This window comes from Tinamus guttatus, unplaced genomic scaffold, assembly GCF_059628265.1.
Source record: "Tinamus guttatus ecotype Peru unplaced genomic scaffold, ASM5962826v1 Tinamus_guttatus_pri_ptg000320l, whole genome shotgun sequence".
NCBI classification, from domain to species: domain Eukaryota; kingdom Metazoa; phylum Chordata; class Aves; order Tinamiformes; family Tinamidae; genus Tinamus; species Tinamus guttatus.
Window position 1 is genome coordinate 226,585 of NW_028288854.1, and position 144,179 is coordinate 370,763.

Genomic DNA, 144,179 nt, shown 5'->3' on the forward strand with positions numbered 1-144,179 from the left:
ACATAGCTATTTTGCTTTACAGCACCTATGGTGTTAAGGGATGAACTTCCCTGGGAAAAGCATGGAGCCTCCAGATGACATGCAGGGTCAGTATGTTTGGGCTGTTTAAATCAAGCATAAGTCCATGCTTATATTTGCTTCAGCCCATCCTACTTTAGCATGTCTCCACCATAACCAGAGGTGAATGCAGCAAGTAAACGCCACTTAGCTCAGGTACCAGCATCAATATAACCACAGCAGTGCTTTATTCCCCTCCATATAGCGTAAATTAACCTCCAGCAGGACTGTGCTGTGGTGCCTGCCTCCTTTTTTGGAGAGTGGGCTTGGAGGTCTATTTTGCCCTGTGCAATCTAAGGCACAAGGGGTGTACTGGGAGAAGATTGTGGCCCATGCATGGTCCCTCCCTGCTTCACCCGTGGTCTCTGCTGCTCGTGGTAGCTGGATTCCCCATTTCAGTACCCTAGCTGTGTCTCTAGGGAGTTAAGTGTGCACTGACTGGATCCATGTAAATGACTAGTAATTGCTGACCTCCCCTCAGGAGGTGGCTGCTCTCCAGCACTGGATATTTGATCCCCTGTGTATTGAGCATACATGAGACAAGACTCTGAAATCTTGTCTCACAGTCGCCCAACAACAGCCCCCAGTTTTGCCTCAATGGCTGGAGATGTTGCCAGTTGGAGCCCCAGGGATACAGCCACCTACCCAGACTGTGGCTGTGTCCTCATGGTTAAACTGAGACGTAACTCTCAGTACCAACTGCACTGCAGAAAAGCAGCTCCTGCCTCAAGCTGGGAGGAGGAAGGGTGCCTGGGGGAAGGAAATGTGTGATTTCTTTGAGTGCTGCCTTTGGTGTGCCACAGCTCACTGTGGAAAACTAAGCCTTCCCTGTGTGTTGTGGGTTTTTTTTTTTGGCTATTAGAAGGGACTTGGGTGATCTTCAATAGCCCCCCCTTATTTCTCCAACTAGTCCATGTTGGAGGATGAGTGGTTGCTCTAAGAGGTAAGCCCTAGAGGGAAGGATATATCCTCTGTGTTCCAGCAGCTCAGTGCAGGCAGCTGGATGAGTTTTGCAGCTTCTCCCTACTGGAGACCTAGTCCTCATTTTTCTACCTCTGTAATATTTGGAGCCACTTCTTACATCTTTAGCCCACTCAACCTTCTACAGATCTTCTGTGCTGAAGGCAGTGTTGCAGATAGTTAGGGAACGGCGGCCGGAAGATATCGTGCTGTACGGAAAGATAGGGCCCCTAATAGCCAATAGTGTTTAGTCTATGATGTAAGCAGACGGATGTGACGTTGTAAACCTAGCTATATAACACCTTGTTACCCATCAATAAACGCCATTTGCCGTCCACCACATTGGTGTCAACTAGCTGATGGCCCGAGTGGTTTGGGGGTGGTCGCCGTGCCGTCCCTGAACCAGGTCGCTGCAGCCATTTGAACTGCAACAAGTGGTGCCGAAACCCGGGAAGTCATCACCTGGACGGGTGAACGGCGGCCGGAGTGAGTGGACCGGCCCGGCAGAGAGGACGCTATCAGAGCAACAAGGAGGATGGAAGCCCTCGTGAAGGTCGTATCGCAATTACATAAGCATTGGGGGATTGATTGTAAGCCAAAGATTTGTAAGCCAAAAGATTTTACTCTCGCAGTTGCGAGGCTTTTAAAAATTAAGGTTATAGACCAGCCGGTGGATATTCTGAAGTCCCTGAACCGTGTCCCTGAAGTGTGGGACAAATGTACTAAGGCGTTGCCTGAGCAGATTATGTCTTCAGGGTGTGGGAAAAACCTTAAGGCTTGGGGAAAAGTTGTACAAGCCTTGCAGAAAGCTAGAAAAGAGCAGGAGACCTGGGTGGCAATAAGGGACTGTTTGTTAGCCACCCCGAAAATGGGAGTCGGGGCAGCCACACAGACTTTGCACCCCCCAGATGATGGCAATTCTGCTGAGCCTAAAGGTCAGCAAGAGGGTGATACATCCCCTCCATCCCCGAACCCCGCCCCGCTTACAGAGGAGCAGAAACAGCCGAAATCTGTTTGGAGCGAGCTAGCCGAGGAAGCTAGGAACATTGAAAATAAGTCTGAGCATGGTGACGTCTGGGCCAGGCCACCACCCTATGCCCCTCAAAATGGCGCCGAGCCGCAGGGGGTAGGGTGGGGCGAGGGTGCCCCCGGCGCGAGTGAGGCGCCGAGAACCAATGGGAGTGACCGGACAGCTGAGGGAGGCCCGAGGGAGGGGCCGGGAGCGAGCCTGAGGGAGGGGCTGAGAGGAGGTCCGAGTGAGGGGCCTGGAGCGAGCCCGAGGGAGGGGCGGAGAGGAGGCCCGAGGGAGGGGCCGGGAGCAAGCCCGAGGGAGGGGCTGAGAGGAGGTCCGAGTGAGGGGCCTGGAGCGAGCCCGAGGGAGGGGCGGAGAGGAGGTCCGAGGGAGGGGCCTGGAGCGAGCCCGAGTCAGGGGCGGAGAGGAGGTCCGAGTGAGGGACCTGGAGCGAGCCCGAGGGAGGGGCTGAGAGGAGGTCCGAGTGAGGGGCCTGGAGCAAGCCCGAGGGAGGGGCGGAGAGGAGGTCCGAGTGAGGGACCTGGAGCGAGCCCGAGGGAGGGGTGGAGAGGAGGTCCGAGCGAGGAGCCTGGAGCGAGCCCGAGGGAGGGGCGGAGAGGAGGTCCGAGCGAGGGGCCAAGAACCGATCAGAGCGGACATTTCAAAAAACGCCGAAGCCCAACGAAAAAGTACCGGAGCCCGGAAGTGACCAGTCAGTCGAGTTCCGACTCCGGATCAGACACTAGTGAGGACGAGTGGCTCACAACCGATTCAAACTTAAGGAAGGAGAAAAAGAAGGTAAACATCCGAATTAAAGAAAAACCGGCGGGAGCATTCATGATTAAGCATGTTGCAAAAGAAGAGCATCTGACCCCAATTCAGGTGGCTGTTACCTTCAAAATAAAACTAATGAAAATTGTGAGTTTCTGTTCACAGGACCGGATCATCGGACACCCCCGTAACCCGTACACCCCGGTGACAAGCGTCCCGCCCGAGCCTGCGAGTTCCACGCCGACCGAATCCAGAAAACAACAAAACAGCCTCCGCAAGAGGGGGCCGCGATGCCTTTGCGTTATCTTAATTTTGCAGCTTGTCACTATAGGACAAGTAGAGTCACACCAGCCCTTTAAATGGGGTACTTGAACAGATCGAACAATCTCGAGCAATTAGTACAAAAATAACTACAGGGCCACCAGTTTTCAGTGCCATGCCTTGCCAACTAGCACCCATTGAACCCTGTTCCAAACGCAGCTGGTACAAAAATTTGTTCACCGGTTCGCCGTGGTTAACCACCCTGATATCCACCTTGATAGGGCCGATCACAATGATCATGATGACGCTAATCTTTGGACCCTGTATATTGAATAAGCTCATGCCGTTTGTCAAGAATCGGCTAGAGAAGGTTAACATCATGTTAGTAGAACACCAACAACTGCTTTAAGAATATATCCACTCAGTATTACCCCCAAGTTATCCCAAGGTACACCCTATTCCTACACCCTGGTATTACCTGTCATCCCCTACCTTCTACGTGCCTTCTTCTTTGTGCCTTATGTTTTATGTCAAGTTTATGATATGTAATTTTAAGATTGGTATAACTATAAGAATAGAATAAGATAGTAATAAGAATAAGATAGTTGTATTTTAGCTAGTTTTGTTATGCATAGGGAGGGGGGAAGTTGTTGCAGATAGTTAGGGAACGGCGGCCGGAAGATATCATGTTGTACGGAAAGATAGGGCCCCTAATAGCCAATAGTGTTTAGTCTATGGTGTAAGCAGACGGATGTGACGTTGTAAACCTAGCTATATAACACCTTGTTACCCATCAATAAACGCCATTTGCCGTCCACCACATTGGTGTCAACTAGCTGATGGCCTGAGTGGTTTGGGGGTGGTCGCCGTGCCGTCCCTGAACCAGGTCGCTGCAGCCATTTGAACTGCAACAAGGCAGAGAGGAGGTTGATGTATGTGCTCTTTTGTGTTTGCTTTTACTTTCAGATAAAAAGAAAATACTGACCATATTCTCTTCTCGTATTCTTCACCTGATTTACATTTCATTTATTTCTATAGCCCTGAACAGACATTAGTAACTCGTAATAGTAATAATAGGAGTTTCTACTAATAGAACTCCTTCCATATGTAGAGTTCACATTGTGGACAAGCACCATCAGTCCCATTTAGAGATGGATTTAGCTGGTGCAGCTTGTCCAAATGCAGAGGCTCCAGTGAGAATCAGGAAGAAAATGCAGAGTCTCCTGATTTCAGCCCCACACTTAGCTCAGCTGATCTTGTACTGCCATTTTGGGGGAAAAAAAATCATTTAAAAGACTAGATGTGAGGAATGCTCAGGAAGAAATTGAACCTCATCTCTAGAGACTGCCGATTTTCACAAGGTTGTCCCAAAGCAGCAAAAGGAGCAATGTCCTGAGCTTTGGCCTCTATACTTATCAGCATGAAAAAAACATGAGGGTGAAATCAAACAACAGGCTTCAAATGGGAGCTACAATGACTCTAATTTGTATGTACTGTTATTTGAACTTCTAAACGACTAGGTTTAAGGTAAACCACAGTGGAATATCAAGCAGACATTAAATGAAACAGTGTCATTAATTCAATCCAATGAGATATGTTTTATATAACAAAAAGGGATTTGATCTGATACTCAAACAATGTATATTAATGAAAGAGCCGAAATAGATTCATTTTGTTCTCAAAGCAAACACATTAAGGAAAGCCATCAAGAAGTAAAAACATGGCATTTTTTTTTAAACTGTGCTTTATTTAGGGCTAAGCTGGAAAGCATCATTCAATAATTACAGAAGATTACAAGGAATTTTAGGGAATTGAGAGTGAAAGAGCAGCTGTATGGAACTGCAGCTGCATTACACATCTATATGTCCTCGCTGTGGGCTCAGTCTGGCTGTCCTTACTCGGGCAAAACACCCACTTCAATCCAGTAGGAGTCCTGCCAGAGTAAGGACTGTAAGATCAGGCCCAGTAGGGAATTAAACAAAACAAAATTAAAAAAAAAAGAGAAAGGAAGAAAGAAGTTCAAGATCAAGATAAAAATAACAAGAAAACAAAGCATTAAAACAGAGTAAAACTAAATAATCAGAAACAATTATCACACTGCTCAGTCAATGCAAAGTGTGAGAATGATGTAAATCAAATTTTAAGACTGTGAAAATAAATTATAATCAATATGATATACTTTAAAATATATGTGTTCTTAAATAATTCATTGTTTTTTTGAGTCAGATTTTTTAAGCAATATCTTATTTTTTAACTGCTCTAAAGTCATTTACCAAAGATAAATACCGTGCTTTCATTAAAGTTTTCCTTGTTTTTTTCTCTATCATTACAATTAAAAGTCCTACAAAATATGCAAATTTATTTACAGAAAAACAGAGCCAGCATCTTTTTTTTTCAAAAACATCCCCGTTTTTCAAAATTCCTTGTAAACAGTTTCAGAAATTCTTCAAAGAGATTTTTTTTATGGTTTTTTTTTGTTTTTTTTATGTTATTTTTTTTCTTTTTTAAGATTTAGATTCTAGGCTAACCCCTTGCCCTGAAGGTTTCTAGAGCAAATATGGAAACTACTGAAGCATAGGATGATGGGAATTTTGCGGACAGCAGATCGTGAAGACATGAAGCGTTTAGCTGTGTTTTGTTGTTCAAGTTAGAACTGACATCTGATAAAAAGACAGCTGTTTTGTTTCCCATTTGCATTGTTGAGTTTTGTTCTGTTTATTTTTTTTAATAGCTGGAATGCTTGCAGTTAAAAAAGCTGCCAAAATAGCCATTTCTCTCCTTTTTCTCCTCGATAAATAACAGCATCCAACAGCAATTGGCAGAGAGTAGGAATTTATGCTCAATCTAAACTCTACAAAAATTACAGTTCTACAACATCTTTGTTTTTAGCATTAACGCTAACTTCTATGTAGTATTTCTTTTGCTTTTTTGTTTTATGTTGTCTATTTTTTTTCTATTATATAGGTATTTTAAACTTTTTTTTTTAATTCTGTACAACTATTAGGATTTTAAATGGGGGAGAGTTAGAAGCATTTACAAACCCTTTTTTGTTTTCCAGTTTAATATCAACCATCTTTCCTTTCTCTTCTCTATGCCTTTTTCTATATTTATTATGTATTTATTTATTTACCTTTTTTGCTTTTCATAGATATCCATCTTACCTGCCTTTAACAGTGTGATCCTTATGTATTATACAGAAAACCATATGAAAGCTTCATAGACTCTAAGTAATGTATAACCAAAGAACCTCCCAAAGTATCAAAGAACAATTATCTCGCCATTTTAAAAGCATTTAAGCATTTTTTAAAAAAATTTTTACATATTTCATATAATCGCTCTCAAAAACTGTTTTAGGAACAGCTCAGAGAAAAGGAAAGAACTTCCATATTTTACATACAGCTACAAGTCTGCGGTAAAAAGTTTTGTCCTTTGGTCCCTATATAGCTAAGGAATGACAGATAAAGATGCTCAGTGACTGTTACCATGGGTCACGCATGGTAACCACCTCCTTGGGGGCAAACAGGCACTCCTTTGTCAGCATCCAGGTTTGCATCTCCTGTTTGAAGAAAAGCCACTGTGGTGATATCAGTGTCTCTTCAAAAATCCTGGTTGATTTGCTTGCTGTTCTGGATTTTACTTATGTGTTTGTTTCAAGCGCATGATCCTTCGAAGTCAGCAGATGTGATACTTTTCTTGAAGAAATGTTATACTCTAAGCAATCAAAGAGAGAATAAGTCTGAAGTCTTCAGCTTGATTGATATTTGCTGATATGTCAAAGGTGTAATCCAAGAGTTCCCATTTTTTTTAAATATATATATACTTTTTTTTTCCCTAAATGTGGCCCATTCAGCTGCTGCCCTAAAAAATGAAGATCATTGCAAATTAAATAAAAAAGAGGAGGGGGAAATAGGGAAGGAGAGGTAACTTGGCGGGGGGGAAGACCTAAAAATTGAAACAAAATTCAAAACAAGCCTGTTCTTTTGCGCCCAATCCTGCTCCTGTTGAAAGTAAATTGGTGCTGTCTTCTCCCCTTCAATTGGGACAGGATGGGGCTTCTGGTTGGGTGTTTTGTTTTTTTCAAGGTATTGGCTCTGATTCTGCTCCCACTCATGTCAACAGGAAGATTCCCCTTGACTTCAGTGAGAACTGGATCAAACCCAAAGTGAGCAAGGTAGTCATGATCATGATAGAGGAAAAATGCAGTTGTTCCTAGTAATCGGAACAATAAAAATCAAATTAGTAGTGATGTATGTCTATATAGATGTATATCAGTATGTATGGATGGATAGCTACATTTTAAATTATTTTTAAGTGCAACTTTACCATGCCAGATCACAGTCTTGCTTGGTGGGTTTTTGTTGTGAGAAAGGCATTGAGAAATAATTATTCTACATTTTAATGGGGCACCATCTATGACAGTGTATGAGCTTTCTATGGAGACATTGCTGCCAATAACATCTACTCCTTTGTGAATGTCAGGAAATAAGTCTTTGAACAGGCAATTTATAGGAGGTTAAATTAAAAAAAAAGGCTTTTGGAATAAACTTTTTGTTTGCAAAAAAAATGTAAAGCTAACATTTCTTAAATAAAAGAGTTATTTAAAAAAGTGTAATCATGATCCGACTAGGCCTGACATTTAAGTAGGATGCTTAATCATTAAGGATTAGCTCTTATCTCTTTCTAGCAAGCAGGTTCTTCTTATGCACTCGGTGATTTATAACATCAAGAAACTCAGAAACTGCAAAAGGTCCACTCTAGTGGAAAAGTGTCATGCGGAATATCAATCCATGCTGGCAGGTTTTCACACTGTTGATTCAACAAACAGCAAACCGTACACAGCAGTCTAAACAATTACAACACCAAAAATAATAATAGAATAAAAAAATTAAAAAACACTCGTCAAGGACCCTTTTTCAGTTGTAAACAAAGATGCATTTTGCTTTTTGATCTGGATAGGATTTTTTTTCCCACTCAAAACAATCCCTCCCTCCCCTTGAGCAATTAATTTTGGCTAGAGTAGCTATAATACAGAACCTTAGAATTAGGAATTCTTGAAAAGGCATACAGTGAGGCTTTTCTTGGGGTTGCTCTTTGGATTGCTATAATATAGTTTTCAAACTACTGTTACTATCATTACTATTTTTGTTTTTGTTTTTATTTTTTTTTAATTTTTGGAGAGTGATTTGAAATATCCTAAGGTAAAAAAAAAAAGGCGTCAATTGAATTCTCCAGAAAAAAAAAATCACAAGATTTTCAGTGCAAAGAAATTAACCACACATTTTTTTTCTCTCTTTTTTTTTTCCAAATTATCTGTACAGTTATAAAAATCCCTTTTTTTTTTCTAAAGAATTAGGAATCCATCTGTTTTTTTTCCTTCTATGTGACATCTAAAGAAACATAAAACGCTGACAAGAAATCAAACAACAAATAAAGAAACCACTGTAAGCACCAAAAACGAAACAAAAATGAGCACAGCAAAAAATTGTGGCAGCACAAAGTCAAAAAAGGCACATGTGATCATGACTGGCCAATCATAAACTGATACAACATCCAAGAAAAATGCTTCAATCACAGCACCTGCACGAAACTTGACGGCATGTCATGCAGCCAATTCCTAGCTTGTTACATGATGCCATCATGTCACACTTTCAACTTCGAGTTGATTTGAACTTACGGCCTGGGGGACTGTATTCTCCACTTTTGTGTCATTACATGAACTTTTTTCCTAGCTCAGTGCGAGACTGTGGTGGATTTGACTGGTTCTTGGTTGGTTTTGTTGGAATTTGATTGAATGACAAAAGAAGAAAATATATATATCTATATATATATTTATATATAGCGTGGAAAAAGGGAAAGGTGGGGAAAGAACATATATATATAAATAATAAAAAAGTTACAAACACAGCATCAGTCAAAAAGCTCTAATGAGTATACTTGCCATTAAACTATAGAAAATGAAACAAGAAGCAAAACAACCAAATCAAACAGAAAGAAAAGAAAGAAAGGAAGGAGGAAAAGAAAGAAAGCAAAAGCAAAAGAAAAAGGCAAAGAAAAAGAAAAAAAAAAGGATGGAGAAGGCCTAGCCAGAGACACACACGTAAAACACACACTTAAATGTAGACACATGGTCAACAGTGAACAGTAACGGAACATTATGCAGCAGCTGTTGAAGAGAGCATGCACTGAATGAATGAGAGCAGACACAGATCGGTTTGCAAAGTTTGTAAAATAAATACATTTGCTGCCAACTGGGATGCTTTCATTAGCACCAGCCTCTCCCTCATTCCCCGAGCCTCCTAGGCTTTACCGGCCAAGGTCCTCCAGGAGCCTTTCCATGGTCTTGGAGGGACTCTAGAGCAGCGACTGCTCTGATTTGATGACATCAGTCATGGGGAAGTAATGGGGAGTAATAGACCAAGAGCTGCTCTGCTTCGGCTATTGAAAATTAAAAAAAAAAAAAAAAAAAAAAAAGCAACTACTGCTGGTTGCTGTATGTCCATTCAGTGGCTCATGGCAGGCTCCAAAATGTATGGCATGGGAAGCAGACTTGTAGGAAGACTTGGATGATACTATGGTCCCTAAATCAGCACCAGTAAAAGAAAGTACCTTTGGCATTTGGCTCTGACCTGAATTATAAAAGTGGAAGAGAAGAGAGAAGAGAGGAGAGAGAAAAGAGAAGAAGAAAGAGGGAAGAGGGAAGATAAGGGAAGGGAAGGGAAGGGAAGAGAGAAAGAAAAGGAAATAAGACTGCCAGGGTCTGGTTGCTACAGTCTCCAAAACATGCTGTTCCTTTCCTATGAAGGAGAATGTCGCTTTACCAGCCCCAGGAGTTTTGCCTCAATAAACACCAAAAATCACTACACACAGTGATACATTTGTCTCAGTGAGTGGCTATGCACCCTGTTTATCAGGTATTGGCTTTCTATCCCCTTGGCAGGGCTCATATCTCTCCTGATTGCCTAGCTCTGAAAAGTCACTACACACGACTGAAATTTCACCTTGCATTTAGGTGTCACGAGAATGTAGCTGGCAGTTCTCATCCTCAAGTCATGCATGCTGGCTAGAGAAAATTCTTTCTTTGGATTTTTTTTTTGACTGTTTCTATTTTTTCCACACTGAAATAGGCATTCTGGCTAGGGATGTTATGCTCAACTGATGAGAGATGATGCTGAACCAAGGCCCTGAACTCAGCGCTGAAATCAGCTCCAGACTTTCCCCACAGTTGGCTGCTATCATCTTGGTTAGACCTGGCTCCTCTTCGATGGCCTCAGCCCAAAATCCTGCCCTTAGATTATTTTAAAATGTCACCCTGAACTTCCCAGGGTTTGGATGAAGGGAGTAGACTGGTATCCCCAGAGCAGATGCACGAATTGGCTCTACAGTTATTTCTCAAGCCAAAAGGATTAGAAAACTGACTTCATGAAGACAGCTTGAGGTAGAGCTGTTGTCGCTTGCATTCCTGGATGCCCGAGGACAAGCAGTGTGAGCCATACAGACCCAGACTGTGTGTGAGGAAGATGAAAAGGCCTCTAGGATCCCTCTTATCCCACAAAGCTTTCTGCGTGTGTTGGAGTCAAAAAAAAAGAAGAGCAGGTTGGCACGGACTGGCAGCAGTGTCACAGCAAGTCTTAGCTCTTTCCTTATCTCAAATGTGCTGGCCAGAGCAGCAGGATGGATTAGGCTTGGCTTGGCAAAGGGCTAAAACACTTTGCTTCCCTGAATGGCACAAGGAGAGGCTTTTGGGGAACAAATGAAATCCTGCTCCATCCCCAGAAAGTGGCAGCAACATACAGCTGCTGTTGGGCTGGAGTACAGGACGGCACCAGCCACGGTGGTAGGGGCTGGCTGTGGTGGTGTGTGTCTGTGGTGAGGTGGCACTGAGCGACTGCCGAGAGCTAAGGGCTGTGTCACTAGCTGCCTAACTGCACCTGGGTCCTTGCTCATGCCAGGTAGGCATCCGAAATGCTCAGCATGGTGCACACTTTGTATATGTGCTGCTGAGTATAGGCACTGGCATAACCTATATATCTTAACTCAGGGCAACTCCAAAGCTGAGGAGAGGCTCTTGAACATAAACTTGATCTCGAAGGGAAGGGCTCTGGAGCAGACGCTCGTGCCGGAGCTCCTTGTCTAGAGGCGAACAACAGAGCGAGAGGCAGCCCCAGCGCCGACCCCCGTGCGGGCAGTGCTGAGCTCCCGGCCAGAGGCGGCTCTGACTCAGCGGGGGCGGAGCCAGCAGGGCAGGCGGGATTTCAAAAGCTGCCCCAGGGAGCACGAACGACCAGGAGCATGGCGCGGCAGTTAGCGCAGGCTTGGAGGGGGAGGGGGAGGGGGAGGGGGAGGGGGAGGGGGAGGGGGAGGGTCGTCAGGGAGTCTCCTCCCAGGTGTGGAAAATAATTCTCTCCACAGACTCTTCCAGCAGTGGGAGATCAGGTGAAGTCATGGTCTCCACTTGGCAGAGAGCTTCCACCAGGAAGACCGTGGCGACACAGACTGAACCACCACAGAAACATGCAGCGGTTCAGATTTCTGGCTGTGGGGAATGCCTGAGCCTCTCCATGTTACCAGGCAGTGGCGAAAACATGGCCGGCCTTAGGTGTGAGGAGGTGGATGACCTGCTCAGCCTGGTGGTGGAGCTGAAGGAGGAGGTAAAAAGGCTGAGGGCCATCAGGGAATGTGAAAGAGAAATAGACTGGTGGAGCTGCGTTCTGCAGTCTTCCCAGGAAAGCCACTGAAGAGAACCCCCCAAATCAGTCTGTAAATCCAGAACCCTCTTGCCATAGGGCAGAGGGAGCAGAATTAACAGAATCGAGGGACGAACAACAATGGAAACAGGTCCCTACTCGAGGTGGCAGTAGAACCCTTCCACGGCCCACCTCGCCTCCACCTGTGACCACATCCAACAGGTATGAGGTGCTGGAACTTGGAGATCAGATAGAGGAGGCCTTGAACCAAGGCCCATCTAGGGGGCTGTCTACAGAGAGGCAGTCAGGTCCACGCTGCGAGGCTGCTCCCCCTAAGGAGAAAAGGAGCACCTGGAAGAAGCGGTGGGTGATCGTCGTGGGTGACTCCATGCTGCAGGCCACGGAGGCACCAATATGTAGACCGGACCCCTTATCCAGAGAGGTCTGCTGCTTGCCAGGGGCCCGAATAAAGGATGTTACAGAAAGGCTCCCAAGGCTTGTCTAGGAGTCTGACTATTACTGTTTCACGTGGGCACAAATGATGCCATGGGGAAAATGAGGGATATCAAGTGTGACTTCAGAGCCCTAGGGATGGCTGTCAAAGGTATGGGAGCCCAGGCAGCGTTCTCCTCTATCCTACCAACGAGGGGAATGGATTCAAGGAGGAGAAGGCGGATATGGCAGATGAACAACTGGCTGCGCCACTGGGCTTGGCAACAGGGTTTTGGCTTCTATGACCATGGGACTCTGATGACCACCAGCTAGTGGGGAATGATGGGAACCATCTCAGCAAGAGGGGCACATGTCTCTTTGCCAAAAGGCTGGCCAACCTGGTTAGGAGGGCTTTAAACTAGACAAGAAGGGGGAAGGGGAGTGTCACACAGACACAGCGAACAGTACCGCGCAGCCTAGGTCAGATGGCTTCCAGTGGGAGTATGGTAGTGGGGAAGTGAGGATAGGAAAAGATCACGGAGGGTCCTCTTTCACGCCTCCTGGGAAAGCTGCAGGCTCGGTTACTTCCCTGAAATGCCTGAACACCAATGCGCGAAGCATGGGGAATAAGCAGGATGAACTGGAGATCTGTGTGCGGTCCCAGCGCCATGATCTCATTGGAATCACAGAGACATGGTGGGATAGCTCACACGACTGGAGCGCTGCCATGGAAGGCTATGTGCTCTTTAGGAAGGACAGGCTGGGAAGGCGAGGTGGTGGAGTTGCTCTTTATGTGAGAGAGCAACTGGAATGCATGGAGCTCAACCTGGGGGTGGAGGATGAGGGAGTTGAGAGCTTGTGGGTAAGGGTTAAAGGGTAGGCTAATGTGGGAGACACTGTGGTGGGTGTCTGCTACAGGCCACCTGACCAGGATGAGGAGGTTGATGAGGCCTTCTATAGGCAGCTGGATATTGCCTCACAGTCACAGGCCCTGGTTCTCATGGGGGACTTCAACTACCCCGACATCAACTGGAAGGACAACACAGCCAGGCACAAACAGTCCTGGAGGTTCCTGCAGAGCATTGATGATAACTTTTTGATGCAGGTTGTGGAGGAGCTGACAAGGAGAGGTGGGCTACTGGACCTCGTGCTATCAAATAGGGAGGGACTTGTAGGAGATGTGAAGGTGGGGGGTAGCCTCGGCTGCAGTGACCATGAGTTGGTGGAGTTCAGGATCCAATGAGGAGGTGGCAGGGCTGTAAGTAGCCTTGCAACGATGGACTTCAGGAGGGCCAACTTTAGCCTCTTCAGAGACCACCTTGGAAGAATCCCATGGGCTAGTGCCCTAGAAGGAAGGGGGGCCCAAGAGGGCTGGTTAGTTTTCAAGCGGCACTTCCTCCACGCCTAGCAACGGTGCATCCCTGTGGGTAAGAAGTCAGGCAGAGGGGGCAGGAGACCTGCGTGGATGAGCAGGGAGCTTGTGGCAATGCTCAAGCAGAAGGCGGCGGTATATAGAATGTGGAAAAAAGGACAGGCCCCCTGGGAGAAATACAGGAACGTAGTCAGGGAATGCAGAGATGCGACAAGGAAAGCTAAGGCGCGGTTGGAACGCAATCTGGCAAGGGATGTTAAAAATAACAAGAAAAACTTCTTCAAAAATATTAACAGCAAAAGGAAGATCAGGGAAAACGTGGGTCCGCTGGTGAACGGGATGGGCACCCTGGTTACAAATAACACAGAAAAAGCAGAGTTGCTGAATGCCTTCTTTGCTTGAGTGTTTACCAAGGGCAGCCCTTTAGAGTCCAAGCCCCTAGGGACAAGAGAAGAAGCCTGGAGAGAGGAAGACTTGCCCTGGGTAGAGGAAGATTGGGTCAGAGAGCACCTAAGGTAACTTGATAGCCACAAATCCATGGGCCCTGATGGGATGCACCCCGGAGTGCTGCGGGAGCTGGTGGATGTCATAGCTAAGCCGCTCTCCATCATCTTTGAAAGATCCTGGAGAACGGGGGAGGTGCCGGAAGACTGGAAGAAGGCCAATGTCATGCCAGTCTTCAAAAAAGGCAAGAAGGAGGACCCAGGCAACTACAGGCCAGTGAGCCTCACCTCCATCCCCGGAAAAGTGATGGAACGGCTCATACTGGCTGTTGTCTCCGGGCACGTGGAGGACAAGAAGGTGCTCAAGAACAGTCAGCATGGATTCACCAAGGGGAAATCTTGCTTGACTAACCTGATAGCCTTCTATGACAGAATGACCAGCTGGATAGATGAGGGGAGAGCAGTGGATGTCTATCTCAACTTCACCAAGGCTTTTGACACCGTCCCTCACAACATTCTCCTGGGCAAGCTCCGGAAGTGTGGGATAGATGGGTGCACAGTGAGGTGGATTAGGAACTGGCTGGATGGCAGAGCTCAGAGGGTGGTGGTCAGTGGTGCCGAGTCTAGTTGGAGGCCTGTAGCTAGAGGGGTCCCCCAGGGGTCAGTCCTTGGTCCAGCCCTGTTCAATTTATTCATCAATGACCTGGATGAAGGCACAGAGTGCTCCCTCAGCAAGTTTGCTGATGATACCCAACTGGGAGGAGTAGCTGGTACCCCAGAGGGCTGCACTGCCATCCAGAGGGACCTGGACAGACTGGACAACTGGGCGGTGAAAAACCTCATGAAATTCAACAAGGCCAAGTGCAAGGTTCTGCACCTGGGGAGGAATAACCCCAGACACCAGTACAGGCTGGGGACCGACCTTCTGGAGAGCAGCTCTGCAAAGAAAGACCTGGGTGTCATGGTGGATGACAAGTTGACCATGAGGCAGCAGCGTGCTCTTGTGGCCAAGAAGGCCAATGGGATCCTGGGGTGCATTAAGAAGAGCGTCTCCAGCAGATTGAGGGAGGTAATCCTGCCCCTCTACTCGGCCCTGGTGAGGCCACATCTGGAGTATTGTGTCCAGTTCTGGGCCCCACAGTATAAGAGGGATGTGGAGCTGCTGGAGAGAGTCCAGCGCAGGGCTACAAGCATGATCAGGGGCCTGGAATATCTGCCCTATGAGGAGAGACTGAGGGAGCTGGGCCTGTTCAGCCTGGAGAAGAGAAGGCTGAGAGGGGATCTAATCAGTGTCCACAAGTACCTCAAGGGAGGGAGTGAAGAGGATGGTGCTGGCCTCTCTTCAGTGGTGGCCACTGAAAGAACTAGAGGTAATAGCCACAAACTGAAGCACCAAAAGTTCCACAGGAACTTAAGGAAAAATTTCTTGACAGTGAGGGTGACAGAGCACTGGAACAGGCTGCCCAGAGAGGTTGTGGAGTCTCCTTCTCTGGAGATCTTCAAAACCCGCTTGGATGCAGTCCTGTGCCACGTGCTCTAGGTGACCCTGTGTGTGCAGGGGGGTTGGACTAGACGACCTCTAGAGGTCCCTTCCAACCTTAAGCATTCTATGATTCTATGACTCCTCCCTTTCCATGAGATTACTGGAGGCAGATTAAAGAGAAGTGGAGGGGGAAAATCATTTCACAGCTAGGCTGCCCCAAACAGCAAAAGTTTCCTGACACCAACAAATTAATCAACGCTGAAATCTTATGAGGTCAAGGTTTTCCTTCTCCTCCATTATTCTTTTTTTTTTTTTTTTTTTTTTTTGACTGGCTTGGACTTGAGTGCTGCCCTGACAAGTCTATAAATATAAAAGCTTTTCTTGCCTTCCTCTGGAACACACCAACGACCTGTGATGAGAAGTTAAAACTAAGCTAAACCAACACAGCCCACAAAACCAGCTTGTCCAGCCAATCTTCATGGCTGAGCTCTGAACACATGGGATGAATCTGGAGCTACAGCATGGGATGGCTCTTCAGGGCCTCCTTCCCCATGCCTGATCCATAAAATGCCACTCAGACCCACTAGGTGACCATCTGGTTCACAGCCTCTAGGGGTTTCCCTGACTCAGGCCACCAAGATCTTGGACTTTGGAGGTCATTTTCAATAGCACCTACAGAGCATAAAACGTTCCTGAAGCCAAATGAGGTGTGTTTACAAACCCACTTGTCATGGAAGGGAAAGGACAGTTAGGAGACCCGGTCATGTCTTCGTGCTCAGACTAGTGCTGCATTGGAAATGAAGAGGGTCCCTGTCCCCCAAGGCACTTTTCATGCTCTCTGCGCTGCAGCACAAGGAATTGCTGCTCACTTCATTTTTCCAGTCCTTGGGCTCTCTGTTAGGCTCTGCATTCCTTCAGTCTGTATGGTTATTCTGTGAGAGGCTCTGTTTGGTAGAAAAAGGGAAAAGAAAAATGCCCCATTCTCCACTGAGGTCTGACAAACAGGAATCATAGATGCAGTATAAGCTTCTCCGATGGATTCTGCTTCAGCAAAATGAAATTAAGATTTCAGCAAACAAGCTTTGATTCCATGGTACCAGTAGAACAAATGACATCTGATAATTGCTAACTCCTTTTGCTTATTCTTTGCTCTGTTCACCCCATCAGTCTCTCCAGATTATATTTTCAGGTGAGTTTAATGAACACCATTTGTTAAACTAACACCAGGGTTCTGCTCTGCCCTCAGACAGATGTTCCTGATAATATGAATCATTTTGTTCAATTGGATTATTCTGATGGAGAGCAGATCCCTGTCACTCTGTGGAACACAAACAAATGGGGAACAACTCGCCTCCAGTTGTGACCAGCCATTTGTGTTCATTAGGAGGCAGCTCCAGGCTCCATAGGTAGCTTGGCAGGACGGCATCCTGGTCCCTTCTGCCAATGCTTCTGCTCCTTTCTACAATACTCCTTGTGTACTGAAAAAGCCCACAGCTTATGGTGGTCCTGAGCCTGGCTTGCTAGTGTGGCATGTGCATTATTGCCCCATCTCCGGTGTTTATCAGGTGCAAAGGCAACAGGATCCTCCCTCTCCTTTGTCATATATTCAGTCCCTGTCTGAATATATAACAAAAATGTCTAACCACCCTGGCCTTCCTAGTATGCTGTGTCTGACATCTTACACACTGAGAGTTTGCAGACTACTTATATGCTGTCGAGCCTTCTTTATTCTGATGTTCTCCAATTATTTAGACTAAGGGATGGGAATGATAGGCTTTTAAAGGCTTAAGGTACTGTATTAATCAAAGGAAAGAGATAAAAATCCATCTGAAATCTTCCAGACAGAGATCCTCTGTCTATCTTTTGGGATTTTAGTGTTGAAAATTTTGGGTCAACTTCTATAGTATGTTGTATTCAGGCATCAGACATCCGTTTATCTGTCTATCTAAATACAAATCCCATCTTCTGTGAACTATAAAATCCCTAGTAGAGTGACAATACAACTTTCTCAAATCGGTAGAACATATTGAACATTCATAACTTGGGGAGAAATTAAAGAGGCAGTGAAAGGCCAGAAGAAAGGAAACAGAGGATTTCTTCTCACCACACATAAGTGGCCAAATCCCAGGGCAGGTCTTTAGTTAGGTATAAATCAATACTGCTCCACTGAATCCTGTTTTCTTCCCCAGTGATGGGGTGGCCCAGCATTTCCGAAGCTAGCTTTGATCTAAAGGATAAATCTTATTCTGTAGTATTTCTGAAGGAAGAAATAGTTTTCAGTTCAATCCTAAGTAACACCTAGGAGTTACTTCCAGGAAACACTGATGAGTACCAGAGACCAAACTGTCATAAAGTGGGGCTGTGCTGAAACAGAAAAGACCCCAAAGCCAACTGTGGTGCAGTCCATTCGCCAGTATAAACAGCCCTGCAGCACGCTTAGCAAAAAGCAATCTGTCGAGAGGTTAATTCCTACATTTAGGTTTGCATTTAGGAATGCTTCTCAGAAGCAAGATATTCCATTACATCTAATAAGGGTCTGTGCACCTTTTTCTAAATCGCATTACAGTTGTCTTCACAGAGAACAGGACAATGATACAATGAATAAATGATACATGAATTCCGTGGAGATTTTGTCTAACAAGCTCTATACCTAATAATGCCCTTGTAAACTAACAGCAGAAAATGGAAGATCCTCAGACACCAACCCCTCTTCTGAATGCACCAAACCTGTTAAGAACTGGTCTGTAAGAGCCCAATTTCCCAGAGCAGTTGCTGGGAACCTGCCTGCCTGCTTGGCTCCCTTTCCCAGCACTTTCACCCTTCCCCAGAACACAGCTCGCTCAAATCAACCAGAAGATGCCCACTGGCTTCAAGGACCAGGCTTTACATAGCCAGGAATCACAGTCAGGCCTCTGGTTGCCATAAAGATTTTAAAGAGCTGGGCCAGACTTGAAAATGCTCCTTTTCCCAGGTTTGAAGGGAGAGTGGCTTTTTAGTTCAAAGAGGAAAGACTATTTCAGTTATGTTTCACTGCTGGAGCAAAGCACGAGGCAGCTAGTAAACATGCACAGTAATTCTGAATGATCAGTTACCCTGCTTTATATGGGATAGATGTCTCAGAAAGACCAGCTGCTAGATCCATCCTACATAGCAAAAAGGGGAGAGCTAAAGAGATGGGGACAGAGAATCTCTCTCCCAGTAAATGGAGAATCCATTTTCCAGAGAGAATATTCTGTCTAGCCATAGCTCTCAAGGGATGGCAAGATAGTTTCTCTCCTGTTTGCAATTCAGTGTCATGAAAAGGTTTTTTTTTTTTTTTTTCACTCAGCCACAGGAATATATAGGCATGTTAATTCCCATATTTCTCTCTGCCCTAAAAAGACCAGATCGACCAGAATAGTGGCACTGTATCTCTCTCTCTGCTTTTGTAAATGATTGAAATATCCTCTGTTAGGAAATTGTTTAGAGCTGAATAAATAATAGCAGCATCAAATCCTTGGCTGCCATGGATTAGTGTCACTCTACTGGCTTCAGAAGTGCTGGCGACTGACACCACCTGAAAACTTCCCCTGATCACAGCTGTGGCTAGGACCTTTTCAGGAAAAGCTCCCTGTTTTCATTCACAGTGCTTCTTGGTTGGGAGATGACTTAACTGCTGTCCTCCTTTCCCCTCCAGCTCAGCCTTCTACCCAATCTTCCCAAAGTGTTGGATGAAGCTCAGCTAAGTGGAAAAATGGCCCATTTGAAATAAAAGCTGTCTTTTCTCTAACTGCAGTCTCAGGGCAGGATGAAAGACACCTGGGAAACAGGGTTTGTAAACCTTTAATTCTCTGCTATAGCCAAATCAAACACTTCAGAGACCAGAGTTTAGATATTCACTTGTATCTGGCCAAAGTTACCGTTACCCATGAATTATTCAAATATGCAAGTATTGCATTTGATATATCACTGGATATAACTGTGGGAATGAGAAACAGTGTTCTAGTGCAGCTGATTGTATATGCCTTCCAAAGCATAAGGACATCCATTTAAGGTGCTCACATTGATGGAGCACTCTGCAACCCCTTATTAAGATTCTTGCCAGCTCCTGTAGCAGTATTCCCCTGCAGACTAAATTTCATGGAGTTTTTCAGCCTCCCTTTCCTTTATATCTACAGTGTAAGTGCCAAACATTACCCCATACAGCTCCAAATCATGGTTCTGCAGTAGCCCTGAAAGGTCACTGGCAATAAGATCAGACCATTTTCAGCCTACTGATCTACACTAGAGAAGTGACCTGAGTCCTGTGAACCATGTAGGGGAACCGACTTGATTTTTATTGGGACTTTCCAGCTTCTCCACATTAAGCTTCTCTACTAATTCACTTTTCCTGAAGGTCACAGGGCTGTGCCATGCCTTTGGCCTATGCTGCCCACATCATCTTTCTCTGGCCAAAAAAAGAACACATTTGTGATGCTGGTGTTTGTCTTTCAGTTAAACATATAACAGGCAGATCTGTTAGTCCGGAAGCATCTGAAGCGTAGGGCCCTCTAAGAAGAACAGTTCTCACCCGAAGTCCCAGACCGTTAGTCTTGCACACTGAGCCATGAACCGCTTGCCCTTTGCTCTCTTTGTCCTTCCCAGGTACTTGTATTTGCAAATTGGCACCGGGCTTATTTCTCATCCACTCATTAGTGTGAACTGCTCTCCCCAGTGCCTCGGTGTCAAAAGACTTTTCTGGCTTGTCACTTATTTGAAAATCCTGAATGAAAACGTCCCTTTGTTTTTCAAGTTCACCCTGGATTACCCCAAAGCTCCTTTCCATATGGGTCATACCCCTCTCTCATTCTCTTTATACCTTTTTTACTTGTATCCTGTCAAGGTTTTATGCTGCTGAAACAAACATTTTGGCTATGTGTTTTTCTGTCTCTTGGATGCTCATTTAAAGTCACAGCTCCTTAAAACAGCCCTCTCTTGGCCTGAATTTCCAGCTTTTCTTCAAGTTGAAGTCCCTCATGCACTGTCCTAGCAAATCTCTGTGCTGGCTGAACTAAATGAAAATGTTCTGGAGAAGGGCCTGCACTTGACTTACTGCAGCTGCCCATTAGCTGAAGCAATCGGCATGCACACTGTTCAGATCAAAGGGCTCTACATCTGACCTACTCAGCTGATTTGCATGACCCCATATGAGCCCCCACTCCATATGAGCCCCCCAGTAATCTTGTTGGTTAGGTGGCTGGATATAGCAGCCTCTCTGCCAGCTCTGGAGCTTTGGGGTTTTGTTGCTGGAAGCCTTTGAGTGACACACTGGTACCAAGCTCCTGGTCCTTTCCCTGTATAAATAATCCAGCAAGCTCCTTGATGGTGGAGTCATTGGGAAAAGTTCTCACAAGTCACAAAAAGTTTATGGTAGAGCATCAGGACCAATTGCATCATTGTGGGATGAGAACTGGGAGTTTGCTATCATACCTGTTATTTAATTTTTCAGTAATTGCATTATCTAACATTTTTTAAAAATGGCTTTTAATGAAGAATTCATGCTCTGAACTAAAGGAAAGTGTTATGGTATTGCATTGTGCTGCTCTATCACTCCCATGACAAATAGTGCAGATCTGTTAGTGACCTACATGGACTCATTTAGATGCAAACACAGCAATACTGAAAAGCTGCCCTGCTTTGAGGAAGAACAAGTTCCAAATATTGCTGATTGAAATTCAGTCTCAGAGCAGTAATTACTGATTGTAATTTTGGAGTAAATGCAGTAATTAATTATTGTTGTTTTCCATCAGTGCATTATGTTGTGTGCCAATCTTAGAATAACTGCAATAATTAGGAAATGGAATTTTGCATGCACTGGTATTGAAACTGTGGTTTATAGAACAGACATGAGAATTTTATCATAATAAAGTTATTAGTAATTTAAATGGGCAGACAGGTTAAAAATGGTTAGCAAGAAAACAAAAAGGTTTCCTTGTCAGTTTTGCAAACACTTTATATAGTTTGGTTTCAAGGCTCTTCCAGTCATATTCACTTCCATGCTCTCATGTGCCAGCACAATAGTGCAAGGTTTGGGACACAAGCACACTGTGAGGGATGTTCAATTTAATCACAGTTGTCAGTGGAAATTAAAAGGAAAGGTAATTCAGAAGAAAAATTAAAAAAAGGTTGATCTGATGTTTTTCCAGTACCTAAAGAGACTTTCCTAAATGAAGCTGTGCTGATTTCATTCTCACTTTATTCACTTATATTAAAGCTAGTGCTAGAGTGCTGTTTTAATGTAATTATATTCGTGCAAATTTCCATAATGTAAGCAAGTCCTAAATAATCTAAGTGATGACTAAAGGAGGGAAATGACAGTAATCTGTGCAGGAGGAAGAGGAATTGGTTAGCATGATTGTAGAAGGCATAACTACAAGAAATGGGATTAGCTTCTGATAAAGGATATTTTGTCTGAATCTCAAGATGTCTAATAGACAACAGTGAGATCAATGCAATTGCAGAAGAGTCTCTCACTGGAAGCAATACAAGACTATCTGAGGGGACTAAGCAGCCCCAAATTCAGTAAAAAATAGACTTTCATTTTGCTTTACATTGAAATGATATGAAATGACAGGAAGAGACAGCCAAAAATGTTCCCTGAACATTGCTGATCATGGGCATTTGGAATTTTGTTTGTTTGTTTGTTTGTTTTGTATTTTGGCTGATAATGCCTGCTTAGTTCAAAACAGATTTTTTTTTCTTTTCTTTTGTTTTTTTTTACTCTTATCTGGGAGCAGATAATGAGAAAAATGCAACATTTTCCAGTTTGGTAACCAGTACATTCCAATGGAAAAAATGACATTTCCTATCGGAAAAAATCACTTTTTCAGCCAGCCGCAATAACAAGCTACAATAAATCACACATCAGCACATGTTTGAGGTTCTGGGAAGGAGGATCTGAATATCTTTTGTCTGTACTCAGACTTCGAATGCTGCTATTTCCCCTGCTATTTTAGTGAAGCTGGTTGCCTGGACATGATGTCTTTTAATGTTTTGCCACTACTCCCCTTGGAAGACTACAGTACAGCTGAAAAAAAAATAAAACTTACTGTTGGCCATTTTTCCCCTGTTCTGCCTCACTTTGTCTCACTCAGTTCATCTCTCGCACTCTGTCTCACTCAGTCCCATCCCAGTGTTCCTGATTGCTTTGATCCAAACGTCTCCCTCCATCTCAAGCTTTAAATAAAACTTCAAGAGCAGCATCCCTGAGGAGGTGAAGACTGCTTGGCTAATGATCAGTCACTAAAATGAATCTGCCAAAAGGGAATGGACAGGATCTGCACTATTCTTCCGTTCAATGTCTTTTAGTGATAAATCAACTGGATTCTTCTGTGTTGCTCTGCCAGATCCTAAATGCCAGCAAGCTGCGAATTATGGTAGTTCTAGGCAATATTGCCGTATTATTATTCTTATTTGCTTACAGATGAGACAGTTGGGAACTAGCTGCTAGACCCTGTTTGGGGGGCTGGGAGCATACAGACACATCTCCACACGGTAAAAGGAGAAGAAGAGGAGCTCATCGTGCAGTTGATCCCAGCGGGATGTCAGGGTTGCCTGCACAAAGGGCTCCCCCATGCACCCCAAGGCATGGCAGGATGCACATCCAGCTCGTCACATCACACCGCATGTAACGGCTCTGAAGAGTGGCCACCCAAGTGAGCTGTGGGTTTCAGCATTTCTTTTTCATTATTTCATGCATTTGCTATCTGAAAGACACAATAAGTGCCTCCGAATCCTGGCTTCCTAGTCCTGAGGGGGTATTCATAATAGAATATATTGATTTTGGCAGAGTTGCCTCAAATGATCCTCCTCTCTTTCTTTCGCTTTATTCTCCCCTACCCACCCTCTCTCCTTGCCTTTTGCTACAACCACCTCTGTAATTAGAAAGAAAAAGAGAGAACAGAACCAGCCATTTTGGCAGCATTTTATGGTGTGAATTCTTCAGACCTTTCTTACTGCAGCTTGTGGGCTTATCTGCCCCATCACAGAGACCCTTTTGGTGTTTGACAGCAACTGTAGAGTACTTCCAAGGAAAACAAAAGGACTTCAGATCACTATGGCCTAGACTGCTTGTGTCCCAAAAGGGAGATTTATAAAATAAACAATACTAATATAAAAAGTGCATTCATGATTAAAATTGAGTTAAGATCTTTCCTGCTTGGTTGGGAAAAACACTCTTTTGGCTTACATCAAACTGGGTGCTGCCTGTGTGTTTTCTGGCAGCTTCTTATTTTTGGAAATGAATTTGATAAAACAAAGCTCTTGCTTAGAAAAATCCCAATTAAAAAGTTTCTCAAGCATACTCTTGAAGCACATGATTAATTGCCCTGATGTCAATATGGCTACACACACGCTTGAAATTGGAATTAAGTACCCTGAAGAACTGCAACCAAAGTAAAAGAAGATAAAAAACATACAGGGGTTATTGTGTTTGTGCCAGCTAAGGGAGCTCTCAAGCTTTGCAATAGCTCTCTGTGTGGTACCATGGGGCTCAGCTGGCTTTAACCCTAGTGTTTTTAGGAAACTTTTCATTGTAGCAATGATGCTGTCTACCAACTGGACCAATCACAGACTTCCAGAGGTATTTTGGAGGCAGACTGGAGGCTGCACATCAAAGCACCCATGGGGGTACACAGTACTGAGCCAAGGACAACTGACCTAAGTAATGTTTACTAGTGAGGGCTCAGCCCTGTGCTGACTGCTATTGCACAGCCCTGGCAGTCCTTACCAGAGCATGACTAAAAGTCCTGTGTCTGTTTGTAAAGTACCCATACAGAGGTTTCCTAGCACTGGAAAACAGATGAGTTGAAGAGTTTCTGATGTTTTGAGCTTTTGAGCTTCTGAGCTTTTGACTCTCCCTTGCCACTTCCAACCATCCTCTCCTCTCTAAATTGGCATCATCCCTCTAACTTGGCAAGGTTCTTCCTCTGCTAAATCAGGTCCCTCCTTGTGATATCCTCCTTTGCTGTCACCCCTGGGCTACGACCTGCACTTGGCTAATCTCTTTTGTTAGGGGAAAAGGCAACACTCACAAAACTTCTTCCACTGCCTACACACTGCCTGTTCTGCCTACACCTCTATAACTATAAGCAAAGGGTGGAACTGATTTGGTGGTATCAGCTGAGCTGATTTTGATGGGCAGCTGAGAATTAGAATCAAAGTGAAAGTCAAGAAAACTAAAGGGTTTCTCAGCTAGAGGCAGCTGCTGAAGACTCTTCTCCTGCTTGCACAAGCAGAGGAAAGAAGTGCTCAGAGAGATTTGCAATTTTATCGCTGTTTTACAGCTGATTTCTCTCTGTATAATTTATTTTGAGTGAGGAGGAAGCCCTAGCCCTACTATCAAGTGACCTTTTTATAAGAAAAGGGTTCAGACCTCAAGGTCAGCCTGGTGATGACAGGTAGAGTGCTTCATAAAGAACCAAGACAGGCAAAACACTGTGGATGGATTCTAGGAAATCTCTATTGGCACACAAGAGTCTACAGCCCAGCACTTTCTTATGCTACAGCAAGAATCAAGCACAGATTCTGCAATCACAACTGCATCACAGCAGAAGCCCATTGCTTGGCACCAGAAAACCAGGGAGAGATTTCCAAAACTGGATGGAACTGTGTTGCTCAATCACTCTGCAGTTGTTATTGAAAACCTCTCCATCAAAGGCAGTCCCTGCATTAACAAAATAGCATGCATGCATCTTGCACTGTGCCCTAGCACTTCTGAGCAAAACCTGCAGTAACAAGCCAGTGTGATGAAGCAAAAAGCATTTGGATATGGAAACACATCTTGGTTTCAAGCTTCCAAGAGGCCTTGTCATAAGCAAGGAAAAGAGATATTTGAAGAGGGAGAACATGTTGATAGTTATTTTTGCATAGTCACATATAAGGGAGATACTAAACTATGGAGGCTGTATCTTGAGTCTTCACTGCCACAGAGATCCTAAAACCCCCTGTGAAATTAGCACATGCACCTAATATGTTTACTGAAAAGTTTCTTGATCCACTTCATGTCATCTTCAGTGCAGTATCTCTTTCCAAACCATTTTGATACCAATCCTTAATTCTCAGTGGAATGGATACTGCTCTGAAGGCTGTAACAAAGTATTTTAAAATGTTATGCACATAAATTAAAAGGTAGAACACTATGCATTTTTTAAAAAAAGTTGGAGAGGGACATCCTGTCCAAATCTTAGCTGGATCGGCAAGGTCGGGATCAAAATCATTGATGGTTCATGTCTTTTTGTCATGGCACCTGGTAAGGTTATATTGTTCAAAGGTGATTGTTTGTTTAAAATTGTTAAAATCTGAAGCACCATCATGAAAAGTCACTGCCATATTCATGACACAGTACAGTGCAGTGCAGGGAATCTCCTACTTAATGCCAGGCAAGCTGATGTGTTTACATAGCGCAGACCACTGCCATCCAACTTCATCTTAGACATCTCTGGTTTCTGCTACACTGTACAGTGCAGACATGGAAATTCCATGGCAACAAGGGTCCTGATCCCCCTAAATATTTGCAAAAACAGTAAGCATTAGGTGCTTTAATTATTTTAAGCACCAATGGGGCTTGGACTCAAGACGTAGAAGCTTTCTTGACTACCTCATTCAGTGTCTATTCTCCATTTTTGTCATTGGGAATTATGTCATTGGGAAGCCAGTGACACTAGCTTGTTTTTCTGATATTTTTGGTACTGTTACATGCATTAGAAGTTGTCTTGAAAAACCAAACTATCTCCTTTTCATCACCACCACAAAGTGAGTCTAACAATGAGACTGTCATTCAAATATTCTAGGTCCTCACTAAAGCAGCTTGCTTAGCTTCATTTCAATTTTATCTACACATAGGAATTAAGGGTAACTAAGCAAGATGTGAGCATGTATCTTTTAATTAATTTCTTGGGTTTAGGAAAAGAAGAAATTGGGGGGCATTTAATTGTCAGAGAGATGTATTCACACATAGTTATTATGCTGGGATGAAACTGGATACAGACTACACTGCATGAAGAATGCTTTGAAACATTTGCAACACAGAGCTATTGAGACAGACACTGTCCCAGCCCAATCACCTGGGATTAAACTGCAGCCCAGTCCCATTTCTTAATTATAGCTTTTCTTCAGCCACCAAAAATGCTCTCTTTGGCTGAGCAAGGGGAATCAGGACAGCTGTCAGCTCACCTCTAGTGACCAAGAAGACTTTTTAGAGATGAGGGATGCCACAGGGGTGGAGAGCTAGGCTCAATCCCTCATTAAGCATCCTTCTACCTCTCTTTCTTTCTAAGCAGGTACACACACAAACAGTTCCTGGTTTATGTGTGGGTGTGTGTCTGCATGGTGTGGCTCTAGCCAGAGGCCTAAGTAAAAAAGGCAGAAGCTAGAGGATCACAGAGTTGAGTCTTTTCAAGAGTCTACAACACAAAGAGAGGTTAAGACCACAGCTGATATCCCCTGCCCCATGCAGTTACCTGTGCTAGTGCTTTGTATCCAGCAGTTCCCACAACTCTTCAGTAGGGACGATTAGCATCCTTTGGCCTCTTGAGCTGCACCTTCAGCCTCTTCATGCCAATCTGGAAGCCATTCATAGCCTGGATGGCAGCTTGGGCACTGGCAGTATTGTCAAAACTCACAAAACCTGTCAAAACATGAGGCAAGGCAGCGGGCTTAATGAGCTGAAGGGAGCCAAGGCATGTACATGCAACGACCACTGAGAATGAACATGGGGAAAGGGGTGAGGGTGGCAGTAGGGAGGGAGTGAGCAGGTAGATGGGTGGGCAGGCAGGTGGGGAGGAAAGTAAGGAGAGGATGGTTGCCAATGGGGGACGGAGGGTAGGAGGGGTTGTTACAGATTGGAGTCCCAGGACGCTGTGCCATGGGGTGCCAGGCACGGCTTGCTATTTCAGACACAACACTGTGAGGCCTGGGGACCCACATGCTGGTGCCACAGTACCAGCACTCACAAGACTGGGGTAACCTTTGCTCTGGCTGTCAGCAGATGTGATGCATGGTTTCCAGGCACTTGGTCTCTATCTTGTTCTCTTCCCCTCTGCTATGACTGGAGTAGCCCTTCACTTACCAGCATAACTATGCCCTTCACTTACCAGCATAACCTTTCCTTTGCCTTCCAATATTCACAAAGGGGGGCACCCCTATACCTACTGCTACTTCCTCATTATGGCAATATAAGTAAGACATGAATTTAATACGTTCTCCGTTATGATATTCATTGTCATGGATAGTTTGATTTTTGGCCACTTAAGCCATAGAAGGCGTTTTATTAACTGGCAATTACTGCAGATTTGTTTTCTTTATGTTGACTCTGCAGTTGAGAAAGATTAACTGTAGTGCTTTCCTAACATGGTTTCCATAAGTAGTTTCACAACTTGCCAGTACATCAACCAATCAGCCATGGAGAGAATCCGGCAACAAAAACACCCTTAGTGATTGAATAGTGTACCTACAGCTACCTAAGATGCTGTTTTTTTTCTCCATAGAAGAGTTGCCATTTGGGGATCAGAAAAGCCAAGCCAGGTCAGACTCAAGCAGGGGTCAATGCATCTAACTCATTCAGCTTTGGGGAGTTTTGGAGCTTTTTTGTTTGTTTGTTTGTTTTGTTTTGTTTTTGTTTTTGCTTCTGTGCTAGCTCCAGGAACTCCCTTGGCCAGACTGTATATGCCTTTAGCTGCAGTGACTGTGGGATTGAGACATATGTGAGGCAAGGGGCCAACACCTTGTATAAGAAGCACCTCTGCTACCTTTGCCAGAAATGCCCTCATGCGCCAACAACATCTCTGAGCACAAATCCCAGGTAAGACTAGCCTGGATCAGCCTGCACTCCAGACAAAGCCATCTGTTCTCCTAACCCTGCAAAGCTCTGGCAGCACAAATCATCCGCTGGAATCTGATGTCTCCTGATAAAGAGGCAGAAATGAAGAGGCAGTTTGAGGCAGCCCCTCAAAAAGCTAATGCTGAACATTTGCTGCCAGAGGTACACCTGTTCCTGATGACAGCACAGGACACGGTTTACAGCCCTGGTCTGCTGTACCGTGACTGCATTCAGAAGCACCTCCTCTCTGGTCTAGTTCCTCCTGGAAAGCAAGTCTCACAATGATACATGACAGATTGCATTTGAAAAAGACACACATACACATGCATACACTTATATACACAAACGCACCTTCTCACTCCTGCCTAAAAGCTGTACTCCCTGCCTTTGGCTAATAACATAGGTTTATGAGAGCTCAAAAAACCGAAAATCTTAGCAAAGGTGAAACAACATGCTTTAATGTATGTGGCAGGTGCAGTTTCAAGAGGGAGACCTATAGAATAATCAAGCATCCCTCTTCCCCTCCTCTTGAAGCTGAAGTTTCAAGTAATTAACTCTCTATGGAGTTATTCTGCCAGCCACCTGGATGAAGATGTGAGCATTGCAGCTCTGAGGATGTGAGCAAACGAGTTGCTCAAGACTCACAGGAGTCATCAATCACTGGACAGAAAACCGGAGAGTAATGGTGAGTAATGATCTGGGGTGTTATTAAATAGCAATGGACCTGCTTTTGCAATCTCTTATTAGCCAGTAAACATCAGGTAATGTTCCCAATTTACGTCTGACTAGTTGAATAATATATCAGTCAACAAGGTCCTATGCTTGATCTCAGCAATGGAACAAACAAAGCACCTACTGATTTTGCCTGAGTAGGTTCAGTCTTTAAATGCTGCTGGAAGCACCACTGGAAGTGCTTGGCTTGAGTCTGAACTTGAAATTTGCTGTCTAGCTACCTCACATGTTTGAATATAGATCATAGTGAAAGGCTGTTCTTTTTAAAATCACCTCTGGATTGCTAATACTCCTGCCTAAGACATATCAGCTACATCTATATCAGTAAATTAGCAGTGCCAGGGAAAGTTCACCGGACTGGAGCCCAATTATCTATACCATTAAGTTTTTAGAGAGGTCCTTGACATAGTTTTGGTTTGTGCCTAGCTCCAAACAGTTCCTGGGCACAATCAGAGTATTAGCACAGGACAGGGGCTATTTTCAGTAGTTAGCTTGGACATGGCCACAATATTGTGAGAAGTAAGGGAATTTAATATTTTGGGTGTAGGCCATTCTTTGCCAGATGGCCTCAGTGTTAGAGAAAAAAATGCCAGGTATTTTTATTTTACTTATACAGGTACAACTACCAATTATCAAAGCTGGGTTGGCTGAGGCTGGCTAATTACTTACATTATGCCTTTAAAAAACCTAGTTTGCCTCTGAACTTTGATTTTTACTCCTTTAACTGATCCTGTGTCAGTGTATCACTACTGCCTAAGTGCACGGGGGTATCTATATCTGCTCGTGAGCAAATCATACTGGGATCCCAAACTAATCAGCGGAGGTCTAGCCAATAGTCAGCAGAAATTAGGACTCAATTTCTCTTTTCCTTTGGTATGTGCCTGGCTGCGCCCAAATGAATCACATTGTAATAACAGAGATCAGTGCTGACTGTGATGAAGCTACATACCTTGCTTAAACCAAGGTACCTATAGCACAGGATTTATCTGGTTCCACTGTTGGGACTCACATCTCCCGGTAATTAAGTGGCTACTGCCTGGGTAACTCACTCCCCAAAGTGGTGTTGCTGACTCAAATTCTTTATACATGAAAACCTCACCAGATACTGGTAGTGTTGATGGGAAGCCTACTGTTTGTCCACTTTTGCAGGGATTAGACCTTTCATCAGATGAAAAGCCCTGGTACTGGATTGCTGTTATACCAATACAGGAATCCTTCCTTTAGACAAGCTCCCAAAGCTAAACTAGTTTTTATCATCATTTTGCTCTTAAGATGGAATTCTAATTCCATTTATTCACTCTGTGCAAAGCTGTAAATAATACAGCGTTTCAACAAATGGGACTAATGAAAGAGATCAAAAGTGCATTTGCTCACTATATTTCATTTAGGCCACAGGATAATGAAGCTGGGAGTTACACCCTGTTGCTATTGGTATATCAGTTGCCTGCAGATTTGGACTGTGTTTGGATTATTTATTTATTTATTTTCTCCTTAGTTGTCCTGATCTCCACTGCTATAATGTGAATTTTTTACTAGCTAACAGCCAAGGGCAGAAGGGCCAGGGTTGCTGGGGATACTGGAGGAGGAGGCCAATAACTGTGCATTTTCCTTGGGAACACATTCTAGGGAAAGAGCAGCTGTTGGCTCTAGATTCATTTGACTGTTGTAGTTTCAGAAGGCTTGATAGCCTCAGAAGTTGTTGGTGCACTCAGTTCTCCCCTTTCCTGTTATTTATGTGCAGATGTATTTCATATTTTGAAGGTACTTGGATGGACTCCAAAAAGAAGAAGAGCTATGGCTTATCCTGAGAGTTGAGATGTCACAGTGATAGACAGACAGACAGCCAATGCTGACAATATCATATTCTCTTCTCTTTTCAGGTCAAATATCTGCTGGTGGATTATTTGACTGTCACCACAGGCAGACTTTTTGTTACATTTACTATTGACAACTAACCTCTTTCTCCAGGTCAACACCTTCAATATTAGTGGTGCTACACCAGATTTAAACAGGTATGTCTAAGAATGCCATACGTGTCCTGGAAGAATAGCTTAAATACCTGTTTTCTGAATGGCTTTAATGTTTGCATTCATGGCTATAGGGCTCAAAGCATGATGCTATTACTTCAGCTGCTCAAGAAATTATCTGTGTTTTGAACAGCATACCTGCATTGTCATCTACACTCTTGAAGGACAAAAGAGAAAGGGAGAGGTTAAAAGGCTTGAAGCTGTTACTGTGCATCAGTTAATTAATAATCAGAGAAATATATGTCCTGGTCTGAAGATGGTTGGTAGGAAGACAGGGTTTTGTGATAAATCTATTTTATGGGGTTTTTTTTTATGTAAAAAGGCTGTTCTAATAAATGATTTATCGAAGCAGCAAAGAATCAAGAAATCAGCTAGGATTGCAGCTCAGGGCATCTAATTTTCCTGGTTCTGCAGAGTATCTTCCAGAAAGGGTTGACATTAGAGCCCATGGCCTTTCCTGACCTGCTCTTTCCTGCGTGACAGTGAAATGATCAGCAAGCAGAAGCTGGGACAGCATCTTGGAAGGAGCTTTGATTTTGACTCTTCTACAGAAAGTCCTAGTAGTGGGACATGGCCTTCTCATGATACTGGTATGACTACCTATGTTTTTTGTAACTACGAGCTCACTTCAAGGGCTGTTCTTCTGTTTTAAGCTGCTGAGATGATAAAAGGGGGGATTAGTAAACTATCTCCAAGTGTATTTGAACTCTGCAACTGCAAAGTTTTCTTTCACAGTGAGCAGTGGCTCTGCATGACCACGAGTTCATTTGTGCACTAAGAGCAACCCTGAATGGCCACATCACTAAATTCCCATGGATGCTAAATTGGTCTTTGTGAATTTTCTATTTCTCTTTGCATGCTGCAAGAAGAATTAGCAGTTGACATCCAAAACAACACTTTGATGATCTCCTACCAGAGTGAAATAACATATTGCCTATCTTTAACAGAAATCTTCAGGATGCAGCCCAGAGCATGGTAACTATAATGAATATCCTCCAAATCAGCATTCAAGTGTATGGCCAATGATAAGTCAAAATGCAAACCTTGGATCTAGAGATGCCTTTATCTGGGGTCAGATTGTCCCACTGCATGTTCACTTATGTAACTAGGCTGGTCTCAGGCAATAGAAAGGAAAGTAGGATCCTCAAAGAGACAAACAGCTAATTTCTAGTAATTCCAAGAAGTTTTAAGGATCTACTGGCCTGATGTTTGCTACACAAACCTACTACCACAGCAACCCATTTTGCAAGAGATTGCCACAGAAATGAATATATATTGGTGCTCACTGACTTCTGTAGGCTAGATGTAATTTTTTTTTCTCATTCTGGCTCTTGGTCCATTTGTCTGACTGCCGTGAGAGGAAGACAACTCTTTCTATTGGTCTGGTATTTCATGTCCCTAGCTAAGCAGAGTACTTCATTCTTCAGAACTTTTCCCTCTTGTCATTCAATCCATGTCTGTCTCACCAGAGTGAGGGGGGCAGATTAGAAAAGTAAATACTGTCTCTACAGGATCTGGCTTTCAGCTTGTGGAAGACAAATGCAGTGAAAGAGAAGGGACAGTCTTTCTGCATACACAGGCTGGATACCTAGCACAGGAGAAGCCCATGCCCCTTGCCTCCTTCAGGTCCATACCAGAGCTACCGAGGTGATAAGATGGGGCCTTGGCCAGACTACAAAGACAGGAGAAAGGTGCAGAAAGCACTAGCAATTGGTTAGACCACAGGCCCCACTCCTTTCCTGCCCAAGCATTTGTGTTAGGAATTAAGCAATTAGTTATTAATGGAACTGCCCCCTTGGAGCATGGCTTCCTTGCCTTTGTTACTAAACCAATGAAGGGTGAGACTAAGGAACTGCAGGGAGACCTTTTCTGCCGAGACAGCAATGAGGAGGCACTCACATCACAAGAGCTGTTTCCCCTCCAGGCAGAGCACTGGGATGGTACTCCTGCCGTTCTGCCCCCAGCATGGGGATCTGACCTCCCACCCTCTCGGCACTCCCCCACTGCCTCAGTCCATTTTCCTTTCTAGGACTGTTCAGTTTCTCTTTTTCTTAAGTTTATTACTCTTATCAGAGAATGGAGGTTTTCCTTTAATTGCCTTGCAAGGTCTTTACCTTGCTATGTTCTTTACACGATGTACTAGCTGCTGTCTTGCAGTTTTTTTAGCGCTATAAAGAATTTCAGGATACAATCTGTATGTAAGTAGCTCTATAATGTATGTGTGCATTGGAAGGTATTGTATTGTAAGGTAATTTATGGGTACTGGAATACTCAATAAAGGAGTATGTCTGCAGATCAAGGGCATAGCATTTCAGCTATTTTCTAGTGTCTAATAGGGTTGGATGACTTTTTGGAATATTTAACATTCCACTGATGTTTAATCATGTCCTCGTGAGATTTGTGTATCCAGTTATCCATCCCTCCCATCCATCCATCTATCCATCCATCCATCCATCCATCCATCCACTCATTTTGTAATGTATGAACAGTCAGTAACTGACGACTCTGCTAAACAACAGCTATTAAATATTTCACTTCTGTGGGATGAGATAATTGGAACCCAAGAATATTCAAAGAATGAGCTAAGAAATTTCCTCAACCATTAATGCTCATTTTAGAAATTTATGGAATATTAGAAAAGCTTCATGCTCTCCTGGGGGAAATATATATATATATTATTAATTTTTAAGGATGTAAACCAGATGACCAGGTAAACTTAGTTAATCTTTCATAAATCTAAGTAAAAGTTATGAAAATTTTGATATGAGATGATATGGTAAATAATTTTAAAATGTAGAATTAATACCAATCAGCATAATTTAATGGAAAATAGTTTCTGTCAAATCAACCTACAATTTAATTAAATTGTAAGTTTGGATAATCAAGTAAGCTTTCAAAGAGTATACTTAAATTTCTCTAGAGTATTTGACAGAGGCCCTCTTTAAACAAAAAGAAAGCAACCCATATTAAATTCCTTAAAAAATGGAGTAACTCATATATCACAAAATATAATTGTAAATTGTCACTTATAATATGGAAGAGTTTCTAGTAGGCTACTCCAGGAAAATGCTGAAAGCTCTGTGCTATTCAGTATCTCTAACATTATCTTTAAGATAGCTAAAGTAATTACAGGTAGAATTTGACAATCATAGAAGAAATGGTGGAATGATAAAAAATGAGAGAAATAAGTCAGACTGACCTAGGTCAATGGATAAGCTGGATTCGGTTAAACAATATTCATTTTAACTCAGCCAAATTCAAAGTTCTGTATCCAAATGAAAAAACAGATGGGCTTTATTATTATTATTATTATTCCTCATAAAAAGGGTATTCTTCACTAGAAAACAATGCCTCTAAAAAGAACATAGGGCCATGAAAACAGTCAAATAATGAGCCCTCAGCATGATATTGAACTACTTAAAGGGCTCAGAACAGACTGTGACTTTTGTAATATACTAAAAATAGAGCTTGATGATCTGTACTGGATGGAAGTAGACATTTGACAAATTCAAAATGGAAATAAGACACTGAGTCTGCATTTTTTTCTTAAACAGTGAAGGTAATTAACTAGTTTGGAACATCTTGTTGAGCAATAGGAGTGGAAAACTTATCACATGAAATCTTGATTAAGAGATTTCCTAAAATGGATGCTATGAGTCAATCAGAAGGTTTGAACCTGACATGAGTTGAGGTGTCTAGCATATGTTATTTAGCACTTCAGACCAAAGGATGAGAATGGTCCCTTCTGATGCTGCCAATCTGTCTGTCTGTCTAGTGCTCATTTCACACAGGTATTTAGAAAGTAAGTTCTTGCCTACTAATCTGGCATGGACTGTAACAGTGATGATAGGGGTGACAATTGATGTTAATGTCTTATAATAAATGGCCCCAAAGTGTGGGCTGTGGACCACTGATACAGCTGACTGGTACTCATTCTTCATCTTGCTTCCAGCTGAGAGAAACTGAACAGATGGGAAGGGGAGATGAAATTAAGAGTGAAAGTAGATGGCATGATTAACTTTCTCTAAAGGTCAGAACATCCAGTGCAGAAGGTAGCTAGAAATACAAGAGCATCTTCCTGATGTCACCTTCCTGTCTTCCCGTGCATGCAACTACTTCCATACATTGATGCAATGTGAGTTTGAATGGGCAAAGAAGTGGTCCATGGCATTGTGCACTGCCAGTTGGATGCTCTCCAGATACTGCCTCAAAGAAGCAGGTCTTCTGTGAAGACATTTGAGGACTGTAGATGCTGATCCTGATTATACTGGTTCAAATCAACAAGGATTTTTTTCCTACGATTCTTCTTTTTCACAAGCTGTTCTTTCATATTGAAATTACTGTCATGACTCACATTGAAAGTACATGGGTAAGATTCAAGATTGGACCAGAATTTGAACTGTTTAAACTACTGCATGGTTGCATATGCGATTTTGACTCGTACATTTACAGAAACAGGCCCTGCCTTTACATCTGTAACCAGGGCTCCTGATCAGGAGCATCTTTCTCTAAAATGAGAAAAAGAAAAAACAAAAATCTGATATGGCAAACTAGAACAGATTTTTCATTCTAGGAATGGATCTAATGTTAACAACTTCTCTTTTCTTATGACCAGAGCTAATCTAATGAGAGAGCAAGTATTTTTGTTGCTGCAAAAGGTGCATCTACCCATTTAAGGGAGGTAGGAGATGAAATCATTCAAAATAATGAGTGGAAGAAGGATCCAGGTTTCAATCAGTCCTTGGGAGCCGCATGAATCAAGTGTTGGACCAATATATAGAGAGATCTGCTGTGAACAAGAAGTATTGTAGTTTATCAAGAGAAGCACCATGTTCAAACCCAGCTCATGATTATCTTCCTCGTAGGGATAAGCTAGTGGTGAGTCATCTATAGCTAAGTGAATGATATTTGGCCTTTTTGGGGGGTGATAATTAGAATGGAAACAATTTCCTAATTGCCTTTGGAAACAGAAGGAAGTCTTTTGAATTGCTTTCTGAGAATTAGCCTGCACTGTGAATGTTTGAGGTCCTGACACGTTAATATAAAGTTTATGGGGTAATATACATAGTTGAAAAAAAAAAAAAAGAAATTGTGAGCAGGCAAGTTCTTCAGGTGTAAAACCAAAAGTAAAGATCAATTTTAACCCAAGCATGAGTGGGACCTAAGCTATTAAAGATTCATTGAGAGTATTGCAGAATAAAGATGAAAGGTATTGCTACATCGGTTTTGTTGAAGTTGCACAGTACAAAAAGAATGAAAGTACCTACTAAAGCTCTCATCAGCCAAGTCCCACTCCATTTCTTATCTTAATCTTTATTTGCACTGCTCTCAGGTTCTCTCTTGGTTTCTATTTAGTTTGTGGGCTTTTGATAAAGAAGCTATTTAAGAAAACAGAATCTACCAAAAAGACCAGTCATCCTTCTTGGTCTATAAGGGATGTGCATCATAAAAGATCACCTTCCTTTTGATAATATTTCATGGTGGGAAGGCAAATTCCTTCCTGATTTAAACAAGACAAAAAAAAAAAAAGACAACAAATCACTTGTTTAAACACTCTGAATTCTACTAGCAGGTAATGGTGATTTTTTTTGTCAGTTCCCTTGTCCTAAGGAGTCTCTGAAATAGATCAGTTCTTGATATAGTATAGTACAGAATCCCTGCCTTGCTCCTTCTAACCATTACCTATATGGAAACTGAACATCTCTTTCTCTTTGTGTCTTGCATACCTCATTTTGACCAGGGTAGGGCAACCTAATAGACATATAGAAAGACTCAGAGCTTCTCTTGTGGTATCGTCCAGAAGTTCCGGTTCAGAAGCCAGAAACAGTGATGAATAGCTTTTGGCCATGTGTTTCAAGCCAGTACATTACTCCGTATGTGGGCCACTTTGTGAAAAACAGCTAATAAAGCAAAAAAAAAAAAAATCAACACAGGAAACCTCCTCATATGCAGTGTGTCTTTTAGGAAGAAAAAGAAAGGAGAAAATCCCTTTATATCTACATCAGGAAGTTGTGAAATGGCACTAAGCTATGCTGGGTACCAGCAGGAGAATGGAAGGATTTACAGATGTACATTTTGAAGTGGGAAAGCCCTCAGATAAGGTTGTTGATCCAGATCCAACCATTACATCTGTGGCCTTTTCAGTGTCAAAGACAGACCACTATTCTCTCAATTACCCATAATGAATAAAGAGATGATCAGCTGTCTTTTTTTGTCATCAACACCACTGAGAACTAAACACTTTCATAGCATAATGCAGCTGCAGACAAATTCATCTGGCTTTGCAAGCAAAGCACTCACCTCTGGAAAACCCTCGGGAACGCTGGTGAGGAGTTTTAAAGGGAGATTAGGGACCTGTCTTTAGGGCAGTCATAGAATTTGACCTTGCTTTTTTCACTGTTTTTGATCATCTGCATCCATATTAGAAATATATATGTGCATTTATATACATTTATGTACATACATATGTAAAAAGTAACATATATTATATAATTGCTATATAACAGATGAAGACTGGGGAAGCATGGCCTGGATTTAGAATGATGTTGAGTTTGATGGGGTGTTTGGGATGGAGGAAACTGGGAATGCTTAAGAAAGGTACCTATTTTTATGGGTGATCTCCAAGTTGTTATCTTGATGATAACCTTTGAGAATGGCAATATATACTATTTGAAATCCTCATCTGGGAATTATTTTTATTTTGGTTTTCTTACTTGAAGTTGAGGATATCAGACACATCAATATATTAAAAGAATGAGGTGGTTGCTCAGGAGTTAGAAAATGCAAGAACTGATGTTATTTCTGAAACTTCAATTCTATATTTTGTATATGCGCTATGGCATTGCTTCTAATCACATGTTTCTGTATTCTTCTTTTTCATGGCATCCTTGTTTTAATTACTATAGAGCATGAAGGTGCTTTGGGAATGCCTAACAGGGTAAGTGAGATAGCAATATATTAGATTCATCATTACAAATGTTGGAACACAGTGAGTAAACAAGGCAGAGTAAGGATGTTTTTTATAGTTATACAACCAAATGCTGCCTTAGAGAGCTGGTCTTGATCTCTATTTCTGCCATAATATCCCAGTTATGCTGAGTAAATCACAGCTCACAGTCACCCTTAGTAAAAACTCCTAGACTACTGCACTGGTAAATAGGCCAGGCTCTGAATGCAAACTGCACAACATGCATCTACATGGCTAACCCCCTCTTAGCCTTGCCTATAGTCTTGTCTATATTGCCAACTGGGAATAGTCCCTGGTCATCTCTGAGGCCATGTCCAAGCAAGGAGCTAACTTGCACGAGCTCAAGTACAGCCAGTGCCTTACAAACATAAAAGAAAAATAAATAGTTATGGCATAGGGCTTGAACTGCTATCCACAGTCTCGTTAGTTTACTAGCAAAGATGAAGCCTTCCTGCCTGTTCCTCTTTTCCCTTGTGCGCAGTGAGAGACGTGAGATTTCCCTGGCGAAAGGCTGTGTGCCTCTACCTGCACCTGAGGTTTACAGGAACATTGAATGTCCTACATCAAGTTAAATACTTTGAGAAAAGAAGCAGAGAGAACAGCCAAGCTCATGGCACCTCAGATTAGGCATCCAAGATTACTGAAGAGTTTTGAATGTCTTTCTATGCCTCCTCATCCCCTTGGTAATATGAGGACAATGAGGACACTGTGAAAATGCTGTTAGTCAGCTCTGTGAACCTCTCAAATGCTCTGCTGGGAAGGACCTTAGAAAAGCAGACGAGGAAATAATAATAAATTAATATTCATAGCAGGGTTTGAATACTGTGCAGAAAGGAAAGCCTAGGTCCAAGCACAGAGCTGTGAGGATCTGTTGAACAGCTGCTCAGTAACTAGCTAGCTGACAGACTTAAAAATACTGAACGGCAGCCCTGTGCAGTGAATGAGAAAGGATAGATAGATATAAAGTAGTTGAAGATAGGTATTTGTGGAGATGGATGGATGGTTGGATGGACTAATTCTACAGGTCAGATTCACCTTGTATAAAACAAGTCTCCTTGAGAAAACAAAAAATAAATGTAACAGCCAAAGTGCTGCAGTGGGTTTCCAAATCCACAAGAGTAAGATGATGCAAGTCCACTCTGTGCAGATCAATCTTCTTGGGTTCAGAAATGGACCTTCCTGTTTATGGGCTCATTAATGTGTTTAGATTGCCTCCAGACCTGAACTGGTCCATCAACAGAATATGTAACAAGACAAAGTGTCACGTTAGGGAACCTGGCATTGTATCCTAGGACATCCAGTTGCTACGGCCATGCCCCATGCTGTGAAAGGTGGTATCGTGATGCAAGGATATCAAACTGAAGTAGCACAAGCAACCCTCCTGTGGCATTTCTCGTGTGTGGATGTTCACATTTGGAATGACAATATCCTTGGAGCACAGGTAGGACCAGCTGTATAGAATTAGACCTAGGGTTCCTCCACTGTCTAACATCAAAGTTCTTTTAGGGGAAGTTGCAATAAATAGCATGCCGTGCAGCCACATATGATAATCTGCCTTATCACATTCTTTTCTAATTCCCAGTACTGAAGGATTGGTTTGAAGCCCAAAGCACTAAGTTTTTAATCTTTTTCAAAACTCTTTTTCTTTTTTCTTTTCTTTCTTCTGGCATTAACTCGTATAATGGTCATTTCCATTAGTCACATAAATGGCCATTCCTTCTTTGAAGTTCATTAAATGAGTACCCAAAAAAGACCCTGCAGAAATGATTCTTCCATCTAATTACACCGTAAGAGAAAATATTTTAAGCCACTATATAAGTGTATATGTGAGTAGGTATGTACAAACATATACATAGCTTTTAAAATATTCTAGATGTGGACTATATCACTTCGATGGAGAGATGGATAGAATAGCAATGGATATAGCTGGATGAATAAACAGAAGATAGATGCTGCTAACATATTCTTGTCTAATACATTGTTAAGCTACAAAAGAAATCAGAAGTCCCTGTGTACAATGTATAGATTTTCTTTAATGTGAATTATTGGGAAAAGGCAGAGCTGTCTCTAACTGAAGAGCTGCAAACAGCTGTTCCTTATGCATACACGCTTGCTTGGTCTGAAAGTTTTGGTAAGTCAGTGCATAACTGACAGATTTATCTCCCCAATAAGCAATCAACATTATAATAAAGGAAAAATGCTTTCAGTGCACCTTTGAGAGTGCATCAGAAATTAATCTAAACATCAAATTAATTATAGTTTGTAAATGAATAGTGGCTCACAGCCCTAATACTTCTCCCGCTCCTCCTCTCCACAAAACCTCCCCCAACAGACTGCAATGGCTGGAGGCACTGTATTTAGAGTTTACTCTCAGGACTATTAGCTAGAGAAGTGTGCCCCTCCCCCCCTCTTTTTTTTTTTTTTTTTTTAAATTCTGCTGGCCTGAAGTCTCAGCCCAACTGCTTTGTATTAAAACAGAGCATGTCTAGCAAACAAACTCTTGTGCCTCCTCTTTACTTGGGAACCCTAAGCATCCCTTTGACAGTGCTTTTTTTCCTCCTGACCTAGTTTCCAATGAAGCTGGACACCTCATGAGTCTTTGCTTGCAGTCTGGCTGTCTGTACCAAGCTCTGGAGAACACAACAGACCACAACAAGCTGGTGCTGAGCTGACCTGAAACATCCTGGTGAGGAGGAGGGTCAGGCATGTCTAATGTGCCTGGAAAATTTGCTCCAGATTGTCTCAACTCAGACACTCAAATTAGTGGGTTCTTTCACTACACTTGAGCTCTGGTCCGTAGCCCATAGCTCTACAGCATGACCATCTGAAATTGCCCAGGGATCCAAGACAGAATTTATTGCCACTAGATCGTTCAAAGTGGCCTAAGTCCATAGACTACAGGGAGAAAGCTTGGGGTAGAGACTTTTCTTGGGAAATTTGAAATCAGGTTTAAAGTAAAAAGAAAAAAATCTGAATTTAATCATAGTACTGTTAACAGCAGCAAGCAGAGCTCCGCCTCTTTCCCAACTGGTTTCCAGTAACTTATCTGTTGAGAAAGGCTATTTTCCAAAGGGAAAGAAATTACTTTGAGCTCATAAATAATTCTCATCTGTGGATTTTAAAGCACTGCAAAAAGGAGCCAGTGTCCTGCTACAAGATGGGGAAACAGAGGCACATTAGAGCAGCTGACTCATGATCACCCAGACAGTACAGTACACGGGACTGGAATTTCTGACTCTTACACAACGCCGATCATGAACTTGCTCATTTCCCTCAACAATTTTAAGGAGAGCTGACTTTTTCATTAAACAAGAAACTGGAAGCTTTGGCAGGATGCACTGGAGGCACATTGTGAGCAGGTGCTGAACAATATTTTTCCTGTGTACTTCAGGGTCTACTGTTCCACTCCCATGTCTTATGGAGTGCTGCCAATGCACTTCAGACCTGACCTACAGTGCCCCTGGTCCCAGGTCCCTGCAGAGTTTTGCTGATGCCCCAGTCTCTTGATGTTTACCTTATTCCTATTCAACTTCCAGGTTGAAACACTGTAGACAGGTGTGACCTGCTTGCTGCCCTGCATCTCCCACCCCACTTTTCTGCCACCACACGGCAGTCTTGAACTGCCACAATATGTTTTTAATAACATGATACAAGCTCTTCCTATTCCCCAGACCTTCTCCTGAGCTTCACTCTCTCCTGTGTCCAGCCATCATACCTCACTGCTTTTCGCACCTTTAATATCTCTCCTTTGGCTCCTTTTTGTTTCTTTTCACAAGCTGGAAGCCAGAAAACATTGAGTAGGAAATAAAAAGAAAATATTTAACAGAGCAAGCAATTAATTCCTATGTCCCTCAGCAAGTGGTATCTTCTTTCTTTTGGCATCTTTAAAAGACACAGGACACTTCTACCAGATGGCATGGCCCACTAGCAGCTGTACAGCAGACTCTTAGGAGGAAATTGGGATGAAGCTTGATGTCCACATTACACCAAGAGCCAAATAAGATAGTGCCTTTAGTCCATATAATTCCAGGCTTCTAAGAAGATATCACAGCATATAGTCAAAGCTAGAACACTTATTGCTATGCTTCATATGAGACAGTTAAAAAATGGTTAGGACATCACTACATTAGTGTGAGGATACAGAAGAGCAAGCACAGCCCAGACACCCTTCTAAGCCCAGGGTTTGGGTATTTCAACAACCTTCCTACCAATCCTGGAGCGCCAGCAACCAGTGACCAATCCTGGAAAAGGGCACTCCCCAATCTTCTACAGGTGTCCTTTATATCCCCACATGTCTTTATCTTCACCAGGTGACCTTTATTAATCTTTCATCCTATGTATTCCTACACATTAGTGTATGTCTGGGATGCACAGAAGAGAAAAATGACCAGAGGACACAGTCAGTGACAATCCAGGGTGGCAGACTATGAACTGAACCATGTTTTATTCTATAGGTACAACAGAGCCTCTCAGCAACCTCCTCAGATGGTTGTACTTTGGGGAGAAATGGACACTAAAAGCCTTCCCATGCCAGAGGCTATGGGGAATCTGCACAAACCATGGAGATATGCACAGTGCCAGCTGCTTGTTGATGTACAAAGAGCTATCGTAGGCAGGTGCTTGTCACTCAGAGAGGAGGGACTGAACAAATGAATGCCACTTACACTGGTATAGCAATTTTTCTGTTTTTAATTTATCTACATCTTATTTGACACCTTAGGGTAATCATTTGGTCTTTGCTGTTCCATCTATGTCCTTGTTTTTCTAATTTTTGTCATGTCTTCCTAAATTAATATAGCCTAAACCTATGATTTTCTCACTCTTTTCTTTGTTAAAACATTTTCCTAGAACATGGTTGTCTCTATATTTCACTATTTTAATGTCTTCAAATGCCTTCTCAAAATGTGTCCTGTGTGACAACAGTGAGTACTTATGAAATTAGGTCTGTATCGTAGCATCATCCTACCACAGAGGCAGTTAGCTGTGTGTGGGTAATGTGAAGACTTGCTCTTCTTAGATTTACTTCTCCTAGCAGCCTTAATTACATTGTTTTACCACAGCTTGTCTTTATAACTGGTACACAAACTGCTCACACTTAAATAATCTGCATGTCTGAGAAGGAAAATATCACTTAAACTGTTATGACCAACATACAGATATGCTGCATGACCTTGGGCAATGAGTAGATATCTACAAACAGGAAAACTCACACGCGTGGTGGAAAGGCAAGAGGCTCAGTGCAGTCTCTGCCTTGTGCAGAGACAAGATACAGCTCCAGGATCCTGCAGACGTTGAAGCTCAGACTGCCATAAAGTGTATCTAAGTATAAGGAAAAGCCACTGAAGAGAACCCCCCAATTCAGTCTGAAAATCCAGTACCCTCTTGCCATAGGGCAGAGGGAGCAGAATTAACAGAATCGAGGGACGAACAACAATGGAAACAGGGCCCTACTCGAGGTGGCAGTAGAACCCTTCCACGGCCCACCTCACCTCCACCTGTGACCACATCCAACAGGTATGAGGCCCTGAAACTTGGGGATCAGTTAGAGGAGGTCATGAACCAAGGCCCATCTAGGGAGCTAGCTACAGAGAGGCAGTCAGGTCCACGCTGCGAGGCTGCTCCCCCTATGGAGAAAAGGAGCACCCGGAAGAAGCGGCGGGTGATCGTCGTGGGTGACTCCATGCTACAGGGCATGGAGGCACCAATATGTAGACAAGACCCCTCATCCAGAGAGGTCTGCTGCTTGCCAGGGGCCCGAATAAAGGATGTTACAGAAAGGCTCTCAAGGCTTGTCCAGGAGTCTGACTATTACCGCCTGGTACTGTTTCACGTGGGCACAAATGATGCCATGGGGAAAATGAGGGATATCAAGTGTGACTTCAGAGCCCTAGGGATGGCCATCAAAGGTATGGGAGCCCAGGTAGTGTTCTCCTCTATCCTGTCAACGAGGGGAATTAATTCAAGGAGGAGAAGGCGGATATGGCAGATGAACAACTGGCTGCGCCACTGGGCTTGGCAACAGGGTTTTGGCTTCTATGACTATGAGACTCTGTTTTATGACCACCAGCTAGTGGGGAATGATGGGAACCATCTCAGCAAGAGGGGCACATGTCTCTTTGCCCAAAGGCTGGCCAACCTGGTTAGGAGGGCTTTAAACTAGACAAGAAGGGGGAAGGGGAGTGTCACACAGACACAGTGAACAGTACCACGTAGCCTAGGTCAGATGGCTTCCAGTGGGAGTATGCTAGTGAGGAAGTGAGGATAGGAAAAGATCACGGAGGGTCCTCTTTCACGCCTCCTGGGAAACCTGCAGGCTCGGTTACTTCCCTGAAATGCCTGAACACCAATGCGCAAAGCATGGGGAATAAGCAGGACGAACTGGAGCTCTGTGTGCGGTCCCAGCGCCATGATCTCAGTGGAATCACAAAGACGTGGTGGGATAGCTCACACGACTGGAGCACTGCCATGGAAGGCTATGTGCTCTTTAGGAAGGACAGGCTGGGAAGGCGAGGTGGTGGAGTTGCTCTTTATGTGAGAGAGCAACTGGAATGCATGGAGCTCAACCTGGGAGTGGATGATGAGCGAGTTGAGAGCTTGTGGGTAAGGATTAGAGGGCAGGCTAATGTGGGAGACACTGTGGTGGGTGTCTGCTACAGGCCACCTGACCAGGATGAGGAGGTTAATGAGGCCTTCTATAGGCAGCTGGATATTGATTCTCAGCCACAGGCCCTGGTTCTCATGGGGGACTTCAACTACCCCGACATCAACTGGAAGGACAACACAGCCAGGCACAAACAGTCCTGGAGGTTCCTGCAGTGCGTCGATGACAACTTTTTGACGTAGGTTGTGGAGGAACCGACGAGGAGAGGTGGGCTACTGGACCTCGTGCTATCAAATAGGGAGGGACTTGTAGGAGATGTGAAGGTGGGGGGTAGCCTCGGCTGCAGTGACCATGAGTTGGTGGAGTTCAGGATCCAATGAGGAGGTGGCAGGGCTGTAAGTAGCCTTGCAACGATGGACTTCAGGAGGGCCAACTTGAGCCTCTTCAGAGACCACCTCGGAAGAATCCCATGGGCTAGAGCTCTAGAAGGAAGGGGGGGCCAAGAGAGCTGGTTAGTTTTCAAGCAGCACTTCCTCCACGCCCAGCAACAGTGCATCCCTGTGTGTAAGAAGTCAGGCAGAGGAGGCAGGAGACCTGTGTGGATGAGCAAGGAGCTTGTGGCAATGCTCAAGCAGAAGGCGGCGGTATATAGAATGTGGAAAAAGGAACAGGCCCCCTGGGAGAAATACAGGAACGTAGTCAGGGAATGCAGAGATGCGACAAGGAAAGCTAAGGCGCGGTTGGAACGCAATCTGGCAAGGGATGTTTAAAATAACGAGAAAAACTTCTTCAAATATATCAACAGCAAAAGGAAGATCAGGGAAAATGTGGGTCCGCTAGTGAACGGGATGGGCACCCTGGTTACAAATAACACAGAAAAAGCAGAGTTGCTGAATGCCTTCTTTGCTTGAGTGTTTACCAAGGGCAGCCCTTTAGAGTCCAAAGCCCTAGGGACAAGAGAGGAAGCCTGGAGAGAGGAAGACTTGCCCTGGGTAGAGGAAGGTTGGGTCAGAGAGCCCCTAAGGAAACTCGATAACCACAAATCCATGGGCCCTGATGGGATGCACCCCAGAGTGCTGCGAGAGCTGGTGGATGTCATAGCTAAGCCGCTCTCCATCATCTTTGAAAGATCCTGGAGAGTGGGGGAGGTGCCAGAGGACTGGAAGAAGGCCAATGTCATGCCAGGCTTCAAAAAAGGCAAGAAGGAGGACTCAGGCAACTACAGGCCAGTGAGCCTCACCTCCATCCCCGGAAAAGTGATGGAACGGCTCATACTGGCTGTTGTCTCCGGGCACATGGAGGACAAGAAGGTGCTCAAGAACAGTCAGCATGGATTCACCAAGGGGAAATCTTGCTTGACTAACCTGACAGCCTTCTATGATGGAATGACCAGCTGGGTAGATGAGGGAAGAGCGGTGGATGTCGTCTATCTCGACTTCACCAAGGCTTTTGACACCGTCCCTCACAACATCCTCCTGGGCAAGCTCTGGCAGTGTGGGATACATGAGTGCACAGTGAGGTGGATTAGGAACTGGCTGGATGGCAGAGCTCAGAGGGTGGTGATCAGTGGTGCAGAATCTAGTTGGAGGCCTGTAGCTAGCGGGGTCCCCCAGGGGTCAGTCCTTGGTCCAGTCCTGTTCAATTTATTCATCAATGACCTGGATGAAGGCACAGAGTGCTCCCTCAGCAAGTTTGCTGATGATACCAAACTGGGAGGAGTAGCCGATACCCCAGAGGGCTGCGCTGCCATCCAGAGGGACCTGGACAGACTGGACAACTGGGTGGTGAAAAACCTCATGAAATTCAACAAGGCCAAGTGCAAGGTCCTGCACCTGGGGAGGATTAACCCCAGACACCAGTACAGGCTGGGGACCGACCTTCTGGAGGGCAGCTCTGCAGAGAAAGACCTGGGTGTCGTGGTGGATGACAAGTTGACCATGAGGCAGCAGTGTGCCCTTGTGGCCAAGAAGGCCAATGGGATCCTGGGGTGCATTAAGAGCATCTCCAGCAGGTCGAGGGAGGTGATCCTGCCCCTCTACTCGGCCCTGGTGAGGCCACATCTGGAGTATTGTGTCCAGTTCTGGGCTCCACAGTACAAGAGGGATGTGGAGCTGCTGGAGAGAGTCCAGCACAGGGCTACAAGGATGATCAGGGGCCTGGAACATCTGCCCTATGAGGAGAGGCTGAGGGAGCTGGGCCTGTTCAGCTTGGAGAAGAGAAGGCTGAGAGGGGATCTAATCAGTGTCTATAAGTACCTCAAGGGAGGGAGTGAGGAGGATGGTGCTGGCCTCTCTTTCCTGGTGGCCACCGACAGAACTAGAGGTAATGGCCACAAACTGAAGCACCAAAAGTTCCACAGGAACTTAAGGAAAAATTTCTTGACAGTGAGGGTGACAGAGCTCCGGAACAGGCTGCCCAGAGAGGTTGTGGAGTCTCCTTCTCTGGAGATCTTCAAAACCCGCTTGGATGCAGTCCTGTGCCACGTGCTCTAGGTGACCCTGCGTGTGCAGGGGGGTTGGACTAGATGACCTCTAGAGGTCCCTTCCAACCTTGAGCATTCTATGATTCTATGATAAGCCCTGGGGTCCTGTATCAGCCTGCCTTGTAAAAGGGAGTCACTGGCTTCAAGAGCATCTGATTAAATGTAATTTTTCCCGAGTGAAATAACAATCCCTGTGGTGGTCCTGGTATTTCCCTTGGCATGGAGAGCATGCCTCAAGTAAGGAGCAACAGGTTGACAGTGAAAGCAGTCTGTGTGAAGAGGTTGCAGATATTTTCTGGACAGTTAATGAAGGAATAGCAGCTAGAGAGAAAGGAGGATAGATGTGTGAAAGGCTTTGAAGGCGAAATCAATAATTTTGAACACACGAGGGCTGAAAAGGCATCTCCTGAGGAGAATCCCAAAGAGATGTCAGCGTGGTCAGTGCAGTGGAGGCTCAGCCCTTGATAGAGGTAGGATGTGGGTAACTGAGAGGGAGAAGTGAGGTCTGCACTTTGATGTATTTCAGTCGCCTCAGGAAAGGGGGAAAAAAAAAAGAGGCTTCTGAAATTGTAGGAGAAAATGCAGGATTTGGATCAAGCGTGGAGATGTGCAGCAAGATGAAAATCTTGGGCAAAGACAGGTCCTGATTTAAATGAGCGAGCAGATAGGGTTGTTTCTCTGACATTCTTACACACTCTAGCAAGCAGATCTGCAGTGGAAAATGAAAACGGTCAAAATACGTTATTACATTGTATACATGCATTTTCACCACACTGGTGTTTGCTGCAGTTGCCATTCCTCGCTGCTCCGTGTCAGTCCAGAGGCAGTCTCTGAATGGGACTGTGAAAGACTTCATGACCACAGAGTAGTTTCTGCAGAAGAGTAGTTTCTGCAGTAGTTTCTGACTCCAGAAAACCAGGAGAAAGGCTTATGAATAATCTCATTTTCTAATGCTCCCATGGCTGCCCCTACCCTGTCCTGCTTTTAGTGGCCAAAACAGATTCTGTATCTGTCTTTGTGCTTCAAGTGCAGTGGAGGTCCTTTTTTGAGATGCTATACCATTGATTCACTCACTTTGGGCCAGTTACAGGTGGTACAAAAGTGAGAGGAAAGCAGCAAACAAAGTATTTCCTGTTCCTGTGGAAAAAGCATGGTGACATTTTTCTACAGAATTTTTAAGTTTGTCTTAAACAGGACTTCTTGACAATTTCTCAGCAACCTGGGGCTAGACTATGTTACAGCAATTTACTTAGGATCTACTTAGGATCTGCTTATCTACTTAGGATCTAGAATGGGTCTAACTCCTAGTTTTGAACCTCCCAGCTGCTTCTGCACACTGAATTCTTTGGTCATTTATTCCTCTAGTACTTGAGGTTTCAGAAATCCAATGACGGGGGATATGGTGTCGCCCCATATTAGGGGACAGATCTCCTTCAAAGAGCAAAATTGCCTGTTCAGACACTCTGTGGCTGGGCGGGAAGAACTGTGCACAGAGAAGTGGCACAAAACTCTTGGAAGTTTCCCTCTGTCATTCACCAAAGCTGGCAAGGAATGAGCCCAGAGATATGGGAGGTGGGCTGTCCAGGAAGAGAAGGGGGAAGGCAGCATGGGAGGGAGGCATAGTGTGGGGACTGAGAGTGGCTTTAAAAACAAATGATAATCCAACAAGTCTTAAGATTGGAAGTTTGCCTGAGAGGCAGAGTCCATATCAGCTGCAAGTAACTGGAAAAAGAAAAGCAGTAATTTCTCCCATTGCACTCTTCATGGAGAGTGTGCAAAGAATGTGGGATGGCAGAGAACCAGAAATTGCACATCCCACTCCTAGGGACACGGATGGGTGTGATTCCTTGTTGCCCAGGTGGAATGGGGCCAAATGTGGCAGCATCCCTCCCCAGGTGGAATGCGGCCAAATGTGGCAGCATCCCTGCTCCATGGCACAGTGTGAGGGACACTTTACAGCAACACCCTCGCAAGTAGCAGGGTCCCACTGAGACACCACGCACTTATCACCACGTGCCTGTTGGCCAGCACTCTGTGGGTGCAGCTTGAGGGGCCCCAACCCAGTGGACTGGACTCTGCTCTGACTCCACGCTGGCGGAGTTGAGCCAGTGGCAAGGTCAGAGCTGTGTGAGCACACCACTGCTTTGAAGAGAGTAAACCCAGGCTCTCAACAGGTCTGTTAGCTGAGGGTTGGCTTGGGTTACTTGCATCTGCTGTGGTGCTGGCTCAGGTCTGGCAGGCTCAGAAAATAGGCTGCCTGAAATCCACTGAGTAGCCCTCTTCACAGAAGCCCACATTTTCCATGGGTATCATTCAGCCCCTGTTAATTTGTAACTCATGCATCTGCTGGAAAGCTGTCCTGCGTTTCTGTCTTATCTTTAGCCCCACAACCTGTTTTTCCCTTCCATTCTCCTTCTGCCACACACTCCCACTAATGACCCCATCAACAATTCACCTACCCTCTGGTCCCATCCATTTTCCTCCAAATATTTTAGTCTCCTCTGCACCCTCCCACCTCCCTTTCCAAGGGCTGGTATTTTCTGCCCTACCACCGATATCCACAGCACTCCGCTGCTGGTGAGATGCCAATCCTTCACCTCTAAGCAGCATGCACAATTCTGAGCATGAGACAATTAGGAGAGAAAGAGGGAAGGGGGAAAGTATTGACAGGAGTAAATTGAGAGAAATCATAAAGCTTAAGCAGAGAGAAAGCAGTTTGAAAGGTAAAGTATTCAGAGAAAGCCCTTTCCTGGATGAATCTAATTGTTTTGTTATCTTTACCCACCAAAGCATTTACTTTGGTTTGTCGCCCGATCCACAAACACTTTCGAGGAGATGACATTACCGAAAGGCAGGAACATCTGCATCAGCTCAGCATCCCCAAACTCCTGGGGCAGATGGTAGATAAACAGGTTACAGCCCTCTGGTCCTGTGAAGAGAGGAGGAAGACTCATGAATGGAGAGAAATAGGATATAAGTAAGCACATGGTGGAGATTTACTTTGGTGTCCCCTCTCTGACTGCTGGGGGATCTTCTCTAGAAATCAGTCTGAACCTTACAGAGAGTGTCAGTAAAACGGTTCCCTGATTCAGCTGCATATCTGCCAAAGTCTGGCTTTCTTCAGCTGGGAACATAAGCTGAGGGGATGTGTTTTCAGTGTCTTTTTTTGGCTAATTTGTGCACTGTTACTGTTTAGTCTTCTTTAGACATCTTTATGACCAACAACGCAGCATCTGTTATAACGACCCTCCCCTTATTTTGCTACATTGGCCTCCCAAACCAGAAGAAGAGAGAAAACAGAAGACCAGGAACTCAGAAGGTCACTCAGAGGCTATGCTGGGTGCTGCTATTCTCAGGACAGATATCAGGAAAAAAGTCTAGACATAGAAGAATGCAGCAGTACACACAGCCATGGAAAGATGATATGGAGTAATAAAAACAAAAGGAATGAAAGATGCTGTTCATAATTTTTCTTTGTTTCTCACAATCTCATTTAATCTTCAGAGTTTAATCCTTGCATGTATGCAAGGTCTGCATGCAGAAGATTTATTATCCTTCTTGTGTCTGTGTGAAGACTGCAATAACAAGTAGAAAGATACTCACCTGCTTATTTTATTTTGTAAAATTTCACATTCAGCCCCCAGCCCAACTGAGTCCTGAGACTCCCCTAGAGTGTTTTGCCATGTCCTCCCATACTAGATGGTTCTGCAAGAGATAGGACAGATTTTAAGGGTTTAAACCCAAAATATGGGACTTCAGGACAGGAAGTCTCTTTTTCCCTTAATGCTGTAACAAATATTATTACAGCCTTCAGAGGGTACTTGGAAAAAAAAATATCCAGAGAAGAATCTGTGGTTGAAAAAAAATACAATTTTGTTAAAGTTGAGACTCAGAAAATGTTCTGTTGAAATTGCATTTTGGAGCAGAAAAGTGAAAAAAGTGCCTCTGCTTGAAGGCACAGGAATAAAACTTTTCAAAATGACTTTTTTTTTTTTTTTAAGTATTAAAATGTAATTGTACTGTACATATAGCAAAAGTCAAAAGGAAAAAAAGGGATTTCCAGTTTCTGGCCACCTTTGCATTGACCTCGATGGGTAATTCTAGCTTTGGTTTGCTCTGGAGGGGCTGAAGTGAATTAGCCCACGTTCCTTGCCGCAAGGGAAGAGGACAGAGTGAAATGGGGTTTTCTCCTTCCCCAGGCCCATGCACCTGTGACCTGACTAAGCCAGACTTCTGCTTTTATGACTTTCTTTCTGGGGAAAGAAAGGTTCTTATTTTAAAAAAGAAGAAAAAAAATACTCTCGCTTTCTTCATCAGGGCATAATTATGGTGTCATAACAGAGCAAATTACAACATTGCCTTTCCTGTTACAGAGAGGATTTTTCCTAGATGCTCCCACCTTTTATTAGCCATTACTCATCCCCCCGGCTGGCAGGAGATGTACAGTGAAGTCAGGATCCTGACAGATGCCCATTTAAAGCTCATTAAAATTCCTTGGCCTCAGCATGATTGAAGTCACAGGCACTCCACATTTCCTTTTGGATTAATGGAAAATGAAGCCCTAATGAATATTTGCTAAGCACAATTTTCCCCACTAATTTGCTAAAAGGACTGTCACGAAGGAACAGCTGATCATTTGCATCTCATGCATTTCCTAGAGGTCATGAGGATGGTGATAGGGTTTCTTCCAAATGGGGGGACAGTGGTATGGTGGGATAATTAACTAATTAGGCACCCAGTCATCTGCTTAGCAAAATTACTTTTGAACCTCCATGGCCCATATTCAGACTCCCCTGTTTCATGCCAAGATTTTCCATCTCTCCCCGCAATGCCATCTATCTCTTTCCTATTCTCCTCAATCAACAAAGATCCCTTTCTCAGTCCTTGCTGCAGTTCAGTTCCACCCGATGTGGCATTATTGGCAAGATAAACTAGATACGTAATAGTCTGAAAGTGTTAAACAAAAACTGACCCCCTGAGGTGTCTGTTAGAGTAGAAGAAAATTCTGCCCAAGAGAAGACCATGGTCCAGAATAGCAGGGAAAAATTCATTTGTTCATCTGAACATACCCCAGAGGACTTCTGCTGTAGGATTCGAGATCCACATTTCAATAGAATGGGTAAAATTTGGCCTTGCTGCAATTAGTGGCAAAATTCCCACTGACATCACCAGAGCCAGCAGTTTGCTCTGCAAAACTGGCAAATTCTTTAAAAAACGCCAGCTGCATTTCCTGGGGTCTTGGATGTGTTGTACATGAGTAGGGATGCTGCCCGCATGTGCTGAGAAACACCTACTAAGGCATAAGGCAGATGAGGAGGCATGTAACTTCCTCTACACCAAGCTCAGAGGTTGGCTCAAGGAGAGAACAACCCTTAGCTAACCTTGAAGTCACCATTGCCTCACACTGCTGACCAAGACGGAGAGAGATCAGGAGGATGTAAAAGGGCAGAGACATTTGGAAAGCTCCATTCTGCTCCAAAACATGGAAGTGAAACCCATGCTGTGGCTTCCTGCACTGACTCAGCTATTCAAGGCCAAAAGCATTTTGTTGATAAGTAAAGAGGATTTTTGCTAATTTTGAGTGTTGCAAACTTCACCTGCTACTGAAAAACAACCTAGGCTAGTTTGATCTGTTTTCCTACCCTCACATATTAAAATACTGCCCTTAGGATTAAACAAGCAATTTATTGTTAAACCCATCCATCCATAAGATGGCTTTTACAGTTAGCCTTCTCAGTACAGAATTCACAAAATTAGGTTTCTCTGTCTCAACTATTCTACCTTATCTTTTTTTGCTCGAGTCAAGTAAAACTGGGCACTTCATGGAAAGCTGCACATTATATGGCCCACAACTTGGTGCATATGTATAGATTTCTGAGAAACTGAACTCATTAAATGTCCAGCTCAGAACGCTGTGAAAAGCAAGTTAGTTCTCAGTGCACCTGTGTAATGAGTTTTAAATCAGGATCATTGGAAAGGGAGGAAGAATCACAGCCAGAAAGACAAAATCTCACTGAAGACTTCAACTGTCGAGAGAAAAGTCCAGTTTTGGACTGGGTTAATGGATTATTGGAGACATTATACTTGGCAGTTCAGGGCTGAATATAATACCAGAATATAGTGCCACTGTCCAGAAGTCAACTAAAGATTTAGCGCTGACAACACTTTACGAAAAGAGAATCAGGGTTCATTTTTACCCTGGCACCTACCCTAACTGTTGGATTTATTGCCTAATAAAATAAATATTTCTGTTCATTAATACACTATAAACAGAGATACCATGATTCAAACAAAATGGGAAGAAAAGTTGTAAGAAACATGTTTTATGAATGGTTTTTACATTACATGCAAATCATGCTGGATAGTGGAAAAACCTGCTAATGAGGGCAGTGGAACACATGGTAGAGAGCTCCATAGTGGATCCATGTTGCTTTGGCCTGGTTGGACCTGAATTTACTCCCATTAAACCATCGCTATGCCAGTCCTCCACAGCCTCCCTGCTGGAGTGCTATAGCATGGGCACAGCACCAGACCCAGCCTGTCTGTGTGTCCAGTGTCAAAGTGAAGAAACTCCAAATACCTGAGCTGGGGTCATCTATTACTGCCTCCACAACACCATGAATCAGTGACATAAGAAGAGGCTGTGGCCAGAGCCCTTCCAACAATAATTAAAAACAGGCTGTCCCGTAAGGTGTGCAAAGTTAGCAGGCAGCCCTTGGGCCGGCTGCACAGTAAGTGGGGTGTATGCCTCCCTTCTGCAGCATATGCTGAAGGACTGTGAATTCTTTGCCCTTTCTTCTGCTTCTACTTGCTGCGAAGTCTCTGGCATGCCTGTGTGCAGGGCAGATAGGAGTCACAAGCCTGCCCCACTCCAGTTTAATGTCTAAGTGTATTTCTGAGTTTCAGAAGTAACGTCAGAATGAGTAATACCATACGAATTCAAAATTAGCCCTGAATTTTGCCTGTCTGACTTGGTCCAAATCAAAACTTCAACTTTGATCATTTTGGATCTGTTCCACCTTGTACAACCTGTCAGCTGCTGACAGCCTCAGCACTCATGTGGAAGCAGTGACTAATCTCTACAAGAACACGAAGCATGTCTGGGCTTGTTATCCAGCCAGGATGCAGGACCTGAGAGTCAGCACTGTTATTAACAATGCGATCATCAGTGTTATTGTTGTGGTAGGGCTGCTTCATTAACAAACCAATGTTTGTGCAGATCCTCACAAACATCTTTTCAGCGCTGAGTTTCCTCTTGCTGTGTTTTCCTGTTAAAGGTTAGACAGTCTTAAAGGTCTCGACCCTGTGCTAAGATGGAGTGCTCTGCCTTGGAGAACCTCCCCTCCGGAAAGCATCAGGAAAAGACACAGCAGTCAAGCACTGCAGGTGGGTGCAGAACACTTAGAAGGGCAACCTGTGCTGGACTGTGGTGCATCTTATACATCTGCTCCCCAACTATGCTCAATATCAGCTGCTTGCAGGGAAGAGCAAGGTGATATGAGACAACTTGTCCACTGGATGACACTCGCCCTCAACCCATGGAGCCAGAGCGTGCCTTATGCACAGAGGGGCCTTTGGGCAGTGGATATTTGAAGCATGCATAACATCCATTGCTTCTGGTTGCTCCTGGTCCAATGCTATGCTAAGCGATGGTCTGCTTGCCATTTTGTCCTGTGCTTAATCTAGCCCCAGTAAGTAATAAAAAGCAAAGTCCTTCAGCATGGGGGAAACATCTCTGTAATGATATGTTAGGTCTGTGCATCTGTTCTCACAGCAGGGACGTGTACTAGAGCTAATCAGGAGCTGGAAGTTGTGTTTCCCAGGAAATTCTGACATCAGAAAAAAATTAATTCCAACTTAGATCGAAATGCCAACACTCTAATTTTCTCACAAAATGAGATTTCTTCTCCAAAGTAGTTTTAGGCCATCAGAATGTTTTAGTTTGATAATGTAATCTTGATTCATTTAATTCTGACTGTTACATCATATTAAAATATTAAATATCATTTTATATATATATATAATAACACGTATAAGAGAATATCTCTGAATTAGTGATCTAATAGAGGATAAAATTTGAAATGTAATTATTTAAAATGAGGGTCTGCACACTAAGCTGAGTCACCTAACTTAAATGTGTTGCTTAGGCAAGCAGTCTCCTCCTAATCAAAAAAGAGGAACAGACTCCCCAGAGGACAGTTGGGAATACCTAGGTGGATTGCCCTCCAAGGAGCTCACCTCTCTCCACTGACAGCAAGAGGAACATAAGGGACTAGACTAGGGGCTCTTCATTCAGACAAGCCTTTGGGTGCGCAACATTAAATGGCATGGATACCACCCAAAACATTTGGTTTTGGGAAAGAAAAGCAAAGGGAAAACAAAAGAGAGAGAAGAAAAAGGGACAGATGTCAGCCCTAGGAAATAAGCTTTTACACCAAACAGTCACACAATGAATAGTGGGAGATTTGCCTCTCTCTACTTTCCATGCCTACGTGGCAGTCATCCTCTCCTGCGGATTAAACATGGCTCCTCCAATAGCCAGTGTAGAGAAGCAGGCAGTTCTACATCACTCATCCTATCCCAGCATAGATGTTGTGCTCTGCTTTCTCTCCAGATTATCAAAGGTCAGGCTGAAAGGACTAGATCATCTGATAATCTAAATAGCAGGTGTTTGAAATTGCTTTACTGGCTTCTAATGAAGGGTCACCAGTGCTTTGTTTTCTACTAAATCCCTTATTGCGATGCTGTTGAATTTTTGATCTGCATTATTGTTGACTGTCTCTAACATGGATCCCCACTGGATGTTACTACCTGTGTTGTTATCCAGCCTTTCCATGGCCCATGCACAATAGCATGCTCCCCTCCCTGGGGGCTGTGAAGAAGATAGCAGCAGCAGTTTCCCATGAGGATGTTCCTGCAGATTATTGTTAGTGCTGATGATGCCGTGACACACACAGAAACAGGGAAAAGACTTAGTAGACCAAGGATTCAAAGCAATAGAGCATTTGATGGCCTCTGTCTAGGCATATGAGAAAGGGAAGCGGTGAAGTGGGGATGACATGCCAGGGCCAGAAAGGAGAATGGCCCATTCACTCACCTTCTCTCTGTTGCTGTGGGATCATGGGAGGCAGCTGTGGGAACGCTTGGCTAATCTGGCCATAAGCAGCAGGATAAGCAGCTATAAGGGAAAGGGAGAGAAGAAAGAGGGACAGATTTCAGCACTGGGAAACAAGAAGCTTTCACACCAATCACACAAGCTGGAGGTGAACTGTTCCACCTGAATTTGGGCTCTCTAGAAGGAGTGGTCTCATATAGCCTGGGATGTAGTAGCATCATCAGAGTGGCGCTCCAGGTGGTGCCACTTTGCTGTGAGCACACACCATCCCTTCAGCTTAGTCAGCAGCAAGACGTGGGACTACCCACTGGTGCAATGGGGCACTCCACTGAGACCTCCCCAGCAGAGACCCATCCCCATCCCAGATGGTACCACAAACACATTCATTCATGAACTCAGCATGTTGAGGCCTGTGCTTGTATCTATTTGGAGAACACATGCATCGTTTCTATAAGTGATCTCCCTTGCACTCTGGTTATTTCAAATGTTCATAAAAATGGTTCACGTGTTTTCTGTCTCTTTCTTACTCTAACCTTCATATGCACATACACTACATGTGCAGATTCACATATACACTCTCAGGTGTGTATTTTCTTTCACATATATAGGTTTTTTTTGTGCAAGCACAGTGGGAACAGTGTGCAGCAATTAAACAATTTTCCCCACCTCAACTCCCTCACCAAGCAGACAAGCCACAGATGGTGGATGATGTGCCTCGCTGCTAAAAATACAGAGTACGGGTCACCTGTGAGCCCAGAGAGAGGGGGGGATAGGGGCATGTGTGTGCAGAGGGGTTAATTAACAGCTCAAAGGGTTGAGCTGCTTCCCATCTATCAAGCAATAAATGACAATAACTAAAACACCAGCAAATGAAGCCCTACATGGAGAATTAAATTAAGTTTCCAGATACAGTGCTGACATGAGATAATAGCCATTCCTCAGCAGGAGCCCATGATTGCTCCAGTTACTACAGGAAATAATGACTTTGGGGTGGCAGCTTCCTCACAGCATTTGCCATGGACACCTCATGAGGGGAGGCTGAACACAGCAGGGTCATGGTCTGCACCAGGTCACATTGGCTGGTGTCAGTCCATCAGCTGCAAAGGAGCTGCTTGGCACACAGGGTGATGTGAGGGCGAGTGGAGGCTGATCCTTTGGGATCAGGTAGAAAGCTGCTGGGAATGGAGAGTATATCTACATAGCAAGCCTTGGACTAACAAGCCGGGACACTAGCAGTGAGATAGGAGGGATAGCCCTGGAGCTGGTGGCTTCCCGGGAAGGTTGGGCAGCCTCCTTGGGGCTCCCTGCTGTGACAACTGGACCTCCAGCCTTGCCAAGGCTAGTGAACACTAACATATCTCACATGGCCAAACCACAGAGCGGAGGTCCCCTAAAATGTAGTTTGTACAGGCACACTCTGCCAGGCACAGCAGGAGAGGCTCTTCATAGTCTGGCTATCCACCTCCCTGCTCAGTGGAAGACCAAATAGACCTGCTAGAGCAAGTGCTCCACTGGATCAGTGGGGTTACTGGGCTGATCTTCCACTTGTTCGCTGTCCTAAGCAGACATCACCCTGTGCTACCAATGAAGCTGCACTGAGCTACAGGGTCAGTGGGAGCCTTTCCCTAGAGTTTCATGAGAAGTTATCCCCTTGGGGGAGAGAAGAACCTGGGCCTTTATGCTCATTTTCATCTTGAGCACAAATTTAACCTGGTACCCTGGTGTCCTGGCTTGCCCCCTATCAGCCAGAAGCTCCCTGCCCCCAGCCCCCTCATGTATGCTCGTATATTAAAGACTTTATAGAAATGAAAGGTTTATTGGGAGAAAGTGTTAATACTAACGACCTGCGTACTGCTGCACTCCAGCATAGGCTTGCTGCAAAGGGTCTGCTGCAGTGGGGCTCTGTGCTGTGGAGAGAGAAGAGAAAGAAGGAATTAAGGGATTGAAAATGCGATAGACACACTCACTTTCTCTTCCCTCCGTGGTGTGTGGTGTGGGACAGCTGAATCCAGAGACTGAAGGCCACAGAACAGGAGCAGCTCAATCGCCCTATGGATACGACTGCACAGAACCTCTCATGCCTGCCAAAGGGGCTCCGTGCCCCCAACTGTGATCTTGTGGCACTTTGCAGTAAAGGCACAAAAGTGCTAGCAAATATCCTATAGGGATGCTGTACGGGACAGAGCTGCAGGGTCCCCATAGGGCTGGGGTGAGTCCCAAGAGTTTTTCCTCATGAGAGCATCCTTACTTCCCCTGCAGTCAGGATGGCTTGCCTAGGCACACATGGGTTGTGCTACTCCATACTTAGGTGGGAGGTGAGCCTCAGTATGTGCATTCTGAAGTAAAGCCACTGCCAGTGCTGAGTGCTCTAGTGAAAGCCTACACTGTCAAGAACACCAGGAAACAGCTCACCCCTCACCAAAATCTTCAGGTCTGGAAGGAAGGAAGCACTTTGGCAAGAGAGAGAGCTCTTGGGAAAGAAACCTCTTCCTTCCTTTCTCTAAACTCTGCAGGTTGCCTAGGCATGAGGATATAAGCTGAATTTTTGTGGTTTGTGGAGATGGTTTTGTATGGTTTGTTGATTTTTTTTTCACCTGTGGTGTCTGGAAATGACATAAGGTAGAAAGATGGGGTGAGGGTCAAAAAATACCTGCCCTCGGGAAAAATAGACAAACCTTGTATCTAAACCCTAAGTCTGGGGTCAAATTTAAGTTACAGAGCTCACTTCTGATCATGCAGATTATTGGCACTGTGGTCACCAAACCACACTCATTGTAACCCAGGACTGACGCTGTGCTAGGTGCTGTGCAAACTCAGATCTAAGTGAAAGGTAAAGTCACATGAAACTTTCAGTTAGAGCACGAAGCAACAGGTACAGGGTGGCTGAAAGGAGAACAGAACAGAGCACTCACCCCTGCCAGCCTGACGTCCCTTCCAAGGACCGCAGCCTGCTGTGGGGCAGAGCAGAAGCTTGGAGGGAAGGGGAACGCCACTTGTGTGCTCCAGAGAGGATGCTGTGAGTCTCTGCACAAAGCACACAGTGCTTGCTGGCTTCAAAGTGCCCTTTCTCTCTTTACGAGTGTGCCTATCTCCTCCCTAAAATTGTTTATTTTTGTGAAACTTTGAAGTCTAGCTCAAATACAACCAAAGCCATTTTATTTCCCCTTTTCTCCCCTGTGGTTGACAGGGAGAGAGTGAAGGGGAGAGAGAGAAAGAGAAAAATGCGTAGGATAAGCTCTTTCTTTATCTGCAGCAATAAAATATTTAAAGTAAAGCTTGGCTGAACCTCCAGTCCAAATGTCACCTTGGCCCTAATATTTCACTTCTTGTTATGAGTTTAATTTGTATTTATTGGTGCTGCACAGTTCTACGTTTATGTAGTCCCTCTGGCTTCGTACTTTTTGGATGATCCCTTAGGGAACTGCCATTTTCCCCCTCCTTCTCACCTTCTTGCTTTCTACAAGAAGGGAGATGTGGCTGGAGACAAGGGCTTGGAGGATATATAGATGTAGGTCTTCTCGGAAGAAAATTTGGTGCCACTGACCTACCCAAGGAGAGACACTAACCGCATGCCAAGGTGCAGACGAGGCTGGCAATGGTGAGTTGAGAAATGGACAGTGTTTTAATACAGATGCAACTACCCATTTGAACCTTTATGTTAAAAAGTAGCAATGATCGTAATGGAAGCTTACAAGGTTTCCTAATACACTTATGTCTCAAAATACAAGAAAGAATGATGAGAAGACACAACTTAGAGGGGAGAAATCCTGCTATCCAGCTAAGTCTTGGTGAGGCCAGTTGATTATGGTGGTCAGTGGATCACAAGGACTTTGAGGGTGGAGTAGACACAGCAAGGAACAAGTGGAATCATGGGCTTAGGCTGGAAGGTGGTTGGCTGAACTCCTAGCTGACTTTCTAAGGAGAGGGCCCTCTGTAAGTGAAATGGGAAAGCATTCTATAAGAACTGCATTACTGCAAGAATTTTCTCCATTGAAAAAAGATGTGAGGAGAATCCTTTAAAGCCTATGGAGATCAGAGGAAGGCACAGCAGAACCACAAAGCAGTACTGTTAAAAGAGTAAATGCTGAAGGAAACTGAAAGAAATGCTTGCAAAATATAAAAATTGCTTCCATTTATTCCTGCTTCTTGAAGAAATCAGTAACTACACTCCATTTTTATAATCTCTGCTCACAAATAGCTTCATGTAAAAACAGATTGCTCATGCAGAGTGCTCATGAAGGAAAAAAAGTGCACTTACAGGTAACTGAGTGATAGGTCATTCCCTGCCCCCATTGGGAGAATGTATCCTAATAACTTGGACCCTCCAAAATGACCAAGACCAATAAGGTGGAAGATAGCTCCTGAGGAAAGTGGCAGGACATATGGCAAAGGGGGCCCATCTTTGAAAGATAATCATAGTAGTGCAGTCTAAATAGGATAATCTAATGTATCTGAACCATCTGTCCCTCCTCACCGGTACCCCTGTGTTTATGGAGCTTCTTCCACCAGGTTTCCATGCTGACACTGCTCAATCTGTTGGCAGAAAGGCAGTGTAGAAACTGAGGCTGGAGTCTAGGCATGATCATTCCTCTCTCACACACTAAGAATTAGCAGTGACTGCCTCTTCTTTGATGCAGGACAAGTCATTGAGCAATCCCTTGCTGACTGTGCTTCTTTTGCTTTCTTTCTTGCCTTAGCTGTGAATGCATGGAAATTCTCCACTTTCCTAGCTCTAGCTCAGTCTATGTCCTGACCAGAAGGTGCTATGACAACAGAAATCTTCAAATGAGGATCACAGTAGGTAGCTCCTTTCATCACTAGGTCTCAAGAGGCAGATAAACTACCAGCTCCCAGTGATTATGCTAGCTCATCCCCCTGGGGTGCTCTTGGAGAATACGGGTAGTCAGAGAGCACTTCTTCCCCTGGCAGAGTTTATGCCAATTTGCTGAAATGCGTCATTGGGCTGGTTCCATTTTAATGATATTCCTTTGAAAAGTGGGAAAGCTGTCCCTCTGGGTGAGTTTCTGACAGAAACCTGCTTTTCTCTGTTATGCTGCCCATGTGACAAGCTCCTTTGCAAGCTCGTGCCAGCAGCCCGTGTTTCAGTGAATTCAGTGAAAATTTGGGGCTTCAGAGGTTCCCCACCAACAGCCCAGTGCTGGAGTTGCCAAGATGATTGCCTGTGGGACTTGTGGTCGGCTTCTCGAGCCTAAAAGTGCAGGCCTTTCCTGAAGGAAGCCAAATGCTTATTCTGATTTTGGTTTGGATAATTCCTCTGAATTAAACACATTTCCCCCGCACTCAGCTTTGGGTTTAGACATTTATAAATGGATTAAAGCCCAGTGTGACTGACTCCTTCTTCAGAATCAGCATTAGCAGCTCCAGGAACTCCGGGTGATTTAGATGGTGTCCTGGGACACATGTTGTGACAGCACTAAAAACTGAACCAGACCTCCTGACTCAGTGGAGAGCTGTTCAACTTACCCCAGCTGTGTATATCTTGCCTGTCCTTTGAGCCTTTTTCTGCTCATCATAACCAAGCCAATCAACTCAGGAAGTTTACTCTGAGAACCCTTTTTAAGATTAATTATTAAAACTGGACAAATGCTTTATTTAAACATTTGAAGCCTTTTTTTCCTCCCACACAAAGCTTTTAAAGTTCTTTATTTTCCTGGACCTTTAGTACTTGTCAGCAAGGGTATTATCTAACTGGGTGTCCTTCTCTTGGGAGACTGTTTTGTATCCCAGATCACACAAAGGATTTTTTCCCTACTCACAACATATGCAAGTCAGTGGGAATATTCTCCCATGTTTCAGTCATGTTTGAATCCAGCCTGGGAATCACTTAGTCAAAGGTAAAGAAGATGCAAGTTTTTTGTGGTTGGTCTCATACACAGAACTGTGTCAAGCATCCCTGGACACTCTTGAAAAAGAGAAAGGGGAGAGCATCTCTGGGCTGTAGCACCAGGCCACACATGCAGGCAGCAACCCCCTGCTTGCGGTCTGTGTTTTATTCATAGTCTCACACTCTACCTTGGCTGTTTGGGAAAGGTAGTCACAGTGAGTCATTACCTGCAGGGATTTAACCTGGGAGCTCTTAAAAACAAAAGTGATGACCTTTGCTCAGTGAAACACTCAGTTTCCTTAGCTCCAAGTGTGTGTTTATGCAGGAAATAAAAATGTGATTTCAGTATGAGTGGATGTGTCTATGCTGGGCAACACAGACTATGAAGAGACATAGACTCCAGGGCCGGCTGGGCACCCCAGCATGATGGCACAGCAGCTTGGGCATCCATACGCATGTCTTCGTGGTGCTGCTCGTGGTGCCAGATGAATTAAATCTAGTGAAAAGTATAACTGCCTGTGCTTCCAGCTGTAGTGTGGATGAAGCCAATGACTGGTATAGATCCAGAAATCTCAAGACGGAGATTACACATCTGAGGAAGTTGTGGTCATGCTGTGCTCAGTAAAGTGACAACCTGCTTACATACTAATGACCTTTGTGAAGTTCAGCAAGAGCTCAGATTTAGGAGGGGCTCGTGATCCAGAGTCAACCTTCTCCAGGGATTGCTTGTGACTGTATGCTGGAGCAATACACTTCCTAAAATTCTAAGTAGTGGGGAGACATGAATTATTTCTCTGTCTTGGCACAAGTGACCATGAGGGAAGGTTGCTTTATTTCTCCATAGGATAAACATCTTTTAATATGGTATCTTATCTAGGCACAACTGAGGCCTCAGACCCCTGTGGCCTTCATACTCAGCTGAGGTAGTTGTGTGACCCTGTCTCAGCCTCCTTTTTTAATAATAGTCATTCTTTCTCCCCATCCTGCTGACATGCCTTCTCTGTTACTGCAAATATTATCGGAAGTTAGCATGGCAACAAGTAATGGATCTCATAAGCCTGGAAAACGACAGACCTAATTCAGAGGTGGGATAAACTTTCCGGACTGTGAGTCTTTCTTTTAACTCTTTTCTAAATACCTGTGACTTTTCCAGCATCCTTTTTTAAGACTTGAGATCACTGTACTCCAGAATTTCTCATGCACCTTACAGAGAAGTCCAACCAAGAATACATTCCTGTACACACATATAATAATACTGCCTCCCTATTCCTGCTACCCATCCTCTCACTGACATTCCCAATAAACAGAGCTCACCTTCACAGACAATATGGACAGAAGGGCTGTGGACAGACCTCAGCTCCTCTGTGTGCTGTTTGAGCTGAAGTCTGCTGTGATCCAGAGCTATACAACTGAGTAAGGCCTGGTAAGAGCAATGGGTATGCAGGGGATACTAGTTTAGGGACACGGATATCATAATGCATCTATGGGGACATCTGGACTAGAAGTAGCATGACTCTAACTTGTAACATCAGCAAAAGACCTTGGATGTGTAAGCAACTATCTGTGTAAATGTGCCCACAGATACCACTTGAAATAGCTTTCCTTGTGGTCAGACTCTTGGAGATCTTATGTCCAATATACAGACATTTAAGAGATTAAAAGTGATGTAACATATACACAGAGGATCAGTTAGTGAAGTGAAAAAAGTCCAAAGGCTCCCGAGAGACCAGCGGACAAGTATCAATCACATCAACCCTGCTGAAGTCAGGTTAGTTTCACTGCTTTACAAGAGCTGAGGATCTGGCCTTGCCAGGGTAAACTAAAGGTGTACTGTGAAAACAGATGCTAATAGTAACTTCATTTGGCAGCTCAGGGCAAGAGCCTTATCCCTGGATGTTGCCTTTATATTAATTTGATAATTTCCATATCTCCACGAGAAAAATCCTGCTTAGATACAATTGTCTCTTTGCAAGATGATCCTGGCCAAGATGCCACAAGGTGACCATGGCAGATAACCTTCCATAAACCTGGAGACATAAAACAAGCCAATGACCTACTATATGGCCATAAATATAAATTTAACGAAGGCAGCACTTATTTATTAGGCAGAAGTCAAGAAATGACTCCCAAGTCCTTCAAAGAAAGTAGATCCATTAATGTCACTTTCTGAATCCTCTGCCTGATGCCAAAAAACAAGGATGATTTCCCAAGTCAGCACGAAATATCAGTACTTTAAAATTAACACCAGGAAGCTTTCTTACTACTGATATATCTATAGCCTGAAGTCCAACTTTTTAAAGGGGCATTCAGCTAGTGTTAGCGACAGCATTTAGCTTCTGTCAAAGAATAAAAGGATGGAGGTGACAGAATGAAGCACATCATTGTTAAAAAAAAAATAAAAACAGTTTAAGTGACTCTATAAGGAATTCCTCCTGAAATGCTGGTAACTCAGCTGCTGTGTCCACAAGTGAGCTGTTATGTGGGTTCCCGGGTGAAAATCCTCGTAGGACAGAAGAGCTGGAGTCTGCCCTGGTGCTCAGTGGTGTAAACCAAGAGAAGCTGCACTGAAGTCAGTGGAAGCAGTGAAGTTAGTTTGAGCTGGCTCCCACTGCATCAAAGTGGGGGTCTTCAGTTTTCCTTGGGGGTTGGATTGAAATTGTCTACCATGCAGTGTTAACTGTCCTAACTTTTGGGGTAAAAGCAAGCCAAGGAAACATGCTGTCTGAAATCAGGGAGCCCTGACTCCTCCAAGAGACAAAAGCAGGTTGTGGCACATTTTTAGCTCCTAAAATGACCTGGCATTTCACTTCTGTGGAAAGAGTCATCAACCTTTACACCAATATGATATCCACTCCCTCCCCCACCTCCTACTTTTGAAGGACTCTGCATTTCCTGACAGAGAGGATGTGGTTTATTCCATCTATATATTTCACACTATTTTGCAGCTCTGCTCCCTGTATGGGTCTACAACTTTGTGCTATCACCATGATTCTCAGCTTTGTGCTCTGCCCCATCTATTCATTCCCCTCACAATCTCTTTAGGTATTTTATACATCTCCTCAGAATAGCAGCTTTGCCATCTTAACTTCCGGGAGGGTGGGTTGAGGAGGAGAGCGATCAAAGAGGCAGCACTAGTTGTTCGGTGTGGGGGGAATAAAATGATAGTCAAGAAAAAAAAATCTGTGTGAAGGCCAGGATTAAAATAAATAAATAAATAAATGAGTGGGAGGGCTCTATTCACCTTCTCCTTAAATCCAATTTAAATCACTCTCTACAGCCCTAATCTATATCCATAATTATTTCATTTCATACAATAAGCTTGCGAGAGGTCTTAAGAAATTTATGTAGATTAAAATTCATGGGTGCCCTAGTACAGATTCCATATTATTAAGATTGATTAGGACAGCTGATGTTGTGATTAAAGAAGCCAGCGTTTACTGTTGTAATTAATTAGGTATTCAGACACAACAATAACTGCAATAATAGAAAGAATGTGCTGATCTGTCAGAAAACAAACGATTCTGTGTTTTATAGTCTCATTTTGCCATATAGGGGCTGGACACCACACAGTCAAAGACATGTTGTCCTACTGTCTCTTCTTGCAACACATCAAGGCAGCTATGAAGTCCAGGACGTTTGTGCCCCCTGCTCCTTCCTATGGGTTGCAGAAGCCTTTTTGTAGCATCCCCAGGTATTTTTGATGCTTGTTTGGAACAGTAAATGGGCCTACAATTAAAGACATATAGCTCATTGCTAGAATCAGGATTATCTTTGTTATAATAGTTCTGCCTTTGAGCCCATCCCTAATTAGGGCCCTGCTGAGATGGGTGCTGTGCAAACACACTGTAGGAGACATGTCTGGCCATGAAGAGTTTCTACTGGACAAAATGAGAGAGATACAAAAGAATCAGAAATGCAAATAGGGGCAGATTTTTTGCCAATTCAACACCAGAGTCCGTTACTTCCCTCCCTTTGCCTGAGTATGTAAACACGTAAATTAGTGTGCGATTTTAAAAGCTATTAAACTCCCTGTATTTTGGGAGAGCTTAGCTTAAGTCACATTTCAAAATAAAATTTGAGATCTTAACTTACTTAGGTGCCTCTGAAAACATTAGCACAATGCCTGCCTTGTATTTACACCTTCTTCCAGACCAGAAGAGAAAATATTTTGGCTTTGGAAAGGCTCCCACAGCTGCCTTAAGCAACTTCATTCATTATGGCTGCTGCAGGATCGTTGGAAGTACATGGCATCATTATAGTACCTTAGACTACAATTGAAGATGGCAACTTGTTATTATATTTTTAATGAGTGCATTCTTTCACTTATTTATTTTACCAGTAAACTGTGCTTTATGGCACATGGAGGATTGTTACAAATGGGTCAAATAAATGCTTCCCAGTCATAATGATGTTTTAGGTGCTCGCTGAAGCATTTTTGGAACTGCTGATGTAGAATATGAAAGGGAAAGCGCTCACCAGGGATTTAGGGTGGAAAAATACAATGAAGCCAAAGTTTTCCTGTAGCAAGTAAGTTAGTCTTGGGGCCTCTGAACCAGAAAGATTTCTAAGATATTATATATATAACTGCAGCAAAGGCTTTGGGGCTTGGTTTTCCTCTTAGATCTTCTACTGATGTAGGGAGATGATTTTTTTTCTGTCCTTCTGATTCACATTCTTTCTAAGTACCTCTTACCTGACATCTGTCAGGATGCCCAATGCCACTCACTGATATCTATCCCGATGCCATCTGATAGTATCTACCACGATCAGGAATGATCCTGTGTCCAACCGGTCCAGAGCAGCTGTGGGCCCAACCGCAGTACTGCAAGCTAATTGACAAGGTAATGGAGAAGGCTGTCAGATTAGCATGCTGGCAGCTCTGCCCCTGCAAAATTAGCTTGGGTAATGAAAATAATTACAGATGGAGTCTGAATCCTGTCTCTGCTGCAATGGGTGAAATTGATTCCTGCCTGGTAGCTCTGTGTTGATGCAGGGAAAATGAACTGATGGTCTCGATTCAACTCCTAAGACATGAGTTTCTACAGAACAAGAATTCACCCATGGGGGACACCTTTGTTGCAAGTCTCAGTGGTGGCTTGGAAACATGTGGGCATCAAGGCCTGGCTGCCCATTCGTATTGACAGCTAGTCCTCCCTAGAGAGGACTGGGCCTCAAAGTAGGGTACAAAGTGGAAGCGTGCTGTCTTTTTGCCCAGACATACCCTTTCTGTAACCTGTAACCAAGGATTTCTGAGGTGTGTACATGCGAGGAATTATAAAGCTATTCCTGGCGGTCGTGGCAGCCAAAAACTGTACTACTGTGTCCACGCCTGAGAACAGTGAATGAGACGACATGTTTAAAGGGATTATGAACAACAGATGAAATTCTTCTTTTGTTTCCACAACCTAAGTCCAGGCTGAACGCACTGAAGAAACCAGTGTACTGGAAAGCACTCTCCATCAGGGTTCCATAAAGCTGTCAAATCACATTGTTTATCCCTTGCTCTGGTCAAGCTGAACATTTCCTGGCCCATGAGGAAGAACCTTGTTTGGAGGCTGCTGGTCACTGTGGGATCTATTTCTGATTGCTTCTGTGGGCACATCCTTGGCAGAAGAGCACAGGGCAGCGTTCCCTGGTTTCTGGATGCTGAGGGTGTGCTCTGCTCCATCTCCCCTTCTGATTCCCTCATTCTGAGCCCCTGATCCTATGACTTCCACTCCTCTCTCTCTTTCATTTGCTGCCCCTTGCACTCCCAGTGTTCTGACTTCTCCCTTCTCCTTCTCTTCCCAGGAAAACTATTACTTTTGCAGCAAGCCCTTTGGCCAGTTCTGATAGAATCCAGTAAGGACAAGACCCATTACCAGAAAGCAGAGGGCTAATGGTGTGAGACACAACAGAAACCAGGCCAGAAGATAGTCACTATTGTCATATGCCATAAAGTGTTACAAGAGAAGCACTGATTTCTTGGTGGCTAGGAAGCTCTGACAGAAGAGAGCAATCCCTGTTGCTATTGCTCATGCGGAAATGGTAAATGCTCTTGTGCAGCTGCAAAATGGTTCAAAAGATTATGGCACAACAGATTATGCTCTTTGTCCCCACTATATGCTGTGACATACTGCCATGCTCAATACTGCTACAAGCTGAAAGACTAAAGGGCAAACATTAATAAACCAAAAGGCCAGTCACCAAAGGGTGACTAGTGGGACTAGTGGGAGGGGAAATATTTGCTCAGTTGTGTTTCTGTCCCTGCCAGGAAGTGCAACATGAGGCGTTATGTGCTGGTCAGGCCAGGAGAGGGTGAAAGCATGGCTTACAAAGAGCATGCATTCTGCAGTCACTTAATGAAAAATATTGTACCTACACACAAAGGTGGACATGTAGCCAAACTGTACGATGAAGGAGTTTTATTTGGGTCTGAACTGTGTGGATGTCATGCCTCTACAGATTTTGATTGTCCTGGTTTGTTATTTTCAGGAAACAAAGCACATATTGCTGCTGCATATAATGGCTTTAACTCACATTTGAGTTTTTTGTGGATTATGAAAGAGTATCTGAGAGCAAAATGCAGGCATTAAACAATATATGGCTTCATAACCATAGAAAGACTATGGTTATGTACATAATATTGACACAGTCATGTTTGCTTTTACTGCTTGAGATATATAATAAAAGTTGTTTGGAAGATGCTAACTTGGTACAGGGAATGGTATGTTCTTTTCATCTCTACATTGTTAGTGCAATTGCCTACTGAACTTTAATATTTTATTTCTACACTCGCATTTAGAAAGGCAGACACACAGAACCACAAGGCAGTGCCAATATCAGATGCTGCAGAGGAAACTGTGAGAAATATCATAATGAACAAGGATGGAATAAGCTGCCCAGTGATGAAAATTTCTTTCTAACTCCAAGCATTTAGTGGCTGGCTTATATTATAAAGCATGAAGGCTTGTGTCCTTTCTACAGTTTTATCCAGTCTAATGCAACTGTGGATATTCTCATTATCCACATACAAATGTCTAATCCTTTTTTTTTTTTTTAATGTGTAATCCTCTTTATTTATTTATTTAATGCTGCTAAGCTTGAGGTCTCAATAAAGCCTGTGGCAAGGAGTGAAGTTTTGGAGAGTACATAAATGTTCATGAGAAGGGATGACAATAAAATGGAACAAACACATGATATGTCCAACACCAAAGCTACTACAAAGAAGCTTGATTTCAGGGTTTCATTGCTAGTGAGGACAAGCAGAGGTAAGTAAGTGGTAAGCAAGCAGTTTTGCCTACCACTGTTCCCTCTATACCTCTGCTGTAATTTAGGACACTAGTAATCTATGGGGAAGCTGAACAGTAAGAAAGACCAGTGTACTGCTGAAGACATGCCCAGATAAATCTGAACTTTACATAAACCAAACTGTGCATGTTAGCTTTTATCTGCAGAAATGACCCTCTCTACCTGGGAGCAGAGGTTTCTTCTGGATGCCTCAAGCTTTGACATTCTTTAAGTTTTGTTGAGTTTCAGTTATTTCCTCATGCCTGCTCCTCGAACTAAAATGTGGACCACCCCAGGAAATGTAATTAGGATGCCTTGTTGTAGACTGGCATCCACCCAGCCTAGACCCACCAGAAGGTCCAGAGCTTGTAAGTTGTAGTTGAAAAGAATCTTTGTCCTGCTTGGGCTGCCAAGGCAAGGTACGAAGATCATAAAACTATGTCAAGAAGCCAGTGTTCCTAGGCCTGATCTTTTATAATAGCAAATCTTTTATAATAGGATTTGGCCCATTACTTGGAGAAGTAAATGTTGTACTTCAGCTCACCACCAGAATTCCTGAAGGGAAGCAAGGATGACTATCACCTCTGAGGTGTGTTAAGGTGGTGTCTGGGCAAGGTCTTAATGGTGAATTGCTGGCTGAGTGAATCTTTCTAAAAATCAGACAGAATCAGATTCAGGGCATTGAGTTTTGTATAATCTTAGATGACATACTTAAACCATTCTTAATACTTTGGGGAATTTGGAGATGGTAACAAAAGCTATCACTAAAGTCATTAAGATTCATCTGGAAAGATCATCTTTTCTCTGATATCTACAATAATGTATCATGGAAGATTAGCAAAAACAAACCAGATAGAGAAAAAAAGATAAACATGAAAATAGATGGATAAACAGATAGATGATAGACTGGCAAACAGGTAGATACTTAGACAGATGGTAGATGAAGAGATGCATACATTTATATAACCTTAAAGAATGGGGGCTTTCTTGCTGCTGTGGTTGAGTTCACTGAACACACTGAGGCTTCCTGCAATCTCCTGATGCCTCCATAAGATGCCAAGAGGCATCTTCCCATCCCTCTTCTGTTTCTAACAATCCCAGCTATTTCAAAGACCTCATCTGCCACAGGCTCTGTACATCCATCAAATGCCATATACTGAAATGTCTTAGTAGGGCTCAGAGATGCTACAAATGTGTACACATGCCTAACTTTTAGCATGCTAAATCCCTTGATTTCAATTCTGCTTAAAGATGAACTCACAACTAAATGTTTACAAGGTTTGGGGACAGGTAGAATGATAAACAGCTATTTTTTCAATACTCTTGCGATTTCTGGGCTTTCTTTTGCTGCATTTGCAGCTCTTTTAGTGACATTGTCTGAGCAGTAGATAGGTAGGACTTTTGTATTTCTATGATATTTTTCCCCCATAGCTTGTAAAATCCCCAGTGATGTTGAATCTTCTGATTTTTTCAGGACTGGCTGACATCAAAAGTTTTTTTTTTTTTTTTTTGTTAGCCTTTTTGGTTGGAGTATCTGATTCAGTGTTTGATTTTCTAGCAGACTAGATTAATCTATGAGTGCCCCAAGGTAAAATACACCTTTGTCAGCTGGTGGCTAGGATCAATTAGTAAAGTGTATTTACATTTTTATTAGTAGTATTATTATACTATTAGTAGTATGTGTATCGCAACAGTAAGGAATGTCTTCCTAGCAAAAGTATAGCTTGGAGGAGGCAGTTGTAAATTGACCCTGAAAAAATGTAGGTGCACATTAAGGCCTTGTGAATTCCTGAGCTCTTGATGACTATAGCATGCATATATTGATAAGCAATGGTAGAGGTTTAGGTGTATATCCTTTAATGTCCCTAATTCATTCCTGACTGCCAAAACTTGCAAAGTCACCCTCTGATATCTTTTGAACTAGCTACAGTCTTAAAATCCTAGAAGCAGTTGTGCAGTGTACCCCCCAAAAAGGTGAGGCTGAACCTGCTCTGTGGCTATATGAGAGGAACTTCAGTGTCAGTAAGGTAGAGGGACTGGGTGCAGTCAGTGTTTCAGGGACCGATGTTCCCTGGGACCATATTCTGGACTTCCCCCACCATATCCTGCTGTCTGCAAATGAATCCCAGAGGGAGCTACCGATGGTGGATGGTAAGAGATGCAGTAATCCTTTGGGGGCACAGGCTTAGCACTGCTCCTTCAAGACTGGCCAAGAGCAACCTCCCATGAATTCTACCTGGCAGATATGTCAGCTGATTAAGTCTCAGCTCAAATCTTCACTATATTCACCACACAAGTTTTCCTGGAATACATCAGAGGAGCACTCCATTCTTCAGCAGGTGAATATTCCACCCCCAACACAGCTTAGACGTCTGCCATCCAGATTTAAATGCATAACTTTTAGACATCTGCAGCCAGGTGAGATGGATCCCAACCCTTGGCCGAGATGTAGCAGCAATGCTAGAGTGAACACAGATTGAAGGAGCAGGCTGTGGGCACGGCAGTGGTCTGGCTTACCTGGATAAGGGTGGATACCATTAGCAAACACGGCTTCTGTGGCAGGCTGCCCATTAGCCTGCGGCGGGAGGCCGGTGAAACCATTCGCCCCAATGGGAGATGGGATGCTAGGCACAGCTGGTGCAGTTATGCCAGGAGGCGTGCTTCCACCTGCAAGTGGGCAGAACACAAAACCAGAGCTGGTGAGTACTGGAAACCATAGCTAGGAGAAAGTTACTGACATGACAGCTCTCACCACTACATGGAAGCCTTCTGCTAAGGCAAGAAAGTAAGTCTCAAGATTACCCAAAACTATCTCACAGAGAAAGGGACTGCTTGCACTGCCATAGGCAGGCTTGCCATTGCTAATCTAGTTGGAAAGCACTTAACATGAGAAAAGTTTATAAAACTATCTTTAACAGAGCGAAGCTTTTGTTTGCTGGTCATTGTCTCTAGACTAAAGCTGATGTCAAGCAATGGAAGAGAGTGGAAATAACCCCCTTCCTCGCCCACACAAGGAATATGCCCTGTTTAATTGTTAAATAATGTGGCATTTCTTTCCTAGATACCATTTAGCACCAAAGGCAAACCCTCGATCCCAGCTTTCTACAAGAGCTCCTCTCAATTTCTCTTAGGAGATGTCAGCTTTGTGGGCTGTTTGCACATTCATGTATATGTTTCATGTATAACTTTGCTCTGAACTTCTTCAGCATCTTAGCAAGTTTGGCAGGTCTATTTGTAGCCTAAAGGCATCCAGTGATATTTTTTTCAGCTTTGCTGTTTGACCCAAGCCTCAAAATTTAGTAGAATTTTAGTAGTAGAGGCAAAAATTGGGCTAGATTAATTTCTTTCATGGAATCACATCCTTCCCCTCTTTCTTGGACCCATCTGAAGTGGGGGAGGGCTGCAACAGTGCTGCTTCTCAGTAACCTTTATCACAGAATGGTTGAGGTTGGAAGGGACCTCTAGAGATATCTAGTCCAACCCCTTATCTTTAAGTTTGGGGCAGGATCCTCTTACCCATTGGTAAAAATCATTATAACTCCAAGGAGACAATTGAATCCTCTGTTATCTTATCACCTTCTATTTATTTTTATAATGACTGGATGTTCTACTCTTCTAGCAAAGTACTCAGGATACTTTTGGGACCCAAAAAAAGTTTTCAATAATTATCAAATAATGTTTCTCTTTTGCCAGCTTTAGGCATGAAGTCAAAAATTCTCCTGTCTTATCTTTGGCAATATGTTTCTGTGTCACAGTATATTACCGCCTGAAAGGACCGTTTGTGCAAGAACTCCTTTTTTAAACCACAGCAGTGTCCAATGATTAAATCTGTGCTGTTGCTTTAAAAGAGCCAATACAGATTCATGATCTTTTTGTCTCAATATATTCTTGTTTGAGTAGTCCAGAAAAAAAGACAATATTTTAACTCATTTCTGATACCCTGAACAGACAAGCTACTGCTGCCCCTTTTCTTATTCAAATGGTGTTGGCCTTTAAAAATGTGCTCTGTGGAGGTGTAGGGCGCCAGTGGTGGCAACCAGAGTACAAAGACAATGCTCTTAGCATATGCCATCGGCTTGCAAATCCCAAAGGCTAGTTAAAATTTCAGTTGCTTTTCTGGATCTCTCCTCTATTTGCACAGATAATGTAAGACTTTTTTTTCCTAAAATTGCAGCAAGGGATTTGTGCTTGCCGTTTTGTGTGTGAGTAAGGAAGTTTAGGCATATTCATCAAAATTCTTTGATTTTCTTCTTATAACAGCCCCCCTTGAGAGGTCAGATCTGCAGCTGCAGCAAAACTGGCACAATGCCACCACAGAAAGCACATGGCATTGGTGCATGCCAGTTGCAAATTACATCCCCAGGTTGAGATATCTTGTTCCAGCTCTATCAGATGCAGATTTACAGCATGGAGGGAGGGAGGAAGGCAGAAGAGGAGGAAGGAAGGAAGACCAAATTACCTTTCATTATTAGCCTCACCTGTCCATTTAACACTAAGTGGCATAGTATGTATGGTCATATGAGGAGATTGCCACCTTAAAACTGGGAGAGCTACTTCTTTCAGATTATACCAATAATGGGAGAAATACAAAACTTGCACTGAACTTTCAGAAACATCAAATTAATATCCTTACAATTGCAGACAACTGTGGGAGCTAAACGTGAGTCTTGATGGGGAACTTTCAAAATGCCACTAGACAGCATAAAGTTATCACAGAATGATTAAGGTTGGAAGGGACCTTTGGAGAGCATCTAGTCCAACCCCCCTGCACAAGCAGTGACAGCGACAGCACATTGCACAGGGTCGCATCCAGGCTGGTTTTGAATATCTCCAGGGAAGACTTCACAACCTCTCTAGTCAATCTACTCCAGTGCTCGGGCACCCTCATAGTCAAAAGATTTTTCCTCAAATTCAGGCAGAACTTCCTGTGCTTCAGTTTGTGGCCGTTGCCCCTTGTCCTATCACTGGCCACCACTGAAGACAGTCTGGCCCCCTCCTCTTGATATCTTCCCTTAAAGTATTTAAACACATTGATAAGATCCTCTCTCATCCTTCTCTTCTTTAGGCTGAACAGGCCCAGCTCTCTCAGCCTTTCCACATAGGATATTTAAGTCCCTTGATCATCTTTGTAGTTCTACACTAGACTCTCTCCAGTAGCTCCATGTCCCTGCTGTACTGGGGAGACCAGAACTGGACACAATACTCCAGATGTGGCCTCACCAGGACTGAATAGAGGAGCAGGATCACCTTCCTTGACCTGCTGGCAACACCTGCTGTTCCTAATGCACCCCAGATACCAGTGGCCTTCTTGGTCACAAGGACACATTGCTGGCTCACAGTCAACTTGTCCACCAGGACACCCAGGTCCTTCTCTGCAGAGCTGCTCTCCAGAAGGCCAACTGCCAGCCTGTACTGGTGCATACAGTTATTCCTCCTTAGGTGCAGGACCCTGCACTTGCCTTTGTTGAACTTCATGAGGCGCATTTCCGCCCTGCTCTCCAGCCTGTCAAGGTCCCTCTGAATGGCTGCACAACCCTCTGGTGTATCAGCCACGCCTATCAGTTTTGTATCATCATCAAATTTGCCTTCATCCAGTTCATTGATGAATAAATTGAATTGAATATTGTCTGGAATTATCCTCTGGGACTATCTGCTGCTCTCCTTTATATGCAGGCAAGCCAAAAGGCTAGCTTAAACTAAACATCTAACTCATAGATGATTAAAGATAAATTATATGAATCCTGTTTCTAGTATGGTAGTTGTGCCTGGATACAAGACTCCTGAAATTCCCATGTCCTGGGAATTCATCAGCATGAACTCATGGTCATGCCCTGAGGAACCTACTCTCCTGGAAGGGGGAAGTACAGAAAACCAGCTGGATTAGGAATGCAGGAGAAGCAGGTTCTGTTTTCTACAGCTTGCTTTGTAGACTCAAAGAAAGGTGAGGACACAAGAGGCTTTAAGATACCAGCACAAAGGCACAATGCTCAGCCAACGCCTTCAGTGCCTCCAGGACTTCTGGATTCCCGGTGTCCTTTTTCTAGCACAATTTTCCTTCTGCTTAGAAAAGATCAAAACTTTTTTTTTTTTCCAAATCTCCAAGTTCTTTTTCTAATGCTTTTTTTTTTTTCCAGAGAACTTTGAAATTTTCATTCCAAGTGAGAACAAAGATATACTTCAATGACTGGAAATCCTGCTATGAAACAGAATGATCATTTTCTATTTGGCTTTCTGAATGCTAACAAAAGCCAGCAGGAGAATTCATGTAAGGCTTCGAATATCTCCTGGTTACTCATGAATTGCTCCTAGTATTGTAGTCTTGCCTGCTCAGACATATGTGAAACATATTTTTTATGCATCTAATCTCAAGCTTTGTGAGTGTTGCAGTAATACACAGAGTCATTTCAAAGTCTAAACATTTCAACCAAAGAAAAAAAAATTGTGAATGGACATTTCAACAACCCATTACAGAGGTTTGTCATGAAGGAAGTTACCCATCCATAGGTGCATAGGTTCCATGACTGAAAATATATTGTAGGAGGAGTGCAAAACTCGCTGCCATGAAATCTGCTGCCCAGAGAGGTTGTGGAGTCTCCTCCTTTGGAGATCTTCCAAACCTGCCTGGATGCCACCCTGTGCCACATGCTCTAGGTGTCCCTGCTGGAGCAGGGGGGTTGGACTGGATGATCTCTAGAGGTCCCTTCCAACCTTAACCACTCTGTGATTCTGTCATTCTGTGAAATAGGTCAAGGGGTCATTTAATCCAGTATTGTATTTTTAGTCATGGGTACTCTGAAAAACATGTAAAGACCATGAGCCTTCCCTGCCCATACTCTGACAATAAGAGTTTGTCTCTGAAGGGCATGGGGCATCTCAGAAGAGATGCAGAAGCTGCAAAAAAGAAGAGTTGAGTTATTTTTCATATGCTACGTATCATGGCAGGCACACAATTTGGTTGATACATTGATATTTACATACCTATGTCATAGAATTCATTCTCAAGACTTATCTATATGCAAAAGAGGTTGTGTTCTTTTGTGGTGGGGCCATCACAAATCACAGCCTGGATTCAAGCTTTTCAGGCCCTGAGAGCATTTGAATTCCAGGCATTCTTTGTTTGACGTTCTCTCTGCTCCCACCAACACAAAACAAATCTAGCTAATGCAAATATGATAATCTTTCCAGCAGAGGGTTTATAGGGTGCACATATAATTAAGCCACTTTTCTTTTTGGATTTTCAGTAGCTCCATCAACTTGTTGTTTATATATTTAACGTTGTGTAAACATACATTTTGAAATGTATGGTGTAAGATTTTTGAGTCAAGTGCTTTTCCCTGGCTATCCATAAGCTGCTAGGGAACAAGATATCATTTTCTTTCTTCCTTTCTTTCCTTCCTTCCATTTTTAAAATATATTTTTTTCCTCCCTTGTTTTCTAGTATAATCAAAGGGAAAAATAGTTATCAGGTCCCATAGGCACTGGCACTCTTTCCAACAACAGATTGCAAAGAGGTGCAAACCTCTGTGTGAACAGGGATGTTTTCTGTGGCTGAGGTTAGCAGACTTTGATGCTTTAGGAGTGATCCTAAGTCTCCACTGCTGAGGTGCCTTATCCTCTTGCCATGCAGTGTCTCTCAGCCACAAGGTATCTTTCCTTGTTACTCCATGAACAGGTCCTTTCCTGCTCCAGGGCTCTCATGGGTTCTACTGTGATCAGCAATGAAGCTGCCTCTCCTCCCTCTCCTCTGGAACAGGCTCAGATCCTGCTCTGCCCAGCACTGCCTGCACCTCTGGCTGGCTCAGGCACAACTCACTTCTACCCTTCACTCCAACCCCTAGATGAGTTGGTCCTTCCTACAGGTTCATGCAAGGGCATTGCTATCCCAAGCCACTCCGAACACAGTCCCATCCTAGTGCAGCTCACTAGGGACAACTGGATGAGTGGTGGAGCTCCTATGAGGCAAGAAACTTGCAAGCAATGGAGGTCCAAGCTCTGGGTGAGATGGGGACAGAGCTGGCCACAGATGTGGAGCCAACAATGCCCCAGCTCATCCTGCCAGACTGGACTCGCTCACATGGCCACAGAGCCGGCAGCCCCAGGGTTTGACATGCTGAAAGCTTCTCGTTGGGTGCACAATGAGCCTCCCCCCACCTTGGATGCTGGTGCAGGGCCTTACCTGAGGTTGGTGTTATGGGGGCGGCCGCCAGGCCATTCATGTTCAGAGCCGCCATCTGCTGCATCTGGGCTGCGGCAAAGGCTGCCATGGGGTTCAGGTAGGCACCTTGTGCCACTGATGCCATGATCGCGGCTTGCTGCTGCATCAGCTGGAACAAAGAGAGCAGGGAAAAAATATCACGTGGTCACCAGCAGGGCAGCCCCGCAGGACATGCCTCTGCTTTGAAGATGTCACCCTGCCATGTCTGACCTTCCTTCTCGCCATGGGAGTAGGGCCAAGGTTCTGATTTATGGCAAATACCAGGTTTTCTTATGCCCCTTGGGAGGCCTTCAACGGGTCTTCAGCAAACAAGGACCAAAGCCCTTGGAGTCCAACCTAACCCAGGTCCAGCACCTATCATCTCCAGCACAAGCAAGCAGAGGGACTCTCTGAAGAGCTAGACAAGAGAAGGGGGAAAAACCCTTAGTTTTGGTCTGGAATGATTTTCTCTATCTTGGTATTTTTTTTCCAGAAATTCATCCAAGTGATACCTTTCTCACCTTTGCTCTGTCTGCAAAGAACAGAGTTGGGGAATCGAGTTCCTATTTTCAGACATTTTGGGGTAAGGATTTTGGAGCAGAAAGGTGTCAAATGGGTTTGTATTCTAGAAATCTTTCTTACATTGAAACCAGACTTTGCCATCATTATTTTACACTGAACCTAGCACAAAGGCAGTCCAGTTAATGTGTACAAAAAGGCTGCAATGGGATTGTAAAATGTTCCTGGTGTGAAGAAGGACCTGGATTGAGAGCTGGCTCTTGTCTCCCCTTCCCTGGATGTGCGAGCTAGGTGAGGTGCATCAGGAGGAGGCACTGGAGGCTTAGAAAAAGCTTGTCAAAAACAGGAAGAGCAAAGAGAAATTTCACTCTGTTCATCCCCCAGTCCCTGGCAGAGTTTGACTTAAAGATAATGGCAGGGAAGGAAACAATTGGTTCTTACAGTCATTTTAGACATGACTCATGGCTTTGCTCTCTCCAGAACAGCGAGTGTCTTTATTTTGTTGCTCTCTGTGATTTCACTGTCTCTCCCATCAAGAAATGACCACCTGATACTGTTATTTAAGCACATGGGACATACCACTCATCATTAAACAGACTCTAGAGTCCTGGCAAGGACTAGTTTCTTCCCTACTGGTCAGTTTAAAATTGAAATATTAGCCAAATTAGCCATTCCTAAACATATACACTAAAAAAAAAAAAACCACAACAACAACAAAAAAACAAACAAACCCTTGAAATCGCCACTCTCATTCAATTACTGACAATTTCCTCATCACCATCTAGGTACAGAAAAAAGCAACGTGCGCTTTGCCATTGACCTGCTGTAAAACCTTGGGCAACTTGTGTAAACTTGCCTTGGCTTCCCCAGCAACAAAATGAGGCAGAGGAAACCTGCCTCCCTCATAGGGGTCCCTTCAGATCTGCACATGAAAAGTGCTATACCCAAGTTGAGTAGTTTTATTTTCTGTAACCTAATGCAGATTGGTGGCAAGGTGGTGGCTCCTTCTTTGATTGTTAATTACCCTTTTTTATTATACCCTGCATAAGACACTTTCACATTTTAATTAGTGATATCCTGATCTTTGTAATTACTGATGGAGTGATTAGACAATCGTTTCTCTTATAGCACAATGCTGATTCCCCTTTAAGGAGTACATATGTTTCTAGGCATCACTGGAGTTTATTCTCCAGAAGAGGCACTGAGCCGGTGATTTTATTAATTATGCCAATGAGGGAGAGGGAATTTGTCCATCTTTAACACGGGACTGACTCCAGTGCTCTGCGCTTACTGGCCCATATCTCATTTCCTGTGCTGGGTATTTCACTTCAGGAAAGGTGAGGATATAACTGGCTTTATGGCTAATTGTGTAAATGATGGCTGTTTTCAGTACCTATAGGTTCTGCTTAGTACGGCTGATTCTCGTCTGGCTTTTGCTGACTTTTCTCTATTTCTCCAAAGTTAACGAGCCGCGTGTTCAAGCCCACTCCCAAAACACAGAACGATGTACAACCGGTCACACGTGGTCAGCCTGCCCAGCAGATAACAGCCTATTCTTCATATCAGAGACTTTCCTTACAGCTTCTAGGTCATTTTGGCATTACCCACTGTCAGATTCAGTTAACTAAATACAGACAGGGTTTTATCTAAGCTGGTCATACTGATCCCTTGTTATGGTTGATGTGATACAGGCAGTGGAGTCTAAACCAAGATACATGTTTCCCCCTCTTTATCAAGTTGCCTTTGGGCAGATGAACTGCAGCTTTGTTTCTGCCTATTGACTGCATGTGGAGCCCAAGGTGATCACTTCAGCTGCAGATACCAACATCGTCAGATGAAATCCTTCCCATACCTTGCTTGGGCCTGAGCAGAAGTTTTTGGACCTTAGTTCCCCAACCATTTTAAAGAAAAGTATTAATCTTACTTTGGCTTGTATTTCACTTGTGCTGCAAAATGAAATAGGCCCAAGATGGGCTCTATCTATAAACTCGGCTGAGATAATGCGTTGCCACTGGTAGTACAAATGATTGTACTGCTCCAAAGAGAATCTCCATTTTGCACTCAACAGAGCTAAGCAATCACTTGTGACATTATTTATGGCTTATGCAGCTTCTTTTCCTGCCTGTGAATGTATGTAAGCTGTTCAGAGTTAACTCCATAGTGGAAGGAGCTCCTCCTGGTTTGCTAAGTAACCTGACTGTGTGGCTTCTTTCATATTCAGAGGGTTTACAAATTTTCAAGAAAAACCAAGTTTGGAGCATATGACTTGGCTATATGCATGCCACTTCTTGGAGTTTAACATTATTTATGCATTTTTTGTTACATATCATCAGGGAGAAAGAAGAAGGTATTTTCTCTCTCCTTATGAAAACAAGAAAACTATTCCTAACCTGCTGATTGCTGTCTAAAGCCTGGTGGGTTTCAGTGAAACATTTGTTCAAAAATGCTCATAATCCCACAGAAAATGAAGTAGGAGCTTGAGAAGCAAAAAAGTTGAAAAAGTTGAAAACCCAACCCAGACCTGTGTGTTCACTGTTTCTGAATCAGAGAAGCGTTAATCATAAATACACTATTTGCCCTGCTACAAAGTATTATGTAGCTGCTAAAAAGTAATTTTTCCCTGCATTAATAGGGATTTTTTTAGAAACATCCTTCCAAAATAATTTCACAGTATGCACTGAATAAATATTGGAAGAAAATATTCTTCCCTTCAGCACTATCTCAGACCATTTAAAAGAAAAATCCTTTCATCTCCATGGGAGCTGGGGCACGGAGGCGGAGGGGGCAACTCAGCTTTTATGGTCAACACTGTAGAGTCACTGCAGCTCTGACACCCCAAGGTGACCACTTTTGATGACTACCAAGATCTGTGTAGGGCTAGATATGCACAGATTATTACTGTCCACAGTTCAGGAGCTGCAGCCATTTGCACAAGTCTTTCAGTGCTAGGGGAGCTAGGATTTACTGAAGGGGAAGGACTTGCTCGAGGCTGAAGAGCAAATGTTACAGTTGCCCATGCTGCCTTGTCCCCATCTGTCCTTACTCACTAAATCTATGCTTGTCCCCTGCTGCAGAAATAGAATCAGTCCCATGACTGGAATTTGGCCAGGAGACCGTGGCTAACACTCCCACCCCATTTTTTATGCAAACTTGATTTATGACTTTGATCTTATTTTAAATAATTTAAAAATTAAATAATTTATACAGTATCTGTCACTTTCCAAGGATCCTTCCTTTGTTCTTGCTTTGCTCTTCTGCATTTTTCCATCTTCCCAACCCTTTCTGTTCTGCACACATTTTCTTTTCTGCATTGGGGGGCAGCAGTGACATGAGACAGCTGCTAAGTACCTGCCACTTCCTTAAGAAAAGGACTGAAGGAGTTTTTGCCACCACAGCTTTTTTGTTGTTGTTCAGGATAGGATTTTACTACCACTATTAGTAGTCTGGTTTGAGTTTTCTTGCTTGCTATTTTGGGCTTGTCATCCCATTGCTTATCAGGGTCGAACAAGTCGCTCTGCTAATGAGCATCAGCCTCTTCCTCCACAGGCTGGGTTCAAACCTCAAACTACCTTTCATGGAGCCTGTGGAAACAGCTCCCAACACCCAGCAGACATGGACTCACACTGACCTGATCGCAAAACCAGCTGCTGCCCTGTGTGTGAACTAAAATAAATAATTGCCTCGTAATAGGAGAAGCTAAATGAGTGTGAGACGTTATTATTGAAAACAAATCAATTGAAGCAAAGAATCCTCTTTTTAGAGACCTCTATAATGAGCTCAAAATGAACTTGTCTTGGATTTTTTAATACAAAATAGGTGGGGAAGAACTCATGTGACTTTCTGTATCACTGAACCAGCACATACGGTTGATGGCAAGTGTTTCCTTGTTTGTTTGTGGGGCACATGAGGCGGGAAGGCAAAAAACAGGTGCAGAGCAGAACACACTTTGCCTCCTGATATTTTTGCCTCTATGGCCATATGGTTGCTTAACCTGAGGACTAGTTGTTTAGCCTATGCGAGGCCATCGCAGCTGTCAAGGCTAAGGTTGGTCAAGCCGAGGTAGCGAGCAGCAGTGGTGAGCAAACTGTGGCATGGCCACTTGCTGAGCTGCAGAGGAAGCAACTTACAGGGGAACTGGGACTTAGATCTGTCCTGGTAGCAACAATAATGACTGCTGGTCAAGCACCGATGGGCTGAGATCCTCCTAGCCTCTCCCTAGTAGTGCTGCTTTCATATGGCTGAAGGGACTTGAGTGACAAGCCTGCAGCTGCCCACTGACCTCTTAAACAGCCTCCCCACATGGATTTCTGATGCACTGGCTACTGTGATGCGTGAAAACCTCTTTGTGGGTAGCTACTGCTACCCTAGCGATCTGCATGTGGGATCCTCTGGGGAGATTCAGCATGCACCCCCTGCTTGGGGGGCTGTGACAGCCTCCTCCATGGGGACAGACCCCTAGAAAACCTGATTAACTAGCTCTTGTGGGGCTACTTGGGGATTCTTCTATGGAGATAGCACTCAAGCTTGAGCTTCAATGGGAGAGCTGGGAGGACAATTGAGTGCAAACCAGAGAGCCCGGGATCTCATACTAGTCCTGGCCTCACTACTAAGCACCAAGGTAGTTCTTAAATTTTTGTGGACATCTGGTCTGTGCATAAAGCACCAAGGAAGGCAGCACAAGAGACATGTCCCTAAGGGAGACTGGAAAATAAATAATCTTGGTCATCATCTTCAAGTGGAGAAATGAGGCCAGGGGTTGAATGATTCACCCAAGGTGACACAAGTTGCTGATGGAAGTGGCCTCAGTGGTCAGTGCTGTCCTGCTCTTGCATTTTCACCGTTTTATCTTCCCTCCTCTTGACTTGCCTTAGCTCTCAAACTTCAACTGCAAGTTTTGGCTGAATAAAACTGCCCCTACTATTCCTCCGTCCTCTATCGATCTCGCCATCTCCTGCTGCCATTTACAAGGTGCCAATCACCCCTGAATTTACGAGGTGCCAATCACCCCTGATATCTAAGAGCCGGCAGCCCAAGGTGTATTAATCGGATCAAGGGAACGTCCCACAGTCCGAGCACTCCCTTCCTTTTCCTTTTGTGTGAGATGCTGAGATGAAGCAGATAGGGAGAGACACAGATAGTGAGGTTGATTGAGAGTCAGGATCTGAACACGCTCTGGATGCACAGGCGCCACACAGAAATGTGATCCCATCATTTAGACAGCTCTGAAGTCCCCAGGGTAATTGGTGTCAGCAGCTTATCATATCCAATGGGTCAAGATCTAAAACTTATTCTTTCACCCTTATTAGCATATTCACCAGGGAAAAAAAAAAAAAAAAAAAAAAAAAAAAGGATCGGTCCAATTGTGCTTTCACAGAAATCTTTAGGAAAAATATTCACTGGATTCAAGGGGAGCAGAAGCAGACCCAAGAACTGTTTTTACTTTCTCCAGATATAAATACTCATTCAAGCATTTATCCTCAAAATGTCCAGTATTATTTTGTGGTTAAAAGTAAAAGGACAGAGTTCATCCTCCCTTACACCAGTATAAACCTAGGCTAACTCATTTATCCTGGTAATTAGAAGAATTAATCTAGATTAAAAATAATGTAACCAAGAGGAGCTTTTGTCCTGCGCATCAGGACAGCCATCTTTACCACCTCTCCACCTGCCTAATAGATGCCTGTAGCATAATGCTACAGCTGCATCTTCTGCCTGACAACCTCCGCAGATGCTCATCTCCAGCTGCCCATGGGTTGTCCTCCTGTTCAGTCGCCTGGTACACTGGGCACAGATGTTGCCATCCCTGCCAGGCCGCTGGCCACTGGCCTGCACTCGGTTATGTCTCTTTTACCCTTGATGATGCTGCAGCTTTCCCCAGTCAGGAGGGCAGTAAAACACAACCAGGCTATGCAGGAGAGAGTTCTGTTGTATGAGAAGAGAAGGGGCTTCTCCTTCATTGATGGGGAATAAAAATGAATTAGAAAATGAAAGGAAAAAATTGAATTTGTCTGATGGGGAGAGAAGAAAAAAGGCCCAGAATAGCACCAGGGATTGCAGCTAGGAGGAGAGGGGCAACTTCTGGAGCTCCTACAGTGCATCCTCGGGACTCCCCAAGGCCGATACAAAGGGCTGACTGGATTGTATCAGCAGTTTACTTATGCAGATGATTTTTGGTGAAGGACAGTTTTGTGGAGCCATGACTTTGTGATGCATATGTATGCCTAAAAATGCTTGTCTCAGCGGCTACCATTCTATTTGCGACCACACCAAAGGTACCCACAGTCATGCCTGTGAAAGTATGAGTCTGGCCAAATACATCAGCCTTCAGCACAATCTGGGTGGCCTGGTCACAGAGGAAGACAAGAAACCTGGGTGCCTGCCCAAGGGCTGGATGGCACTGACACAGAACAGAGAACTACAGTGAAGTGAATTCAGAATCAAATGTTTTCCAAATCCTTGAAGGTTGGTGGTGTCTGGATTGGATGGCAATGGAAATGTCCTGCATGGACACACACTCAGTCATAGTTTGGCTACTACTAGAGGCACCTACTGCACCTCTGGGACTTCTTTGGAAGATGCCTCAGTTTACACCAGAGAGAATGGCTTGGTTTTCTCCCAAAGTGGAACTGATTTAAAGAAGGAATCACTGGATCCTCCTCTGCTTTGGTCAGTTGTTCCTCTGCTCAGGTGTGCTTTTGTGCTGTCCTAGGTGCTACCCCTGTCCCCATGAACATGCAAAGAGTCTGTGTCTATACTTACTGCCTGTGCATAGGCACCATACGCTCCAAACTGGATGGCCATGGGGTTGAACATGCCCATCTGTCCTGCCATTTGCTGCATGCGTCTCATTGTACGCTCCTTGTCTGTATCTGCAAACTTCACCACCAGACTCGAAGAGGCTCCCTGTAGATCAGGAAAGAAAAGGAAAGATACAAGGGATTAGCCAGGTATATGTTGATTCATGCAATCCACATATCTGACACATATTTGCTAGTGTAGGATCCAGCTGGGAGTGCTTTTCCTCGACAACTTCTCAGGCTTTTACACTGGACATTTGCAAGAAGCTGAGAGCATCAGAAAGGAATGAAACGATGCCTCAGAGTGAATGAATGGGGTCATCAGGCTAATTCTTAGTTTTCTCCAAAAATCAAACTTCCAGAGTGTCATTAACATGCTCTTTGAAAAAGAAGTCACCTCATTCTTTCAACCTATAGAAACCCTCTGGCCTATTAGCTGTTATCACAGGACAAAAGATCTGGGCTAGGTGCACCAATATATACATGTCAGATCCTCTGCACTAGGTCACCCTTCCACACAGCAGTGTGGCAGGGTGGCAATGGGGAGACAGTCGCCTGGGGAGCTGGGCTGCTGCCGAGCCTGGGAGATAGGCAGATGAGCTGTCAGGAGACGGACAAAGAGGAACCCAAATCATTGCATTCCTACAGTATGCTTCCCTTTTGATACACGGGTATTCACTGATGGGAAAAACAGTCAGGTGGGAAACTACCAGCTCAGCCTCTAGCAGTGGCAATAGAGGAATGCTGGGTCATTGTGCTGTTTTTCCAGCAGAGGTGGGAATTTCTGGGATTGTACAGGGGGAGTGTAATTAACTTGCTTACACACACACACCTATGTACCTGTAACAGGGAAAAATAGTCTCAGTGAAAGCAGAGTTGCTCTGCTACAAGTTTGGAATAATGTAGTAAACCATAACAATACACGTACACATATATAAGTCCAAGCTATGCATATTCAATAGCTTCTCCAGATCCTCAGTTATGAATAAAGAATTGAGGAATTAACTTGCTAAAAAACAATCTAAGGCCACACAAAGAGCAATGTTCCCCTGGATAAGCAGCGTTTTCTGGGAGGAAGAGTGTTGCAGATAGTTAGGGAATGGCGGCCGGAAGATATCGTGCTGTACGGAAAGATAGGGCCCCTAGTAGCCAATAGCATTTAGTTTATGATGTAAGCAGACGGCTGTGACGTTGTAAACCTAGATATATAACACCTTGTTACCCATCAATAAATGCCATTTGCCGTCCACCACATTGGTGTCAACTAGCTGATGGCCCAAGCGGCTTGGGGGTGGTCGCCGTGCCGTCCCTGAACCAGGTTGCCGCGCCGTTTGAACTGCAACAGAAGAGATCTTTCTTTTTGACCCATTACTTTCTCTCTAATAAATCTATATCCCACTTGAACAATGTGGTGAAGAACAAGGGTTTGAAACAAATGACTTAGAAAAACAAAGGGAGGGAGAGCCTCATTCAAGGGTGGAGAGCAGCCTCCAAAAGTTATTACAAGAGCAAAACAGAAAGCAGGGGGGATAAAAGGTGGGGAAAAAATCAACCAAAATTCCTCTGCATTTCTGTGCATTTCTGCTCAAAGCTAGGCAACTTTCCTTTTTTTTTTTTTATCACATGATGTAGTTATTGATCCTTCCCCAAATCACACTCTTAATTGCAAGTCATGCTAATTATCACCTGGACCAGTCCTTAATTAGATTTCAACACTCATTTAATTAACCCTGATCCAAGAGACTGTTTGGTAACCTGGATGTAATGATTTAAACCTATTTGCAGCTGTATTGGAGGGAGGCACTTGTCCACAGCAGATTAGGTAGTTTAAAGCTGCTTTTGTAGCCCACAGAGTGGCTGCTGCAGTATGGTAGGCAGAATAGAACCTGGAGGACTGCAAAGCTGAGTAGAGTGAATAAGCACTCATCTCTCTAAGTGAGTTTTGAAGATATAACCTGCACTGTTTAGTAGGACAGGGAAGTGTAAATAAGTTGCTGTCTTCTTCCTACGCCTTTTCTTTCTCTCCCTATTTGCCCTGGAAGTCGTGGGGTCAGAGATCTGCCTTGGGGACTGGCTGATGCTTTGCATTTTTGAAAAACAAACTATTATTGTAAATGGCACTATGAAAACATGGGTAACTTCCATATGAAGTTCTTGCCCTTGGAGTGTTCCTCCCTCCTGATGTGAGTCATAGTGACTGCACAGCAGCTGTTTGACCCCATGGAATCTGAGACTGCTTCTTATGAGATATTTTTCTGGGTTGCCTGTCACAGCAGGACTTTGAGGTTCTTTGAACATCATTTCATATACACAGGGCAGAAAGGCCTTTGGCAAATCAAAGCAAGTTAGAGCATGCACAATGAAGAAAGAGGAGGAAAAGGAGCTTTTTTGTTTGTTTCTTAGAGAGTGCTCTCTGAAGAGAGATATGTGTAAGCACTCAATAGATATGTAGCCAGTAGAGCTGCTGCATTGGTTGTGAATATGAAGGTTAACCTTGGGGTGGAAAGGGTTCCCTGCATCTTGTCCTTTCACATGGCCTGAAGGAAATCAGACAGCAGAATCTATCGGATCATTCCATGCAGAAGTCTTAGTGGAGGAGTCAAACAACGCTGCTTACCTGCATTAACTGCAAGATTATTGTCTGCTCCAGTGACTTCATAGAAGTCACTAATCATAGAATCATAGAATGCTTAAGGTTGGAAGGGACCTCTAGAGGTCATCTAGTCCAACCCCCCTGCACACACAGGGTCACCTAGAGCATGTGGCACAGGACTGCGTCCAAGGGAGTTTTGAAGATCTCCAGAAAAGGAGACTCCACAACCTCTCTGGGCAGCCTGTTCCAGTGCTCTGTCACCCTCACCGTTAAGAATTTTTTCCTTAAGTTCCTGTGGAACTTTTGATGCTTTAGTTTCTGGCTGTTTCCTCTAGTTCAATCCGTGGCCACCACTGAAAAGAGGCCAGCACTATCCATCCACTGGACTCTCTTCATTAGCTCCATATCCCTCTTGTACTGTGGAGCCCAGAACTGGACACAATACTCCACATGCGGCCTCACCAGGGCTGAGTAGAGGGGCAGGATCCCCTCCCTCGACCTGCTGGAGATGCTCTTCTTAACGCACCCCAGGATCCCATTGGCCTTCTTGGCCACGAGGGCACACTGCTGCCTCAGGGTCAACTTGTCATCCACCATGACACCCAGGTCTTTCTCTGCAGAGCTACTCTCCAGAAGGTCGGTCCCCAGCCTGTCCTGGTGTCTGGGGTTATTCCTCCCCAGGTGCAGGACCTTGCACTTGTCTTTGTTGAATTTCATGAGGTTTTTCACTGCCCACTTGTTCAGTCTGTCCAGGTCCCTCTGGATGGCAGTGCAGCCCTCTGGGCTATCAGATACTCCTCCCAGTTTGGTATCATCAGCAAACTTGCTGAGGCAGTGCTCCGTCCCTTCATCTAGGTCATTGAAGAATAAATTGAACAGGAATGGACCGAGTGTTGTCTAATCTATTAGACAACATTAGAAGGACCATGGAATGGGGCAGATGTTCAATGGGATAAAATCCCTGATACCTTCTGTGGAAGAATGGCCTGAAAAGGGGGAAACAGAGAAAAACTAGGGCCTAACCGAAGTTTTGGCATTACAAAAGCTTGCTTGGGGTGATACACAGTTGCCACTAACCAGGATGGCTGGTACGCATGGACTCGGCTCCTCCATGGTTCCCTAGGCAACACAATCTGCCCTCCATGCAGCTGCAAAGGGGAGTAATGGAGGCTGGAGCGGAGTGAAGACACCGCGGCCAAACTCTGTTGCACTCCCTGTGCTGGGTTGCTGATAAGCCACACAGTAGCTGTCCAATGGGAGATACATGATAACATGTCCGGTGCTGAGCCAGCAAGGGTGGCAAATCACGCCTTTCGCTTGAACTTTGCTCATTATAATGTCAAAACACACCTCCATCCCAAAAGTTACCTGCCTCCGAGGTATGACCATTCCTCACCGAGCATGTGCTCTATTATTTTGATTGACTGTACCTTTAAATGAAAGCAAGAAACTTCTTCACCAATCAATAACAATATTAAGTATGAGTCTAGTCACTCAAGCTCCACCTGAATGTAAAGAAAAATATAAAAGGTGAACTAAGGATGAAAAGGAGGTGGGAAGAATCCATCGTAACTCTTGGGTCAGTTGACGGGCTGAGTCCCCTTTCCTCCCCTCAGGTCAGGACGCCGTCTGAGGAGACTGAAGACTGAGAGCCCTCTCCCATCTTCTGGGGTGAGTGATGATTGCACATTTGAACATCAGAGTTAGCGAAAAACCCCATGCTGTAGTAGAGAATTTCCTGTACTGACATCTGAAACCTGCTTTGTAAATGTTGTATTTGAATAAATCATACTGTTTGTGAACTCGACTACTTGTTTGGGGGGGGGGCGATCGGACCTACGGTCCACAGACTGTTTGTGAATCTGATACTGGCAGAGTTGGGCATATAGGTAACAGTATTTGATATTCCCCACCACCACCACTACGGCTTTCAAACTGCAACATTTTACACCTTCATCTAGACTAATTCTTGCTTTCCTCAAGCAGTTGAATCATGGTGTAAATCAGCCTTTGTCTGCTGATAAAGGCAATAGGCCTGATCATTTCCATCATTTATTAGTAATACTCAAGCTGTGTGTAAATTCTGCATTTTAGCAAGTGAAAGACATATTTATTTCTCTACCTTGCAGATTCACAGTCAAAAGAGGCTGTTACAAAACTGAGCATTCTTACTAGTGCTTCTGTAATAGGCTACTTGGAAATAGCATTTATCTCCTTTCCCATCATATCAACCTCCTTTTTCAAGTATTTTGGTATGTTCTGATGAAAATAATAATATAAAGGCTAAGTATTATTATGCTTTCCTCATTTTCTCTTGGGCCAGCAGGTCTACTTAATATGACTCTCTCGCTTCCCATCCCCTTCCTGGAAGTGGTAATGAATTGTTCCCCTTAGTCAGCAGAGTTAGATGTTTTCTAGGCTGGCGGGGAGAGGAAAAAGATGGAGGAAAAATCACCCTGTGCCACATTCACTTTGTAATCCCTAATCAGAGTCCTCTGTGGGAAAAACTAATTTCCCAGCCTGTCTTGACATGTGAAATAAAGTCATTCTTGAAAATGGAGCTTGACAGGTTGCTTGTGAAATTTCACATTCAGCTAAAAATAAAATATCCATCCATTGATATTTAATTTAAAGGAAAAGGAAAGCAAATCTTTTGCCTGGTTGTCGGGACTGCTTTCCATTAGTTATGGCCTTCTAAATGGACTGTATACACAAATTGGAACATAAGCTTTAAAGAAGACCAAACAATACGGCACAGCATCAAGGAAATGTGCTACTGTCTGGAACAATATTCACAGGAAAAGTTTTGAGATATTGTTTTCATGCTGAATACATGCATAAATTTTCTTATCCTGTCAGTCCCCTAAGTCACTTCTGACTCAGTTATCTAGCTTTACAAATGCTTAGACATCCTTTTTCTTGAAGAGTTAGTAATCTTTGCCCTAATTCATCAATGTTCTTAAGCTCGTGTTTAAGCTTAATCAATGTCCCATTGGAGGTAAGCATATATTTAAGTTCTTTCTGCAAGGGGAAATATAGGTGGACTTCTAGTTGTTGGTTAGTTGGAATGGAGCCTGTCAAAAGTTCTTGGCCAAAGCTACTTTGAAAATGCCTGCTAAATTTACAAATGTTTGCTTCAAAGTGACCAAAGCTCTTCATGTAATGCTAAATATAGCCCTGCTTTGAATGAGGGGAGTTTGGCCAAGTGATCTTCTGAGATCCCTTGCAACCTAAATTATTCTATTATTTAGAGTGTAGGAAACTTGAATGTGCAGGTTCCTTTAAGGACTTTTCAAATTGTTAGCTCTGCACACCAGCTGAGATGTCTAAATGAATAGGTCCTACTGGATATTTCCCATTTGGGAATCAGACTACCTGTGTAAGTGTTGCCATGTGAAGAGGGTTGCTCTTGTTTGAAACTGTGGCCTTGTTGGGGGAGGAGGGTAAGAAAGAAAAACCCCAAAAGCAAGCAGAGTGATAAAGTGCTAACACTGACATCTTAATTCCTCCCCTGCCATCCCCAATGGGAAGAGCAGTGAGGGACTCAATGTTGCCCAATGGAATTTCCTCCAGAAGGCTAGAAATACCCCTGTGGACCAGGGAATGTTTTACATCTCTAAGACTGATTTATACATGATTCTGATCTCCTAGAAAGGTCAGAGCTTGTGAATTATTTTAGCCTCACTAGGTCCTAATTTCATGCGGACGAGACAGGTGTTGAGCCCAGCGAGCCTCGCAGGAGCTGCTGTTGGTGCTGGGACTAGGACAGCGTTTGGTTGCCGCACTGCCTCTCTCACACCTTTGTTCCCGTTTCCCCTGTCTGCTTCCATGGATGTTGATTTAGTTTCCACCTCCTTTTGGACCCGTAAAGGGACATTACGGTGCCAATTAGCTCCTTTTGTCTACAGAGATGCCGTGTGGCTCACAAGCAGTTATCACTTTTATCCTATTTGGAGGTAATGAATTTGGCGGCACAAAATGGTTTGGAGGGAAGAAGAAGGAAGAAAGCACAGGGAAGGCGGCAAGTGAAGCCTGTCACGTCCCACAGGCTTCTTAGCTGTCCTGCCAGATGCCTGCATGGCCAAGGAGATGTGACTAGAGAATAAAAGCAGCTCTGATGAGTACCCCGGCCCCAAAAAGGCCATCTTCCATGCCGGTATGATTCATACCCCCGTCAAGCAGCTGGGCTGCCTGGCTTTCTATTCTGGGACCTAGAAACGTGTGATTTATTAGTTCATTTATGGAACAAGAGGGAAGGGAGGGAACATGGTCCTATTATTTTTATTTTATATTGAAGGAATTAAGGGAAACTATGGTAATTTGGGCATGGCTGGCCCAAAATCAGTTGTCACAGCGGCATCAGTGAGGTGGGAAAGTCCATGAACCTCAATCTGTCTCTGGTCAAAAGCCAGTACCTAGAGGACCAGTAAGCCTGAGCTATCAAGACCCATTGGATCGTGATGGAAGAAGTGCCTGCAAATTAACGTCCAGGTATTATATATCTCTTGCTTCTTTCATCCCAAAGGACAATGGGTCACTTTATAAATGGTGTGTAGGTGGCATATTCAGAAAAAAAATCATTCATTAAAGAAGGGAGAGCTGGGTATACTGCTGGTGAGTTATGAACAGTTTCTTAAAGTGTTATTATTTCTCAATAGAAAGAATGGGTGTGTTGCACCTGGCCTTGATTTAAGCAAGGTAGCCTGCTACACAAACACATTGCATGGAGTATGTTTTATTTACAGAGCTGTACATCAATAGCAAAGAGAAAAAATGTCTCAGCCAGCATCTCTACTCTGTTTCATCAGCTTCTCTATGAAAGAAATGAACCAATTTGAAGCAAGTCCCTCGTGGGAAGAGTTGTGACAGAAGCTGATCTGATCCTGTTAATTTTCACAGTGCAGCTGTCAGCAGTACTCCACAAAACCAACACTTCCTATCCACACATCAACCATTCAGTTAACAGAAGAAGGAAATAAAGTGCAGCACAACCTTATATCACAGCTTTGATGTTTCCAAGCAATTTATGAAAGTGTACACAAATCTAATTACAAGCCCCACTGCTTCCCATTTACATGGGAAAGCTCAAGTTCAGAGCTGTTTATATCAAAATAATTTTTAAAAATACCTTAACTAATCTATGACATTGGGGCCCCCCACTCACCAAAGCCACCACATCACTCCTCCCAGACGCTTTCTGCCGACTCAGCACTTTGGTTCCAGCACGAATGTTGCAGCTTGGAGCGGGTCAGGAATGCCAGACATCAACTTCATAGAAGCTGGAACTGACTTCGTTTATTAGCTTTTCATGCAGTACATTTATATGATTCTTAACAATTAGTGATGTAATTACACAGGCTCCTAATTGGTAGACAATGATCTAACTCAGACCCTTACAGCCCCCCTTACTTGTTTAGCTCATCCTTTTAGTTCAACAGCTCTTTTATTCCCTCTGACCTTGGTCTACTTTCTTATCTCCTAGTTAGCACTCCCTTTGTTCTTTCACTGAAACCTGAAGGCTGGAATTGAGCAGGCCTGCTGGGCAGCCATGTACGCGGCTCTCTAGCCATCCCTCTACAATTCCCCCTTTTTCTTTTGTACCAGCAAGGCCTGCTTAGTAGTACAGGACACTTCTTCCTCTCATGATGTTCTGCAGGCTCACACTTCCCACAGCTAGGGTACCGGTTGCTTGCCTGCTACATCTGATGTATGCAAGTTTGCTTCCAGCCAAGGTTTTACCCATTTTGCTGGCACCCATCTGGTTCCAGCATCTGTAACGATACAAGCATACCCTTTTCCCCAGGTTATCAAGTCCAAAGGTCCTGTCACTTTTCCCGTGTTCCAGTCTCTCAGCATCACCTTACACGGACCCGACTTTACTTCTGTCAGGGCTCCCTTTAGCCCAGCCTTGTGTTTGACCATCAGAGGGACTAGGCTGTCCTGGGGTAATCTCAAAATTTTAAAACATATTCTGCTCTTGCCAATTTTTCTGCAGGCATAATTCCCAATTCTCCTCTTTTTTTTTTCTTTTTTTTTTTTCCCTTTTTTCCCTTTTTTTTCCTTTTTTTTTTTCCTTTTTTTTTTTTTCTTTTTTTTTTTTTTCTTTTTTTTTTTTTTCTTATAGCTGGCATTTCAGCGTTTGGTTCATATGTTCCACTATGTCATGGTCCTCAGGATGCAATAGTATGGTGAAAAAACAATCTTTCAAATCGATTATTAAGATGTCCCAATCATTTTGAAAGGTCCTCGATTTCCATTTCTATTTATGTTTGCATAGCTTCAATTTGGTTTCCTCCCCAGAAATTGCTTGGGATTTCTATATATTAAGGAGGCCCCTGCTCCAGTAGCATTGAGGCTTTTACAATTTGTAAGGACTGTTGCAGGTCCTTCCGTGCCAGTTGCACTGGAGCTTGGCCGTCGCTTCATTTTTGTTTCCCATGCTGAAGTACTTCCCTAGTCTCTTTCCAAGGATACAAGTCAGAGTACGGCTCCCAGTCCTCCACTGGTTGTGGGGGGTGGGAACGCCATAGTCTGAGTTATTCCTGGCTTTCCCTCTTTCAAATTCTGTACTTTCCTGTTGTGCTTATTCAGCCCTCTCTGCTGATATATATATTACACAATAAAGATCTAAAGACCACACACACAAACAGCACAAACACAATTTCTGTCCAGTGGCACGACCTCACGTAGCTGTGCACTCCACTAGTGAGTTCCACTGTCTCAATTGCCAAGTCCCATCCTCGTTGCCAATTAGGTTGCGAATGGGTTTGGGATTCGGCAATAATCACACAGAACAAAGTGGCTGAAAGCCAGGTGAAAGCCAGGTGAAAGCACGTTAAAGAAGCAAAGTATGCCTAATTACTCGTGAGGTAATACTTGTCGGCAGGACACTGAGACTGCACATTCTCTTGAGCTGGCAGATTAGAGGGTTGCTGACAGGCTCCTAACTCAGCGGGCGTCCCCGCAGAGACAACGTGGGTCTCGGTGCTAGGAGTCTCACCCCCCCCCTTTCTCTCTGCACTGTCTGTTTATGCCCGGTGCATCCTGCCACGTAGGGCCAGTACGTGCCAGCAGGCAGACCAGGGGGCGGACAAACCCGCCTTCAGTCACATAACCTTCCCTCCTGGTCGTGCAGGTGCGCATACCAGTAAGTGGTCGCAACCGTCAGTCTGAGGGTCTTGCCTTTCTCATCTCCTCCCTCTCGGGTGTTTGACCTTCAAACTAATTTAGAGGATGTTTGCAGTTAAGTTGGCTACAAACCCGGTTGAGCAGCCGCCTTCAGCTGCTTTTGGAGGAGGTCGGCTCTGAGCCTGGCTGGGCAGCCGCCTCCATGCTCCTTATCACTCAGCCTGGGCAGGCAAACATCTTCTTTCTCAAGGTCTTGGGTTCTATTTTGTACAATAGTTTTATGACTCTACGGATCGTACAAATTTCCACCTTTCAACCATACCTCGTTTCAGCATCAATATACAAAGGATACAACACATAATAGGGATGAACATAGCAAACAGAAATAATAGCCCTAATAACGGTTTCTGTCCTCACTTAAAGCATTACAATTCTTCAACCCCCACTTTAAAAGACGGATCAAATCCCCCTGCACCTCCCTCCTGGCTGTTGTCAAGCCCTCAGCAACATAAGTCTCCTTGATCTCATTCGCCTTTTCTTCCCTGGCCCCCCTTCTCCTTTTTTCAAGGTGATCTAACAAGTCCTGGACCCAGCCGGGCCGTTCTTAGACACGACGGGGCGGTTCGGGAGTGGGGGCACAGACAGTGCAGGTGCCACCGGCACAGATGAGGACACGGGCTGGGGGGGTTGGCAATGGATCTCCAGACACCAGCGGTTTTCGGTGGCGTGGCGGTCCTGGTGTCAAGATTAATTTTGCGATTTGTTGACAGTCACTAGGAAGAAGCATATCGCTGTTAAAAATGTAGGATAGCATTTGTCTGGAGGGCTCGCCTTTGATCCCCCAACGCACGACCGTATCCCTCAATTGACTCAGAATTTTCCAGTCAAACGGATCCCATTTACCCGCTGCCCCCCCTTGACCATCCGGCTCAAAGGTTACCGGGCACGCTACCCCCATAGCCGGCTCCCATTGACCCTCCAGAATTGCATCCCTGATAACCCCAGACCAACGCGAAGAGGAAACCCGCGGACCCGAAAGCCCCCCGGAAGCCCCCGACCACCCCCCATCTGTGGCTCGCCCATCTGCCTGGGCTTGAACCAGCGCTCTAGAGGCTTCTCGGAACAGCTTATCAGAGGGTCGGTCCCGGCTTCGCTCTGGTGGTTGCTCCTGTGGTCTATTTCCAGCTGCCCCTGCCGGGAGTGATGGCGCCGATGGCTGCTGTGGCGATTCGGGAGTCGCGGTCGATTCGGCTGGCGCAGGTTCCGGTGGTGGAGGTGATGACTCCAAGGGACGCTGAAGTTGCGACGACCCACCTCCGAGAACGCTATCGATCAACTCCTTGGCGGTGCTCTTTGGGACTGCAGTGGCGCCTCGTCCAAGGGGGCCCTTCTGCACTGCCGATCCCTCAGGAGTTGATTCCTCCCCTTGCAGCATCTGCGTCGCGGCTGCTACCATTTTCTTTTCAGCCTGCATACACTTGAGCTGATTCGCCACCTCGCGCCAAGTTTGACCCAGTTCTTTGGCAGCTTTGTTGCCCTCCAGAGTGGCTTCCCATAATGAGTTCCCTATCTCACGCCACTCTGTTATACTAAAAACAAATTGTGGCTCCTTTAAATGTCCTTTCTCCCTTGCCCACTTAATCAACTCATACAGCTTCTTCGTGCTCACTGCTGCTTCCCTTTTTGCTAATAAGTCCAGCAGCAGTTGTTCAGCAGCTTCTCGCTCCATGTACACGTGCACTGGGAATTCTGCTTCTAGCCGTTACCCCACGCCGTCTTCCCGTGTGCGCAATCACGGCCGGCTTACCCGCTCCGGTCCACCTTCTTGGTCGGATCACTCGGCTGCACCCATACGTCGTCCTCCGGAATCCCGCACCGTTGTGCCAGGTCCCTGTACCAGTCCCTGTTCGGAATCTAGTCCCTGTTCGGAATCTAGTCCCTGTTCGGAATCTAGTCCCTGTTCGGGCGCCACTTGTTGCAGCTTGGAGCGGGTCAGGAATGCCAGACATCAACTTCATAGAAGCTGGAACTGACTTCGTTTATTAGCTTTTCATGCAGTACATTTATATGATTCTTAACAATTAGTGATGTAATTACACAGGCTCCTAATTGGTAGACAATGATCTAACTCAGACCCTTACAGCCCCCCTTACTTGTTTAGCTCATCCTTTTAGTTCAACAGCTCTTTTATTCCCTCTGACCTTGGTCTACTTTCTTATCTCCTAGTTAGCACTCCCTTTGTTCTTTCACTGAAACCTGAAGGCTGGAATTGAGCAGGCCTGCTGGGCAGCCATGTACGCGGCTCTCTAGCCATCCCTCTACACACGAACACATAATAAAAGCTGCTTCCCCACCACTCTGCAAGCGAGGTGCTGGGCTACAACTTCATCATACCCACAAAGGCCTATTTTCTTTCTTACCTCCACCTGCTCAGAGCTCATTTTGCCGACTCTCACTGCCTTCCCTTCCATCCCTAATTCACCTAAATATTCCTCTGCTGTGTTGACAGAGGGTGAGAACAGCTGCTCAACCACTTTCCATAACGGGTCTGTGTCTGAAGTCAACTTCACGGTGCTTTGCAAAGTCTTAACTGCGCTGCACAGCAATAATAGCAGTCATAAATGTAAGCCAGGGTTGGCTTGCTTGATGGGGAGCCTGAGCATCTGGAGCCAGGAAGATGCAAACTGGTGTCCCATTTGCCATGAGCTTGAAAGGGAGCCGCTGCTCATAAGATTATGATAATGACAGAGGCTTCTCAGGGGTGATTTTTGATAATCTTATATGAAGTCATTTTCATTTGGTGAACTAAGTAGGTGAATGATTTCTCTACTGTAATGAACAACAAAAATCTCTTGCAGCATGAAAGAGTAGCTTGCACATTGTATGTGGGCAAGAAAAGAATCTCTTTGTTTAACGATCAATCATGTTTATTTGGGAATTTCAGTGCTATGACCAGACGTCGAAGGAACACAGTGGATAGAGGGCGACAGTCAACATTTTTTGTGGTGTTGTCTTACATATTTTGTTCAATAACAACAAATAGACAAATACATTCATTAAGGAGAACCAACTGGTCTGAGGAAAAAAAAGAAAAAACATGATAACTTCCTGATGTACATAAATATACACACACACATATATATGTGTGTGTATATCATAGAATCATAGAATCATAGAATGCTTAAGGTTGTAAGGGACCTCTAGAGGTCATCTAGTCCAACCTCCCTGCACATGCAGGGTAACCTAGAGCATGTGGCACAGGACTGCATCCAAGCAGGTTTTGAAGATCTCCAGAGAAGGAGACTCCACAACCTCTCTGGGCAGCCTGTACCAGAGCTCTGTCACCCTCACTGTTAAGAAATTTTTCCTTAAGTTCCTGTGGAACTTTTGATGCTTCAGTTTGTGGCCATTACCTCTAGTTCAATCGGTGGCCACCACTGAAAAGAGGCCAGCACCATCCTCCTCACTGCCTCCCTTGAGGTACTTATATACACCGATCAGCTCCCCTCTCAGTCTTCTCTTCTCCAGGCTGAACAGGCCCAGCTCTTTCAGTCTTTCCTCATAGGGCAGATGTTCCAGGCCCCCGATTATTCTCGTAGCCCTGCGCTGGACTCTCTCCAGCAGCTCCACATCCCTCTTGTACTGTGGGGCCCAGAACTGGACACAATACTCTAGATGCGGCCTCACCAGGGCTGAGTAGAGGGGCAAGATCACCTCCCTCGACCTGCTGGAGATGCTCTTCTTAATGCACCCCAGGATCCCATTTGCCTTCTTGGCCACGAGGGCACACTGCTGCCTCATGGTCAACTTGTCATCCACCATGACACTCAGGTCTTTCTCTGCAGAGCTGCTCTCCAGAAGGTCATTCCCCAGGTCATTCCCCACATACACACATATAGACATATAAACATATATATATATTTGTATCCTGAGCAATGATACGAAGTTCTTGTTATCATTTGGATTGATCTGCACAGAAAATGTTATATTTCCTGATGAATTTTCTTATTTTCTTAAATGGAAGCCTCCAAGACCCAAGATAAAAAATTTTGGGATTGTAGTATTTTTTTTTTTTTTAGGTTTAGCTAAGTTTCATTTTTCTCAGAACAACTAATGTCTGTTTGGTACTTGTATCCAGATCTCACATTTTCCTTTCTTTTCAATAAAAACAGAGATTCCATCAGAAAAGGTATTTTTAAAGGAAAAATTTCAGCTAGATATAGATCGATATGGGAATTAATATAGATCGAATGGGATATTATCGCATTGAGGCAGAAGGAATGTGGGGATTGAGAGCTGGTCGGACGGCCTTCAGCTGGTCTGATAGCCGGGACTTTCTCAAGTTACCATGTCCCTGAACGGGATTGAAAAAACTCGGACTGCAGCAAGTAAACAACTTGAAGACGTGGAAGTTGTCAATGAAGAGGAACTAAGCGCAACGGCCAATCATCACGAACCAACATGCAGCCATGATCAGGATGAAGAGTATAAAAGGACTCGGGGGGGAGCAAGGGTGAGCGTGGGGTCTGAAGTACTGTACCTGCTTGTATTGGAGATGGAAATTTCTGTGATCTGTAGAGTCATAAAAATCTTCTGTGAGAAGAAGAGGCCAGACCTTGGGAAAGAAGATGTTTGCCTGCCTAGGCTGAGCGATAAGGAGCACGGAGGCAGCTGCTCAGCCCGGTTCACAGGCAGCCTCCCCAGAAACCTGTTGAAGCTGGCCGCTCAGCTGGGCTTCTAGCCAACTTAACCGCAGACGTCCTCCAAACTAGCTTTGGAGGTCAAACACCCGGAAATGAGGAAGAAGAGGAGGAAGGCAGGACCCTCGAATTGAGGGCTGGGAGCCCCGACTGGTGTGCGCGCCTGCGCACCCGAGGGGGGGAGAGTTGTGCAACTGAAGGCGGAGTTTGTCCACCTCCTGGGCTGCCTCCTGGGTCGTACTGACCCTATGTGCCAGGATGCACCGGGCACAGAGAGGACAGTGCGGAGAGAGCGGGGGGAAGGAGAAACTCCGCGGGAGCCCGTCAGCAACTCTCTCGCTCTCATCTGCCAGCTCGAGAGCAGGTTTGGGTCCAGTATCCTGCTGGCAGGTATCACCTCTTGAGTAGTTAGCCATACTTTGCTTCTTTTATGTGCTTTCACCTGAATAAATGCTCGATGTAGTCACCTCGTTCTGGCGTGATTATTGCTGAATCCCAAGCCCATCCAGAACACTGCTTGATCTATAAAAGCTTACGTATAGCATGCATCCCTGGCCGTCCCAACAAAGGAATACTGTAGTTTGACCAAAATGATGTAGGGACTTCTAGAGCAACACAAAAGATTACCTGGCCTATGTAATGGGTTAGATTACAGGAGTCTAGAGATCATAATGGCCTTAATGTTCATTAATAAAGAGAGATATGGACTGAACACGGTGCTGACAATCGCTGTAGGGCATGTTCAAAGTACAGCTTTGAGGTCTGCCAGAGGTTTCAGATGCTGGCAGCTTTGAATCACAAGTAGTTTTCTTTGGGCAGCAGACAACCAGAATGGGGTGCAGATCCCTTTGCTTTAGTCAGGTCTGGTTGCCTCTGCTCCTTCTATGGTCAGTGGGGAGGCAGATGCCCCTAAGGATGATCAGTCAACCTTAAAGTAAATGTCCAAGGTACAGGAGGTAAATCACCATCTGAAGATACTATGAGTCAGCTTAAATATTTGACTTTCAGATGGCTATTGTCTGTTGGAACTTACCCCAAATATTTAGCTTTGGGAATGGTGTTGTGGCAGCTGCATGTGCAGCACAGGGACCTAAGGTTGGCAAGAATGTATCACTGGGGAGAAAGGGCAATTGCAGATTCTTAGGCAGGAAGCAAATATATTTTGTTTTGTTTTGTTTTTAAGCAGTAAGGGTCCTCTGCCTTTCTAATTTTACTGCTGGTAGCTAAACAATATTTTGAATCTCACAGATCATAGGAATACAAAACGTAGAATTAGCTAAAAAGCACACTTCTACTTGGGTCTTGCATTGACAGGTTTCAAAATCTATTTTTGTAGAACAAAATACCTCCAGAGATATCTATTTCTCTCTTTGATTATAATCAAGAAACTTAGATGACAAGCATTTAGATGACAAATGTAGACATAGTTCCTAAACTTTGAGACATCTCAAGTTAAATGAGGCAAGTCTCATCTCAGGTGTTCAGTCTATTGAGATATCCATTACAATTAATGAAAGGGACAGGCATGCCCAGAAGGTGATTCATCCCATCCTATCCTAACATAGACATATAAGGGGAGGAATGCACAGATCTCTAGAAGTGTCTCTTCTTTCTCCTTTGTGGAAGAATCCTAAAGATGCTTACAATAGATACAATAATTTTAGACTGTTAAATCAAATGAATCAAACACTGCCTCTTACCTTATTTCCCTATATGCAAAGTGGATGTGTTAGCACATTTTTAACCCTTCCAGGAATTAATTCACAAGAAGAATTTCTGAGGTGCCCTGGTAGGTGAGGCAGTCAAAGGGTTGCATCAGTAACATGGTTTTGACTCTGGGTTCTGTCTTGGTTAGACTGAGGCTGCTATGATTTTAAATATGAAATGATGAGAGCTCATAGGAGACTTCATTCTGTGTGGATGGATGGACAAGGCCATATCTTAGATGTGTTGTGCAGCAAGACTTTTCAAATTTGGCTGTCACCCGGATGTGAAGACACAGAGAGAAAGAGAAAACTGAGCTGAAGATGATGCCTAGGTAGGATCATAACTGACAGGTAGGATGATAATGTTGTCCACAGTGATTGAGAATGGAAGTGAAGGAGAGGGGAAACAGTGTTTGGGAGGAACAGTCTAGGAGATCTGTTTTATACACATTGAGCTTGATCTGACAACTATACATATGCTAGGAAATGTTGGAAAATCAGGCCAAGATTTTAGTTTGGACAGGAGTCGGTCAGTCCTGGAGAAGTTGGATCTGCAAGTTGTTGCTATAGAAATATTAGCTGAATATGTGTTGGTGGGTAAGACTGCTATGGCTTGTAGGGAGAAGGGAAGAGAACCAAGCAGAGACCCACTTTTGCCTCCATATGGGTGAACAAGAGACAGGAGAGGGCAGAGTCAACAAAGCTGAGGGTAAAGGGCCTATAATGGTTATAAATATATTATAAATATAAGCAAGAGCGCATGAAAATTTTGACTCCCACACGCACTTAGAAGAGGACATGAAGGTCAAGTGCTATCCAAGAGTTGATAGGGAGTATGATTTAAAAGGACCAAAAAGGCACTCTTGGTACCTCAGTGCAGAAGAAACTTTGGGCCTGCTTAGAAGTAAAGGATTTGGGGAAAGTCATTACTCAAAATAATTGCTTTGTGTAAAAATTTAAAACTTTCAGAGCTGCTTGGTCTGCAGTGGAGGTGGGCCCCTAGGAGAAACAAGCCTCACTTGGAGAAGTGGGTTTGTGGGATGACAGTCAGGCACCTGTCCAAGGAAAGGTTAAAAATAAATAAATAAAAATAAATTTTCATAAAAGAAAGTTGCCTTTTGAAACTATTAGGCAACATATGTTGTGTGAACAGGAAGTCACAGTAGAGCAATAATCCTGACAAGCTGTGGAGAAGCAGGAGTCTGCAGCAGGAATGAATGGCTCAAGACCTGACAAGAATGATGATGGATGCCCCGTTGGTAGTACACGAGGACAAGGCAAGAGATGTTTAAAATGGCTGAACCACAGGAACAACTTTGAGCTGGCATGGCAGACGGACAAATGAAGCCAATCTGAATGGTGAGAGAAATGGGAGGGGGTCTGAAAGAAGATGGCAGCAGTGCACCCCCTCCTTTCCAAGGATGAGGGCTACATCGCTGTCTCACCACGAGGTGGCTGCATTTCTCTGTGAACATCCAAACCCTGAAAGAAGCTGAGCACCCTGAAGTTCCATAAAAGAGAATGGGGAAAAAGAGATCATTTGCAGGATTCGTCCCATCTCTTTCAAAGAAATGTCTAAAGCATTTTGAGGGCCTGTGGGAGGAAAGCAGTGTGTGCATGTTGTCTTGATCAAATGCTAGTCACTCGACAGCTCCTAACTTGTTAGCTGAGCCATCATAACTGTGCTGCCCTTAGTTCATGGGAGATACAAGGCAATGCAACATCACTACACTCAAATGAAGAGAATTAAACTAAGAAATTTCTCCTTGTATTTTCTGTAAAATAAGAGTATGGACATGGACAGTTACTGAGGTTTGGCTGATTCATGGAAACTTGCCAAACCATGAAAACTTGATTGTGAGTTTGAGATCTGTGTATGATAAAGGTCAAATTGTGATGCTTTTTCAGATGACCAGATTTGATTATTCAAGAACCCTTCTATAAAAGGTATTTGAATCATGTAAGTAATCAGGAAAAATGGCTCCATAAAAAACTGACTGATGAAATGGACTTGCACATTCTGAATTCAGTTGACTTCAGCAGAATGGAAATTTGCTCCAAAGTAGTCAAAAGATGGGTATTTTTTTCCTGTGAAATGTGTTGAAAACAGGAAGAAAACGGCTGGAGAAAGGTAAGGATGCTGTGTGCATATTAGAACTAGATAAAATCTTTAACACTCCTTGGGTTTTATTTTTTCTTCCTGGTCTTCCTTTTACCTCTGTCAATACCTGAATTTGTAGGGTTTTTCTGGGGAGAGGCACTGACTTTTTATTACACCTCTTTGTAGTACCATACCCTGTGGAACTGCAATTGCTGGTGTCAGCTTATAGACATTATCACTTTGAGACAAAGATTCAAAGAAAGTCATTAAAAGTACCTCTTTGGACATCTTGCCTAAGACAGGTCATAGTATTTCACTATGGGATATCAGCATCAAGTCCAATAAGCAGTTGAATCCTTTAGGAAGAGATTCCCAATCTTGATTGTAATACTTCAAAAAATTGAGGGCCCCTCTTTGAAGAGGTTGTTTTTAATGCTCGCTGTTAGACACTTTTTTCATATAGGTTTGGAAAAAAAAAGAGATCTTGCTAATTTGCTACTATCAGAAACTTTTCTCCCCTCTGCCCCATAAAGACCTTTCCTCTCTACTCCCTGCAAAGTTGGAGAGATAATTGGCCAGTCACATGTATCCAACTTTTCCATTTTCCTTCTGCTTGCCTGAACTATCAGGCTGGAAACACCATCATACTAGTTATTAGTCTAAGTGGAACGATCCCTCAAAGGCTCCTTGGAAGATTCAGTAGCTGGTTTGACTGTCTTTCAAAATCTGGATGTAGGGACCACATTCAGGCCTAGGTAGAGCACTCCTGCCATAACAGAGGGCCTATGTGAAGTACCCATCACTGTGTGGTTTGTCTCTCAATTCTAATGACAATGTATATGTATAGTGTTACATGCAATTTCTACTTTATTCGACACACTGAAACTTAAAAAGTTACACTTGTGGTGAGCTTGGCCCAATGCTTTTGGCAGCTGCAACTCATATGTTTTTATTTCAGGTCATCAAAATGGCTGGTGACAGGACACAGCACCCCTTGAGGTTGCAAGTGTGTGAAATGACAATGTCATCCCAGCCTTTCCACTGACTACCTAAACACACTCAAGGCCCTGCATGCCCAAGCTGTTATTCATCTTTCCTGGAAGACGAATTGCAGAGAAGAGATGAGTCATCCCTCCTCCTCAGACAGGCCTCAGGATAGCAAGGGCTGGACCCATCCACTGGCTACTTCCCCCGCCCCCGCCATAACAGAGTTACTCACCGGCATTGTCTGGCTGCCATGCAAGGCGTTGATGGCTGCTTGGGCCTCTGTATGTGAAGAGTATTTCACAAATGCACACCCTGGAAAGGAAGAGCATAAGAAAGAGTTGCACCTTTTTGTATTTTATGGTTTGAAAATGCATTTACTTTTATTTCGATTGCCTGGTTGCCTGGAAATTTTGCTGAATGTCTGTCCCTCTTGTGTTTCCTGAGAAACAGCAAAGAACTGTACAAAACTGCTATCAGAAAGCAGAACATGTTTATTACAAGTAACTGTAGGGCAGCTTTACAAAAGGGATTTAGTCTACTCCAACACAAAAGGTACCTATATCCTACCACCATCTGGTAGAACTTCATTACAGACTGCTCAGAGCTTGTCTTGTCCCCAAGCAGCTTCAGTTTGACAAAGCAGGAGATAGTTTCTGATGAAGAAGTAGGGACAGGAGTGATCTGTATGTGACAATTGCCACCTTGGCCACCACTGAAGTCTGAACCTTACCCTCTCACAGCTAACATTACAACACAAGCTGCAGAGCCAGTGCCTGCGCAGGTGGCTTTTTTCTGGGCATTAGAGGAACATAGGCAGCTCTTCACTAGCCTGCCTGGTCATGTGACAAGTCTCATACTTTCTGGACTCTTACATAATGATTTGGGGCAAAAAAGTGCATTTATGAGTATGTGCTGAAGTAAAGAAATGATCAACACTTTGAAGGTTATATGCAGCACTTGAGTGGGGGAAAGTATTGCTAACACTCTTAGTTATAAGCAAACTGATTCAGAGAGAGGAAGAGTAATTTCGATATGCTAAGGCATGCTTTTTTGGAACAGACTATAGAGATCTGAGAAGTTTTGGGTTCCATTTCCTCCTATTACTACTAAAGAGCTTTGAGCTTTTAGCAGTTTGCAGAGCCTGAACCATTTCCCTGAAGGGATGCAGACAGCTGGACAGGGTATCTGAATTCCTGCAGTAGGTCAGTCTCACCTTTATTTGCAGTCTCTTTAGAAGGGGCCACTACATCCTTAAGGATCCTAGTGCTGCAGGGCAAAAATAACAACACCAGAACACACCACTTGCAAACTTGAAAAGTAAAGCTCAAAGATGCCCCAAGGCAGTACTGCAGATTGAGAAAAGCAGCAATTGAAGAAAGCAATGGTAGCCCATTCTAAAATAATATGCATATAAATTATCTGTATGAAATGGAATTCATGATAGAATGACCAGCTGGGTAGATGAGGGGAGAGTGGTGGATGTCATATATCTGGATTTCAGCAAGGCTTTTCACACCGTCCCTCACAGCGTCCTCCTGGGCAAACTCCAGAAGTGTGGGTTAGATGAGTGGACGCTGAGGTGGATTAACAATTGGCTGGATGGCAGAGCCCAGAGGGTGGTGATCAGCTGTGCAGAGTCTAGTTGGAGGCCTGTAGCTAGTGGTGTCCCCCAGGGGTCAGTCCTCAGTCCAGTCCTGTTCAATTTATTCATCAATGACCTGGATGAAGGCACAGAGTGCTCCCTCAGCAAGTTTGCTGATGATACCAAACTGGGAGGAGTAGCCGATGCCCCAGAGGGCTGCGCTGCCATCCAGAGGGACCTGGACAGACTGGACAACTGGGCGGTGAAAAACCTCATGAAATTCAACAAGGCCAAGTGCAAGGTCCTGCACCTGGGGAGGAATAACCCCAGACACCAGGACAGGCTGGGGACCGACCTTCTGGAGGGCAGCTCTGCAAAGACCTGGGTGTCATGGTGGATGATAAGTTGACCATGAGGCAGCAGTGTGCCCTCGTGGCCAAGAAGGCCAATGGGATCCTGGGGTGCATTAAGAAGAGCATCTCCAGCAGGTCGAGGGAGGTGATCCTGCCCCTCTACTCAGCCCTGGTGAGGCCGCATCTGGAGTATTGTGTCCAGTTCTGGGCTCCACAGTACAAGAGGGATGTGGAGCTGCTGGAGAGAGTCCAGCGCAGGGCTACAAGGATGATCAGGGGCCTGGAACATCTGCTGCATGAGGAGAGGCTGAGGGAGCTGGGCCTGTTCAGCCTGGAGAAGAGAAGGCTCAGAGGGGACCTGATCAGTGTATACAAATATCTCAAGGGAGGAAGTGAAGAGGATGGGGCCGACCTCTTTTCAGTGGTGGCCACCAACAGAACTAGAGGAAACAGCCACAAACTGAAACACCAAACGTTCCACAGGAACTTAAGGAAAAATTTCTTAATAGTGAGGGTGACTGAGCACTGGAACAGGCTGCCCAGAGAGGTTGTGGAGTCTCTTTCTCTGGAGATCTTCAAAGCCCACTTGGACACAGTCCTGTGCCACATGCTCTAGGTGACCCTGCGTGTGCAGGGGGGTTGGACTATATGACCTCTAGAGGTCCCTTCCCACCTTAACGATTCTAAGATTCTATGAAACTAACTTACAGTTAGGAGCCCTTTGCATTGCTCCTTCCCACTCTGCTCAGACTCTATTTCAGGAAAAGCACAATGATTGCTGCTAATATTTGGATCTAATTTATAAGGAGCTGAGAGGAGACAATCACAAGAAAATGAGATAAACTTCTGCTGGAAACAATAGGGATCAATTATGACATAATCTCAGCCCAGCTTTCCAGCTTCAGTTCAGGTCTCTCACCTGGGGACTCTTGTGCTCCTGGGTGCAGAGGCTGAGCTTTACTGGAAGGGATGCAGGGAGGCTCCTTCCTCTCTTATGTCTTTCAAGAGACAAACTCTACAGTTCAGGTAGAGAAATGCCCCAGATCCACCTCTATCTCCTTCTACCCGATTGCACGCTCCAACCACTGCTGTGCCTGCTTTGGGGTGCTCCGTACAGGATTTACTTCTGCAGCCATATGAAGCATATGCCCCATGGCTCAGAACATCACCCCCAGCTTCAGGCAAGGTTCATGCAGCTTTCTGTCTGTGACTGTGTGAAGTTTAGGTGGGAAACTGTGACCTACCTCTTCAGAGCAATGCTTGCATCAAGGTAAGTGGAGGACTTGGAGGCTCACCAACAGGGGGACCTGGTGGAGCTCTAGGTAGTGGGCTGGGTAGGACTGAAGTCTTTGCAGTTTCATTGCTATGTGACACTTGGATAATCTGCCTAAACCTCAATTTAGGTGGAATTCAAGCCTTCTGGATTTTACCCAAAATAAGTAGCTCACAAATGATATGTGTCACGTTGGTTTCTAGCAGATGGAAAACATTACAGACTGGGAATAACTTTGTGGGAGCTGTGGCCCGCCTGACTGTCTCCTAAGACAAGGACACTACTCTTAACTTCTCTGTTGGATTGACTGCTCTGTGAGTGCGTGAGCATCTGTGTGGGCATCTGTGTGTAAATTAGGAGCTTCACATTCTCGATAAATAGCACCAGCATATGAACGCTTGTAATATTAACTCTGTCAAGGCTCAGTATTGATCCTGAACAGCTCAGTTGAAATGCAAGCCTGAGACTGCAGCCCGCTAGCACTGATAATTAAACTGGTTAGCAATATGGAACTGCCACTCAGATTCAGACTTATAATGAAATTTTTGAAGAAAAAATAATAAGAGAGAGAGAGCGCAAGAATGAATACAACTCTGCAGATTTGGTCTCCTTTGGTACCAGTTTCTTACACATCTCAGACATTATTGCCTTTATTATTACTCACTTTGACTCCTTTGTCATTAGATTTTATTCTGTACAATTCCAGGTGGAGGTAGATGGACATATGGGTTTTCTTTTTCTTTTATTTTTTTTCTCTCCTCTGCTTTTCCCCATTTACTGAGTTATTCAGTGAATGGCTCATTTAGCTGCCTAGCATTATGATGACTGAAGTTCCTTTAGGTCAGTCCCCAATCTACCACCTTCCAGTGGGGCAGCCACCATCTTTTGGTGTCATGGATCTCCCATAGCCAAAAGAGCGTAAAAGGATGCCCACAGTTTGTTTTCAGGCATTTGTATGAGGAAGATTGGGCTTTGCTAAATTACATCAAACTGGTCCCTGCTGCACTTTATTGCCAGTGTGAAGTCTCTTTCTGCCAGCAGTGATTTTATGAAATAGCAATATCTTTTAGTGTATCACTGTGGTTTGGATTTTTCTCCTTCCTGTTGCAAAAATATGCTGGTTGATGTTGTCACATGTCAAAATACTCAGTGAGATATGAACTGCATCTGCAAGGCTGGTCTCTTCCCTGATGCTGCACATTCCAGCACAGTTTATGATATATTATATGCAGATCAATATTTAATGGACACATTATACTGTCACGAGAAGAGAGCTTCCTATTGAAATTGAAGTTACTTTGTCTAGAAAGTGAGTGGGAAAAAAATGGCCCTGATATTCAATAGAGCAACCTTGTTCAAACACCTAGGCTGTAGAAAAGGATCCTATGTGATATCCACGTAACAAGTAATGTCAGAAAAAAATGGCAGGAGGAGATGAGGTATCTCTGTTTGAAAGTTAAACACTCATACATTTCAAAGAGCGAATGCCCGATGAGCATAATGTTTAAGTCAGTGCCTGTACCCTTGTTGTGATGACTGATTGGTGTATCTCTATGCAAAGGCCAATTAAAGAAGGGGAAGACCTGGGGCTGGTGGATGAGAAATAAGCAGAGACCTGTATCTGGCTCTCCTACTAACCTGCCATATGGCCTCAGGGAGGCATTTTCTTGCTGCTGTTTTCCCCCTTGTCATTACCTGCCTCATCTACTTAGACTCAGGCTTCTTTGGGGCAGAGCCTCTTCCCTAAGGGATGTCTCTCCCTATGGAAGCTGGAGCTTTGGGATATGACTGTGAGACAAGTAATAACATCTTAATGAGGTGCCAACTGAGACAGGGTAGGAACTGGTGAGTCAAGATTTGAAACAGAAAATTTCACTTTGCTTAAAGAAAAGATGAGCCTATTTCCTGGGGGAAAAAAAACTCCCAACTTTCCTGTGGCAGGTGAAGAAAGCAAGTTATGTGAGGATGTGAAGGCCTTGAAAGGTGTTCAAAGGGAGGCTGTGCCCTGCAAGCTAGCTGCAACAGGGGTGAATTTGCATGCAGAAAGACAACTCATCAGGGCAATCTGTTTTTAAGTGCAACTAGCTCTTCATTCTTATGTGTAAGTAGAGAGTGACCAGCAAAGAAATGGCCTCTCTTGGCAAATTTGACCCTTTCTAATATAAGAGATGCTGTCCTGATACTGACCTAGTGAATGGGAAATAACACATGCATTAAGACTGGGTCTATCTTGAAGCTAAAGCCACAATATGTCATGAGCCATCATCTTACCTTTGCTGTTGCCATCGGGTCCCCGAAGGATTGTGCACTCCTCGATGTTGCCAAATGCCTCGAATAGCCTGCGCACGTCGTCTTCTGACTGCTGCTTATTGAGCATACCCACAAAGAGTTTTCTGTCTTCTGGAACAAAATAAAGAGATGCTTACCATATTTCAGGAGGGATGTGAAAGTCAAGATGGCTTAGTATCACAAGAAAAAGAAACAGTGATTGCATTGAGATGACATGTTTCAAAAGCTGCTAGTCATTTCAGGTGCCTTGCTCTAAACACCTTAATAGCATCTGATTTTCAGTGAATACTTGACAATAATTTGGAAATTAAAAAAATCCAATAACTCATCGACAACTAAAAAGTTATAACAGTTTCTGAAAATCTAGAGTCTTCCTAATCATCTTTTTCTGCTCTTTTTTTGCAGTCAATTTGCAGGAACTGAAACAAGAGCATTGCTTAGACTGCCATCCAAAAGGAATGTAGATAAAGATGGCATACGTTATTTTTCAATTGGACTTTATTTCTGTAAGATAGTAGCCCTCACAGTGCTATATAAATTGCAGAAAAAAAAAAGTTTAACATAAGCTGGTTTAAATCAGGAATGAATTAATTTAACAGAAGCCACAGCCTGTAAGTGGAGATTTGTCATTCATACCCACTCATAGACACATACCTACCAATTTGTATGTTTTTTTATATACATATTTAAAGTTCATTCAACATGAGCCAGAAACTTTTGAAACATATATTGTTTTTTAAAACAGAAAGTTAACTTATATGAACACTAGTCTCTGAGATAGCTCAAGGAGGAGCTATTTCATGTGAAAGCAGAATGCGGTCTGCAGGTAGATAATTGTATTTTAAATAAAGAAGGCTTTCCATACTTGGACTTATACCAAGTATAGAGAGCTTCTGTGAAGAAGCTGAAGGAAAGGAATCCCTTGAGAAAATTTTGGTGAAAATAGAGAGTAAATCAATGACCACTGAGTTGGTATAAAGATTTCTGAGGGCTCCAAGTGATGCTTCTAGATCAGGTTTATGTTAAAAGCAACACGACTAGTATTACTTGTGGAAGAATTGTTTGTGGAAGAATTGTTTGAAAGCAGGAACTGAGAGGAAAACTAGGGCCTAACAGAAGTTTTGGCATTACAGAAGCTTGCTTGGGGTGATACACAGTTGCCACTTCCAGGATGGCTGGTACGCACGGACTCTGCTCCTCCACGGTTCCCTGGGCAGCACAATCTGCCCTCCATGCAGCTGCAAAGGGGAATAACGGAGGCTGGAGCGGAGTGAAGACACTGCGGCCAAACTCTGTTGCACTCCCTGTGCTGGGCTGCTGATAAGCCGCACAGTGTCTGTCTAATGGGAGATATACGATAACATGTCCGGTGCTGAGCCAGCAAAGGTGGCAAATCACTCCTTTCGGATGAACTTTGCTTGAACTTTGCTCATTATAATGTGAAAACCACACCTCCATCCCAAAAGTTACCCACCTCCGAGGTACGACCACCCCTCACTGAGCATGCGCTCTAGATTTTCGGTTGACTGTACCTTTAAATGAAAGCGATAAACTTTTTCACCAATCAATAACAATATTAAGTATGAGTCTAGTCACTCAAGCTCCACCTGAATGTAACGTATAAAAGGTGAACTAAGGATGAAAAGTCTGGGGGGGAAGAAATCATCGTAACTCCTGGGTCAGTCGACAGGCTGAGCCCCCTTTCCTCCCCTCGGACTGGAACGCTGCCTGAGGAGACTCGAGACTGAGCACCCTCTCCCATCTTCTGGGGTGAGTGATGATTGCACATTTGAACATCAGAGCTAGCTAAAAAAACCCACACTCTAGTAGAGAATTTCCTGTACTGACATCTGAAACCTGCTTTGTAAATGTTGCATTTGAATAAATCATACTGTTTGTGAACTCGACTACTTGTTTGGAGGGAGGCGATCGGATCTACAGTTGACGGACTGTTCATGAATCCGATACTGCCAGAGTTGAGCTTATAGGTGATTACACTATTTGGGAACTTGATTCACTCCTAGGAAGGCGATCAGACCTACGGTCCACGGACTGTTCGTGAATCCGATACTGCCAGGGTCGAGCTTATAGTTGATCACACTGTTTGGGAACTCGATTCGCTCCTAGGAAGGCGATCGGATCTACAGTCCACAGACTGTTTGTGAATCCAATACTGATTTGATATCTCCTTTCCCTCCCACCACCACTACCACTACGACTTTCAAACTGCAACATTTCACATTACTACATCATTAAAAAATAAGAAAAAGAAATTTACATAGTTTACATCGTGTATTTAAACAGGGCATTTGCACATGATTCATAAATGTCTTATCATTCATTAAACACTATGTAAATGTGTGAACCAAGAGCTTTTTTTCAGAGCAGTTTACAGAGCAGATGCAACCAATTTGAATAAATATATGTAAATAAATAAATAAATGCTTTGATTTTTATTTATTTATTTTTAATGCACATGAACCTAAAGCTGAACAAAACATTGGTTTGCAACAACCCTTTTCTAGCTGACTAATTGGGCGATTTATGTCAGTTTTGTTCACCAAGAAATTGGTGGTGTAGGCAATCTGTTTGATCAAAATTCCCTTCTCCAAGATGCACCTGCAAATTGGCAAATTATTTTATAGCCTTGGATGAGGATAATTTTTCATGCAGTGGTTATCAAGTGAGGATATTAGAAGCTTTCAGTCCTGCAGTGGAGTTATCCACATGAGCTAGAGGTATACTGCCCCTAGAAAATGGAGTTATGTTGCGTTCAGTTAGACTACTAAAATGTTAGAAAAAAAAATAGGTTGAGGCTACATACACATTTTTGATAGGGGAGAAATGAGAAAGACGGATCAAAAGAAGACTTTTAAGCACCCATGAGAGAAACTGTGGGATTGCTTTCCAATAGGAAAGCTGAAAACAAGAAATCTGCCTACTTCACAATGAACTGATTACTTAACGAAGGGACTCTGAGGTCTTTTTGCTGGCAACACAGAAGTCAAGCTTCAGTGATGCATGAAGCCCCTGCTAACCCTGAGTAGGTTGTCCCCACCTCAAGAGAAGCAGCTTTGGACATCGCAAGGGCTCATTTTCTGGATGGATACATCTGGGAAATAAAAATGACACTGGCGATTAAGATCAGTGAAGTGAGTATGAGCCCCAAGAATTGCATCTGGGGAACCTCTATAATCCCCATAAGATTTTTTCCCCCACAAAAAAAAAAAAAAGGTGTTTTGCCTGTGTTTTGTCAAATCTTTTTATAAAAGATTTGAGAAACTTTAATCCTTTAATGTCAAAGAATGGACTAAATAGTCAAAAAGCCCCCTGCAGAGAGCAGTCACTGTGGGTCTGCAGAACTTCCTGCATTTCTTTTTCCTTTTAGTCCAGGGCTACACAATATCTTAAAGAAAGAGTTGAGTCAAAAGCCTAACTTGTGCAGATATTTGAGGAAAATTACTCTGGAGAGTGTGAACAGCTGCCCTGGAAAACAGACCTTTTAGGATGGGGGCAGAGGTGTGGGAACAAGCTGGGAACACATTTCCTAAAAGACTTTGTCTGGAAAGTTTATATCCGGTAAATACTTCAAGTGTCTGCTATATTGTACTTTATACAGCTTCCTCTGTCTAAAATGACCTGTATCAGCAAAAGCACTCCTATAGCAGGGTAACTGTATTTTCACCAGTCCTTTTGCTAATATAAATGTATCATTAAAAAAAAAAGAAAAAAAAATCACATCCCTCCTCTGTCAGCAAAACTCTCTAGTGTGGAACTGGCCTGAAACTGCCTCACCTGGTTTAGTTTATACCAAGCTTAAGCTGGGGGTGTTGGGAGCCACTTGATTTTATATTTTATTGCACTTCATCCCCCCTCTCCTCTTTCCACATCTCCCCAGGACACTGGGAGGGGTGATACTTGTCCCTGGAGCTGGCAGGAAGCACAGGCTGACAGCAAACAGCCAGGGTTGGTGACAGTTTTGTGGGCTGCCCCCTCAAGGTGGTCATCTGACCACCAGGAATCCACAGAGGGCAAGGACCACATCCCAAGGAGATGCTGGATCCACCACTCCAGCTGAGGTAGCCGGAATGGGACCCATTCCAGCCCCGGCTGGAGATCACCTCCAGCACCGTCTCGAATTGGGTGCTTGCTCTCCCTCCTGGAAAATTGTGCTATGGGCTGTCAGGGGAATCATTTGTCACATCCACTGTCTTAGAAATCTACACGATCACACACTCAGCTGATAAAAAAATTAGTCAGTTTAACAAGCTTTTTTTTTTTTTTTTTCTCCAAGATGTTCTTTTAACGGAATGATAGGTTTACCTTTCACATCACAGCCCTGACAGGAAGCTCAGCAGTGTGTTTTAGAAACACATCTCACATGCCTTGGGTGGGAAGAGACAGGAAGGCTGCCCTGCACCTGGGACCATCCAGCAAGTTCCCGATCTTGGCCAATGAGCTTTTCCCATAACAGGTTTATAGGGAGCCTTGCACACTCTCAGTGACCCCCAGATCCGTTTTGCCAGATCCTAAACAAACAGCTGACATGCGATGCACCACAGCAACTACTTCCACTTTGTCAAATATGCCTGAACAAGGACAGAGTTCAGCACATCATTGCTATACTATCATTTAGGCCCAATGGTCTTGGCTGCTACACGCTACAGAAACTAAAATTTAAGGTTACACACAAGCCTGAAGCTGTCCCTGGGTCCTGACATCCCTGAGCTCTGACTGGCTGCAGGGTGTAGGGCCACATCTGCCTATACCATCCTGCTGAGTCCCATGCATCCTCCTCCTTCAGCAAGGGATTGTCCCAAATTGTCACATCACAGGACTCTCATCTTCAGAAGCTGAATTCCCCTCAGTCCCTTGTGCCCTCCATGGCCATAGTCAATAATTTCATCCCCATTTCATATTCTGGAGACAGAGGGGTAAGAATACTTTGGCTAAGACCAGGGCACCAGAGTGACAGGAATATGCTACCCAGAAAAAGAAGAAAAATATCATTGTCAAGGCGTGGAATGGAAGAACAAAAAAAAAGGCTAGGCACAAGCCCATGGACTGGGATACCCTCAACATGAGCTGTGGTCATGACTATGTGCTCAACCCTAAGTCAGTCTAGGCACCCTCTGTGGTCAGTGGAGAAAAACTGGTAGCCCTCAGTACCATCCAGTGCATCTTACATATAGAGGTGGACAGTTCTTGAGAGAAGCCTCTACCTCGTCCCTACAAGGGGACCTGTATGAGGTCAGGTGTGACAAAACCCTACACAGCTTCCTCAAAGCCACACATGAGCTGGTGATTCATGTTTCCTGAGAACCTCTCCTTTGCTTTTATCTGCGCCTGTCAAAATTTCTGTCCATTGCACATACCAAAGTGACAATTGCTGTTTTTATCTGAGGGCTAAATTTTACTTTTTGGTGAAGAAACTTTGCTAGTCTGTCTGAAGAGACAGCCCTTACCCCCAACAGTGTACTACCCCACAGTGGGGTGGCTGAGCAAGGCCACTTAGGCCTCTTTTCCCCATATTTTCATTTTACATCATCAGTCCTTCCCCGCTACCTGCATCCCTCCTGCGTGCTTGGCCCACAGGCCTTTTGGGGCAGGAGATAACCATTCCTCTGTGCTACTGTGCCAAGAAAAGCCCTGAAGGTTTTCACTGAGGCACCATGAGACCCTCACCACGAATGTCCTGAGGCAATCCTATAAAATAAGAAATAAAGTTCATCTGTTTTTCCACAGCACAGCAACGACAGCATCCAGCGCTCCTCATCCTTCCCAGAGAGAAAAAAGTCTCACCAATGGCAAATTGGAGCACCCGAAAACTTAAGGCATGTTCCTTGCTGACATTTCCAATGTTTCCATGAATATAGTTCCCCCTTTTGCCCAAGGCCACAGTGCCCTGCTCGAGTCAGGAATAACTGTGTGTAAGAAATCAAGCAGAGGGGGCAGGAGACCTGCGTGGATGAGCAAGGAGCTTGTGGCAATGCTCAAGCAGAAGGTGGCGGTATACAGAATGTGGAAAAAAGGACAGGCCCCCTGGGAGAAATACAGAAACGTAGTCAGGGAATGCAGAGATGCGACAAGGAAAGCTAAGGCGCGGTTGGAATGCAATCTGGCAAGGGATGTTAAAAATAACAAGAAAAGCTTCTTCAAATATATTAACAGCAAAAGGAAGATCAGGGAAAATGTGGGTCCGCTGGTGAACGGGATGGGCACCCTTGTTAGGAATAACACAGAAAAAGCAGAGTTGCTGAATGCCTTCTTTGCTTTGGTGTTTACAAAGGGCAGCCCTTTAGAGTCCCAGGCCCTAGGGACAAGAGAAGAAGCCTGGAGAGAGGAAGACTTGCCCTGGGTAGAGAAAGATTGGGTCAGAGAGCCCCTAAGGAACCTCGATACCCACAAATCCATGGGCCCTGATGGGATGCACCCCAGAGTGCTGCGGGAGCTGGCGGATGTCATAGTTAAGCTGCTCTCCATCATCTTTGAAAGATCCTGGAGAACAGGGGAGGCGCCAGAAGACTGGAAGAAGGCCAATATCACACCAGTCTTCAAAAAAGGCAAGGAGGAGAACCCAGGCAACTACAGGCCAGTGAGCCTCACCTCCGTCCCCGGAAAAGTGATGGAACGGCTCATACTGGCTGTTGTCTCCAGGCACATGGAGGACAAGAAGGTGCTCAAGAGTAGTCGGCATGAATGCACCAAGGGGAAATCATGCTTGACTGATCTGATAGCCTTCTATGATGGAATGACCAGCTGGATAGATGAGGGGAGAGCGGTGGATGTCGTCTATCTCGACTTCACCAAGGCTTTTGACACCGTCCCTCACAACATCCTCCTGGGCAAGCTCTGGAAGTGTGGGATAGATGAGTGCACAGTGAGGTGGATTAGGAACTGACTGGATGGCAGAGCCCAGAGGGTAGTGACCAGTGGTGTAGAGTCTAGTTGGAGGACTGTGGGTAGCGGTGTCCCCCAGGGGTCAGTCCTCGGTCCAGCCCTGTTCAATTTATTCATCAATGACCTGGATGAAGGCACAGAGTGCTCCCTCAGCAAGCTTGCTGGTGATATCAAACTGGGAGACGTATCTGATACCTCAGAGGGCTGTGCTGCCATCCAGAGGGACCTGAACAGACTGGACAACTGGGCAGTGAGAAACCTCATGCAATTCAACAAGGCCAAGCGCAAGGTCCTGCACCTGGGGAGAAATAACCGCAGACACCAGTACAGGCTGGGGACCGACCTTCTGGAGAGCAGCTCTGCAGAGAAAGACCTGAGTGTCATGGTGGACAACAAGTTGACCATGAGGCAGCAGTGTGCTCTTGTGGCCAAGAAGGCCAATAGGATCCTGGGGTGCATTAAGAAGAATGTCTCCAGCAGGTTGAGGGAGGTGATCCTGCCCCTCTACTCAGCCCTGGTGAGGCCACATCTGGAGTACTGTGTCCAGTTCTGGGCCCCACAGTACAAGAGGGATGTGCAGCTGCTGGAGAGAGTCCAGCGCAGGGCTACGAGAATAATCAGGGGCCTGGAACATCTGCCCTATGAGGAGAGGCTGAGGGAGCTGGGCCTGTTCAGCCTGGAGAAGAGAAGGCTCAGAGGAGACCTGATCAGTGTCTATAAGTACCTCAAGGGAGGCAGTGAGGAGGATGAGGCTGGCCTCTTTTCAGTGGTGGCCACCGACAGAACTAGAGGAAACGGCCAGAAACTAAAGCATCAAAAGTTCCACAGGAACTTAAGGAAAAAATTCCTAACAGTGAGGGTGACTGAGCACTGGAACAGGCTGCCCAGAGAGGTTGTGGAGTCTCCTTCTCTGGAGATCTTCCAAACCCACTTGGACACAGTCCTGTGCCACGTGCTCTAGGTGACCCTGCGTGTGCAGGGGGGGTTGGGCTAGATGACCTCTAGAGGTCCCTTCCAACCTTAAGCATTCTATGAAATTCTATGAATTGGCTGCAAGGCATAGGTGTGAAGAAACCTGAGTTGTCAGATAAATGTACAGTGTCTATAAATCTCCCCGGCTGTGTTTATATGAAACCTCAGCACCTTTCCCAGTGCAAAGAGGGGTAAAATTATTCCCTGTTCTATTTGTATTGAAATGTTATATTTCTATGATAAGCATAAGGCAGAGGTGTCAGACGGGCCTGGGGAAGGAGATGGCATGCATGAGAGAAGAAAGAATGGAGTGCTGCAAACCAAGTGCGGAGAGGAGCCAGGAAGCGGGGACATGGGAGCGTGGGGGAGAGGAGGGACGATGAGCACTAATTAAAGAGACAGAAGAGACAATGAGATGCAGGATGTTTGATCCACTGCAGAGCAAATGGACAAGAACAAGAATCACAGCAATTATGAAGGGACCGGAGGAAATTTAGGGTTAGTCACAGAGAAACATGACACAGGTTTGTGTTTATCCAGATAGCTCTTGCTAATGTATGTGTGTGCGTGGGGATACATTTAGATAAGAGTATATAAATATAGTTGTGTTTTTGTATTCCTCTTGCCAGAAGAAGAGGTTGAATCCTTGTATCAGGAAAGTATAGCTCAGCCTTAACCATCTAGAAGGCATATCCAAAGCCTTGGAAATAGAGGGACACATCTACCACCTTTGTGGCCTGGGCTAATAAAGAGGGTGAACCAGGAGACCACCACAGTCCCTTCTAGCCATCAAGTCTCTTATTCTAAAGCCCATGAGCTTTCCTCGGATTTTATCCCGAGTTCATTGCCAGGACATTGCACACACATAGCACACTCCTATGTGCAATAACAAAACTTGCATTTGCATATTTCTGTATGGGAACATGCATCTCATACAATGTGGGAAACTGAGAAACCGTGAGAAACTGTGGGAAGCTGTGGGAATGGTGAAAGTTAGGAGTGAGAAACTGTGAAAGTTAGGAATAACAGATTAGCAGATAGAGAAACCTAAAACACAGTCTGGACGCACCGATCTCTGGTTGGTTACCTGCTGGCCGTTAGCAGGATTGGATCCAGATAGCAATAGAGTCAAGGAATTGGCTGGAGGCAGGGAGCGCGTGGACAGTGCGTGGACAGTGTATGCTCACATACTTGGAGAATATCTAAGTTTGGTCTGATGCTGAATAAAATGGCTTCTGGCTTCTGGTCCTAAACCTTAAGCCCCTGCTCCTTTTGATGATTCCCACAATACAAGCACATGATACTCACTGGAGCAGGTCTCAATGATCTTTGACTTTCTAAGCATCTGACCCAGGGTGCTGCATGGCTTCATTTCAGGACACATACCAGACATTTATTAATACCATTATTCATTTCTATAGTTAATAATTATTTGTTCCCTACTGCTCTTTGTCCCTCCTCATATGCTGCTTTCTCACACAGTGAGTGACCAGCTGCAGAGCTGGAATCTAGGAACTGTCCAGGCCTTCAAGCTTATCCGCTTAGCATCCTGAAAGAAGAACCAAGTAGCCCACAGGCAAAGCCCAAGCTTTGCCACCCAGGCATGGGTAAAAATAAAATGATGATGCCCCAGCTTGTATGTCACAGTTATTAGGGAGGATTCAAGAGGCAGAATGGATTTTCCTCGTTTTTTTTTTTTCCTCTTTCTTTTTTCCCCTGACATTCTCCCTGCTGATCTGTCTGTGGAGAGAAGAGAAGCAATGGTGCTACAGGCTTCTTGTCAGTGTGGTTCAGCCCAGACTACCATGCAGTAGGGTCAGGGATGTGCCAAAGATGCAGAGGGGAAAAGGAGAGATAAAAGTGGGATATTTGGGATATTTCTAGGGAAAAGTTTGGGCAGAGCACCCCTGAAGCTGCATTACCTTGTAGATCTGGACAAGGCATCAGCATCAGAGCAAGGAAGAAACAAGAAACTGCAGAGAGTGGCACAAGTGTTACCAAAGTTTGGACTGAGGTCCAGCTCTGAACTGAGAATTAGTGGCTCAAACTCATTCCCTTCTTGGGCTGGAGGTCCCAGAAAGCCCCCTCAACCTGTGCTAATCAGGCAGATCGATAGGCTAAAAGTCAGGCATTTCCTGGGGCCTGGGCTGCACACTCCTAGTGCCATTTTCACAGCAGTCCTACAGCTCCATGATGATGATTATAGCCCTTTCCACAGGGGAAGCAATTACAAATTCTGTTGTAGCTAATTGTAAATTAAGTAATTATCTTCTGCATGGTACCTTGCTGGAAAATATATGAACCTTACAAAACAGAGGTGTTTCAAAAAAAATAAGACGGGGGGGGGGGGGGGGGGGCGGAACAACAACAACCAAAAACCCAGTCCACTCCAGAAACAACAAACACCTACCACTACCTCACTTCAAAAAACAACAGCCAAATCCTCCTTCCACCTACACAGGCTTCTATTTTCCTCTTTTTCCTCTCCTCCTCCCTCCATCAAACCCCCAAGAGGCTAATTCTGGTGCAAGCTTTAAAATGTTTGCTGAGTTCACCTGTTCCTTACAACTGGGTGTTGCAGGGCATCCCTAATCAGATCTTAGTAGGAGCAATTTTTCCACACTGATCTCTTCTTCCTCCCTAGTTAGGTTTTACTTAACAGATTCTTTATATCCCATACATTAGCAGATATGATTGCACAGCTGCTGGTCTCTGACTGCTGGAGACAGAGGCTTTGAGACACCCGGGCTAGAGAGAATAACAGCTAATCTGAACAGCTGTGCGATGGGGACAAGCGCAAATGAAAATAAGCTCAGGTGTGGGAGCATAATTCTCTTGCACAAAGAACGAAGCTTCATCCCGCAGGTGGATTACTCTCCACTGTTGCATCTGAAAAACTTAGTTTGAAGGATTTCTCTTATTTAATTGTTTGGCAGCACTCTGGGCCTTGACTTGGATGTGGATGCTACATAGAGAGTAAATGAACAGCTGTACAAGAGACAGAAGGTCTGTCTAGCTCAGTGCTGCCTCTGACAATGGCCAGTTGTGTGTCTAGGAATGAATATAAAAATAGGGTAAGCAAATGTGTTAATCCCCTAAAATATTCTCTCAGACTCCAGTGCTCTGCATTTTAGGGACATTTAGAGTCTGAAGTGGTGTTTTAATATGTAATAGCTCTTTATGTATTTTTCTTTAATGTACTTGTTCAGCTGGCTTTTGAACCCATGCAAACTATGAGGTTCTACAATATCCTGCAGCAAGATGTTCTGCAGCTTTATCACGTGTTGTGTTAGGAACAGTTTCCTTTTGTTTATTTTGAATACATCATAGACTAGTTTCAATTGATAGGCCTTAGATCTTCTTTTGGAAGAGAATACAGTTATGGAAGAGAGAAGAGATACATGATGATACCCAACAGCTGGGCCAAAGCTCCTTTCTCTACATTTCAGACTGGTATTTGGGACTCCTAGGTCTCATAGCAAGCCATGCTACAGACATTATGGAAGGATCAGTCTTTTCCACCTTAGTGTGAATTGTTATTTTTGTAACAAAGAGATAGATGACCATGTGGTTATTTGAAAAATACCTATAGTGCATCTTTGCCAGAGACAAAAGACTGTGTGGAGATATGGTCCACACAAATCACTCAGTGCAAAAACCAGCCTCAGTTTCCCCATCTGTAAAGTAAATTGAAAGGTGATTTCACCTGGCAAAACTGGGTACTGCTGAGGTTTTCCCAGTATTTGCTATGAGACAGGAACTCGGGGAGTTTTGAAAATAAGGATGAACTGCAGCTGACCAACTGGTGGTCAGATCATTGGGCCCTTTGATGGTTTCTATCAGTTCTAAGTGTTGCGGAACCTCACTGGGTAACCAGCTTCAGGCTCATGCAGTGGAGTCCATGGTGGGAGTAAATCAAGGCAGGTTTTTAAATGAAAAGCTTTGCTACTGCAAGTGGCAAAGAATATGGATCCTAAAGTGGTCTCCTGGAAAAGACTGTTATTTCTTGCAGGGCTGCGATCCCCAAATTGATCTAGGCACAAGCATCCAAGAGAACACAGAATTTGGCTACTGTGGCCCAAGAGCGCCTGGTAAGAAGTACAACATGTTGGAAATTTATGAACCCAAGGGCTATGATTAAATTAAGTATGTCTGAGCCTATTCACCAGTTCTGGGACCCACATCCATACTCTTATCCTATCCTATCCTGGCCTGTGCTATCCTGTCCCAACCTTCAGAACAGAGATATGTTTGACAGAGTATTGGAAAAGGTCCTTGGTTCACACAAGCTGCTAAACTATGTCTAGAAATCTTCGATAGAGGATGACTGAAGTGAGGAGGTGGGACAGAAAATGGAAGAAGATATAGAAAAAAGTTCAGATAACAGGTATTAACACTGTTTGGGCTTGGCTGACTTTCACATGGTGGCAAGGCAAATCTGTTGCCTACCTGTACTGAAGTGAAATCCAAACTTAAAACCTACAGCCTCATTTATGCAGCTCAGATAAAACCACACTCAGACTTCTTCTAAAATGACAGATACAAGATAGGTTATGGGTAATATTTGGGCAATAGGCCAAGCAAACTGTACGATGAAGATATACCCTAAACGATTCTTTTTAACAGCAGAATCTCCTGTATAGCTGAGAATATTATAACCCCAAGACAAATATCAGCAGTTATGACTTGTGAACAGCACTATAACAGCTGTCCATTGCCAAGAGATGCAATTCCCTGTGTAGATCTTAAATGACAGATTTTATGGTGTTTGGTATTAAGCTGGGAACACAACTTACAACAGCCTACTTTATTAGTAGCTGTTGCTTTAGAAAAGCCAGCAATGAGTATAGTCTAAGACCTGGTATCTTGCAAAGTACAGCGACTACCCAATTTGTTTATCCCAGTTAGCTGGGATACTCATCTGGATTGTTTTTGAGAATGGCTTTTGATGCAGTGTTTTTTGAGAGAATGTTTAGGAGTCAAATTCCTTTTGACTAATTCCTAATTTCTAAATTTCATGTATAGCTGAAACACCCTCTTTTCTCTTCTCTATCTTCTCTTCTTCACAATAGGATGAATTCAAATGAGCTTTCCAGTTGTGAGTCACACTTTTTTCCCTAGATGTTAGCAATTATGCTTACAGTTCCTATTTTCTGTGAGCACCTCTGGCCACAAGCTTGTACACTAGAATAGTGTAGGCTGAGAGGGCTGGGCCTGTTCAGCCTAAAGAAGAGAAGGCTGAGAGGGGACCTGATCAGTGTATACAAATATCTCAAGGGAGGGAGTGAAGAGGATGGTGCTGGCCTCTTTTCAGTGGTGGCCACCGACAGAACTAGAGGTAATGGCCACAAACTGAAACACCAAAAGTTCCACAGGAACTTAAGGAAAAATTTCTTGACAGTGAGGATGACAGAGCACTGGAACAGGCTGCCCAGAGAGGTTGTGGAGTCTCCTTCTCTGGAGATCTTCAAAACCCGCTTGGATGCAGTCCTGTGCCACGTGCTCTAGGTGACCCTGCGTGTGCAGGGGGGTTGGACTAGATGATCTCTAGAGGTCCCTTCCAACCTTAACGATTCTATGATTCTATGAATATTCATGGGAGAAAAATGCCAGAGCTAGCATCGTAGTACGGAAGTGTGCAGCTCTGCTATAGCTAAACTGTGCAGGACTTTCCATGACTGCTTGGGCTTCTTCCTCCTGGAACTCTGTGGATCTCTCCCAAGCACAGCTTGATGGATTTCCCAAAGAAGGAGGTGAACGAGAAGACTGTCTTGTACTACCAAATGGCACCTCAGATGAACACTGAATTACATCATGCTTTTACACTCATCGTTCAGAGACAGTTCAGATTTGAATACAACTCCTATGGGAAGTTCTGGGGGAATTTAACACATCTTAATTCCTATGTGTAACATCCCCTTTTTACCCTGTTGCAACACAAGGCTGGGGCTGAACCTTAAGGGCCGTTTGGTTTTCACGCTTATTCAGTGCAAAGCTTAGAAGATTCTTGACAAACTCCGCAGGGTCAGTGGTGTCAAGGCTGGTATGTCAGGAAAATAATTTTCAGTTCCTAAACCCATCTCACTGGTGACCTGTCGGGACTTTGAAACTCTTTCCGAAAGCCTAGAAGACCATGACATTAATCCATGGTAGCGCTCAAACCTTGAGCACTGAGGACTATTGGAACAGAAAAGACATGGGAATAAAGGAGGGGTGGGAAGGACATATTTTCTCTTGCAGGAGCTGTGACGACATTTCAGATCAAATTAAACTTCAGTTTTTAAAGACTTCAGTGGAGGTAATTGAAACACTTCCTCACAAATGCCTGAACCTAAGTGTTATCTCTTTTTTTCCTCTGTATATCATCCCTTTTCCCCGAAGCCTGAGACAGCCCTGCACGGCCACAGCCTCCTTTAATATTAAAGATGGTGATTAAATGGGATTTGCCAAAAGATGAAGGGCTGAAAACCTGCCAATTCTCAATCTCTCTTTCGCTGTGCTTAAAAATTTGATTTCCTTCATCTGAAGAAAGGTGGGGGGGAGAAAAGAGAATTATATGCCTATGTCTAATTTAAATTCTGGCGTTGCAGGTCCTATTCCCTTCTCCCTCTCCTGATGTCTGAATATATTCCTTTATTACCATTATTACAGCTTTCTGATTGCCTTAAAATTCATCCACATGCTTCTCTCTACATTCCACTTTTCTTTTGCCAGTTTTTTTGCTAATTCCCTTTTTCTCTCCCCTCTTCCCTCCCCACTTTCAAATTATACAGAATGTCATTAAAGATCTCCACAAAAATGCCTCAACTCCTTTCTTCCCTGCTTTTATAAACTTACTGGCTTCCTTGCTCTCCATCCCTTCATCTACAAACAAAGAAAATGAAGGAGAGGCAAAAGAATACAGCAATAATAAAGGAATCCAAGCAGCACATCTCATAAGTCTCAGTAGCACCTTTTCCTACATCATATAGCTCTGGGCCTAATGCTCACTTCAGTTATGAAGCCATATTTCACACAGAAGTTTTGTGTATTATTTGTTTGAAGCTTGTACCTGGAATCTTCAGCTAAAATCATGGTGGAAGTGTGGTGGACTGTGCATGTGAGCATGGAAAGAGATAGTCCTGTCTGTAACTATAAGCAGAAAAATAGGAAGGTTGGAAATAGAATATAATTTCATCACACTTTATGGAGTGAGAGCTGAGACTTTGTGAGGATTTGCCTATAGACATGACCAGCGGTGCTGGGCATACAGTACATAAGCCCAGTTACAGGTGGTTACTTCAAGAACTGCACTTAAATGGCATTAGAAATTTTCATGCATTGCACTGACTGCATCCAAGTTCTTAAAATGCCATTTTATCCACACAAGACAGGGCCCCCCAAAAGCAGGGGTATCTTTGCCTAAGTCAGCCCCCTGGATCTAGGTAGAAGCCCCAACCTGGGGATTTTGTAAGAAAAATGAAGGTGAGAATCGGTCCCTTTCCCTATGCATCTCCTTTACTGACAGTTAACCTGTGTGGTGAGGGCAGGTACTTCACACCAGCGTGGTCATGTTAGGGTGACTGATCCCCCCTTAACTGTCCATGTGACTGTTCCCAGCCTGGTTATGAGAAACAAGCTGCTCCTGTGAATCTCTTCTGTTCACTCTCTCCACTTCTTCATAGGGTGTCTAAGTGGTTTTGTGTTTGTTTTTATTATTTTCATAGCTTTCACCCTCACTTACACTGATATAATGAAGTGACAGAAACTGGATGAAAAACAGAATTTTCTCTCTATAAGAAATATTCATGTCTCAAAAAAATGTGCTTCCACATTGAAATGGAGAGGCCAAAGTTTTTGTGAAATGGAAATTCTTCCATTGTGAAATGTTATAAGGTTTTGTCTCAGAAGAGTATAAAGGCTTTGTCCTAATTGCCTCAAAATATGTAAGATATAAAGCAGAATGGCTGTGGTTTTCAGCCAGACAAAAGAGAGTACATGGTCACATACTATATGAATAAAGTGAAGAAGTTTCTGTTTGTTATTGAAGGCAAAATTTATCAACTGGTTCCAAAGAGAATGAGACAGGTCAGTCATCAGTCAGTGACTAGGTTCACGGACTATTGTTAAACGCAAGAATCTTGATGCAAAATCTTAGAAGATCCCTGAACCTATAGTGGAGGGTATTAGGGGAAGATGACTCTTCATAAAAATTCCTAATCTTATTCATTCTAACAGGCACTACTGGAGCAGAGGACTCTGGATTAGACAAACATTTGTTCAAACGAAGAATGGAAGCTCTCGTGTTCTTAGCATTTAAATACAGTACAGACTGGAAACAAAATTAATGAAAACAATTTAGTTAAAATGACAGGTTTGTACCTCCTGAAATGATGGTTGAATGCATTAATTTCAAGAAAGCGTCCCCTGGCAAAAATCTCATTGAAATGGGCCTGTTCCAGGGGAACGTTTTGTGTTTTACAGAACCACACATTTGGATAGATAACTGGTGCTTTGAAAAGGCTTTGGCCAGCTCAACAAATGACCCAGGAAACAAACAAACAGACCTATTTTAGGATGCCGTCTGGCAAAATCTGAACTGACTTATCTGCATGCTCATTTAAACCACTACCCCAAGAGGTGTATGTGGAGGAACGTTATATTCCAAGGATGCTACACCGATACTTGGAATAAACATTGTGCGGTTCAGAGCCAGAACGAAAGATTCTTGAAATTAATGTAAAAGTATGCCACAGAGTTTTGCAGCCTTTGGATCATCCCCTCTTTTTGCTGAACTGCCTCTCAGGCAGATGCTTCCTCATGCAGGATGGTGTATTTGACTCATGCTGAGCTACATTTGGTGAGGACAGAGTGGAAGGATAGCAGAGCCTGAACGATGCTCATCACACGTTTGGTGTACTTTGGCATCTGTGTACATGCTTGCATCTTGCCAGGCTTTGTTAATATTTCAGGGAATCAAAAAAGAATGATGGGTTTGTTGTTCCCCCAGAAAAGGTCCTAAGTGCTGGATCTGTCATTAAGATGCACCTAGATGCCCTCATTTTTATTTCACTGTCCATTTCCCCGATTCTACATCTTTTCTTAGCCACCTTTTACCACTCCATTGCAATAAGCAACAGAAAAAAAAGAAACCTTTGAAATCTCCAGCACAGGCAAAACTCATGCTTTACCCATGAAGATGGGGAGGACTTTCCTGCAAGCCTGATCACAGCTTTTAAAATAGCAGTGCAGACCAGTGAGGCAAAGAGGAAAAACTGTGCCCAGCTGGTGCTGCGGTTCAAAAAGCAGCACAGATGCAGAAGGTGTGATAAAATTTATAGCAACACACCAAGGAATCTTTCTTTAGTGAAAGTGATGGTTTACACACCCGATGGCTGCAAGCAAAGCTTGCCGGAAGCAACAAAAAGACATAGGTGGCTGTGGGATCCTCCACACCCCAGCCTGGAGCACTTCATCCCTCTGGATTTCAGACTCGAGGGGAACCGTCCAACTCAGCAGATGATTGAGTTGACGATCTCTTCTCTCACTGAGGACAGAAAGATTACTTTGATGTCACTTAGCAGCCCACTGCAAACACTGTATTGAAGATTCTTTCTTTCACTCTTCCCTCTCATCCCCTCCCCACCCCGCAACTTTCAACTCTGACTGTCTTTAAATGCCACTGTCATTTCCATCCGCTGACAGAGCTCTTTAACTGCTGCGCCGAATGGCATTTGCTAAAATCAACTAATAGAGGGAAATGAGGTTAACCTTTAAGAAAGGAGAAAAGGAGCTGGGTGCTATACCAGCAGTAAAGAGCAGTTCATAAACAGGCAGTTTGCTGCAGGCCCCCAGCATTGCTGGTAGCTCTGTCTGCCAGGGGATTCAGAGGCAAGTTTTGGGAGGCAGAAGTTGGGACCCCAGTTGTGGCAGGACTGAAGGGCTCAGTTGGCTCTTGACTGGCAGAGCTGCAGAGACAGGTTCATGGCTCTGATCTTGGCTGCTGCCATCTGAACTCGCAGCAAATTTGCCTTGGCAGGAGCAGGCTCATGCAATGTATCGTTTGTGAATTCCTACCCACACATTTACCCATGCTCACTGCTGTGGGGCCGTTCTCCTCCATTTTCTTCCCAAAGATGCAGGGAGATGGGAGCGCTTTGAGCCAAATCCTGTTCTGCCTGTCTCCCTATTCAGCCCCTTCTTTTCAGTGGTCTTCCAAAAATCCCTCACGGTTCAGTAATATGCCACTTATACTACCTATATATACTGCTATACTACCTACCATCTTCTGCTGATGGACTTACGGCTCTGCTTCAGTAAAGGTGGTATTGCTGGGCAGTCTGGTCTCTCTCTAAGCACCTTCTTGCTCTTTTCCTTCTGTATAGAAACAGCTGTCTGCAGAAATCTCTGAAGGAGAGCTTTTGTCCTTTCAGTTTCCTTTGAGCTTAATGTAATAGTCTGCTCCTTTGTCCGGGAGCTGGACAAAATCTTGGCTTTCAACTGCAATGCAGTCCTTCATGCAACGTTCCTGTGCTCATGCTCTGAGACTTTGTATTGTACAACTCAAATGGAGACAGAGCAGTGAGAGCAGAGGGCCAGACAGCATGTGCTTTCACACACTAATTGCCAGGAAAAGGGTTTCTTTTAGACTGCAAAGAAAATGAATGACAGGTGAGGTATATCTCTTACAGGAGGGTGCTCAATACCTCACTAATTTTTGGTATCAGATGAAGGAGATACAGCGGAATGCCATGACAGAAATAAGGGAAATGTCTGAGAAGTACTTTTCTAGTGTCAGAGCTAACTTCACCTAATTTTAGTTAGACCAGAAAACTGGAAGTATGCATCTACTGCCACCAATTATACTAACGACCACTGATAACAGATGAGTAAATCCATATCAAGTTGAGATATTGGTTTCCTGTTTCTTGTCAGCTTCCTCCATTCAATAGATACAAGATGTACCTCTATTCATACAAGAAGGGATTGAGGGAGGTGGCCTATCTTTCCCCTTGCACAATACCGTAGTGATCATAGTATTGTCTTACTCTTGCTGTGGCAAATTATCAATGCTAAAAATACTTGAATTACTCCTGCACCAAACCATCAGGAGTTCTAAACCTACTCAACGTCTTGAAACAAGATCTTTAGCATCTACAGAACAGCAATACACCCAAGCATCATACAACAAATCACTTCGCCTAGGTACACCACCATGATCTCATGAGCAAATATAAAAGCCAGTTATCCCACTCCTGTCTGAGATTATTACCCAGAGAAATTAAAAGTCCCTCATCCAGAGTAAAATATGAGTCTCAAAAATGCCTGAGTCTCAAAATATGAGTCTCAAAATACTGGAAATTCACAGTCTGCATGGGAAAAGATATCCCTCAGTAGGCTTTTCCCCGCTGAGGTCTCATCACCACTGATAATGCTTTTTAGGTGGTGTGGAGAGAGGATGGCTGCAAAAACCAGATTTGATCCTGGCTCCGGTTCCTATCTCTGCAATAGTTCTGTACCTGCGCTAAGGGGAATCATCCTGTCCCTTCATCAGTAGCAGGGACTCGGAGCCACAGAGACAGAGAGAGTGGAGGTGCTGTTTTATAGGAGCCCTTTTCTGATCTTGAGAACTCATTGCCCTTTTATTTTCCCCTTTTTCCATCATTTCAGGCCTTTTTTTGTTTCATGTTTGGCCCTTGGTGGGCTGAGGCGCGTGCTGACAAGTTGTAACTCTGCTCATCTTCTCTTGGGCTTTGTTTTCTGCGTGCACGGCACCGACTTGCCTCCTCTTTCAAAATGTGACAGTGAGCGATAACGGTGATGTGGGGAGCCAGTGCGTGGGCTCGGCATGCTCCCTATGCTAAAGACCCTCTCCAGCAATCTGCTGCATCAGTCAGGAAGCCAAGATGGACATCGCCGTGATAAAATCTAGTAGCAATGATCCCCTGTTCTTCCCAAAACTCCGTTCACTGCAAGCTAGTTTCAGACCCATAGGGTTTATGGCCAAAAAAGGGCTTTTCATGATCCAATCTGTCCTATATTCTGGAGACTCCTACAGAGCTGCCCTTAAGCAGCCTTTTATGCCACCATGCAGTGGTTAGATCACCATGCCTAAATCCTTTTGCCTCTGTTCTGTAGAGATCCCAATACTTTTTATTTTGGCTAAAATGTGTGTCCCACATTGTGGTCAAGTTTTACTAAGACACTAGGCAAAGCAACCATCAACATCCTAGTCACTCTGTTTTAAAGTGTATCATCTTATGACATGAGACTTTCTCTGGCTTTTAATTTGAATGTGTTTGGTATCACATTCAAATCAGAGAAGTTTCAGAGAAATAAAAATCGGATTTTCCCAAAAGATTAAAGTGCTCTTTAATATCTCAGCTTTTCTGCAACTAAAGGTACTTCTGTAAAGATCGAAGTCGCTTGGGCTTCTCTGAGGCAAGGATGGACACAAAACTTAAGCTTGTCATTTTGGGGTATTTGTTTTATTTATATAAACCTTTTCCAAAACCTTTACTATTTTTTAAAGGTGTAGGCTAGACTGGAATTGGTTTGTCAGCATAGTCCCTGATAATGCTGCCCACTAAAAAAATCATCCTTGTCCTCCGATATCTTTCTTCATACGGCAAAGGCAAACAACCCTGGCTCCCATGATTGGAAACAATCATGGCTCCCACCACCATACTGGGAGCTAATGTTGACTCCCTCAGCCATGCCAACCACTTTTCTAGGTCATTGTCTAGGTACTTTTTTAGGACATTGTCTTATGAAATATAACCCCTCATATCAAGCACAATCTCCCATTCTGTAGGCCTGCTTATTTTCTCCATGAGTCAGCTTAGATTTGGTCTGCAAAAACATGTAATGCTTCATCCAGCCAAAGCTTGTTCAGAGTGACCTAAGTGACACAGATGGCTCTGTATCAGAGTTCTGTCCTTACTATTTTTCATTTTCTGTTATCCACAGATTTTATCGGCCAGGATATTTAATTCCACATCATTCATGACAATACTGACTATCATCAGAGCTGGTACTGATCTGTGCAGAACTCTGCTACAAATACCTTCACTCTATCATGCTTCCTCTTTGACAACCGCATTTTGAGATTTGTCCATTACCCACTACTTAATCCATTTAATAAGTCCCTCCTGAATGCTGTACTCAGCAGGAACTACAAGAAAGTTCCAATTCTAGAAATCCAACCTTTGTGGCTCATGATAGTTTCTATTGATAAGGAAAACTCGATCAGACATTTTTTCCAAGGGGAAGAGAGGATCTCAAAGACACATAGCCCCTCTCCCCGCTTCCCTTGCCTCTGGATTTGTTCCTCTTCAGAGGTTGAACAGCAGTCCTTCACCTCTATTTCAACAAGTTTTCTCACACTGCAACATTAAAGGAATGTTGCATTTTACTAAATATGGACAATATTCTCTAGATATTGCCAGAAAAGCTTGGCATAATCCTTAGCTCTGTCTATTCCTCTCTCTTGGTAGTTTCTGCTTATTGCTGATTGCTGGCTCACTGACAGGCTGTCTGCTGTGCATGTGTAGGCACTACATATGCAGATGTGGTGATTTAACCCCCACAAGAAGGACCCTATTCTCCTTTATTATGCCAAGATCCTTGTCATTCTTATGTCTCTCAGGCCCCGGAATGAAAGAGCCTCTACAAGCTTGCCCCACCGAGGGTGTGAGACCTGCAGAGATCCACAACTGAAGGAAAACAAAGTCACAACCCCGGGGAGTGATTCATGCAAGGGGAAACATATGATTTTTTTTTCCTTTCCTCACCTCAACATCTTTTTCCTGGGAGCAGAAGTGGTTGTATTCAACATACTCAGAGATTTCCCTGTAGAGTGAAGCAATATAAGGCAATACGATTCTCAGTATTTGGTTTCCCTGAACATTTCTCTGAGCTAGAAACAAAGCAGAAGTCCCAGGTGGGATGACATTTATTTAGCATGTGTAATGTTAACTAAAACAAAGTCAGGGAACATGCACTGAACTCTACCTTGACTGTCTCACTGTTTAACTATTAGCTTGCTCGAGCTCATTTCTAACCTGTGCCAGCCATCCTTGCCCCATATAGACAAAAACCCATTCCCTGGGCAGTGTGGCTTCAAACGAGTGTGCTCCTTGGTCTTAGAGTCAGGTACTGGCTCTGTCATTTCTTTCTGTCTTTCATTTAGCAGTGTGCACCTTGTTACATCAGATGCTAGGATCCCAAGAGAAGAGGTTTGAAGGATTTTCCTGATTTTGAACAAAACCATTTACATTTCCAGGTTTGCCCATCAATAATCCCCTCAGGAGAAAGATAAAATAGTTTGATGTGGGACACTAGGTAATGGCCTTAAGTTCAAGAAAAAGGTTCATCCCTAGTTCTGCTTTTAAATTGGAGAGTAGTTCTCAGAAAATCTGTTTCCATTGCTCCATCCACGAATGAAGGGCAATGATTTTGCACAGGCTGTTTTGAAATCTAATGTTGAAAGAACATGCTATCACAGTAACAATACTATAGTAATAATACTGCTCTAACATATTCATTCAATAATTGTCCAAGTAATAGTAGGTAGTGCTGTTACTCAGGCTTGGGGAACCTCAGGCACAATGATGTTAAAGGGAAGTCGAGCCTGGAATAGCCTGGAATAGCCTGGAAAGAGCAAAACAGAACTGTAACTCGCTGCTTTGAAGTTCAATCCAGCAGAAACTGCAATTTCCTTTGGGTCTCTATTTCTCGACGGAGCGTTCAGAGCAGTAGTCTCCTAGTCCTGACTCCAGAGAGGTCTGCAGGGGCCAGTCAGATTATATTTTATAGAATTTAATAGAATGCTTAAGGTTGGAAGGGACCACTAGAGGTCATCTAGTCCAACCCCCCTGCACACGCAGGGTCACCTAGAACATGTGGCACAGGGCTGCGTCCAAACAGGTGCTGAAGATCTCCAGAGAAGGAGACTTCACAACCTCTCTTGGCAACCTGTTCCAGTGCTCAGTCACCCTCACTGTCAAGAAATTTTTCCTTAAGTTCCTGTGGAACTTTTGATGCTTTAGTTTCTGGCCGTTTCCTCTAGTTCTATCAGTGGCCACCAGTGAAAAGAGACCAGCACCATCCTCCTCACTGCCTCCCTTGAGGTACTTATAGACACTGATCAGGTCCCCTCTGAGCCTTCTCTTCTCCAGGCTGAACAGGCCCAGCTCCATCAGCCTCTCCTCATAGGGCAGATGTTCCAGGCCCCTGATTATTCTCGTAGCCCTGCACTGGACTCTCTCCAGCAGCTCCACATCCCTCTTGTACTGTGGGGCCCAGAACTGGACACAGTACTCCAGATGTGGCCTCACCAGGGCTGAGTAGAGGGTCAGGATCACCTCCCTCGACCTGCTGGAGACGCTCTTCTTAACGCACCCCAGGATGCCATTGGCCTTCTTGGCCACGAGGGCACACTGCTGCCTCATGGTCAACTTGTCGTCCACCATGACACCCAGGGCTTTCTCTGCAGAGCTGCTCTCCAGAAGGTCATTCCCCAGCCTGTACTGGTGTCTGGGGTTATTTCTCCCCAGGTGCAGGACCTTGCACTTGGCCTTGTTGAATTTCATGAGGTTTTTCACCGCCCAGTTGTCCAGTCTGTCCAGGTCCCTCTGGATGGCAGCGCAGCCCTCTGGGCTATCAGATACTCCTCCCAGTTTGGTATCATCAGCAAACTTGCTGAGGGAGCACTCTGTGCCTTCATCCAGGTCATTGATGAATAAATTGAACAGGGCTGGACCGAGGACTGACCCCTGGGGGACAACAACAAAAACTCAGGAAGAGGCTTCTCTCCAGTGCATTAATCAAAGGAGAACTGAATAATCAAACAATGGTAATGTTATTTTCTATTATTTTTATTATCTTTTATTAATATTATTTTATTATTATTATTATGTGAGGGAGGTGTCATTTGCATTTTAGACAACTGCAGAGCAATGGACCACTATCAAACCTCAGCCTTTCTCTGTATCAGCAAACTTTCAGTTGGAGTTACTAGAAGTGTGTAAATGAGTTTCACATAAACAAATGGGTTCTTTGGCAGTGCTTCACTAACTTGCTGAAGCCTCTTTTGCCTGTCTTCCAGAGAGATCTGCAGACCTCAGTAATGCAAAACTGCTGCCAGCTACTAAAGCCACCAGAACAATTGCACTGATATCCAGCCTGTGGTTTATTCTATCTTAATTTCAGCTCACAACTACTCTTTCCTGTCAGCCTTTGCTTCTGGCCTCTCACTGGGACTATCTATCTAATCTGCTATGCCCCTACAGCCCTCTGTGCCTTGCTCCAATGAATACTTACTACAATCCCCTGCTTTATGATTTACAAAGCAGCATTTTGCAGAGGGCGCAAAGGCAGAAGTGACAGAGAAATAAGGCAACCTTTCAATCCATTTATCAAAGTCCTTGAAGTTCCCATTTGAAGGAAACAATCAGAAACAGAGAGCAGAAAAAAATGAATATGAAATCCAGGGCATTTTAAATAAATTGAAAGGTTAGCAACAAAGTCAGCTCCCCATGATGATAATAAGAGAAAATCAGTCCTGAGACCTGTTGATCCTGAATGGTTCTTGTTTATTAGGAAGAACCATTTACATGAGCTGATACAAGAAAAAAAAACATTGAAATATAATGTTTATTCAATTCCTGTTTCTGTTTTCTTAATTGAATATTTTGCTTTGCAGCGTGCAAAAAAATGGTTCTAATATTGTGCTGTAGCCAAGTGAGACCCATTTAATGATTCTCAGTGAGTCAGAGTCCACATTAGGCCATGCACCGTTGAGCTGCACCTGTATTCCCCTGGCAAATGCATCATTAGCTGGCAAAGCTCATACTGACATTGCAGAAGACTGAGCAGAACTTCTGAACTACTCTGCCCTCACTTTGGAAATGGAAATAGTTAATGGAAAACAAGGCAAGAACCTCACACCTGGACTTGGGAGTGAAAGCTCACTGCTGCTAATTTACTGTCTCCCGGCTAAGGAGAAGTTGTTTACATAATGCTTGTCTGGCATAATTATTTCAGGCATAGAAACATTTAAATAATGAAGTTTGGAAGGCATGATTTCTGAGCTGAGATCTCATCTATTTAGGTGTTTACAACACAAGTGTCATGATGATCTCAGCTTCAAGCCTAATGAACCAATGAATCCTTCACAGGGACTTGCTCTCCCATATCTGTGAGATTTCCTGTTGCAGATAGTTAGGGTCCGGCGGCCGGAAGATATTGCGCTGTACGGAAAGATAGGGCCCCTAATAGCCAATAGTGTTTAGTCTATGATGTAAGCAGACGGATGTGACGTTGTAAACCTTAGCTATATAACACCTTGTTACCCATCAAGAAACGCCATTTGCAGCATCCTCATATTGGTGTCTGTGCTCTTTGGCCCGGGCACAGTTTGGGCGTGCCTGGCCGCCTCGGCGGACGGAGTCGATTGCCAATGTCAGGCAACAATTTCCCTCACTTTTGTCTACAAAGTTTGGTGCTCTCTCTTCTTAGGAACATGAAACTGGAGCAGGACCACAGGCCCCATCTTCTATTTATGAGATGTTACAGCTCTGTATTGAAACTAGCCATAAAGGGAGCAAGCCCACAGCTCTCCTGGAGAGGGAACTGGCTAAATGCTAGGTGAGACAAAGGACAAGTAAAATTATTCTCTCCATAGGGGATTTGCAAAGCAGCCTATGGGGAATGTGGATCTATTTCAGGAAGAGCTGAGTACCAAACTCTCAGGTTCTGCTGAAAATATGCAGTATTATTTATTATTGTTTGCATTTAATATTGATCACAGCCTTAGAGCCAGATGCCAGCTATTTTTAGCTGGTACTGATGGTGATTTTCAAGACAGCTACAGCCACTTAGAAGCACAAACTTCCCTGCCTTTCATTTAGATATCCTGCTCCTAATTTCTCACTGGTTCTTTTGGTGACTTCCAGCATTGGCATCTTTGTCCTTGCTGGAAATTTTTGAAATGGCAATGACTGTGCTCAGCTCTTTGCAGAAGGAACTGTCATTGTGTGCACAATGACACCCAGACTTTCACCACTGCTCGTGTTGGCTTGCGACAGCCTCAGCCTTGCAGTTGAAGACTGCAAGAGTGAAAGAGCCTCAACTCCTTTTTGCCCTTTGGGTTCAGCTCCACTGGGTCAGGACCACAGGAGACTATGGGATAGATTACTTTGCCTTTCTGTGACGAAGTAGAAGACTGGTGTGCTCAGGGTGCTCAGTCTGACATCTCTTACCATCACAAAATGTACTAATTGGGTTTTTGTGTGTGTAGTTTTTTCATTTAATGGTCCTCTAGGACACTGAACCTGCATTATGATCAGAGGCTGATGAGTTAAGGATATGGGGAATTAGGCTCAGCTGGGCATCTCTGCCAAGGGCTACAATAGCTTATTATAGTCTGTGCAGTATTTGCAGCAAAATGCTTTGAAATCATAGAGCACCTTCTACATGAGGGACAGGGATCTCTTTGCCATCAAGGAGGCAGTGTAGAAAAGAAAGCAGGAAGCTTTTAACCCCTGTCAGTCATCTGTCTGCTTCTCAAACCAAGGCCCAGAAAAATCTCCCTCTCTAGGTGATGGGATGCCTTTGCCACGACACAGTCCTGACAGCTCCTCACTCCCCCACCACTGAACCTCTTGACTGCGTGTGTTTGCTTGTGTGTGCATTTAAGTCCAGGCAGTTCAAGCAAAAGCTGGCACCACCTACTCAGCATCTCTTTAATAATCAAATGAAAAAAAACAGCTTGTATTAAGATCCTACCAACTCCTTACTTCCTCACCCTAAGTCGCAGAACAAGTTATTTGCCTTGGCATGCGACCCGAAGGAGTTTTCGCTGCTAGAAACATTTCTGCAAGGACTGTCTGTTTCTGAGACTTGGGAAGACACAAAATTCATACTGCACAGGATGAAAGCCAATAACTAATTCAGGAAAACTGGCAAGGAACTGGTTTTGGTGTTAGGCTATCTTAAAACTGCCATCTGCTGCTTCTAGAGCACCTGTTTCTTCTGAAAAGTCTGAGCCAAAACAGGTTACAAGATTCAATTTCTATCTTCTTTATCCAATACGACTTTAAGTATTTTGCATAACGTGATCACTTTCATTTCTCTGCTGAGATGTTTCTGCAACCTAAATAAGTGCACATGATCTGAAAGGGCATCTGGATTTGAATTCTAGCCTAGCACAGGACAAGGCAGCAGTAATCTGCATGCCAGGGAAACGTAAAGCCACAAACCAGTGTTTATCATCTGGCATCAGATACAAAGAAACACAGAGTTTAGCAAGGTGTGATTAAAGTAGGAAAAGTGGGAATAAAGAAAGCAATAAAGAATGAGAATGAATATGAGGGGAGAAAGCTTGAGGCCGTTCAGTCAATGACAAGCTGCGTGAAGATGCCTGGGCCTGATAATATGGACATAGAGAGCCAGGTCAGAGAACAACTGGTGCTTTAATCTCCTTGCTGGTCTGCTGGTCCACTTATTCAGGGTCAGGTTCTGCACAAACTGAGAGCAAGTCTGAGGAAAGGGCAGGAACTTCTGGGTCTCTCTGTATTTAGCATTCTGCTGACTGTGCAGAGTAGGTGGTGTCTTCTAGCCTACTAGAAAACCTCTTTTCTTTTAAGAAAGTGAAGAATAGACAGGATATTTGAACTGAACTGATTCTTTTTTTCATGACTTGCATAATCACTGCTACTGACTACTGCTCTGGTGTCCCTGACACTGCTCCAGGGGTCCCAGGAGAATAGAAGTCAGCAGAGAAGTCAGGCCTTTCGCATGGGCCTGGAAGAGCACAGAAGCAACAGCTGCGCCCCAGGGTACAAACACATGTTTTTATAACCCCGCAGCCAGGCTGAGAAAGGCTCAGGTGCTTTGAGTGGGATGGTGCTCTTGCCTTTGGAGGACACTGCACTAAAGGCAACAGAAACAGGTTTGTTGGCAAGACTTCAACTTAAAGCAAGGTAGGCCATATAAAGAATTGCCCAGGACAGTGGTGGAGTCACCATCCCTGGCAGTGTTCAAGAAATGTGCAGACAAGGCACTTTTAGGGACATGGTTTAGTAGGCATGGTGGTGATGTGTTTATGGTTGGACTTGATGATTTTGAAGGTCTTTTCCAACCATAATAATTCTATGATTCTAAATGAGACAACCTTAACTTTGGCACTGACTCTAATGCTGCAGGGTCCCAAGTCTACCTCAGAGGTTGGGGCAGAGCCAAAGCAAGTTCCTTCTGTAGGTTCAGAATAAGTTCAGGTGGGTTGTTCATATGACTTTTACCTCTCTGTCTCGTCACATGCACACAGGCGTACACAGACCCCTGCCGTCTTGTAAACGCACTGGAGGGGGTTGTGTGCATTGCAGGGGCATCCCGGCTTCTGCGGAGCAGATCTGGCCCGCTGAGCCGAGTGAAGGCAATGTTCCCTCTGGATCTTGGCAGGTCAGAACCAATTAGCATAGCCCATCCCATCGCCCCTGCGGGCAGGATAGGGTGTATTGTAGCCAAGGTCTGATCTTGCCACACGATATCATTGGGGGCAACACGGCTGAGCCCCTGATGAGATGTTTGCTGACATGTGTCAGGAAGGATCATGGCATGCTTCCCTACATGCCCAGGTGGGTTGTGGGAATGCCAAGGGAGGCAGGGGCCTTGTAGCATTTTGTAATATAGCATTTAAGACAAAAAGGAGTGAGCTGAGGCAGAAGAAGACAAATTAATGTGTAATGACAACTGCCTTAAGGAGCATCGGATGTCCAGAGAAAAGCAAAAGAATTCTTTCCCCCAAGTCTCCAAAGTAAATTTATCCATCCCCCTCTATATATACACATACATCTGTGTGTGTATGTGCATATAACGGCAGATTGTCTGCTGGTGCTCAGTCATAAAGGTCCACTGAAGTCAGAGAGGTATATGAAGATGCTTAAATATACATTTCCTGTTTGTTTCCTGCATGTGTGCTTGAACGCAATGACTACAAGTCATCTGTGTATATAGGTGTGTGCATAAATAAATATTCTTATCACTTTATCATATCTTGAGTACAGAATTATTTCATAGGTAATTAAAAGGAATGTTAGTAGGGACAAAGATCAGGAAGAAAGTTTGTGTGCATAGATGTGGCAACTATGTATACGCAGTAAGAGATGCAAGAATTGAATGATGTGATTCATAAAGTTTAAATGCATGTAAGAAAGGGAAATTAAGGAATAGAAACTTTCACTGAATGGCTTCTTGCCAGTGAATACCTGAGCCTGGAGAATTGTCTTATAAGAAAGGGGGTGGAAATACCATAATTTGAGACCTTTAGACACAATACAGCTAAAATGCACAATTATGAAATAGCTGAAACAGTCAGGGATAAAAACTGGTAAATGCATACAGGTTTAATATGATCAAGCTCTCTTATTTTTTAAGTTGATTTACAAATATTGCGATGCTTGCAGACTGCTCAGCATTGGCTTGCTGGAACTGTTACTTGGATGTAAAATTGCAGCATCTTCAGCATATGTACTTATATCAAATAGCTCCAGTGTTCATCCTCTTAATGAAATCAGACTTCTGGAGTGGGATTCAGATTGCAAGTTGACACTCACATTTAGGTTTCTCCAGATAAAATGGCTGTTTAGATTGCCATAATCAGTGCATACCTAGCTGTACAATCTGGGGAGCTCAGCAAGCTATTCAGCTTAGTAGACACATATATCTGGTCACCTGCATCATTCTTTAGGCCCTATGGGCTGCACTGCCAAGATCTCCATTGCCTATAATGGACGTGTAGATTCCTAAAGGTGGATGTCTTATTCTGGAGCTGTGCTCTCTCTCAGAGAAGCCATCCTCTATTTCAATGTAATGCTGGTTCTCCTGCCAGAGCAAAGGGAATCATTAGGGCCTACACAGCAAAATCCAATCTCATAATACCACGCTGGACATCTAAATCTGAGTCTGTCACGCTCATCTTCACTCACAGTCAACAGTGGTATTGGTGCCTCCAAAGGCTGATTCATCCTATCAATACTGCTATCGAAGAAAGGTTAGGCAAACTGTGATCTGCCCAAGTGCCTGTCTCTCTCAATTAAGTAAACTTAAAAGCTACTTTAGATTTAATGGTGAATGTTCAGATGGCTAAATTTAGGAGAGAGGAATCCAACCCACAGCATGTAAATTAAATACACATATAATCTTTGAGCCCTAAGAATGCCTATGGGTGTGTACTTTCCGGTAGTCATAAAGATATAATATATCAAGGTTTATCTAACTCATCACAAACAACCAATGCAGCAGGAATAGCCAATATCAAAAAAACACAAAGATTTTTTTTGTGTATGTGATAAAATCTACAACGGTAAAAAATGCTCAAAATACGTGTCTTAATGACACAAAATTACTGTTCAGTGGACCTGTGATCTGCTTACACATAGTGCATGAGGAGTAAAACAAGTGAAAATGAACTGGGAAAAACTATTACTTGCAAAATATTTTGCCATTAACATAATATATAACTGTTACCTGCGGAACAGCTTTCTCAGACAAAGAGTAAAAGCATTCAAAAATGTTGTGATAGCTGGTAAGACTCTGCAGCTCTTGAGGTTTCAGGATATTTTAAAGAAGTAATATTTTGCACATAGGCAGCAGGTTTCACCTGAAGATCTCAAATCACTTTGTAAATATATATGTGTTAATTAATCTTCCCAACAGCTCTGTGAGATAAGCACTGTAAATATAATTATCTTGATTTTACAGATGTTGAACTCGAGACTCAGAGCACTGAAATAACTCCCCCAAGTTCACACTGTGAATCAGCAATACCGGAGCGACTGGGGTCCACGGCTCCCCTGCCCCTGCTCTTCATCAACCCAGGTGACAAAAGTCCCTTTGCTTATGCTAACATGTGGAGAAAAGAGCTGTTCTGGGGCTTCACACTTTCTTGTTGGTAAAGCATTTTTGACTCTTGGAATAGGGGACATAATAAACATACACACTATTATTTATTATCTACATATTTATTAGCATCTGCATTATCCTCACCAGAAGAATGTTATCAGTGGATTTTGTTTGTTGGCAGGTCAGATCCTATCTCTAGTATCTAACATGGACAATTCTGGTGACTGTTTGCTCCTTAAATGGATGATTTCCTTAACAAGCAGTTCTTAAAGCTCAGAAAACAATCACGCTTCCTGCACATCTTTCATCTTCATTTAGTGTGACATTCGTGTTGTATTTTGTAAATAATCTGTGGTTGTCCCCACTGGGGAGAAACACAGTTTGATATAATGTTAGTCTGAGCTGAAATTGAGAAAGCTGAGCTTGGCATGAAGGGCAGGGGGGAACTCTCAAGCGCCCACATCTGAAATCTTCAGCCTACTCCTACTTTAATAAAAAGTCAACCTGCCAGCATGTAAATGGCAGGGAACAAAAAGGGATGACATATGGCAAACACGAGCTGTACTCAGTGGTGATGCTCATGTGTGATGGAGGTACTTGGGCTGTCAGAGCCGAGAGGTTCCTCCAAAAGGACCTCCTGGAGTTCTCCTGCTCTCCTTGGAGTTACACAACACTGGGTGGGGTGATGCATTTTGAAAACATTACCTTCTCTCACTGCACTAAGAATTTAAAGAGAGACTGCATGGCTGTTTCCATCTACACCAAATTCCTTCAGATCACTTTCTTCTGCTCTGCTTTGGTCTTTACATGAAGCCCCTCTCCATGTTATCTGGCTGCCTCTGTTTATGATAGTCTGTGTTTTACCAGCATGTCCTGATTTTGTTTTTAGCGAAGCTTAACAATATTTTTTTCTAATATTTTTTTCTGATGTCCTGGGATCGTCAAATGTGTTTTTGCCTATTAGATACCAGCTGCGCATGTGCAGAGCTGTGGTGCTGGCTCTGGGTACCCATTTCATTTCAGCAAGATATCTCCCCTACACGTTGCCCCCAAGGCCATTTCTGCAGGGATCTGCAATGGCCCCACAGCCTCAGCCCCACTCAGACCCTAAGTCCTTTTGGGGAGAAGTCAGTGGGCCAGTAGCTGTTGCCTCCCTGTCCTTCTAACCATCTAAAGACAACCAGAAGAGACACTGGGTTAGGATTTGTCCTTCCTTCCATGCAAATTCTTGGTTGCATAAAGCAGCTGTGTGGGTGGTTAGCCCCAGGACCAGAGGCTAAGGTGGTGAGAGTCACCCAAACCCCAGTCCTGCCTTGGGCTCTGCATGATGCAGTCCTCTTGAACGCATGCGGTCCTGGGCTCTCTGTTCTTACAAAGGTGCCACACTTTTTTATTTTATTTTTTTATTTTATTTTAATATAGACTTAGTTTCAAATCCATCTCTCAGCTGTGCCTGCAGGGAGTTCCCAGCTGAAGCCAATAACAGATGTGTGGGCACATCTGAAAGCAGAACATGTCCCCGAGCTCCCTCCTGTACGCCATCCTGCTGGGGCACGGACTTGGGCTGCCAGGCAGCCACACAGGCTCCCCGAGGACAGCACATGCCCTTTCTACTCACTTATCTTTCTGGAAGTATACTTAAGGGAGAGGGGAAGAGGGAAGAGAGAGAGAAAAAGCAAGAGAAGTCGCCAAAGTCAGGTGAGAGAAGCTCTGTCTGAAGCATAATGCGATTCATTCCCTGCCATTTCTTCCCTAGATTTGAAAGATGCCCTGAGGTGGGTTGCTGTATTTGCATAGATTTACTTGTAAAGGGAAAATTCTGCTCCTGTGAATATCCTTGTTGATTGCCACATTGTTATGGGCACCTGAGGAGTCCATAAAGAAAAGCAAAGAATAAAAATATGTATATATAATGTAAAAAAAAAAAAGAAATGCGAACAACAAAAGCCATATTGCATTTTCCAGGTAGCCCTGAAATAAGGATCCTTTTGAGAGAAAGCACAGGGGTAAACTTGACATGCAAACACAACTCCTGACTTAGCCGTAAACCCCTGACTTGCCTCCTATTCTAATTATGACCTTTGGTTACATGTGCATCTGCTTGTGCAGATCCTTCCAACTACTTTAGCATCGTTTCACTTTAGTGCAAATACTGATGATCTATAAAGCAGCTTGAAAACTGAACAAGGGAAAATAAATTTAAAAAAGGGGAAAAATAAAGAAAAAAAACCAACTATGTTCCCAACCAACATGACAACTATCCACCCCTTCTAAAAAGCAGAGCAATTTCCTTGCTGTGAGCTGGCAGGCTGCTCGGAGAGCAGAGGCACAGCCTGCAATCCATGTAGCAGACATTCGCTGGATGTCAGGAAACGTTGCTTCTTGTTCGCTCTCATGTGGCAGCTTCTCATTCGCTCTCATGTGGCAGCAATGCCACAGGACCTTCTGCAAACCTCAGCTCTTTGTCCACAGGCTCTCACTTGTGACTGGAGGTATCTCAGCTCTGGAGGACTCAACCTGTTCACCTGTCTGGCACCTAACCTTCCCTTGCTATAGGGCTATTGCAGCTGTTCATAAAACAGCTGCTCAATTCCTAGAGTTTACGGCTCCCCTACCAAGGTTAAACCAGTCCTGAGCTGGGATCCCACCTTCGGTAGTGACATCTCATCACTATCACAGCCCTGGGCAGTCTGAGCAGGATCTGGAATTCTTCTCCTCAAGCTGTCATGACAAAAGTCTATCTGCTACCTGCACTGTCCTATTTCAGACCTATCAGGATGCTGAAAAACTGAAAAAAAAAAAAGCAATTTCAGTGCATTATTTTGTGCTTGTACAATTTGCCAGTCTCCAGGTTCATGACTAATGTCCGACTCTGTGGACAAACGGTCCTGTTCAACCTATGAAAAATGCCAGTGATGCAAAACCAGCATCCAAAATATCCCTATGAATTCAGACACAATAGAGCAATCCATGGAAGAAAAATTCATTGACAACTACTAATACAAAGAAAATGCCTTTGGCTCAGAAAATCTCTGAGCTGCCAATTGCAGGAAGATAGGAAATTATTCAGGGCAAGTATTGCCCTATGCTCACCTTGGTCTTGAAATTTTCCCTACACTTCATGATTGACCACTACAGAAGACAGGATGTGGGTTAGATGGACTTTTGGTCTGTCCTACTATTCTTCTTATGTTCTTATTCTGTATTTGCATTTTCCAAAGGAGGAGTGAATTGACACTGTGAGCAAGTTAATAGCCAGTTCATATGACTGTCATTGCTCACATTTGAGCAGTAATTGGAGTAAACCGTTCTTTTTTAGTAGAAAAGTAAATACCTAATTCTATGTGAACTTTTCAAAAGTGCAGGAAAAAATATCTTGTTTTACAGCTGGATCTATTTGCAGCCTGTGTCTGGGAACAAGAAAGGTTGCTGAAAATTTAGAAAAGCACTTCGTTTAATATTTAGGGGTTAGCATGCTACTCTGGGCTTGTACAAGAGTTTTCAAATATCATTAGACAGAGAGAAAATTCTCTACGTGGGCACCAAACCCAACAACAACTTTAATAAACAGGTCAATACTGCAGAGAGTTAATGCTTATTCCCCAAGTTCTTGTTTGAGATGATTTCTTTTAGACCATGCTGACTGGATACAAAAATGCTGCCAACAACATGGAAATTGCCTATTTCCTCCCCATTCCACACTCCCTCCCCATCAAAAGTGATCTTGATCTTTTACAAACAACTGAAATCCAGCATTTGCACAGAGGAAGGTGGTTTAGTGGGAGGCTGAGCTGCAAGATGAAGGAGTAGAGCAGCAGGTTGTTACGCTGATGGTGGATCAGGGAGCAGCACT

At 44.1% G+C, this 144,179-nt stretch overlaps 1 protein-coding gene across 6 annotated transcripts; it reads right to left on the bottom strand.

Moving 5' to 3' along the window:
- Positions 1–5,430: 5,430 nt before the first annotated feature.
- CELF4 (CUGBP Elav-like family member 4) lies at positions 5,431–109,678 on the bottom strand. Of its 6 annotated transcripts, XR_015913614.1 has the most exons (11): positions 109,553–109,678; positions 104,306–104,385; positions 84,821–84,964; positions 77,525–77,672; positions 71,866–72,015; positions 58,076–58,141; positions 56,217–56,297; positions 49,905–50,048; positions 26,953–27,119; positions 8,736–8,823; positions 6,724–6,919 (listed from the first exon to the last, which is right to left on the bottom strand). XR_015913614.1 is itself a non-coding variant. In XM_088529014.1 (10 exons), exons 1-9 carry the CDS (start codon positions 109,656–109,658, stop codon positions 26,992–26,994), a joined length of 1,047 nt encoding a protein of 348 aa, XP_088385140.1. In that variant the 5' UTR covers positions 109,659–109,678; the 3' UTR covers positions 5,431–6,772; positions 26,953–26,991. The 6 variants fall into 6 exon arrangements, 5 of the variants coding, with proteins under 5 accessions (XP_088385140.1, XP_088385143.1, XP_088385141.1 ...); XM_088529014.1 differs by lacking the exon at positions 8,736–8,823 and having other exon boundaries at positions 5,431–6,772; XM_088529017.1 differs by lacking the exon at positions 8,736–8,823 and having other exon boundaries at positions 49,965–50,048; positions 58,079–58,141.
- Between the last annotated feature and the right edge of the window lie 34,501 nt (positions 109,679–144,179).

Excerpts from the sequence above, each read along its gene's own strand:
- CELF4 (XM_088529014.1), bottom strand. The coding sequence starts at position 109,658 with ATGCTCAATAAGCAGCAGTCAGAAGACGACGTGCGCAGGCTATTCGAG. Across the intron at positions 72,016-77,524 it reads CCCCATAACACCAACCTCAG|GTGGAAGCACGCCTCCTGGC; the intron begins GTAAGGCCCTGC and ends GCCCACTTGCAG. Across the intron at positions 27,120-49,904 it reads AAACCAAAGTAAATGCTTTG|GTTTTGTGAGTTTTGACAAT; the intron begins GTGGGTAAAGAT and ends ATGTTTTGACAG.